Raw genomic sequence first — 144,179 nt, 5'->3', positions numbered from 1 at the left:
TCGTGTTTGACGACATGGTAATCTACAACAGAAAAATGTAGAAAAATAAATATCATATTCTAATTAATTATCTAATTAGGTTTTTAATTAAATGATGCTCCCACTGAATTCTACAATTCAAGTGGGACAAGATCCACATCATACTACACCTTGAGTTAGCTTTGGCTAAATCTGTAACACCCACGAAATTATAGGATATGTATATGAATATTATTTTTCCTTAGAGCATAGAAATGAAAAGAATAAGAGGAAAATGGAAAATAAAAACAAAAATATAGAATAAGAAGAGGTGAGGTCAAGGATTGAACCTTGAACCTCCCACAAATGATGGAGATAAATTGATGAATGATAACCACTAGGATAAGGAGAAATATTTGGATAGAAAGGAATGAAAAATTTAATTAAAAAAAAAAAGAGCAAGGGAAAACCAAGTTGCTTACCTTCTTTTCCCTCTTGGTTAAGAAAAGGAGCAAGCAAAAGAAGAATTGTCTACTTCCCTCCCTCTCTCTATTTTCGTGGGAATTAAAGGAGTGGGGGAAAAGAGGAGTTGAGGGAATGAATGAAGACATGTTTCATTTGGCAAAGGGATAAATAGGTTTAGAGAAGAAAAACAAGGGATTAAATTCTTTTTCTTCTTCCTCCTTCTCCCTTCTTCACTCTTCACCGAACCAAGAAACCCTTCCATCTCCTCATTCCAATAGCTAAGTTAAGTTCTTCTCCAAGGAAGCTAATTTCCGAGAAGAAACCTTCAAGTTCTAGCCCTTCCAAGCAAAGGAAACAAAAGGAGGTACAAGAAGAAGAAGTTTCCTCCTTCCTTGGCACCTAGAACACTTTTCTCTCTAAGGAAAACCACAAGCAAAAGGATGTAAGTTTCCCTCACTTGTGGTACAATAGCTCTTGTTTGTTCTATGAAGATTCAGTTACATAAAAAAGAAAAAAAATCTAAGAAAACCTCATGAAGAATTTAAATCAAGATAAGACCAAAGGAAGGACCTAGGAAATGTAAAGATCTAAATTTTTGACATGCTCGATATGTTTCTTGAAACATGTATTTTATGGTAGGGATTTATCCCATGTTTCTATGATAGAATGTTTAGTAGAACTTAGATCCATGGTCCTAGATTTTCGGCCAAGCAAGAATAAAAGGATTAGGTAAGTTTAAGCCTCAAACTAAAACATGCTCCTTTGTTCTTATGATAGATGCCCTATGATAATGGTATTGTTAACATTTTCTCCTACTTGTTATGTGGATTGAAACTTCATCTCAAGCACATGAATATTCGTCCATGATAGAACTAAGGGCCTAGGAGAGCTTTAACTTAAAACTAAGCATGCCATGTTTTCCCAAAGATAAGATATGAAGCTATTATGATATGATATGCCCATGATTGTATGTTAAGTTGAACTCTATTTCATGTCTATGAAGGTTCGGCCATGTTTAGATTTGAAACCCTAGGAGAGTTTAAAACAAGCCTAAGATACTCATGACCTTCTTGATGAAATGATATGAAACTAACTTAATGTTTTTTAAGGTTTATTTGTTGCATGGAAATTTGGTTATATGCTTGATAAGTTTCGGCCATATCATGATTTAGGGCTTAGGAAACTTAGAACCTTACTCAACTATGCTCATGTTATTCCTTGAATTATTTACTATGAAAGTTGTTTAAGGTTCTCATGCTTTTAGGACACTTGAACCCTAGTTTTAAGTCCTACAAGTTTCGGCCACATCATGTTTAAGGGCTTAGGAAACTTAGAACCTAACTCAACTATGCTCATGTTATTCCTTGAATTATTTGCTATGAAAGTTGTTTAAGGTTCTCATGCTTTTAGGACACTTGAACCCTAGTTTTATTCCTACAAGTTTCGGCCACATCATGTTTAAGGGCCTAGGAAACTTAGAACCTAACTCAACTATGCTCATGTTATTCCTTGAATTATTTGTTATGAAAGTTGTTTAAGGTTCTCATACTTTTAGGACACTTGAACCCTAGTTTTAAGTCCTACAAGTTTCGGCCACATCATGTTTAAGGGCCTAGGAAACTTAGAACCTAACTCAACTATGCTCATGTTATTCCTTGAATTATTTGCTATAAAAGTTGTTTAAGGTTTTAGGACACTTGAACCCTAGTTTTAAGTCCTACAAGTTTCGGCCACATCATGTTTAAGGGCCTAGGAAACTTAGAACCTAACTCAACTATGCTCATGTTATTCCTTGAATTATTTGCTATGAAAGTTGTTTAAGGTTCTCATGCTTTTAGGACACTTGAACCCTAGCTTTAAGTCCTACAAGTTTCGGTCATATCATGCTTAAGGGCCTAGGAAACTTAGAACTTAACTCAACTATGCTCATGTTATTTCCTTGAAATGTTTGCTATGGAAGTTGTTTAGGGTTCACAAGCTTGAAGGATAATTTTTAACCCAATGTATGCTTGATAAGATTCGGCCATGATAAGTTGTAAGCTTAAGAGACCTAGAACTCTACCTAAACATGCTCATGATGTTTTCTTATGGTGTATGGAGTAATACTTGTTTAGGGTTCACATGTGGGTAGGGAGTTTTTACCTAAAACCTAATTTATAGGTTTCGGCCACTATAAGACATTAGGGTTTGAAATCTAATTATATTTCCCATGTACCTTATATGCTATGTTTATGAGATTGCTATGCTTCTATGTTTAATTATGCACACTTATGATCTATACATGATGGAAACTCTTATGCTATGCTGTGTGTTATATTATAATGAGCTGTGTGCCCAATTTATACATGATATATGTGATGAGCTGTGTGCCCAAGTTTACATGCTATTTATGATGAGCTGTGTGCCCAAACTATGCATGTATTTATGATGTACTGTGTGCCCAAATTTTACATACCATTATGATGAGCTGTGTGCTCAAAATTCTATATGGTATGATATGATAAGAAATACGATGTGCAAGAAATGATAAGAACCATGATATGTATGACATGCTACTTTACTTTATATGGCTTGTACCAAGGGTGGGCTCCGTAAGCGCCCTGGGGTCGATGGACTAAGAAACGGGCCTCGTTAGGGATGGGCTCCTAAGTGCCCCTAGGTCGATGGACTAAGAAACGGGCCTAGTATGTATGCCTTGTAGGGTGCAAGACTTGCTACCTTGGACCTACATAGGATGCGCGCATTTATGTATGTGGTACAAGTCGGGGCCCTAACCATGTTATGATTATGTTTAAGTATGTATGAAATAAGTTTTCAAAGGACATGTTGCATATACTAGTGCATGAATCATGTTTTTGAAAGTCATCTTGCATAACACATTATGATTATGTTACGATATACCATGATGCCTATATTTATGTTATGTTATGTTAGGATGAACCTTATGATTATGTTTTGATAGGTTATGATCATGATGATGTTATGCTAGAATGCACTTTATGACTTTATGAGAATATGCCATGATACCATATGATTATGTTATGATATGATGCTTCTATACATGATATGATGAGTTGTGTTTACACTTTATGCATTGAAGTTTTATTTATGCTATACGGTTTTTGTGAGTAGGAAAGGATCTTACTGAGCCTTGAGTGCTCACAACTTAATTTCCTTGTACCATAGATAAGGGCAAAAAATGGATGTACTAAGGGAGCAGCAGGAGGGGGCAAGAAGGACGTGTGTAGTAGTGACTTGGCTAAAGAGGAAAACCTACTTTTAATTAATAAGAATTATGTTCATGTTGTTTCCTTTATAACTCTATGACACTTCATCATGCTCTTTAGTATCATGGTCTAAATTTATGTTAAGCATGTTATGTGACTCATATGATAGGTAGTTGATGATGATGTGTTTAAAAAAAATAAATAAATGAAAGGTTTAAAGAAAAAAAATATATATATATATGCTATAGATAAGACTTCCGCTGTTTAAGAAGCAAAGATAAGTAACCCCCGTCAGCTTAAGCAGGAAGGGGCGGGGCGTTACAGTTTGGTATCAGAGCCAGGTTTAGCCTTTTCACTACACACATGTCAAGCCTCCATCCTGCCGCTCCAAGTAAGAATCTATATGCTTAAAAATTAATTCTTTTATGATGCTTTAATATTATGCATGATTTCTTATTTTGTTTTTATGATGGAAGTCACAATCCTAGTTTAGGTATGCATGATGGTAGGATAGGAATAATAACGATCTTATTTTGGCCTGGATAGAAATAACGATAATTTATTGTTATATAATGAAGATAAGCATGGCTAGGAGACGTACTACCCGTGCAGACGAGACACCGACTCCACCAGATCTGACCCAGGTAGTCACCAATCTCCAGTGTCAGATCACGGAACAACAACAGCTGATCACTACGTTAATGGGGCAACAAGGAACTCCTGCCACCCCGCCAGTAAATCAGAATGCAGTGCCCGTCGTGCCAATAGTTGCACCCGTACCACCGATAGCCCCTACTTGGTACAGGGGCTAAGGCTGAAGCCGAAAAATTTCTCAGGTACTTGCAAGCCATGGGACGCTCAGGCCTGGTTCAAGACAGTGGAAAACATAGTGGAATTACTGGACTGGCCCGTAGCGGAAAAGATCAAGTGTGTATCATTTTGTTTTTCCGGAGACGCAAGGATGTGGTGGGAAAGAGTGAAAGCAAAGAGACAGATTAATCTGATGGAGACAGAGTTCTTCGAGGAGTTCTTCCATATGCAAGTGACGAACCGGCACTATGACGAGTTCACCGAGTTTCGGCAAGGTGACCTATCAGTGAACGAAGCGGTAAAACGCTTCAACCGTTTGGCACGCCTATGTCCAGAATTGGTTCGCACAGAAAGAGAAAGGGTCAGACTGATGTTGAAGATGCTTCGACCCGAAATAGTACTGAATGTGGCCGGCGGAATTAATAGATCTCAGACTACAGAGGAATTGGTCAGCAGTGCCCTCATCACATAACATTATCAGAACGCAATGAACGGGAATAAGAGTCAGACCCGAACAGAAGGACAGAGACCCTCAGGTAATAAAGCAAGCTGGAAAGGGACCTCCACTGGAAAAAGGAAACAATTGGACAATGCAAAAGGTGGCTCAGTGAATAAGCAACCGAAGTACCCTCAGTGCACTATTTGCGGAAAGCTACATTCCGGAGTATGTCATAAGGGCACAAGAAGGTGCTATAATTGCGGAGGGGAAGGACACCTAGCCAGAGACTGCACCAACTGGTTCCAGGCATCACCCCAGCAGAACAACCAAAACAAGAATACCCCCTCACAACTACATTAGATGCAAACTACTATTGAGGGAACACCGATTAGCCAAGGGAGATTGGAAGCTCCACCAACTACGATGAACGCCAGGGTTTTCTCGCTTACTAAGGAGGATGTGGCAAGCGCCTCTACTTTCGTTACAGGTCAGCTGCCTATTTTCAGTCAGTATGCTTTAGTATTGTTTGATACTGGGGCGACACACTCGTTCGTCTCAGCACCATTTACCAAGAAATTAGACATACCACCCCAAACACTAAATGTCACGTTCTTAACAACCCTACCATCCGGGAAAATTATGCCATCGGATCATATGCTGCGGGCCGTACCTATCCAAATCGCAGACAGAGAACTCTACTGCAATTTGATAGTACTCGACATGCAGGATTATGATATTATACTGGGCATGGACTTTTTGAGCAAGTACGGCGCCTCCATCGAGTGTCATAATAGGAAGGTAGTCTTTCAACCTGAAGCTGAACCGATGTTTGAATTTGTTGGGGAATCCGGGAAAGAAACTGAAAAATTCTTATCAGCTGTAAAGACACAGAGTATGTTAGACAAAGGATGTACGGGATTTCTAGCGCACGTGGTTGATACAAGACAAATCGGGAGCCAGAAGCTAGAAGAGGTCAGGGTAGTATGCAACTATCCGGAAGTATTTCCTGATGAACTACCGGGATTAGCACACGATAGAGAGATAGAATTTACAATTGAATTAGTTCCAGGTACTAAACCAATCTCTAAAGCACCTTACCGGATGGCGCCGACTGAGTTGAAGGAACTTCAAGAACAGTGACGGGAGTTACTCGACAAGGGACTTATTCGCCCTAGTTACTCTCCGTGGGGAGCTCCGGTACTATTTGTGAAAAAGAAGGATGGGACTATGCGAATGTGTATAGATTACCGAGCGCTGAACAACGTGACAGTCAAGAACAGATACCCCCTTCCACGGATTGACGATCTGTTCGACCAATTGAAGGGAGCAACTGTCTTCTCAAAGATTGATCTAAGGCCCGGCTATCATCAAGTGAAAGTGAAACAAGATGATATCCCAAAGACAGCCTTTCGAACAAGATACGGACACTATGAGTTCGTAGTTATGCCCTTCGGAGTGACAAATGCCCCTGCTGTATTCATGGATTTGATGAATCGGGTATTCGCGACATATCTTGACAAATGTGTGATTGTCTTCATTGATGATATTCTCATCTATTCAAGAACCCAGGAAGAACATGCCGAACATCTGAATATTGTACTGCAGATTCTCCGAGAAAAACAACTGTATGCAAAATTCTCCAAGTGCGAGTTCTAGCTAGATCGAGTAATATTCTTGGGTTCTGTCATCTCCAAGGATGGAGTCATGGTAGATCCAAGCAAAATTGAAGCCGTAAGTAACTGGAACAGACCAAAGAATGCCAGTGAAATCAGAAGTTTTCTGGGATTGGCAGGCTACTACAGGAAGTTCGTAGAGGATTTCTCCAAAATTGCAGCCCCCATGACGAATCTCACCAAGAAAAATAAAAAGTATGAGTGGACGGATGAATGCGAGAAGAGTTTTACAGAACTAAAACGTAGACTGACCTGTGCTCCGATCCTTACTCTTCCGGAAAGTAACAAAGGCTTTGATATGTATAGCGATGCTTCTTTATTAGGACTGGGAGTTGTACTCATGCAAGACGGTAAAGTCATCGCCTATGCCTCCAGGCAACTCAAAGAGCACGAAAGAAGTTACCTCATTCACGATCTAGAACTAGCAGTTGTGGTCTTCGCTCTAAAAACATGGAGGCAATATTTATATGGAGCCCAGTGCAGGATTTATACAGATCACCAGAGTCTGAAATATTTCTTCACGCAAAAAGACCTAAATATGAGACAACGCAGATGGCTCGAGCTAGTCAAGGATTACGATTGCGAAATCTTTTATCATCCCGGAAAAGCGAACAAGGTGGCCGATGCACTCAGCCGGAAGTCCGGTGCCACCTAACATCACTGTTCTAAGTTCGAGGACGAACTTTTTATGAGGTATGGGGTACTGTAACACCCACGAAATTATAGGATATGTATATGAATATTATTTTTCCTTAGAGCATAGAAATGAAAAGAATAAGAGGAAAAGGGAAAATAAAAACAAAAATATAGAATAAGAAGAGGTGAGGTCAAGGATTGAACCTTGAACCTCCCACAAATGATGGAGATAAATTGATGAATGATAACCACTAGGATTAGGAGAAATATTTGGATAGAAAGGAATGAAAAATTTAATTAAAAAAAAAAACCAACGGAAAACCAAGTTGCTTACCTTCTTTTCCCTCTTGGTTAAGAAAAGGAGCAAGCAAAAGAAGAATTGTCTACTTCTCTCCCTCTCTCTATTTTCGTGGGAATTAAAGGAGTGGGGGAAAAGAGGAGTTGAGGGAATGAATGAAGACATATTTCATTTGGCAAAGGGATAAATAGGTTTAGAGAAGAAAAACAAGGGATTAAATTCTTTTTTTGCTTCCTCCTTCTCCCTTCTTCACTCTTCACTGAACCAAGAAACCCTTCCCTCTCCTCATTCCAATAGCTAAGTTAAGTTCTTCTCCAAGGAAGCTAATTTCCGAGAAGAAACCTTCAAGTTCTAGCCCTTCCAAGCAAAGGAAATAAAAGGAGGTACAAGAAGAAGAAGTTTCCTCCTTCCTTGGCACCTAGAACACTTTTCTCTCTAAGGAAAACCACAAGCAAAAGGATGTAAGTTTCCCTCACCTGTGGTACAATAGCTCTTGTTTGTTCTATGAAGATTCGGTTACATAAAAAAGAAAAAAAATCTAAGAAAACCTCATGAAGAATTTAAATCAAGATAAGACCAAAGGAAGGACCTAGGAAATGTAAAGATCTAAATTTTTGACATGCTCGATATGTTTCTTGAAACATGTATTTTATGGTAGGGATTTATCCCATGTTTCTATGCTAGAATGTTTAGTAGAACTTAGATCCATGGTCCTAGATTTTCGGCCAAGCAAGAATAAAAGGTTTAGGTAAGTCTAAGCCTCAAACTAAAACATGCTCCTTTGTTCTTATGATAGATGCCCTATGATAATGGTATTGTTAACATTTTCTCCTACTTTTTATGTGGATTGGAACTTCATCTCAAGCTCATGAATATTCGGCCATGATAGAACTAAGGGCCTAGGAGAGCTTTAACTTAAAACTAAGCATGCCATGTTTTCCCTAAGATAAGATATGAAGCTATTATGATATGATATGCCCATGATTGTATGTTAAGTTGAACTCTATTTCATGTCTATGAAGGTTCGGCCATGTTTAGATTTGAAACCCTAGGAGAGTTTAAAACAAGCCTAAGATACTCATGACCTTCTTGATGAAATGATATGAAACTAACTTAATGTTTTTTTAGGTTTATTTGTTGCATGGAAATTTGGTTATATGCTTGATAAGTTTCGGCCATATCATGATTTAGGGCTTAGGAAACTTAGAACCTAACTCAACTATGCTCATGTTATTCCTTGAATTATTTGCTATGAAAGTTGTTTAAGGTTCTCATGCTTTTAGGACACTTGAACCCTAGTTTTAAGTCCTACAAGTTTTGGCCACATCATGTTTAAGGGCTTAGGAAACTTAGAACCTAACTCAACTATGCTCATGTTATTCCTTGAATTATTTGCTATGAAAGTTGTTTAAGGTACTCATGCTTTTAGGACACTTGAACCCTAGTTTTAAGTCCTACAAGTTTCGGCCACATCATGTTTAAGGGCCTAGGAAACTTAGAACCTAACTCAACTATGCTCATGTTATTCCTTGAATTATTTGTTATGAAAGTTGTTTAAGGTTCTCATGCTTTTAGGACACTTGAACCCTAGTTTTAAGTCCTACAAGTTTCGGCCACATCATGTTTAAGGGCCTAGGAAACTTAGAACCTAATTCAACTATGCTCATGTTATTCCTTGAATTATTTGCTATAAAAGTTGTTTAAGGTTTTAGGACACTTGAACCCTAGTTTTAAGTCCTACAAGTTTCGGCCACATCATGTTTAAGGGCCTAGGAAACTTAGAACCTAACTCAACTATGCTCATGTTATTCCTTGAATTATTTGCTATGAAAGTTGTTTAAGGTTCTCATGCTTTTAGGACACTTGAACCCTAGCTTTAAGTCCTACATGTTTCGGCCATATCATGCTTAAGGGCCTAGGAAACTTAGAACCTAACTCAACTATGCACATGTTATTTCCTTGAAATGTTTGCTATGGAAGTTGTTTAGGGTTCACAACCTTGAAGGATAATTTTTAACCCAATGTATGCTTGATAAGATTCGGCCATGATAAGTTGTAAGCTTAAGAGACCTAGAACTCTACCTAAACATGCTCATGATGTTTTCTTATGGTGTATGGAGTAATACTTGTTTAGGGTTCACATGTGGGTAGGGAGTTTTTACCTAAAACCTAATTTATAGGTTTCGGCCACTATAAGACATTAGGGTTTGAAATCTAATTATGTTTCCCATGTACCTTATATGCCATGTTTATGAGATTGCTATGCTTCTATGTTTAATTATGCACACTTATGATCTATACATGATGGAAACTCTTATGCTATGCTGTGTGTTATATTATAATGAGCTGTGTGCCCAATTTATACATGATATATGTGATGAGCTGTGTGCCCAAGTTTACATGCTATTTATGATGAGTTGTGTGCCCAAACTATGCATGTATTTATGATGTGCTGTGTGCCCAAATTTTACATACCATTATGATGAGCTGTGTGCCCAAAATTCTATATGGTATGATATGATAAGAAATACGATGTGCAAGAAATGATAAGAACCATGATATGTATGACATGCTACTTTACTTTATATGGCTTGTACCAAGGGTGAGTTCCATAAGCACCCCGGGGTCGATGGACTAAGAAACGGGCCTCGTTAGGGATGGGCTCCTAAGTGCCCCTAGGTCGATGGACTAAGAAACGGGCCTAGTATGTATGCCTTGTAGGGTGCAAGACTTGCTACCTTAGACCTACATAGGACACGCGCATTTATGTATGTGGTACAAGCCGGGGCCCTAACCATGTTATGATTATGTTTAAGTATGTATGAAATAAGTTTTCAAAGGACATGTTGCATATACTAGTGCATGAATCATGTTTTTGAAAGTCACCTTGCATAACACATTATGATTATGTTACGATATACCATGATACCTATGATTATGTTTTGTTATGTTAGGATGAACCTTATGATTATGTTTTGATAGGTTATGATCATGATCATGTTATGCTAGAATGCACTTTATGACTTTATGAGGATATGCCATGATACCATATGATTATGTTATGATATGATGCTTCTATACATGATATGATGAGTTGTGTTTACACTTTATGCATTGAAGTTTTATTTATGCTATACGGTTTTTGTGAGTAGGAAAGGATCTTACTGAGCCTTGAGTGCTCACAGTTTACTTTCCTTGTACCACAGATAAGGGCAAAGAATGGATGTACTAAGGGAGCAGCAGGAGGGGGCAAGAAGGACGTGTGTAGTAGTGACTTGGCTAAAGAGGAAAACCTGCTTTTAATTAATAAGAATTATGTTCATGTTGTTTCCTTTATAACTCTATGACACTTCATCATGCTCTTTAGTATCATGGTCTAAGCTTATGTTAAGCATGTTATGTGACTCATATGATAGGTAGTTGATGATGATGTGTTTAAAAAAAAAAGGTTTAAAGAAAATATATATATATATATATATATATGCTATAGATAAGACTTTCGCTGTTTAAGAAGAAAAGATAAGTAACCCCCGTCAGCTTAAGCAGGAAGGGGCGGGGCGTTACAAAATCGCCCAAGACCTAGTATGATCGGTAGGTAACTAATTACCAATTACATCTCTATGCAACTCTTGTTTATAGGATCAAGATCCGCATGTATATTAAAACATGAGTTAGCTTTGGCTAAATCGCCCAAGAATTAATACAAATGTGATTTTGACCTATCTACCAACCATTGGAAAATTCCTATAGTTAAACTCGATCCAATTGAGTTAACTAGTTACTCAATCTAATTGAGTTGTACTCACCCATGCGTTGATAGGCGGGACCAAAATTGTCCCTCCGCACCCTACCAAGATAATATGTGTTGCTCTGCTTTGGCAGATTCAACGACATGTGATCAAGGTAGTGATGGGTATCACGGCATGGTAGGCATTTCGAGTTGACGCGATTGAGATCTAATCTAATCGACGATGTGTATCATATACGTGATTTAGTTCTAATCTAATCGTGGAGGTGCATCATGTACGTGATTTAGATCTAATCTAATCGTTAAGGCACTAATTAATTACTAATCTAACATGCATCACATACACACACAATCAATGAGAAGATCGGTTGGTCAACCTAGGGTCAATAGCTTCCTCAAGCTCCTCCCTTTGACCGTCATGTGTTTCTCGCACCCTCCTCATAACTCCATCTCGAGTGGACCTTCCACCGCTCCAATTTTGTACATTACAAAAGGTGAAACTCGAGTTACGTTTGAGTCTAAAAACTATTTTACAACAGGAATATAAATAGAAGGGCACGACGCGCAGGTCGCGAATCAAGTACAACACGCATAAACACACAAAATAGCGCGCAGACCATATTATGAATTACAATACATATTTCCAATCAAATTGGGTTCTTTGGGCCATGTACACACTTCGCAAATAAAAATACAAATAAAACATATACACGCTTCGCACGTGGCTCTGATACCACTGTTGGGTTTTTCGGGCCGCAAAAATCGCTTTTTGCGTTGCGGAAACCCCGAATCCCATGCCACCGGATCCGTGCGAAGTTATAAAATTTCGTAAAAACTTCGTGTACATGTTTCCTAGCCTAGATCTACACTAGATCTACAAGGAAGAGATTTATACCTTTGTAGCGAAGCCCTTCGCGTTTCCCGCTCGTCCAAGGTTCGCCGGATCTCAAGGTTGTCAAGTGTACAATCCTCTATGTGTATCCACACGAACAAATCGATGGAGAGAACCTCTAAAGATGTGCTAGCAACCTTAGAGGATCAGCAATGGTGGAGGAGAGGGAGAGAAGAAAGGTAGAGAGGAAGAAGAAGGAGGTTACACACACAAAATGAAACTCCCACAATGACATAAAGTGGTCGACCACATTGAAATGAGGTTATATACCTCCATGGGATATCAAGAGTCACAACTCTTGATCTCCCTCATGATGTGGCACACACATAAGCCAACCTTGATGATGTGAAACATCATCATTGGCCCACTTAATGCCAACTCACAAATGAGGTGGCAATGGTCAACTCAAAATTGACCTTTCATCTTCCTCTCACGTCAAGTCAAACTTGACCACTTCTCTCCCATAGTTGATCAAATCTAACCATTGGTTCAAGTCAATTTTAATTTAATGAATCTCTATTCATTGAATTAAATTGGCTCAATGAGTCTAAGTCCAAATTATACTCATTTAACACATGAACCAAATTGAGTCCAACTCAATTAGTTTACTTTGGATTACTCTTAATATAATTTGGTTCATCACATGAACCTAATCCTCTTGGTTCATCAAATGAACCTAATCTCCATCTAATTGCCCTTTGTGTGTGACCCTATAGGTTCTTGTAACGTTGGCAATGCTCCTAAACCCTTTTAGAAGTATAAGTAATGAGCGGTATCTAGCAACACATCATTACACTACAAGAAAAACCCTCATAGACATCGGTGGAACAACAACGATTTTAAGCAAAAACCGATGTCTTTGAGTATTTTACACAGGTTTTTCTAAAAACCGGTGTCTATAAGCGCAGATTTTCGCTCATAGACATCGGTTTTTAAGCCGATGTCTATGAGCGACTTTTTTTCGTTAATAGACACTGATTTTAACAGCGGTTTTTAAAACCCGGTGTCTATAATAAAATAAAATAATACAATTTTCCCACCAATACTTAGCCGAAATTTGTAACACTTCACTCTTCCCTCTAAATCTTAACCTATATCACGCCATCCATCGTATACCGTCGCCGCATCTCCCTCTTCCCCTTCCTAGATCGACGCCCCTTCCTCTCCCGATCAGGATCAACACAAGATGTCCTTGCTTCTCCGTCCAACCACACTGCATCTCCTCCAACTCCTCCATTTGGGTGAGAAGAGGCTACCGGTAAGCTGTTTCTTGATAATTCATTGTGGTAAGCTGTTCAATTACCAACAACTTGAACTTTTGTTGCCTCTGACTTGAATTTTCTAAGCATGAATTAAGGGGCTACCGGTAAGCTGTTTCTTGGATAGCTACATGTTGGTGCTTGAGGTTGCCTATTTGAGTTGGTGATTACTAGCTGAGAATGGTCCTTTATAGTAATAATGTCCTGAATGATTTGAATTATTTGAGGGGCAAATATTAGTTACACCATTGAGGATAGTCAGATTGGTTGATGCCTCCTGTGATGTTTTTTGCTTTATTGCTTATGTACTGTTTGCTGGATTCTTCATCAGATCGAGATAGGCGACGAAGATGAAGAGTCTGAAAGCTCAGATTCAGAAAGTAATGATGATTTGGAATTGTCAAACGTCACTGAAATGAGACTTCTTCCTTCAGATGCTGGAAAGTGTATCCTTGCTATCATGCATGCCTCATATTGTTTTCATTTGTGGCAAGTTCATTGATGGATGCATTTTCATGTATAAAGTACGTGTTGCTGAATCTTTTGTGGTCAACTTTATATTTAATGCTATTATGAGTGTGTTTGTCAAAGTAGGAAAGAATCTGATGCAGTTGGCATTGCTTCATCATGGATTTTAGTTATGGCATAATAATACAATTATGAATGTCATCTTATCTTATTGTTCTGATTATCCTGCAAGTTCATTGCATCGATCTTTAACTCATTGATTGCATATTCTGGGACTGTGTTTGTCTTCTTATCAAGTCCCATCTTTCACTAAGAGAAAAATCTCTATGCTTTTTATATGGTTGTTAAGTTCAGATCATCCTTGCATGTTGCTTTTTTTTCTTTTCTTAATACTGAAAAAACCTTAGAATTTGGGTTTGTTCAATTGTTTCTTTCATATTCTGTATCTTGGTAATATAAAAATATTACATACTGGGTAATCATATGCTGTACAATGTTGATCTACAATGCTAGTAGCAGTTATGTTTGTGAATCATGCTGTTAGTGTGTAGAGTGTACCAAGTAGTGATTTAGCTCTCTTCCGGTTGATTTGCAACATCATGGTAATTAGTATATTCGATCCTTAAAACATTTTACTGTGCTCAAGACCAAAGGAGGCAGTAAATTTTTGTACTTGTTAATGTTAATTTGAAGAAAATATTAATAGTAAGCCATTTGGAAATTATGAATGGAAAAACATTAGAATCGTTTATAATGCATTTTTAGAAAATGAGAATATCATATACAATAAAACATTGGTATCATATACAATTAAACATTGGTAATTGCGTATTCCCAAGATATGTTAATGCCGTAGACAACATTCCATAGCTTTCTACTTATATTTCCTTCTAACAACTCAAAAAAACCTTTTAACAGATTCTGTTGATTCAATTGTTCATGTTCCTTGAACAATGCTTGATGTATATTTATTTATCAAGTGATGAAGAAGCTTATGACTAGTCTGTTTCACTTTTTTTTTGTTTCCCAAGCAAAAGGTATATTATTATTATTATTAAAGTCATAAACCGTGTTCTTTCTGTCTGTTGTTCTTCATCAAGCAGGATGGACTGCAAGCACATTTATGAGAAGGAACCAGTAATCCACTACATAAGTACAAAGAAACCACATCCTCGATGCCCAGTTGGCAGGTAAGTGCCCTATCTATTGCAGTTGATCTTTCGTTGTTGATCTTTTTGCTCATTACAACTACATCCTATCGGTTGCCTAAAAATTCTCCAAGTTGGACGGGTTGTATGCAACGCCTTGCTTACAATAGAAATTGATGAAATACGTTTGGCATCAACTACAAACATAAAGTCAACAATGGTAGAAGATTTTTACAGAAGTTGACTGAAAATGGCAACACTGCTCCCCGCAACTATAAGCTTCATATAATTTTTCAAGGTGATTTAGCCTCTGTCGGTGATTTGTCATCAGCCAATGCGATTTAGGCATCATAGTTAATTATCTTTTGATGTTGTAAGAAGAATATTTGTGTAATTTGTGGATACGGACTTGATGTGTACAATATCTATTATCTTTTTATATTGTAAGAATAATAGTTATGTGTTGGTTATATGGATATTGACTTGGTGTGTTTAGATACACCGATGTATAATAATATTAACTAAATTTTGTACTATTAAAATGTTGTATAATATCAGTTTTTCACTATTTTGAAAATCGAATCGGCGTCGTTAAACAATATTGATATTACATCGGTTTTCCACCGCTGCCAAAACTGGTGTTATTAACGTATAATATTACATTGGTTTTACACCGTTGATGAAACGGTGTCGTTAAGTGATACTACACTGGTTAATAACCGATTCGAACACCGGTGTTGTTAAGTGATACTACACCGGTTTTAAGCCGATGTCTAAAATGGCAGACCTTTTACATCGCCTTCATAGACATCGGTCGAAAATGTAATAGACACCGATGGAAAATCGATGTCTATGAGGGTTTTTGTTGTAGTGTTACTACCCAAGTTACAAGAATGTTGAGATCCAACATCACCTTGTGACTACTAATTGTGACTCTTCACAATATGTGACAAGTGTCATTCTATGTTAGACATCTAGATTGATCAATGTGAGGCATAGACCGTGTCATCCTCTAATCAATTTAAATCTTTAACTCCAAGTAGACTCACTCAATCAAATGAGTTCAACATCTCATGTTGACTCATTGGGCATGGCCATGCACTTAGTGGTCTCACTCTATCAAGAATAATGATGTTTCTCCCATCATATAAGAGGGATAGATCTCATCTACATCACTCACATCCCTCCGCATAATTTGTTACATACCCAGTAATCGCCTTTATAGTCCACCCAGTTACGGGTGACGTTTGACGAAGCCAAAGTATGTAACTCCTTATGTAGGGAACCATGGTGACTTCAGGTCCAAGGACTAATAGTCATACTAATAGCCACATGAGAAATTATATGACACTCATATAACAATCCATGATACTTTCTCATAGCGGGTCATTCAGTATACATTCTCCAATGCATACCCATGTGTCAACTTGATATCTCCATATCCATGACTTGTGAGATCAAGTCATCGAGTTGACCTACATGCTAGTCTCGTCGCATTGACATTGTCCCTGAATGTTAATACTTGACTAGGAATAATTAAGAGTAGTGTTCTCTATATCATCTCACTATCGATTCAACCAATCGATTGATATAGGTAAGAACCTTCTACTCAAGGACGCTATTATACTTAGTTATTTGGCACCAATACAAGTAAGCATAATAACCATAAACAAATGCCTTTATATACATAAGAAATATGATACAATGAGTCCATAGAACAATCATCAAATGATTGGCTCTAGGGCTCTAACTAACAATTTTGATCAAAAAAAATTTTGATTTCAGAAAGCAACAGTATGCTAGAAAGCTGGTACCAGTCGACTGGTAGTTGACATAGTCAACTGGTACATTCTGAAATTGAATTTCAACCTTCTGCAGCCAACTTCAAAAATGCATAAAAAATCTAGAAAATTTGAAAATCATGAAATTTGGAAAACATATTTCTTGAAATGTCCTTTAACTAGGAAAAATATGTTTTTATGAAAAGTCAAAGTATTTTTAAAATTTTAACCAAATCTCAAAAATATGTAATTATATATCAATTTTAAACCCAGTTTTGCAATCATATGTTTCAATATAAATATTCACTGCAAATAAAACATAGAATTGTTTTTAAAACATTTGAAATGTCCAACTATGATCTATGAGCAAGATGTCTATTAATTAAACATTTGTTTTCCCCATAGTTGGTCTATGATTACTCAAAAATTTGATATATTTTATAACTCATCAAGATGCCACAAGCATAAGTGAAATATTAGTATCATCCTATCATCTCACATTTATATTTAGAAAATAATGCAAGTCATTGTGAGATGGAATAAAGGTAACTTCTACTTAGCCCTCTTGATCATGAATTTCTATCAAGGTTAAGTGCTCCCCCTTAAGGTCTCAAGTCAACCATAAAAATTGGAATTATGATTTTGATGGTTAACTTAACCTAAAATACTCTAACCCTTGAGGATTGATTTTGGTTCCCGATAGAGGTTCTTCTTAATTGGGTTTACCAAATACTCCTTAGGAATCCATTTCCTATCTATGGTCTTTGTTTTGGGTTGCCCCCTAGCAATTAGACAATGATAGGCTTTTCCATTGTTGGATTCCTTATACCCTAAACCCTTTTCGTTGAAACTTGCACTTTGGCTCCCAATTATCATGTTTAGGGTTTTGGATCTAATTTTAAATTTTCTAAGGGCATTGGTAAGGTATTCTACCTTTTCCCTTAAAACCTTATTTTCTTCTACTAAACATGAATCATTTGAATTTGTAGAAGAAGCATACTATCATTGTCCTTAGAACACATAGATTCTAATTTTTATTCAAGGCAAATAATATCATTTTTCAAGGACTTTATTTTTCCTTTTGCTGTGAACAAATCCTCATTTGTACTTTTAATAATATTAATTAAAACATGAGGAGGAAGATTGTATACCTCACTTACCGAGACGTCCGAATCCGATGTTTGACCTCCCCCTTCACTTGAGCTCCCTTCTTTATCTTCACTTAAGCTCCTTTCTTCTTCTTGTTTGGATGAGGTGGGGGCTACATCGTCAATTCCCATTAGAGCAAAATGGGACACATGGTGCTCTTCTTCCTCCGATGACGATGGATCATCCCATGTTGCTTTTAGGTTTTTGGCCTTCTTCCCCTTTTCTTTTGACTTCCTCTTCTCTTCCTTCTTCCTTTCTTCTTTCTTCTTCAAGAGAGGGCATTCATCCCTCATGTGCCCTTCTCCTTGGCAATTGTAGCAAATAACCCTCCTTGTTCTACTTTTGCTTCTTGAGTTTTTCCTAACATGAGATTTGTTAGTTGAAAACATTTTAAATGCCCTTCTCATTTTCCTTACCATATACGCCTCTTGATCGCTATCCATTGAGGCACTTGATTCTTCGGAGTCGGAGGATGGTAGGGATGAAAACTTCTTCTTCTTACCTTTTTCCTTGTTTGCCACAAGGGCTACTCCTCTTGATCTATTGGCTTCTCCATCTAATCCTTCAACTCGAGTCTCGTGAAGCTCCATGGTTGAAAAGAATTCATCTAGAGAGCTCTTCTCTAGATCCTTTGAAATGTAGAATGAATCTACAATGGATCTCCAAGTTGTGGTTCTTGGGAAAGCATTGATGGCTTTCATCAAGATATCTCAGTTTGAGAGTTTCTCACCTACACTTGTTAGTCCATTCAAAATTTCTTTAATCCTAGCGTGAAGTATTGATACCTTTTCTCCTTTTTCGAGTTTGATATTATTGAGTTGAGTTTGGAGAAGATCCCTTCTTGCTAGTTTTGCTTCCGATGTCCCCTCATGAAGTTCTACTAGTTTTTCCCATAACTCCTTGGCGCTTAAGTAGTTCTCAACCCTTGTTACTTCTTGTTGGGGAAGGACATTTAGTAGATGATGTAAGGCCTTTGAGTTTGCTAGATGCTCTTCCCTTTGCTTCTTGTTCCATCTTATTTTCTCTAATATCTCATTGTTTTAATCCCTAGGCATTTAGAAATCATTTTCCATGATTAGTATAATATCAAAATCGGTTTAAAAAATACCTCCATTCTCTTTTTCCACCAAGAGAATTCTCGTTCGAATTTGGGTGAATGAATGCTTGAGCCGGCCATTTGATGATGTTGCTCTTCTTAGCGATTAGTCCGTTGAAGGGCGTCCTCGCTCTGATACACTTAAAGGAGATCGGTGACCGGCTATAAGGGTGGTTAGATAGCTAGGTCACCCCTAACTTCGATTTCTTCTCTACAAAAGATTAGTGTGTAGAGGAAATACGAAAACTAAAACAATGAAAGCAAACAAGAGAGAATACAAATGCTAACATGATTCCTTTACATGGTTCAGAGATTGCTTGCTCCTACTCTACAACGTGTCCTTGAGGTGGATGAACCCTTGATCCTTCGATGGATCAGTCCCCAACAATCTCCGGCTAAATCTTACTCCTTCTTGGTGGATACAACCTCTCACAAAGCTCTCTTCCTCTTACAAGATGGAACTTAGGTTTGGAGAGGAAGAGTGGACTTGGAAGCTTTGGGCAGACTTAGGGGTTATTCAACAAGCATGAGTAACCTCCGTTATGCCCCAAAGCTACCTATAAATAAGAAAAGAGAGTTGATCATCATATCAACTCAACCCTGACACCAGTCGACTGATCCATTCATCAGTCGACTGGTGTGATCATTGGACACAACCAACGGTACTCCGCAGAATCTGCGATCCTACTAACGGCTATGTACTAGTCGACTGGTGCCAACACTAATCGACTGGTCTTCGTAGCCCACAAGCATAGAAGCATTCTATGCTCTTCGTGAATTTGGACCAATCGACTGGTCCAAGTACCAGTCGACTGGTACCTTATATTCACTCATGCTCATCCTTTTCGGAGTCACCTTTAAAGCCCTCTTCCTCAGCCTTCGTCCCTCAGATGCACCCGAGCCCATGGCTCCTCTCTGTGTCATCCTTCACATTGCCTTGAAGTCTGCTTCCCACGGCTCCACTCCATTGCTCCTCGTCCGACGGTCCCTCAGATGTCTTCCACACCACCCTTTGCCAACTCAAGGATCTAAACCCTTGGATGAGCTTCCCACACTTGGCCACACTAAGCTCCTCATGTGTGTTTCACCAAGTCCTGCATAACTTAAACACACATATCAAACCAATATGAAAGTCTAACTTAAACTCTTTGAAACACACATCAAAACCATGATCATACCGATCAAACTTGGGCCGATTGCACCAACACACATGTCTAATTTGTACTATTGGAGGAATCATGTCGATAATATCTATGTTGATAATCATATGTATCTGGTGTATATTGGAGGAATCATGTTGATTATACCTACGTTTTAGGATGCATATATGTATGGTGAGTACGTGTCTGATGTAGCTACTTATTGTGTTTATTATTTAGGGGACAATAGTTGAATTTACCCATACCTATAAATATAGGTATTAGATGGATCATGGTACTAGAGGTATTTGTGATGATTGGGATATTGCATTGATGATGATCGTGTTAATATCATAATTATTTATATTATATTTATCATTGCACTACATGCTGACAACCAAAGTCTCCCTTATGGTTGAGAGAGTTGTCAATCATTTATAGCTGCCCATTCAGTCACTGTAGGAGAGTGGTAGCTAGGAGTGGAGCTAGTCCTATCATGCTCACTTGGCTGCTCAATGTTATACTCTATCCGCCTCAACAACTTGTGAGTAGTGGGTCTAGAGGGTGTTGGTACCCCAAGATAGTTTTGATGTGATCAAACAAGCTAAGTTAGGTCATGTTGTGTTTAACCATATGTCTAAGTGTGCAGGAGCAGAGGAAGTCAAGCGAAAGACATAGCTAGCGAGAAGGACGACATGAGAGAGAGCTGACGGGTTCGGTGCATATGAGGGACGAGGTGCTGCAGAAGAGTATACCAGCGGATGAGAATGGAGTGTGTGGTGTTTCCAAGGAACGAGAAGCCAGAGCGAAAGATTGTTCGAGGAGCAAAAGACGCAACTGTCCAAGGGACGAAAAACTGTGGAAGAGTACGCTGGCGGACGAGAAGGAAGCAAGCAATGATTCCAAGGGACGAGAAGCCAAAGCGGAAGTTTGCTTGAGAAGGCCGGAAGTTGAGTTCGGGTGAGCCCTATTCCGAATGGCCGAAATCACCCAAGCGAGCGGAGCCAGAGTGGAAGACTTGGACCGGGGCAAGCGGAACCGAAAAAGGAGGTCGGGACCAAAAATTAGCAAAGGGCTGATTTTTGGCCCCAGGGTGCCCGGACTGAGGGCGCCCGGACTCGGAGCGCCCGAAACCATTCTGGGCACCCGAAACCCAGTTTTTATACAAAGTTGACATGGCATGTACCGTTGCATCGAGATAGAATTCTATCCCATTTCAGGTGCCTGGAACCCTTCCAGACACCCTAAGCCGGCTATATAAGCAACCCTGCTCCCAGAAGCTAAAGACAACAAGAATTATAGAGTAACAACACTAGTGCTTGAGCTTGTCTAAATTTAGCTTTGTTTTGTGAGCTTTAAATGTTGTAAGAGGCTTCTCTGCTTAGAGGAGAATTTTAGTGCGCTTTTTCATCTGCCTTGGACTAACAACCTCCCCGGTTGTAACTAAGTAAATCTGTTGAGCCTCATCTTTTTAGTTTATTATTATTTCCATGTTTATGCAAATGTTTTAATTAAGTTATAAGTTCAAGAAAGGTCTTTTTGTTTTGTTTTTGTACAGGGGCAATTCCCCCCCCCCCCTGGTCTAGCCGGTCGCCAAGGGTCCTAACAAGTGATATCAGAGCTAGGATGCTTTAGGAGGATTAGCATCTACCCACCAGTATTCGAGAGGGAGTTCACTTTTTAGAGACGTCAAATAGAGGTTTATTTTAAAACCAATTTTAATATTTATCTAACAATTGAGTATGGTTTTGATATGCCCAAAAGCAAAGAAAGAGAAGAACTCGATGAGCATCAATGGACTGAGGAACAACGTAATGATTTTATGGAAAATGGTAAGGTTGAGTCCCGCCGTCTGAGCATTCTACCTGCCTAGGACCTCGACAGAGTCGGAAAATACAAGAGTGCAAAAGAACTTTGGGAAAAAATTTTAAAGCTCTATGAAGAACCAAAAGTAGCCGAATCCAACTCCTCAATGAACTCTGAGTCGACATCGGAAGCAAAAAATGAGAAAATTACTGAAACTGCTCTCATAGCTGAGTACCTACCTAAAGATAAAGAAAGTTGTTCAAAAATGAGTATTGAGAGCATCAATAAAGGGAGAACAACGTTGGAGGAAAACAGCTCTACAAGGGGAGCATCAGAAGTCAACAAGATAAGTCAAGTACGGTCTCTACCTCTTGACCAATTTTTTAATTTGATAAAAATATTGTCAAAATATTCTTCTAAATCAAAAAATAGAAAATTATTAACAAAGAATAATGAGTTAAAGGAATTCTAGCAATAGCTTGTCGATTAGAGGATTTCGACAGACTAAAAATAAAAAATGAAATGTTAAAGGAACATATACAAACTTTAAAAATTTCTACATGTTCAAAATTCTCTGCTTTGAATTTTAGAAATTATTATAGACTCAAATGAAAATTTAAATATCATAATGGGAAAATTAGAAAATTGTCAAAGTCCAAAAAAATTTTCTTGTTAATCCGATAGAAAGGAATCTATTTTGGATTCCAAGATCATGCTTATATTAATTTTTTTTACAATTGAAATTTTTTTAACTACAAAATCCCTTTTGAGTGTAATTATTGTTCAAAATTAATTTGATCCCAATTTTTTTGAGAAAGAGGAATTCAATATTCATCTATAGAAAAAACTCAATTTTTTGTAACATTTGAATTTTGTTATTCAAAATTTTTTAATTATTTCGCAAGAGTTATCTCTACTAACTAAGAAAATTTTTTTTGAAAAGTTTTTGAGTTATTTATCTAAATACAACTTTTTAAAGAATTTTTAAAATTATAAATCTTGAAAATATATTTTATTTTGTCAAAATGCATTCTCTATACATTTTTAAGAAAATATTTCAAGATTTCCAAAATGATTTTAAGGCTTTCGATTTCGATTTATTTTCTCTTAGACTTGTGTTTAAGATTGACCAAATTGTTTAAGTCATTTTAACCTTATTTAGAATTTTGTTAAATGACTTAAATTTCTTGACAAGTTACCCTTAGACTTTTGAAGTACCCCATTTTTTTATGTGATCAAAGGGGGAGGTAGCTTAACTTTTTTCAATTTTTGCACTTTATTACAAAATTTATTACTTTTACTTTATGTTGGTTTACCCTAACTTAACCTGGGTTTCTTACATCAAAAAGGGAGAAATTGTTGGTACCCTAAGGTAGTCTTGATGTAATCAAATAAGTTAAGTTAGGTTCTGTTATGTTTAACCCTGTGTCTAAGTGTCCAGGAACTTGTCCAAGGGACGAAAAGCTGTGGAAGAGTACGCTGGCGGACAAGAAGGAAGCAAGTAGTGATTCCGAGGGACGAGAAGTCGAAGCTGAAGTTTGATTGAGAAGGCCAGAAGTTGGGTTTGGGCGAGTCCTATTCTGGATGGCCGAAATCACCCAAGCGAGTGAAGCTTGAGCGGAAGACCCGGGCCGAGGTGAGCGAAACCGAAGAAGGAGGTCGGGATCAAAAAACCTAGTCGGGGCGCTCGGACCAATTTGGGTCACCTAGAACCTAGTTTTTATCCAAAGTTGATGTGGCATGTACTGTTACGTCGGGGATATAATTCTATCTCATTCCAAGCAGCCCGAGCAGGGCTATATAAGCAGCCCTGCTCCCAGAAGATAAAAACAACAAGAATTACAGAGTAACAACACTTGTGCTTGAGTTTGTCTGAGTTTAGCTTTGTTTTGTGAGCTTTGAATACTATAAGAGGATTCTCTACCCAAAGGAGATTTTTAGTGCACTTTTTCATCTGCGTTAGATTAACAACCTCCCCAATTGTAATCAAGTAAATATGTTGAGCCTCGTCTTTTTAGTTTATTATTATTTCTATGTTTATGCAAGTGTTTTAATTAAGTTATAAGTTCAAGAAAGGTCTTTTTGCTTTATTTTTGTGCAAGGTCTATTCACCCCCCCCCCCCCTATAGCCAACCGCCAAGGGTCCTAATAGACGGTACAGTAGTTAGGGGGCTAGAGATGTGAGTAGTTAAGGACCCTGATGTTATGTAGTTAGATAACTACTTAGCAAATTGTTCACCTCAGTCACTTTGTAGTGGTATTTTGAGAGTAATACAGTTGTCACGGACCTAAGTCTCTCAGCCATACAGGGGTCATGGTATCTTGAGGGATGGCGGGGGTGACCATGTAGCATGTATGCGCATTTACATATAATGCACGGTGCATCTGTGGAGATATATCTGCATACATATCTTTTAGTTACTAGCTACATGTGATTGTGATATATGGTATTTGTTTGAGATATGATTGTTGCATATAGTTGTCATGCTTCATTCGTGCACATTTATTATACATGTATATGCTGTGAATTATATTGCTCAGGTGTTACGAGCAGATCTGTAGTTGATTTAAGGTGAGTCTACTAATCCTTATACGTGTATGTTGGATCTAGAGTGGGTATGAGCATTTATTATGTCAGTTATGGTTATATACATTTATTATGTTAGTTATGGTAGGGTTCGCTGATTATGTCATATATGATTATGTTCTTATTTTCCTACTGAGACTGTATACTTTGATCTCTATATTTTATATAGACCATGCACTATCTTGTCTATTACCTACTGAGTGGCCCGCACTCACCACCCCACTTGTGTATTGTCTTTTTCCTTAGGTAGCAGGTAGATGATTGTAGAGTCGCTTGGAGTATCCTGTCTATCAGTCCCACGTCACATCCAAGGACATATTCTGATTTTGTTTCCTGTTTTACTTGCATTATGATTTGTGAACTTGCCATTGTATAACTCGCCTTTCTTTTGAGAGCTTTACTATGTGGTGTCTTGTATTCGTTTTGTTATGGTTGTGTAAGCCTAGCCGGCTAGCAATTTGTCATTTTTGGTATATGGATTTTCCTCTTGTTTTTCACCATGTCAGCTGCTTATTATACAACTGCGTGGTTATGTTCTTTTTGTTCCAGCTGTGTGGACCGTGTATATAACTATGTGGTTGTGAATATTCCAACCGTATGGAATGTTGATACTCGTGAGTAGCCTTAGGGTATTGTATACTTATTTCAATTGTCACCATTATAGGACAGATGTTGTCCGTTTACCGAGCAGGGATTCCTCTTGGGCCATGACAGAGAGCATCAGAATACGATGTAAGTGAGGTACGTGCCCTACCTACTGAAAGGTCATTTCAATTTATTAAGATGCTTTCTAAGAATATAGTAAAACTAGAAAATGAAAATGCTAAGATTAAAATGACCATAGTCAATTCATGCCCATTAAAAATGTATGATAATCTAAGAGTAGAAAATAAAAAATTAAAAGTACAAATAGAAAAACTAGAAATTAACTATGTATGTTAAAATTCAAATATGTTTCAAAAATGAGAATTAAAAAATTATGGCAGAATTAACTAGCACGTCAGAAATCACCAAGGATAAAGTCAGAAAATATTTAGAAATTATATACCTCCAAAATTTTTAGTAAATTTAGTACGTGAAAACTTATATTAGATTTCAAAATCATTTTTAGATTAAATTCCCAAAAATTTTGAAATATTAGGATAGAAATTATTTTAATTAAAAAAATATTTTTCAAGTGAATTTTTCTATTTGAATTTCTTATTCAAAATTTTTATACTTATAGAATAGCAATATTTCTGTTAAGGGCAAATTTTTCAAATTTTTTTCAGTTGAGTTATTTTCTATGAATTTATTAATAAAAATGAAATTTTAAAAATTAAATATAATTTTCAGACTCATTTTTGAAAACTTTTATTTTTTTTTTGATAAAACATGATATTCTCCATCTTACAAAAACTTTTAATTTCTTCAAATATTAACTGAATTATTATGAATTATTTTACAAAAAGTAAATTTTTAATATTAAAAAGTAAAGAAAATAAAAATTTTAAAACTTTTATTTTTTTTATATTAAACAATATGTTTTACATATCTAAGAACATTAGCAAAATTTTTAGACTTGAAAAGATATTTTTTAATATTTATTTTTAAAATGAGTTATTTTACTAAAATAAATCATTTCTATTAGATTAAATAATATATTTCTGTAAAAGAAATTTTATTGGTCTAACTTATTCTACTTAAATTTAACAAAAAAATTTAATTTTTTTTTAAATCAAAAATTATTTTAAAATTATTTTTTTAAAATAGAAATTTAATTATTAAAAATAGAATATGTTTAAAAATTATTTCTGAAAAATATTAGCCTATTAATAATTATTATTATGTATCCCTAAAAATTTATTTCAAATTTTTCTAACTATTTATTTTATTTTTCTTGATTTTTTTTATAGGATCAAAGAACAAGAAATAGGTAAAAGTTAAAAGGAGTTTAGAGGGAGTTAGGATAATTTTTAAAATTTTTAACTTTGTACTTATTTTACAATTTTATTAACTTATTTAATTCATTGTATTGAAATTTTTTAGTTATAATTGCAATTTACTATGTTATTTCATTTTGGCTTAACTCTAACTTAAATTGGGTTAATACACATCAAAAAGTGAGAGATTGAAAATATCTGGGTTAGTTTTGATGTGATCAATCAAGTTAAGTTAGATCCTATGTATTTGATCCTTATGTCTAAATGTGCAGGAACTTAGAAACACAAGAAATCGAACGAAAGATACAACTAGTGAGAAGGATGACACGAGAAGGGAGTCAACAGGCTCGGTGCATCTGAAGGATGAGGTACTACGGAAGAGTACACAGGCGGACGAAAATGATGCACATGATGGTCCGAGGGATGAGAAGTCAGGGAGGAAGACTACTTGAGGAGAAGGTCAGAGTTTGGTTCGGTTCAAGGGCAATCACTCATAAAGGAGGCCAGCTTGGTCTGCCTTGTGGAAGGCGACTTCCATGGGCTAGAAGGCACTTTCAATGGGCTAGAAGGCACCTTCAATGCCTCATGGAAGGTATCTTCCATTATATGGAAGGCGTCTTGACTAGCCATTAGTTGAGGATAAAATTTTATCCTCGACGGATAAAATCTATCTGATGGAAGGCACCTTAGTCCACTTTAAAGGCATCTTCAAGCTGTGATAATATTTTTCAGGGGCTATAAAAATACCCCTAGATCTAGGAATTCTAGAACAACTGAACTACAAAACTTGTATTCAATTTCTTAGTATTTTCTAGGCTTAAAAAGAGTGTAAGAGATTTTTCCACCTTCAACAAATGAGATTAACTAGTGGAGCTTTCTTCATTATCTTGGATTAACAACCACCTAGATAATACCAAGTAAATTGCCTCTTTTTCATTAATTGTTCAGTTTTATTATTCTATTTATTTTAGTTGTCATAGTCTAATCAAATCAAAAGAACAAGAGGGGTTTTTTTAAGCAATTTGCCCTCCCTCTTGTTGGCCCCCATTGCACCAACATACAGAGTCTGACATGAGTTGGCTATTCCCACAAGCACGGTCATGCCCTCTCCTACCTAAGAACCATCTTGTTCAACCTTTGACATGCAGAGGTCATGCCCACAAGCATCGTCATGTTTGTTGACTCAGCTAGTGGCACAATCTGATCTTGCCACCTAGGATGTCAATGTCCGACCCCTTTTCTGCCGACTTGAAGCAACATAACTAGGTCATACTTCCCAGCACGACCATGGCTTGTGGGCGGTGACTCGATATTTTTGAAAGGTTCTAATAGATTTGGCCTTTTTGGAGAGCTATAAAAGGCCCCAAGAGGCTCATAACACAAGGAGGAGATTTTTCCCTATGAAAGGAATCCCTAGGAGAGTCATTTCCAAGGAGTCAATCGAGCTTGGGGTTCATCCGAAGACAACTATCGACATACAACTAAGCATTCTCTTCTCTTTTTCTCCTTGATTTTGAGTTGTAGAATGTTTTCTTCCTTGTCTTTGCATTGTAAGTTCATTTCTATATAGTAATACTCTAAATTATAGGATGAGGGAGTAGCCTGATTGACTTATTGACATTTGATTTATGTATATTCATCTTTCTTTTACTATATGATATGTTGATCTATGATTTGACTTTATTATGCATACATGATTATAACACTAAGGTTCATCTTCATATCTCATGAGACTCAGGGAAGGACTGAAAGGTAAACCTAACTCTCTAACCCATAAGGATTGAGACTTGAGTGATTGTTTATGAAAGTAGTCCAAAACCTTATGAGGGCATCATTGACTATCATAGAATTTAATGAGTTTACTTCGATTCAACATCACGAAGTAGAGGATAGCACCTAAAGGACATCATAACAAGAGTCTCCCTAAGAAAGCAGTCACTTTAGTAAGACTACCTTGAAAGTACAGATTGTGTTTTGGTAAGTATGCCGGTATAATTCCAAAAATCAATATTAGTTAACTTAAGATATACCACCTTCATGAGTGTTAACATTGAGGTAAAAGAATGAATAATATTTAGAGTGTCAACAGTCATTGTGGTGACACTAAAATCCTAGAATTGCTCCCCTGAACTAATTTTCTCCTAAGACTCCTCTTGCTTTCTAAATTCATTTTTTTCTCTTATGTTTCTTGTGATTTCAATTATTCTAGAAAGTTTGTTTTATGATTCTAACTGGTACTTGATTTATAGTCTACGTGAGATCAATATTTTATTATTTGACGATAGTTATGTACTTGCGGATTTCGCCCCTCATTAGTCAAAACTCACTTTTATATATTATCCAAATTTTAAAATTTTAGGAATGGTCAGAGTTAGGAAAGTTCTAAGAACTAATATGATATGCCTAAATTCAAGTGGAAAATTACAATAAATTGTCTACATTTCAAAAACCCATAGCATATCTAGGCTATGAAATTAAGATTGGATGGCATGATGAGACTCAGGATGTCACGCCCCGAGGAGTCCTTGTCAGACGAAAATCCGACAGCATCTCCCTTGTAGCGATGACAATATGAAACCCAAGATACATATATCCACATACTCGACCCACACGGCCGGAAACAATATACCAAACAGAATTAAAAAAAAAAACATTCTACACAATTTATAATGCAGCCTCTAGCTGACAACAAATATTACTAAGGAAAAGATGATATAGAAAAACATCGCAGATATATGTAAACCTACTCCACTACAACAAAGAAAGATGAAATCCACGTAGTAATGAAAATACCGTAGTGGAAAACAAGAATAGCAAACCCAAATACTCAACAATAAGTCCACAAATACACCCACATAGTCCAATAGTATAACAAATCTTAGCAAGGAACAATAAAGTCGAAAATCTAAAATCCATCACGATAAGGGGCTAGCGACCGGAATCTCCTGACGGCCTCAACCTGAAATGGTAATATCAACGGGGTGAGTTCAATGAACTCAGCAAGTAACCAATAGATATGTACAGTAACATATAACTACCAGCAATAACCTAGAGTATGGTCTCCTAAACAATATAGAGTAATGCATAACTGAATAAACTGTAATAACCAGTAATAAGTAATGTAATACTGTCCACTGCAACAGTAATAAGAAATGCATAACTAAATAAACTATACTCACCAGCAAGTTCTATCTGAGCATATAATTGTGAATATACAACAGGTAAAGTTAGGCAAACCAAATAAGAATGTATCCTGTATGCATGTCAATCATATGCAGTCACCAAAATGTAGCATCCAATATGCAACAATCACAAAAATGCAATCTGTGCATATGATGCAATATGACATGATCACCCCTAACGCCAGTCAGCCATCTCACACGCGATGGTGAGACCGAGTGGGTAGGGTTGTGACAATCGTGCACTCTGTCATCACTACTCCTGAGTGACCGAGTGGACGGGATGCTATCGGAGTACACCTATCCTCCTACCTCAAACATAGTGAGGGAGTGCAATGCTCTCATCTCCCGGTATGCGATAATGAGGAGGGATCTCTGCCCGCTACCACGCTACATCACACTACCCATGAGCTGACCAACGGAGCCTGCCAGAGCAACCTGCCATACACACCCTGAGTGTTGTGCCACTACCCATGCAGTGGTCACATTGTGTATAGGCCCATGTAGTCGGGGACGTGCTCAACAATAATGGAGTCGACAACCACTCAGCATGCAATCATGCAGTATGATGCATGATGCTACAGCATGAAAATCCAGCCATATCCTCATCCATAATATATATGCCAAAAAGGTAAAAGCATATATAACAATGATACAAGCCATATGAATCCAAGAACATATATCAAGTAGGTCTAGCAACTAATCCAATATATAGGAGCACTATATATATATATATATATATATATCATCTATCTCTATGAACATAGATACGCATGGCAAGAAATAAGAGCATACAAGTCTAAAACTAGGGAAATGATAAATCTACCAATTACCACTAGTTATATGTATATACTACATATATCATAAGACACTATCAAGAGATAAGTCAAAGGGTACCCGCCTCAAATAGAAGGCAGTATCAAGCCAAATCCGACGTCGAGACGCTCGCCTCAAATCAAAGTCCTGCGTCAAACAATATATATATATATATATATATATATATATATATATATATATATATATATGCTTTTATTTAGCTAAAATTCAAATGAATAGCTAAATAAAATCCTTAAGAATAAATTAGGGTAAAACCCTAATCACATCACCATTATCCTACCTAAACTAAATCCAACGGTTAATTAGGGTTAGCTACCTAATCCCTAATCATCCATTAGACTAGAAATCCGAACCTAAATTAATCTACACATAATCAACAACTAATTACAACTTCCAATTCAAACCAATCCATGTTCTACAGTAAGATCAAAAGCCCTACTCCTTACCTTAATTCACAGCCCTGCTCTTGATCCACAGCCAAAAAGGTTGCTGCCGGAAAAAGGGTTGCTGCTGGAAAACACCTCACTATCACAATTCTTGCTAACACTATAAACAATTCTAGCTTCACAAAAACAGAACCTCACCTCACTGATCAGATCAAGAGAAGAGATCAAGAATTCACAAGACGACATATAAAGAACCTAATCTAATAGCTTACTGTTAAATGCTTACCTAAAGATATAGAAGCAATCAACAGTTCACACCCTTCTAGCCTCTACCGACAACTACCAATACATCTCACTGATCCCCAACGTCTCCAATTCATGACCTAAATCAACCGCAAAGAAGAGGAGGATCAAGAACAGAGGAGGATCTGTGAACAGAGAAGAGGATTGAACAAAAATAGTGAAGACAAGAGCTGTTACCTCACCCACACCGCCGTCGCTGGACAGATCCGACGCCGATAGCCTTAATTTCCCTTCGACTGAAGCAATTGGGGTGGCGATGGCAAGACCGTCACTGCCGCTTGTCGAGGCCGAAGAGAAGAAAGAAGTCGAAGAATGAAGGAGGCCGGAGACTCGACAGGTTTCCCTCCTCCACTCTCCAAGATCGCTCCGTGTCGGCGACGCCGATTATCCTCAGTCGGCGTCGAGTCGTCCGCGAGAGAACAGAGAGAGGAAGAATGGGAGTTCGCGTGGGGGAAGAGAGGAAGAAGGCTTCGGGATTGGGATTGCGATGGGTTGGGGAAAAAAGGAAAAGGAAAATATATAGTAAATAAACATTTCCTCATTAAAATAGTGTTGCCTAAACAGGCTTTTCTTCGAACCCCCGATTTATCCCCTCAAATTCGTCGTACGAGCTCCAAAAAATTTCTAGAAAATTTCTAAAAATTTTGAAAAATTCCGTTAAGGTTATTCGTCTATTTAACCTTATTATTTATTTGTCGTATATTACACAGGATAGTGCATTGTTTTAGATGTGTTTTAAGGCCATCAATGAGTTTTGATCAAATTTTACTAATCGATGTATAGTAACCAAATTTTAAAATTTTTAGGCATGGTCAAAGTCAAGAGAGTTCTAGGTACGCATTGATGTTATTGATGAGTAAATATGATATAGTTAAGTCCAATAATGACTTGTGTCAAAATTACATAAAATGGTCTAAATTTCAAAAACCTATAACATGTCATTTAAGTTATGGAATTATGGTTTGAGCGTATAATGAGACTTAGGGAGGCTCCTATGAGTGCATTGGTCTTGGTTAAAGTTGATTCTGATGTGGTTAAGTTCATTAGTGAGTTTTGATCAAAACTCTCTAATGGTTGTACAATGTCCAAATTTTAGGCATGGATAGGGTTAGAAGAGTTCCAAGAATATATTGATGTTATTATTAAATGAATATGATAGACTTAAGTCTAATAGTGAGTTGTACAAAAATTACACTAAGTTGTTTAAATTTTAGGAACCCATAGCATGTTATTCAGGTTATGGAATTAAAGTTTGAGAACATAGTGAGAATCAAGAAGCTACTAAGAGTGTATTGGTTTTGATTTGGATTGATTCAGATATGTTTAAGATTATCAATAAGTTTTGACCAAAATTTATTAATGATTTTAGACTTAACATATTCTTAAATCCATGCTTGTTTTTATGATGAACTAAACTCTATTTCACCTATCTTTTCTTGGTTCTTTTCCTCAGTCTTTATCTTAGTAACCAACAAGTGAATAATAACTGTATCCGGAATAACTGAAAAAAAAAACATATAAGACATGTGAGGGCTAAGTTAGTATTAGCCCTAAGAGCCAATTATGAGATGATTAAGCATTTTGGGTTACTCATTGAGTTAGACTCAATTGAATCCACTAATTAGATTAAGTCTAATCAAAATTAGACACATTGGATTAATGGGTAAGACTCATTGGGTTATTGGATTAATGGTTAATCTAATATAATAATTCAACTCATTAAGAGGAATACAAAGAGACAAAAAAAACCCTTAGTATTCATTAGATGAATATAAATAGGTTTTTTTTATTGAATTTTTTATAAGATGAAAAATGAGACTCTTCGTCTTCTCCTTCTTCCTCCTCTTCTTCCTCTTGGCCGAATTCTTGCTCTTGGCCGAACCATCCATGTGGTTGCTAGCACAACCTTGGTTGGTTTTCTTCTCCACTTCTTGAGTTCATGAGGCAAACAGAAGGCATGTTCATGTGGATACCATAGAGGTACGAATACTTGATCGTGCTGAGATCTATTTGTAAAGAAAAGTTACTATTGAGATTACAAAGGACACGCAATAAAGGTATAACTCCTTCTAAGTTAACTTAGTATATATGATTTTTCTCCTTCGCATGGATCTTCTGGAAGGATTTGCATGTTTAGCGCCCTAGATCCTTATAGTGGTATCAAAGCCACTTGCAAAGGTATATACTAAGTTGTAGTTAGTTTTTTATATGTGATATAGAAATATAACATGAGATATTTACTATGATTTGCATGAGTATGAGTTAGATTTCGTCCAAAGGGCTCAGCTAAAAACTGTTATGAATAGCAAGATTTCAGCCAAAGGTTTTATGGGTAGCAGGGTCTCGGGTATAGAAGTAACTCATACAATGAGTATGCAAAATAATTTTGCATCTCGGGAGCTGCCCCCTTAACGCCCGCCCACTAACCGTAATACGGCCTGCGTGTTGTGCCTCTCTTCTTTTTTATTTTAGTTGTAAATTTAGACTACCCTTAAATGTAACCCAAAGTTTCTTTAGATTTTGTAATATACAAATTATAGAAAGAACCAGTCTACTGGATGATAGTGAAAAAGGATGAAGGACAACAACACACAGCGACCAAAGAAGCACTTGGAGAAGATGCTTTAACCTAGGTTGAGGTTTGCCAAAGCAAAGTGACTCGTTTTATCTTGGTAGAGTGTGATAGGACAATTGTGATATCAGACTATTAAACTTTGGGTGTGACTTAACTAAGTTACCTCAATTGGCTTGAGAACTTAAAGGTATATCCCATACGATATAATTCAAATTATACTAGTCTTGGGTGATTAGTCAAAGCAAACTAAGATGAATTATAATATAGATTTCATAAAATGGGAAAACAAATAAATAGTCTTGTTCATCTAATGATACAAGAGTTACATAGGATTAATTAGTAAACGTTGTCCACCTATGTTATACTAAGTTATGGGCGATTAGCCAAAGATAACTCAAGATATGGTATAATATAGATCTTGTCCCACATAAATGTCATCACGATTGAATTTGGAGCTAGTAGTGTGGGTAAAACCACATCAATGACTTGCTCCTACCAAGATTTATAATTCAGTGGGTAAATCATTTAATTAAAGACCTAATTAAATGATCTGAATATGATACTTATTTCTGCATTTATTGTAGATCACCATGTCATCTAGTATGTCAAATACACTATCTCTGTGATTTGTCCTTAATAAGGACAGGCTCAATGGAGCTAATTTTCTAGACTAGTATAGAAACTTGAGAATAGTTCTCAAGCAAGAAAGAAACCTGTATGTCCTAGAGCAACTCATTCTTGATCCCCCCACTACTATCACTAGAGTTGATAAGAATGCTTATAAGAAGTATCAAGATGATGCATTAGATGTATCATGCCTTATGCTGGCCACCATGAACTCTGAACTTCAGAAGCAACATGTGAACATAGATGCTTATGATATGGTTGAACATCTTAGACAACTATATCAAGAACAAGCAAGGCATGAGAGATTTGAGATCTGTAAGGCTAGATTCAATGCAAAATGTAAGAAGGAAGTCCCGTAGAGCCTATGTGCTCAAAATGATCGGGTATGTAGAGAATCTACAAAGGTTGGGATTTGATTTCCACTAGACCAAGAATTGGCCATTGACCTTATTCTACAATCACTTCCTGAGAGCTACAGTCAATTTATCATGAATTATAATATGTAAGAAATTGACAAACCATTGCCTGAGATATTGAGCATGTTGAGAACTATTGAACTCAACCTTAAGAAGATAAAGCCAAGTACCATTTTGATGGTGCTAAAGGACAAAGGCAAATGAAAGCCCAAAGGTAAGGGTAAGACTCAAGCCAAAGGCAATGGTAAGACTCATGCATTGAAACCCAAAGGTATGGTTGCTAATGAAGGAACCTACTTCCATTGTGATGAAACTGGACACTAGAAGAGGAACTCTAAGTTGTACCTAGAAGAACTAAAAATGAAGAGAAGTGAGACTTCTGTCTCAGGTATATATGTTATAGAAGTCAATCTATCTATTTCTTCTTCATAGGTATTAGATACCGGGTGTGATGTGTAGGCACTAAAAAATAGTAGATCATTGACAAAGGGCTAAGTGAACCCACGAGTAGGCAATGGTGCAAGAGTTCCTGCTATAGCTGTAAGAATATATTCCTTATCTTTGCCCACTACGCTTGTTGTTAGAATTTGAAGAGCGTTGTTATGTACCTACTTTAACTAATAACATTATCTCTGTTTCTTGTTTAGACAAGAAAGGTTTTTCATTTATAATAAAGGACAAATATTGTTCTGTTTATTTCAATGAAATGTTCTATTATAGTGCACATCTTGTAATGGACTCTATATTCTAGACTTTGACAACCCAATCTATAACATAAATACCAAATAGTTCAAGTCTAATGATTTGAACCAAGCATATCTCTAGCATTATCTCTTACGTCACATAAATGAGAGTCACATATCCCAACTCCATAAGGATAAACTTTTGGACTCCATTTAGTGGACACGATGAAAGAGCTAATAATTTGTTAGAACTCATAGATACTAATGTATGCGACTCTTTCAGAATAGCAGCTAGAGGAGGCTATCATTACTTCATTACTTTTATTGATAATATTAGTAAGTATGGTTACTTGTATCTGATGAGACACAAGTGAGAATCCTTTGAAAAGTTTAAAGAATTCAAGAATGAAGTACAAAATCAACTTGGTAAGCGTATTAAGATGCTTTGATCAGATCGAGGTGGGGAATACCTTAGACAAGGGTTTCATGACCATCTTGTTGAGTGTGCGATCATATCTTAACTCACTCCACCTAGAACACCACAATAGAATAGTGTATTAGAAAGAAGAAACCTACTTTATTAGATATGGTATGATCAATGATAAGTCAAACAGATCTTCCTACTTTCTTCTAGGGACATGTTTTAAAGACGACCACTTTCACACTTAATCGCATTCCATCTAAGGTCGTCATAAAGATACCATATACAATATGGAATGGGAAGAGTCCCAAGATGCCTTTCATGAAGATTTAGGGTTGTGAGGCTTACATTCAACGACAAGTCTTAGATAAACTAGGGCTCAAATAGGACAACTGCTATTTTATAGGATTTCTCAAGGAAAAAAGGGATATTACTTTTATAATCTCATATAAGGCAAAGTGTTTATTGCCAAAAATTATGCCTTTCTAGAAAGGAAATTTATTTCTAGAAAAACTAGTGGGAGTAAAGTCGATCTTGAAAAAAATTCAAGATACACAATCTAGCACCGACACCTTGATGAAAATTGAATAGGTACCATAAGATGTTGTGGATCATGATTTTATTACACCGCAAGAAGTTGTGGAGCAACAACCTATTCAAGTAGCCCAAGCTCTACACATATTTGATAGGACCCATCGTCAACCTAAGAGATATTCTTTTCTCTTGTTTGAAAATGGTGATGTAGTGCTTGTTGGTCTCAACAAACCTACATCTTATCAGGAAGCTATATAGGACCCAAATTCTAAGAAATGGCTAGAGGTCATAAGATCTGAAATGGAATCTATGTACACTAACCAAGTATAGACTTTGATTGATCCACTTGAAGGAATCAACCCCATTGGGTGTAAGTGGGTCTTTAAAAGAAAGACTGACATGGATGGTCATCTGTATACCTATAAAGGGAGATTGGTAGCTAAAGGATTCGAGCATATTTATGGTATAGACTATGATGAAACCTTTTCACCAATTGTGATGCTTAAGTCTATTCAGATTTTACTTATTATTGCAGCTTACTATGATTATAAGATCTAGCAGATGGATGTCAAAACTGTATTTATCAATGGAAATCTACTTGAGGGTGTGTACATGACACAACTTGAGGGTTTTATTGATCCATAGCACATTGAAAAGGTATGTAAGTTTTAATGATATATTTATGGATGAAAGTAATCTTTTAGAAGCTGGAATCTTTGATTAGATAATGCAATCAAAGTGTTTGGTTTCATCAAGAATGAAAATGAATCTTGTGTCTACAAGAGGGTTAGTGGGAGCACAATCATCTTTCTCATATTGTATGTAGATGATACACTTCTCATTAGAAATGATATCCCTATTCTTTAGTCAGTAAAGACGTAGCTTGAGAATTATTTCTCAATGAAGAACTTAGGTGAAGCAGCCTACACTTTAGGCTTCAAGATCTATAGAGATAGATCTAAGAGATTTCTTAGTATAAGTCAGAGTATATATACTGACAAGATGCTTAATCATTCTGCCATGAAGAATTCTAAGAAGGGATTCCTGCCGATGTCACATGGTGTGAGTCTTTTGAAAACTCAATGCCCCTCTTCTAAGGAAGAAAGGGACCCCTATAGATCAAATTCCTTATGCATATACTATAAGGTCTTTCATGTACGTCATGCTTTATACTCACCCAGATGTCTCGTATGTGGTAAGCATGATGAGTAGATACCAATAAGATCCAAGTGAAGGTCACTGGACAGCAGTCAAAGGTCACTGGACAGCAGTCAAGAATATTCTTAAGTACTTGAGAACTCAAGATTATTTCTTGATATTTGGAGGTGATGAAGAGTTTGTTGTAAAGGTTTACACCGGTACTAGCTTCCAAACTGATAAGGATGATTCCAGATCGCAGTTAGGATATGTATTTTACTTAAATGGTGGTACTGAGTATTAGATACTATAGCGGTTCCATCTCATTCGAGAGATCATCGATAAATGAGATGTGAGGATATGCAGAGCACCGGTCAATGCTAATATTACGGATCATTTGACTAAGGCTTTGGCACAAAGGAAGCATGATGGTCACACTAGGTCAATGGATATTATATATTTTAGTGATTAACACTAGTGACTAAGGAGATTGTTAGTATTAGAGCCGATACTAATTATGAGATGATTGATAACGTAATTTTGTATCATATTTTATTAATTAATAAAAGACAAAGTTGGTTATTATATTTATTTTAGTTCAGTGCTGAATGAATAAGTATAATAATGTTCTGGGGTAGTAGGTTCTAGTTTACAACATATCAATTAGTTGAATTGATAGTGGGAGCCTGTATATATATATATATATATATATATATATATATATATATATATATATATATATATAGACACAACTCTTAACTATTCCTAGTCAAGTATTAATATATAAAAATAATATTAATGTGTTGAGAGTAGCATATAAGTCAACGGATGACTTAATCTTATAAGTCATGGATATGAGATATCAGGTTAACACATGAGTATATATTAGAGAAAATGTATTGAATAACTTGCCATGGGAATGTTTCATAGATCATTTGTATGAGTGTTATGAACATTCTCATGTGACTAGTAGTATGAATAGTCCTAAGACTTGAAGTTACTATGGTTCCCTATATAAGGTAAGGAGTTGTGAACTTTGGTATCGGTAAACGTCACCTGTAATAAGGTGGATTCTAAAGTTAATCACTGGGTATGCAATAAGTTATGTGGAGGGATGTAAGTGATGTAGATGAGATCTATCCCTTCCATATGATGGAAGCAATATTTGTGGGCCCCTTGATTAGTATGACACAAGAATGCGTGGTCATGCTCAAATGAGTCAATATGAGATATTGAGCTTATTTGTTTGAGTGTGTCTACTTAGAAATCAAGAAATACAAAGATTGATAAAAGGATAACACAGCCTATACCTCATTGATCAATCTAGATATCAAGGATAGAAGGATTGAGTCATACAAGAAAATAGACATGGAAAGATTAAGTCAGATCTCAACATTCTCGTCACTTGGGTAGCAATGATGCATTGCTAGATGCCACTCATTACTTATGTATCTAAAATATTAATTTAGATACATTGTCAACGTTATGAGAGTCTATTGGGTCACACACAAAGAATATATTAATTTAGAAACGAGTGTATTTTAGTTTGACTAAAATACTATAGACCTTAAGAATAATGGATTAATCCAAAGTGTTGGTGTCATATTTATGGTGATTGACACTAGTGCTAGTAGCAAATTGTTAGTATTAGCCCTAGAAGCCAATTATGAGATGATTAAGTTTTTTGGATTACTCATTGAGTTAAACTTAATTGAATCCACTCATTGGATTGAGTCTAATCAAAATTAGACACATTGGATTAATGGGTTAGACTCATTGGGTTATTAGATTAATGGTTAATCTAATATAATAATTCAACCCATTAAGAGGAATATAAAGAGATAAAAAAAACCTTGGTATTGATTAGATGAATATAAATAGGTTTTTTTGATTGAATTTTTGATAAGATGAAAAGTGAGACTCTTCTCCTTCTTCCTCCTCTTCTTCCTCTTGGCCAAATTCTTGCTCTTGGTCGAACCATCCTTGTGGTTGCTAGTACACTTGGGTTGGTTTTCTTCTTCACTTCATGAGTTCATGAGACGGATAGAAGGTGTGTTCATGTGGATATCATATAGGCACGAACACTTGATCGTGCTGAGATCTGCATCCAAAGAAAAGTTACTGCCGGGATTGTGAAGGGCATGCAATAAAGGTATAACTCCTTCTAATTTAACTTAGTATATGTAGTTTTTCTCCTTCGCATAGATCTCCTGGAATGATCTAGTTAGTTTTCCACTACACTTTCTGCATGTTTAGCACCATAGATCCTTATAGTAAGAAGGGTATCTCACCCAAAGTCTTGCTCATAAGTCGGGGCAATGGTTAAACGGTGAGATCCTAAACAGGTGAGGCTCCTGGAAAACAAACAAGAAAAGAAAAAGATAAGATAGAGTATTCTTAAATCCTAAAAAAAATCATGAAAAATGTCATCCATTTTTCTTTAAAATATTTGAGGGGCTACCTTAAGACGGAAAGGCATAACAAGCCACTCAAAATGTCCCTAAGTGCAGGAAAAGGATGTCCATTCAATGAACTCAGGATGCATTTTTACTTACCAGAATCCTAATTTCATATCAAATTTAGAGTACCATTTAGAGTTTTGAACTTTATTTAAGATTGGTCTTTATTAAGAATTTTATAACCATCTTCTTGATAGTTATCATTAAGTCTTTTGTAATTAAAGACAAGTCTAGATTGGCGACGTTTTTATTTTGCTCCTTTATTAACTATGAAAATTGGACTTCGATGTCTAGATGTTGATCTTTGAATGACTCCTAAAGTTAGTAGTTAATTGATATGCATTTTATATTCTTCAGTTTCCTAATTTATATATCTTAAGTCTTGGGCTTTGATTATGAGACCTAGATTAATTATTGATAATTTGTAGTAGACTTTGTCTCGATCCTAATATTTAGTAGGATTGTCTTCAATAATTTCTAGTTTTTCTAATCTAGAAATGAGAAAGTCTAAATTTGGTTTATGAGTGTTTATTACTTGAAGCAACTATTTTGGGAGTATTAAATCAGGTGGAATCTCGGTGTCATCAAGATCAGATATAAGGCTTGACCAGCCAAGTAAGGCTAGGTTTCCTGATCTTGGTAGTCAGAAAGAGTTATGGCATAAGTTTGGCTAATACTAAATGGTGTTGGCTTACTTGCCTGTTTACATGCATTTTTTAGAAAATATTGACAAGATGAAGTATCATCCATAGTATCAGGTGACATGGCTTCTATTTGTGGTTTGATGGTTAAAGGATGGATAATAGATGGGTAGTCTGAGACTATAGGTGATACTATGGGTGAGGAAAAGAGTATAATCCTTAGTTAGAAATTAAGAAACTCTATCTGATGCAAAAAGGAAATTTAAGGCTAAGATTAAGTAAATATTAGGATGTAATAATTGTTTAATCTAAAGTTTAGAGAGTGAGAATGGTGTGTTATATTTACCACAGTTATCATAAAATCTAAGATGAACATTAGTAATGAAATTTGTACAAGCTAATTGTTGACCATCAGATTGTGTGTTGATTAATGGTTGGATGCTGTTTTTATAAAAAAAAAAATTGGCAAGACTAAAAAAAGTGTATTTTCATCTATTATGGAGTTAGTGGCTCCACTACCTAGAAAGGCATGTAGAGTAAACTCATGACCATGGATATCTACCAGGCATTTGAGTCTAATGTCTAGAGTCTTTCCTATTTTACATATATTAGAGGCTTTTATGAAGACTAGATCTTTGTTTATATCTACTGATGTAGTTTGTAATGTTGGTGCAGTTAGCACTAACGGTCTAACTCAGGTTTTGATGAATGACAAATCAGGTTAAGTTAGGTTCGTTGTTATCTAACACTCTGATCGAGTGTGCAGGATAAGTCCAGCTAGGTTGACGGGCTGACCGGATAGCTGGCGAGAAGTCCAAGCGGGTCGACGGGCTGACCGGACGCTTGGCGAGAAGTCCAGCTAGGTCGACGGGCTGACCGGATAGCTGGCGAGAAGTCCAGACGGGTCGATGGGCTGACCGGACGTCTGGCAGGTAAGTAAGGTAAGTCACTGGAGGGGAGTGACTGTGAGGACGCGTTCCCGGGAAGGGGACATTAGGCGTCGATCCAGCTTAGATCCATTTCGGATGTCTAAGTCGAGATCGTGACTAGATTCCGGTCTCGGAAAGACGGAATCTAAGTCATACTCTTTTTATCCATGTGTTGAACTTTAACTATGCTGACAATCTGTTTTACAGGATACATATTTGCCTCAGACTAACTTTGTTTTGCAGGAAAAGGGAGTTTTCTGGAACAAGGTGGTCCGGGCGCCCGGAAGGGATCCGGGCGCCCGGAAGGCGAATTTTATCCAGCCGAGTCGTCGCCACGTGGAGCATCATGGTTTGTGCAGCTACGTCACATTCCAGGCGCCTGGAATCAGTCCGGAACAGCATATAAAAGAAGCCCCAGGCAGGAGCTTCAGAGAAATCAATTAAGCTGAGAACTCTTCTACTGCTGGTCTTGCTGCTCGACGTTCAGTGCGACGCCAACAAAGCTCCGACACTACGCTCCGTTCTTTTCCCTTTTTGTCGGTATTTGTTATCAGTTTTCATTAGCATTCTCTGTACGGTTCTTTTGTAATCATCATTTCGAATTGCTAGTGATTGCCCAACGAAAGTGGTCAAGGACCACGGGCCTTCGAGTAGGAGTCGTCACAGGCTCCGAACGAAGTAAAACCATTGTGTCTATTTTACTTTTCCGCTGCGTTTATACTCAATATTTTCGAATCGATATTCACCCCCCCTCTATCGAATCTAACGGTCCTACAAGTGGTATCAGAGCAGGTACCGCTTTGATTTGGTGCAACCACCAATCAGACTGGGGGTGATTTTTTTGGTTTTCAGTTTTACACTCAAAACTTGTTTATCATTTTTTTTGCAACATCAATCTAGTATTTTTCTCTTCCCGCACTACTAATCCAAGACCAAGTCTTGGGATATTTTTTCCGGTTATTTACTTTGTGCACAGAATGTCTCAACAAGAAGGATTTAGCACGGTGCGACCTCCACTCTTCAACGGGGACGACTTCCCGTACTGGAAGAAGCGCATGAAGGTCTACCTCAAAACAGACTTCGACCAGTGGATGAGCATTACGAAACCCTACAAAATTCCAGTGGACAACGCCGGGAATCTAGTGGATCCTGAAGACTGGACAGCAGATCTGAAGAAAAAAGCATCAACAGAAAATAAAGCGATCAACACTCTACAGTGCGGAAGAACTGAACAGAGTCGGTCCACACAAAAACGCTAAAGAGCTATAGGACAAGTTGATCGAACTGCACGAGGGAACGAGCGACGCTAAGGTAACAAAACGAGACCTGCTTTTAAATAAAATTTTTAATATAAAAATGCAGGAAGGAGAAACAGCGAATCAACTACACGCGAGGATCAAGGACATCCTCAACGGGCTTCATGCAATAGGCCACCAGATGGAGAACAAAGACTTAATAAGGTACGCATTAAACGCCTTTCCACGTAATAGTTTGTGGGCATCAATAGTGGATGCCTACAAAATTTCTAAGAATCATTCTAACTTAAAATTAGATGAGCTTTTCTGTGAATTAGAATTACATGAACAAACTAATGCTGGAGCCGAGAAAGGTATAGCTCTATTTGCAGGTTTCTCCAAAGAAAAGAAAAGCAAGCCTGAAGTTGAAGAAGAATCTGGTCAAGACTCAGAAGACGAAGAACACCTGGTGAACTTGGTAAGAAAAATGTTCACCAGGAGAAAGAGGAGCTTCAGCAAAAAGGACCTTCAAAAGATCAGCTCTCCCTCAGAACAAAAGAACGTGACTTGCTACGGCTGCAATAAAAAGGGACACTACAAGAACGAATGCCCAAAACTGAAGTTCGATAAACCAAAGCCAACCAAAAAGAAAGCACTGAAAGCAACGTGGGACGACTCCTCGGACGAATCAGAAGAAGAAGAACAGAAACATCAGAGCCACCTCGCACTGATGGCCCGCGAAGCCGAAACTGAAAGATGAACCCGAAACAAGCCACGAGTCCGTACTCGTTTCCGAAGGCTCGAATGAGGTATATTTTAATTTAAACAAAAAATTTTTTAGAATCATCTCCTGTTTAAATAGTAAATTAACTAAAGTAGAAAATGAAAACAAATCACTTCTTGAGGAAAATCAAAACCTCAAGGAAGAATTAAAAAATTCGAATCCAACTCAAGATCTAACACTTGAGGAGGAAAATCTATCATTAAAAAATGATGTTAAAAATTTAAAAGAAATGCTAGAAAAATTTACAACAAGATCAAAAAATTTAGATTTAATCCTAAATAATCAAAAAGCATGTTATAATAAAACCGGACTAGGATTTAAGTCGAATTCAAATAAAACCTTCAAATCATTAATAACCCAATACAAATCAACCAATCTAGCCTGGGTTCCGAAAGCGTGTCTAACCACGCAAGTAGGACTTAATCAATATTATATACCTAAATAAAAAATACATTATATAAAATCGAATAAACCAAACCAAAATCCAAAATACAAACCTAAATTAAATTCAAAATCTAAACAGTTTCAAAACCAACAAAATTATCACCAAGTTAACCATAACTATAAAAAGAATCGACACAAACCTAAAACCAAAATGTAAATAATTCAGGGGGAGGCTCCAGAATAGCTGGCACCTCCAAAACTAACTTACCCGACAAGGTAATCCAAAACTAACTAACCCGGCAGGGTAATTAGAATTTGAGGCCAAGTTTAACTTCAATCACGGTACTGGAGAAGTTTTTGGATGATAGTACGTTAGGGAAACTTGGGCATCGCATGTCTAGAAAGATATGGCTTTGATCTGGTGCATTTGGCCAAGTGGAACTGACCGAAGCTACCCTTAAACGAATCCTAACCAGTTAGACCAAGATTTAGTACTAAGTTCCGTGGATAGGACTATTCGGAAAACCTCGAAAGGTTGGTTACTTCTAATGATGTCCTTGTGACTCACCAAGCTTAGAAGTTTATCCGAAGAATGCCTATTTGTGGAAACCAAAGCTAAGTCTGAATCTAACACAAGTTAAACTAAAACTCTGTAATCAAACCAATTTCATCTCACAAAATCATAGGGTTCCCTGATTGATAATATAGATCGGGTGAGATGAATAAGGCTTAAATTTTAAAGTCAAAATTTTTAATTTTAAACTTAAAAATTAATTTCAAAATTTTTAATTTTAACTTAAAAATTAATTTCAAATTTTTAATTTTAAACTTAAAAAATTAATTTCAAAATTTTAATTTTTAACTTAAAAATTAATTTCAAGATTTTAATTTTAAACTTAAAAAATTAATTTCAAGTTTTAAACTTAATTTCAAATTTTTAATTTTAAACCTAAAAATTAATTTCAAAATTTAAATTTTAAACTTGAAAATTAATTTCAAAATTTTAATTTTAAACTTAAAAATTAAGTTCAAAATTTTTAAAATTTTAACTTAAATTAATTTCAAAATTTTAATTTTAAACTTACAAATTAATTTCAAAATTTTTTCTAACTTAATAATTAATTTCAATTTTAAACTTAAAAATTAATTTCAAAATTTAAATTTTAACTTAATTTCAAAATTTAAAACTTACACTCAAATAATGCATGCTCAAAAGGCTAACTTTAAATCCTACTTACTGTAGGAAACCAAGTGGATTTTGGACAGTGGTTGCTCCAAACATATGACTGAAGATCACACCAAGTTCACTCAACTCACTTACAAAAGCCTAGGAACAGTTGCCTTTGGAAACAACGGCAAACTCAAGGTAATTGGTATAGGTAATATTGAATTAAAATTAGACTTTATAATTACAAATGTTTTACTTGTTGAAAATTTTAAATATAATCTTCTAAGTATAAGTCAATTGTGTGATACTAGGTATAAGGTCAAATTTCTATCTACAGAATGTTTAATCAAACATCTAGATAATCCTATCATAAGCTTAAAAGGGTTTAGAAGAGACAACATCTATGCCATCAACCTAACCATTTCTTCTATTAAGTGTTATTTAACACAAAAATAAGAAACTTGGTTATGGCATAGGAGGATGTCTCATACCAACTTTAGAAATATAAGTAAACTAAATGGACTTGTAAAGGGCTTACCAAAGCTACCTAACTTAGATTCAACCATATGTAATGCTTGTCAACAAGGCAAACAAACTAAATCAACCCACAAACAAACAAATCAATCACAAACTAACTCAATCTTAGAACGTCTACATTTAGACCTGTTTGACTCCCATGGAGTCAAATCTATAAATGGAAACTTATATTGCTTAGTAATTATAGACGATTATTCCAGGTTTACTTGGGTCAAATTCTTAAAACATAAAGATGAAACTTTTGAAAGTTTTTCAAATTTTTGCAAACAGATTGAAAACGAAAAAAACATTAAAATTAAAAGAATTAGGAGTGACAACGGGAGAGAATTTAAAAATCACCACTTTAACAGTTTTTGTCTAGAAAACGGTTACCATCATGAGTTCTCATGCCCTAAAACCCCCCAACAAAATGGAATTGTAGAAAGAAAAAATAGAACCTTACTTGAAGCTTCTAGAACAATGTTAAATGAGTATAACCTACCTAAATACTTTTGGGCAGAAGCCAGAACAGAACAACAATAAATAAAACTCATAACAAAACGTTCTTCGAATTGTTTTATAATAAACAACCAAATATAAAGTATTTTAAGGTATTTGGGTGCCCAATTTTCATCTTAAATACAAGAGAACACTTAGGAAAATTCACCTCTAAAATTGAAAATGGAACTTTTGTAGGGTATTCCCTAAATAGTAGAGCTACAGAATTTACAATAAGGTTACCTTAAAAATTGAAGAAACCACTAATGTAAAGTTTGAAGAAACTAAGCAAGACATAAGATCTACACAAACACCTGAGTTTGTTCCAGAAACCAACCAAACTCTAAGTCATGAAGAAGAGAAACAACATCAGGAGAATCAACCTCCTAGAACAATAAGGGTTAACCCAAGTCATCCAATTGATCAAATAATTGGTGACCCAGACTTAAGAGTTCAAACCAGATCATCCTTTAGAAACCTAAGTCAAATTTCATTAATTTCAAAAATTGAACCCAAAACTGTGGATGAATCCCTACTAGACCCAGATTGGATCATAGCTATGCAAGAAGAACTAGCCCAATTTGAGCGTAATGATGTCTGGGACCTAGTTCCACCACCTAAGAATAAGAAAATAATAGAAACAAAATGGGTATTCAGAAACAAGCTAAGTGAAACTGGAGAAATTACTAGAAATAAGGCTAGGCTGGTTGCCAAAGGATTTAGTCAAGTTGAAGGACTTGACTATGATGAAACATATGCTCCAGTAGCCAGATTAGAATCCATTAGAATGTTACTAGGTTATGCAGCCCATAAGGGATTCAAACTATACCAAATGGACGTTAAGTCTGCCTTTCTCAATGGACTAATTAAAGAAGAAGTTTATGTAGGTCAGCCTCCTGGGTTTGAAAGTCTAGAACACCCTGATTATGTTTTTAAATTAAAGAAAGCACTATATGGACTTAAACAAGCTCCCAGGGCATGGTATGAAAGGCTAACATCTTACTTAACATCTAAAGGATTCAAATAAGGTCAAATTGACCCAACCTTGTTTGTTAAATCATTAAATACAGACATATTTATTGCACAAATAACGTAGATGATATAATATTTGGCTCAACAAATTCAGAATTTTTAGAAGAATTTATTAATCTAATGGAAAAAGAATTTGAAATGAGCTTAGTGGGAAAATTAACCTATTTCTTAGGATTACAAATCAAACAAACAAATGAAGGAAATTATATTTATCAACATAAATACACCAAAGAACTACTTAAAAAATTCGGAATGGAAAATACAAAAGAAATAAAAACACCTATGGCAGTAAACACAATCTTAGACAGTGACCCAAATGGAAAACCAATTGATTTAAAATACTATAGAAGTGCAATAGGTAGCCTACTGTACTTAACTGCAAGCCGACCTGATATTTTATTTGCAGTTAGTATGTGTGCTAGATACCAAACTTGTGCTAAGGAATCCCATTTGACACAAGTTAAAAGAATTTTTAGATATCTTAAAGGAACAACAAATGTAGGAATCTGGTATCCTAGGACAAATAATTTTGAACTAATAGGATATTCTGACTCAGATTATGCTGGATGCAAATTAGACCACAAAAGCACAAGTGGTGGATGCCAATTATTAGGTTCATCACTTGTTAGCTGGTTTAGTAGAAAGCAACATTGTGTTGCTCTATCTACAACTGAGTCAGAATACATAGCTATAGGCGAATGTGTTGCACAATTATTATGGATGATGCATACTCTAAAAGATTTCAACTTAGATATCATGAATGTAAAAGTATTAATTGACAATATAAGTTCAATTAACTTAACCAAGAATCCTGTGCATCATTCAAGAACCAAACATATTGAAATTAGACACCACTTCATCAGGGATCATGTTACTAAAGGTGATATTGAACTCAAGTACATTGAGTCCAAATCAAATTTAGCTGACATTTTTATAAAACCACTTCCTGAAAGTGAATTTAGCAACTTACGACGAAAATTAGGGATGTGCCTAATAGACTAGGATTTTTTTTTTTTAAAAAAAAAGAAACAACTATTTTTAAAGTAATGTTTTTTAACTTATAAGTTAAAACTGTATGTTTTCAAAACTTTCCATTTTTAGATTTACAAAAACAGTTTTGGCCTTAGACTAGTTTTGAATCCTTAGAAAGCATGCACCCATAGGTCTAGTTTTTGAGCATCTCACCAACACCTTAGGTTTACCTTGCTTGTGTTTGACAAACATAGAAAGGGGTGAGATGCATAGGCCAACTGTCTGGACTTAAGATGCTTATCTCAGTGCATCAGCATAAGTCTGGACATTAAATACAAATCAGACAGTAATCAGATTAAGTTCATCAGTCAAGTCAAACACTGACTGCTTATAATCAACTTAATCTGACTAACCAAGTGAAAACTACTATTTTCTGATAATTAGTTAGTAACTAATTGGTTAGACAGCTGTTTAAATTTTAGTATCAAGTTCAGGGGGAGAAATTAATTAAAATGTTATGTGTTTGAAAAATGCCTTTTAAAACTAACTTGTGGTTGAACATCAGTTTACAAAGAGTTAAAATTTAATTAAGTATTTGAAAAACTTGGAAGTTTAATCCCACCTAATTTTCACACCTGATTTTAAAAGTTAACTATTGAAAATTAAACTTTCCAAATTTCGCTTTTATCAAATTAGCCTTCATTTTTTCAAATTTAGCTTGATTAACTTTGAAAATTGTTTTCTTGAACCAAACTCAGATTTTTACAGTAACTCTACACTATGATTGTTCACCCTTGTGTTTTTTGATGAATGCCAAAGGGGGAGGGTTAGGTGGTTAAGTTAGAACAACTAATTGCCAACTTGAAAAACTAACTTAAAACCTTAAAAACCTCGAAAATCATGCTTGATTTCTGCATATATTTATCACTAACTTAACCAGGTTGTCATTCCATCAAAAAGGGGGAGATTGTTGGTGCAGTTAGCACTAACGGTCTAACTCAGGTTTTGATGAATGACAAATCAGGTTAAGTTAGGTTCGTTGTTATCTAACACTCTGATCGAGTGTGCAGGATAAGTCCAGCTAGGTCGACGGGCTGACCGGATAGCTGGCGAGAAGTCCAAGCGGGTCGACGGGTTGACCGGACGCCTGGCACGAAGTCCAGCTAGGTCGACGGGCTGACCGGATAGCTGGCGAGAAGTCCAAGCAGGTCGACGGGCTGACCGGACGCTTGGCGAGAAGTCCAGCTAGGTCGACGGGCTGACCGGATAGCTGGCGAGAAGTCCAGACGGGTCGACGGGTTGACCGGACGTCTGGCAGGTAAGTAAGGTAAGTCACTGGAGGGGAGTGACTGTGAGGACACGTTCCCGGGAAGGGGACATTAGGCGTCGATCCGGCTTAGATCCATTTCGGATGTCTAAGTCGAGATCGTGACTAGATTCCGGTCTCGGAAAGACGGAATCTAAGTCATACTCTTTTTATCCATGTGTTGAACTTTAACTGTGCTGACAATCTGTTTTACAGGATACACATTTGCCTCAGACTAACTTTGTTTTGGAGAAAAGGGGTCCGGGCGCCCGGAGGTCCGGCGCCGGAAGGCGAATTTCATCCAGCCGAGTCGCCGCCACGTGGAGCATCATGGTTTGTGCAGCTACGTCACATTCCAGGCGCCCGGAAGGAATCAAAGAAGCCCGTGCGAGCTTCAGAAATCAATTGTCGAGAACTCTTCTCACCGGGTCTTGCTGCTCGACGTTCAGTGCGACGCCAACAAAGCTCCGACACTACGCTCCGTTCTTTTCCCTTTTTGTCGGTATTTGTTGTCAGTTTTCATTAGCATTCTCTGTACGGTTCTTTTGTAATCATCATTTCGAATTGCTAGTGATTGCCCAACGAAAGTGGTCAAGGACCACGGGCCTTCGAGTAGGAGTCGTCACAGGCTCCGAATGAAGTAAAACCATTGTGTCTATTTTACTTTTCCGCTGCGTTTATACTCAATATTTTCGAATCGATATTCACCCCCCCTCTATCGAATCTAACGGTCCTACATGTAAGCCTTTGCCTTTGTCAGGAGAAGCCTGTGAAGAAAATGAAGGAAGACTTTCTGTCATTTTTTTATCCAAGATATCTAGTTCTATCTCTAGTTGATTAATATGTGTTTCTAATACAGAGATCCTTATTTCTAATAAAAAAATTTGAGTACTTCCCTTAGATAGCTGACTTATGGGTATTGTAATGGAGAATAATTGCTGAAGGCAAAGATTACAGACTTATTTTTTACATAACTTATAGGTACCTCTTCTATCTAGAGATGGATAATAACTACAAAAAAAATAAGGAATATTATCAGTATTTGTTTTTAGTATCCAATCATGCAGACAGTTATGTTCTTTTATAGTTTTAGAGATAAGTTGTTTAAACATTAGATTTGTATCTGAAAATTCTTCTCATAATTCTTCTAGATTATCTAATGGCATGTACTTTTGTATGTTAGGATGAAGGTTATACTGCTGGTATGGAGGTTGCAACAATGAGTTTACAAGACTATAGTCAGAAGGAGGAGATACTTCTTCCACATCATCTTCCAAAGCAATGGAGTAGATTGAGGATGTATCAGAGACATCTTATTATACTTCTACTAAATCAAGATTGGTACAGGTAACTAGCTTTGCTTCTCTTGTATATAGATTTTTTTTTATTTGGGCAAGTAGAAGATAGATGTCATGGTTCATTACAAGCAAAACATGTAATTATATTAGCATAAATTTTCTTTAGCTTGAATTTTTGCACATGTTTTTCCTTATTTAGGTATGGTTTATTTTCTCTACTCTTTCTAACATAGGTCTCATTGTTTTGGGTTTTGATATCAATTGTTTTGGTATTCTGGAAGAACTGTCTCTATGATTTATTCTTGGTCTAGGTCTAGGGAGACCGTATTATTGAGGAGTATATATTGGTCTAGGTCTAGGCTACAAAATCTATATTGTTGATTTTTCAACTGCTTCTATATGTGGATGTAGGTATATTTTTCTTTAAGTATGGAAATAATGTGTTGGATTCTTACTCCAATATTATCATATTATGGTCCTTTCATATCTATTCAGTCTTTATGTATTTCTTTTCTTAAGTCTCCTGAAAGTTTGCTAAAGAGTCTTTCTCCTAATTTTGGGTGACAATAGTTTCCTAAGACAGCTGTTAATACTAAGAAGTTATTATAAAAAAGTTTAATCTGTATAGTTTCTCTTTGTCTTATGTCTAATCCAGTATTAGCATCTCTAGCAGTAAATAACCTATGAATTGTATAGAAAAAATTATGTTCACCATAAGAAAAACACTCATAGACACCGGTGGAACAACAATAGTTTTAAGCAATTTTGGGTATCTTTGAGTATTTTAAACCGGATTTTTTCAAAGAAAATGGTGTCTATGAAGCGCATATCTTCACTCATATACACAGGTTTTTTTAGCCGATGTATATGGCGCCCTTTTCCGATAATAGATACCGATTTTAACAATATTTTTTAAAACCCAGTGTCTATGAGCACTTCCCTTATCCTATCTATGAAATTGTATAGTAAAAAATGTTATTAAAAGTGATGTTAATTAACAAAAACCAATTAATTTTTCTCACTTATACTTCCAAAAATTTCAACACTACTCTTCCCTCCAAACCTAAACCTATAATGCGCCTTCCGCACCAAACCCACTCCGTCGAAACCTTCGTCACTCAAGGAGTTTTTGTTGAAACCTTCGTCGCTCAAAAACCTCCTTCGCCAAAACCTTCGCACCCCGTGAGCCCTCTCTTCCCTCTTTTCAGCACTCTCATACTTTGCATCCTAAACCACCAACCACAACCCTAGTCTTGGCTGGCCCCTTCGGTCCACTTGATCCTTTCTCTATTCTTCAACCCCTCGGTTCATTGCTAAATTTTGTATTTATACTTTCCATTTAGGGTTTTGTCTTTGTCCACCTCGACTTTGATTGACGGTGAGGAGGCTGGGATTCGTCGGTGCTTGTTCTCTGGTAAGGGGAGGGAATTAGGGTATCGAGTCTGATGGAGGGCGAAAAGGGATCCGGCCTATCACGGCGGAGGAGGAAGCGCTGAAGAAGAATATCAACTACATCTACTTCTTAGCTTCTCCATTGACTTGCAAAAAGGTGGCTTTCTCTTTTGATTTTCTGACTTGGATTCTGTTTTCTTGCTATGTCTTGAGTCTCAAAGATGCAAACTTTTTGACTTGGGTTGTCCATCTTTCCTAGGGCCTTACATGCATTTGGTTGTTTGTTTCTCTTGTCACTCTCAGAACCCTTGTTGAGTTATAGAAAACTTTCACGATGTGAATAAAACTTTAGATTTCATTACTGATGCTATTCTATTTTATGGCCGAGATTTTGTAAGTATTCCTTGTGTTAATAAAAAATATGAGTTCCTGAGACATCTATCACCGCTAGTTTGTATAAAGCATAAGCTAAAGATATTTCTTGATGGTCTACTGGAAGTTACAATATAAAGGAAAGAAATTTCATAATTCACCTAAGGTTCTTATCTTATTATCTTGATGGTTTATTGTAGCTTGTTGAGGACATTGGTGCAACCCCCCATTTGGGTATTCAATAATGGTATTTTCATCTATAGAGTAAATCAATTGCTTAATAGAAAATTTGACACTTTTCTTTATTAGCCACCATGATCAAGTGGATACTACCAATATTTTTCCTTTTATACAGGCATGATATCTTTATTGTCTTACATGAAATTTATCTTGAAATTTATAACATGCTTTTGTTTTCATTCTGTAACTATATATAACATCTTGAAATTTATCTTGATTGTACATCTGCAGGATCAAGCTAAGTGAAGCTTGGTACATCATTCCAACAACTAGGTTTGTTATATGTCAGTAACTATGTTTTTTTAATAAATACTAATTAATACATCTTAGTATGCAAATAGAGAATTTGTTATAAATGTGCATTCAATCTTACCCAAATAAAACTTGTTGGATGGAAGATGCAATTCGTCAAAATTTAAGTACTTAAATTCAGGGTTGGTGGGGAAAACATGCTTTCCATCCAATTCCCTGTTTGATGACTGTAGTAACCTGGAGGTATGGCCAACTTAAGATAAAGGATGCTTATGTTGTGAACTTGTCGTGTAACGTTATATTGTCTACCATGTCTTCTAGTTTATAAATTTGCCTCTTTTTTGTTGTTGTTGTTTCCACAGGATTTGTGTGTTGGGCTTCTTAAACAAGCTACATATACAACTTAAAGGCTTGGATCATTAAGTGAGTGTTTTCTTTTGACCTTGTTAAATCGATTCATGACCATGTTAATTAATAGACCACTATGTTTCATAAGCATATCATGTGATCTTTCGATGTTCTTTGAGTTAGATATCTTCAAGCATAAGAATTCTTGATCAACAAATTCCCAAAAATTTTTAACATTTATGATTTTTGAGTTTCTGAATGCATGTGAACAGCTCCAAATAGGGCCTTTTGTTGATGATTTATGAATGACTGTAGTTTATTTATTGGTATAATGATGAAGTGCAAATTTTGTTTGTCATACTAAGTTAATTGTTGATTCTGGCAATATGAAATAGTATGCAATATGGCTCATTGTTGTATTGTCTTGATATTTTGATTGATTTTTTATTCATTGGTACAATAAAATAGACAAAGCATAGATGTCAAAAGGATAGATTATCACATGAGTTTGAACTTAGACTGGAATCTTTCTTGCAATTTGCATTGCAAAATGTTACTAATCGTACTAGTATACCTTGTCCTTGTATGAAATGTGGTAATCTATGGAACAACAATATTAACAACATAAGGGCACATGTGTACTGCAATGGTATAGACTTAACATATAAAAAATGGATATGGCATGGGGAAGAATCTGAATTAGGGGATTTAAAGAAAGAGAATGATGCAGCTGGAGAATGTGAAAACTATTTTGCTACTGATAAACCTGTAGATATGGTACACACTGCATATGAAAGTTCAGAGAATCTAGATCAATTTATTGCTTGAGGATGCTAAGAAACCTCTGTATACTAGGTGTACTAAATTTACAAGGTTATCTGCAATTGTGCAGTTATATAACTTGAAGGCGAAATACAGCTGGAGTGATAATAGTTTTACTGAACTACTTGTTTTATTTAGATAAATGCTTCCTAGTGACAATGAATTGCCTTTATCTTTATATGATGCAAAGAAACGATTATGTGCGATGGGGATGACTTATAAGAAAATACATGCTTGTCCTAATAATTGTGTCCTATACTGGAAGGAGTATGAGGATTTTATCGATTGTCCTACTTGTGGGATGTCAAGGTAGAAGTTGGCCAAGAATTCTAGGAAAATTAAAGGAGTTCCTACAAAGATTTTATAGTACTTTTCTCCTATTCCTAGATTTCAAAGAGTATTTCGGAGCAAGAAAATATCCGAGGAGTTAACTTGGCATACTGATAAAAAGAGTATGTGATGCCTATATGTGACATCCAACTAATGCACCTTGTTAGAGAATTGTGGATCATAATTGGCCAGATTTTGCTTCTAAGATGAGAAATCTAAGATTAGTCATAGCAGTTGATGGGATCAATCCTCATAGTTTGATGACTTCTACATATATTGGCCAGTTATAATGATCACCTACAATCTTCCTCCATAGTTGTGTATGAAGAGAAAATATATAATGCTCACGTTGTTGATTTCTGGTCCTAAATAGTCATGAAATGGCATTGATGTGTACTTGGCACCTTTGATTGATGATTTAAAAGAATTATGGGAAGTTGGTGTTGAAGCATATTATGCACACCGAGAAGAAAGATTCTTGCTTAGAGATGTCCTATTGTGGACAATTGATGATTTTCTGGCATATGGAAACCTATCAGGATGCACTGTAAAAGGATATCAAGCATGTCCTATTTGCACTGAGAAAACTTATGCAAAAAGTTAAAGCATAGTAAAAAAATGTCATTTACAGGTCATAGACAATTTCTTCGTAGAGCTCATTCTTATCAAGGCAGAAGAAGGCATTTGATGGGACACAAGACTTTACTACGATCCCAAAACCACTAAGCAGCGATGAAGTTTTAAAAAACGTTGAAGGAATTACATGCCAATGGGGAAAAATAAGAGCAAATATTCAATCAAAGAAAAATGATGGTAATTCCTGGTGGAAAAAGAAATCGATATTCTTTAAACTTAAGTATTGGAAAGATATGCATGTTCAACATATTCTTGATGTGATGCACATAGAGAAAAATATGTGAAAGGTTGATTGGTACACATTGGTACACATTACTTGACATGCAAGGAAAAACAAAGGATGGAATTACAACAAGAAACGACCTAGTGAAGATGAAAATTAGGGGAGAATTAACCCTGCAAAAAGGGGAGAAGAGGATTTTTTTGCCCCCAGCATGTTATACATTAAGCAAGGATGAGAAAAGAAAACTTTGTAATTCATTGTTCGGAATTTAGGTTCCCACGGGTTACTCCTCCAACATCAAAAACCTTGTCTCAATGAAGGACCTAAAACTAGTTGGTCTTAAATCACACGACTGCCACACACTAATGCAATAATTGCTTCCAGTTGCCATCCGTAGTGTTCTGCCCAAGCATGTCAGAAATGCTATCACAAGGTTTTGTTTCTTCTTCAATGTGTTATGTAACAAAGTGATAGATGTCTTAAAGTTGGATAATGTACAAACAAAAATTGTGATGACGTTGTGTCTACTTGAAAAGTATTTTCCACTTTCATTTTTTGATATAATATGTTCACTTAATAGTACATCTCGTGCGTGAGGTCAAGTTGTGTGGACTAGTTTGGTATAGATGGATGTTTCCATTCGAAAGATACATGAGAACATTAAAAGGTTATGTGTGGAATAGAAATCGACCAGAAGGATGCATGGCTGAATGTTATATTGTTGAAGAAGCTGTAAAGTATTGCTCAGAATTTTTGTCTAATATGAACATGATAAGGATTCCATCAAAATATCACAAAACAGTACTCACTAAGTCCTTGTCAAGTACCAAGGTGCAATTTTGTTATCACGAGGAGTGGGAACAAGCATATTGTATCTATTGGAAAATGGCGATAAGGTTGATCCTTACATTGTGTAAACCCTCTAGTTTAGTAATAATCTCATGAAATTGTTAATAAAAATATCCTATTAATTTCTTCATAATTTTTTCATTAGGGAACATATGACACACTTGAAGTAAAAATTTCCTATTAATGGTGCAAAGTGGTTACAAGATAAGTACCACCGAAGTTTTATTTCTTGGTTCCATGAACATACAAGTACCATAAATATTAGCATGTTTATTATTGAACACCCCAACTTTAAGAAATTTAATAATTTAACCCCCACTTATGATGAATTATAGATTACAAATATAGCATCCTCTTCCTCCAATCAATTATTAGAAAAAGTGAAGCCACATGGACCTAGCAAGCAAGTGCTAAAATACTCTAGTTATATGATTGATGGGGTCACTTATTACACAAAAGAATGTGATAATGCACGAGTTGTTCAAAACTCGAGTGTAAGCTTGCTCGCACAAACAATGCAAGTTGCAAGTGCAAAGGATAAAAATCCAATTATAACAAACATGATGTATTATAGTGTGATACAAGAAATATAGGAGCTCAATTACCATGATTTTCGAGTTCCAATGTTTAAGTTTAATTGGGTAGAGAATAACACTGGTATTAGAGTAGATGATAATGGTTTTACCTCTGTAAATATCAAGAGAATGGGATTCAAATCAGACTCATTTATCTTGGGCACTCAAGCAAAGTAAGTATTTTATGTAGAAGACCCTCAAGATCTCACATGGTCTATTGTACTTTCAACTCCAAATAGAGAGTATTTTGAATACCTCACTGATGATAAGTTAGGAGATCCTTCAATCCACTACTCATGCTTCACAAAAGGGATGACATCAATGGATATTGACGAAACTGATGACAATGAACCACCCTGTATTCGTGCAGATTGTGATGGGATTTGGGTTGACAATGAGAAGTTTTAGTTTGGTAACTTTATTTATGGTTTATATATATGACTATTTACTTGATCAAGTTTCTGATCTTGAATAATGTTATACTAAAATATTTCATATAAAATTTTGGTTCATTGTTTGGTAGTAGTTTTTTTGTTGAATATATGAATGTTTACTTTGTTGTGATTTTGAATGATATGCTCTGTAGTTATGCTAACTATTTCTGCATATGCTTGATGCTTGTGCTAACTATTTCAAATTTCTACTGTTATGACTAGTTTTTTTTGGACACTATGACCACTAGAAAAAAGGTCAAATCAATGCATGATTATAGTGATGAGATAGTTGACCAAGATAAGAATTCACAAAAAAATGCAAAAGACAATAAGGGTAAAGGTAAAATGACGTATGTTGCTTCAGATCATGAGGGTGTTGAGGATAGCCAAGAGATAGGATCAAACATGACGACCTAAACAACAAGATCAAAGAGAAGTCATACTCAAATGAATAAGCTTGTTGTTCAAAGGATTAAGGGAGTTAAATAGAGTATGAGATTTAATGAGTATGGACAGCCAGTGGAGCAAAAGGCTTCTAAATTACAGAGTTTTATTGGCATGCTTGCTTGGGAAAAAGTTAATATTAATTACCACTCTTGGAAGCAGGTGCCGGATGAAGTTAAGAATATGATATGGGAATCTGTCAATGTAAGTAATATGACACTTTCTTATGTGATGCATTTTTTTCTTTTATTTATTTATTGAAGATATTTTTTGTGTAGTTGACATACAAACTGGACCTAAAATGAAGGAATGGGTGTTTGAGCTCTACAAATTCAAAGTGGCGTCAGTATAAAACTCACCTCACTAGGACATTCATCCAACCAAATAGAAATAATTCGAAGCTTCTGAACAAGGTACCTCAAGGGCATTGCATTTCACTTGAAGATTAGAGTAGTTTTGTGATTAATCGGATATCTAAAGACTTTATAGTAAGTTTTTTAAGGTGGTCTTTTTTAACTCTAGTTGATATATGTGAATTATTTAACTGTGGTTATAATTCATCTATCACTTTGTAGAAAAAAAAGTGAACTACAGAGTGCAAGAGGCAAGGCAAACTTATACCATCACCGACTTTCTCGAAAAGGATATGCGGGTTTGTCTGAAGAAATAGTAAATATTTAGTAAACATTAAATTCCTACTTATGGTTCGTTGAAGTTGGTGTTAAGTACGTTGACTTCATGTGATTTTTTGCTTGTAGTCCAGTGACTTATGTGATGACGATGAGATAAATAGAGTCATTCTCTAGAAGAGAGGATGACTCAACAAAGAAGGGGAATTTGTCGACGATGAGTTGAAGCAAACAGTGAATAAGATTGTAAGAAAAAGTAGACATAAATTGTTTATTTGTACATATATGATATATGTATATATTTAAAGTTATTGTATTTGGATGCATGACAGGATGATTATATTGTGTAAAAGAAGAATGGTAAGTTGTCCTTTACCAAACCATTTGAAGATATTCTCACGAAGGCCTTCAATTCTTACTAACACGGTGGATGTATGAGAGGCATAGGAGCAAATGTCACTCCGTCATCCTTCTTCAAGGTTGCTAGAGGGAAGGTGCAAGTTGATAAGGATGTCTATGATAGGCAACAGAAAGAGTTTATGGAGGCAAAAGCTATGCTTTCTGAGCAAGGTGAAAGAATAGAAAAATTGGAAGCAATGGTGTACAAACAATGTGGACGAGAATTTGAGAGTGGGGAGAAGGATAGTTGCTCAGTCAAACCCCAATACCCCCCTCAATATAAAACCTGAAGTTGAACTTCAAAAGGGCCTCTCAAATGAAGGCCTTGATGATGATGTGAAATTTATTGAGAAGGGTTCGGCTTTACAGGTGAAATATATATTTCACGTTGATATTATTATCTCATTGTCAGTATATAATGGGGCTTGTAAAACACTATATCTTGATGATTCATGAATTGTTTGTCTTATGGGGTAAAATAGTGATGTTGTTATTGGAGCCTAAAGGAAAGATTGTTGCGTATGGGACAATTGTCTCTGTTAATGGGCCTGACAACTTTATTGATGATGTTCCGTTACCCGTAAATTGCATGAGGATCGCCATTGATAAAGCAATTAATCAAGCAGCAGCACTACATGTTTCAATCCCAACTACATGTTAGTGTATTGGTGATGTTGTAGGTGGCCATGTGGCTTGATCAGCATGCAGGATGAGGTAAAAGTGATAAAGTGATGTTTAAATTTTGTGTACTTTTAAAGTATGTCACATATCTAATATATATGTTTGCATCAACATATGTAGAAGACTAGGAAGAAAAAAGTTGGCAACAAAAAAGAGAAGCCCAAGTTACAATCGTCTAATGTGCCAAGACCCTTACATATTTTATATAGTTATTTTTAGTGTCTTGACGAAACAGAAAATGTGATTTTGTAATTAATTCCTAATGAATTTGGCATGGAGCGTACAGTCTATGTTAACTGTGATGACATAATTCCCTTTTGTGAATTGATGTCAATCACAAACACTTGCATATTTGTGTATATATGGTAAACTTTCGATCGAATTGGACTTTATTTATGTGTTTCATTAATTTAGATTTCATTATTTTTTTGGGATATTTTCCAATTGTAGGCATCTATATAGAAAGATGCAGGAAAAGATGTTGTTGTAGGATTTCAGATTAGTGGATCCAGTGCCTGTGGAGTATGTACCATCAAGAAATCAGAATAAAAATTTCATCCAAGAATAGCTGAATAAAAGCGTTTCTTACTTAACCAGTAGGTTAATTGGTACCTCAACTGGCCAATTGGTTATTGTGCCATGCAATGTTGGGTGATTTTAAGAATAACATTATATATCACTCTCACTTGCATATTTTGAGAACTTATAGGATGGATGCACTAATTATATCTCTTTATGTAGTTTTCACTGGATTTTGACTATCATCAATGCTGAAAAGGAGATCATTTTTTTTGTTGGATCCTCTTTGTCATCGCATTCATGATGAAGATTAGAAATATGTTGTCAACATGTAAGTTTTTTTGTTTCTTTTCTTACCTTTGTTGAAACATGGATTTATTCTCTTAAACATCTCAAAGTAACGTAATATCTTAGCAACTTTACAGCAAGTGTATTGAATACTATTATGTAATTCTTATCATAATAACCTATGTATATGTCAACAATCCAAATATAAATCAATGTTTAAGGCAAGTACTACTGTACAATGAGGCAACAATCATAGCCCGAGAAATTATCACACTATTTAAGATAGGTAGTTTTTGTTGCTTCAAAGGAACTGGATGACCTCCCTTGGCACCAAGTGAGGAGGAATAACACATTATAGACCACCTCATTCTTCTTGCCATAATAAATTTTATGGTGCTTAAAATTCATGGAGAATAAGATAAGGATCAAATAAATATCCCTCAAGTTTTATTGAGGAATACTTTATGTGTAAGGAATTAGTAGAGAAAAAAGAATTAGGATAATTGAGTTTTTTTTATTCTCCGGCATTTAATATATGAAAGGTGAATTTACAATTAATGAATAGAAGTATTTGCAGCGAGAGCTTTTTAAGGAAGTAATTTAAGTCGATGGAAAATTTAAGTCATGTTTACATAGGTTTTGATGGATAAGTGAGACAATTCTTTGCTTTTCTTTTATTCCTAATTTAAAAAAGATTTATCATTCCATATCTTTCTTTTGGAGATTCATGAAGGGCCTTGAGAGAAAAAACAACTAATATGGGAAGTTGTCAAGGTATGTCCTTATAATTAGCAACTGCTTCATTGTCCTCGAAAAAGTTATTTAAATATTTCTTTTCTAACATAGGCTCCTCGACAACCAAATGCAAAGCAATGTGATTTTTCTATCATGTGATATATGAAAGATATAATTAAAAATTTTGAAATTTACCATATGGATTCACTTCCATCAATGATAATAATACAATATCTTCCATTTTGCATATTTGATTTGAAAACTAACTCGTTAGTATCTTTTTACAAAGTTATTAGTACTTTGCTGTCTACTTTTCTCTGTTTAATGTGGTTGATTCTACTATGTGAATCTTTTCAAATTGGTTTCTTTATAATGTAATGTGTTTTACATGTCACAATTCATGGATCATTTTCTTTCTATCTTATTCAAATTCCTCAGATGATGAAAAACAAGATAGGTGTTGCTTGATTAATTTGTGTTCCATTATATTTGCACAATAGTGTTTCTAGGTTGTCCAATCTATGTTTTCTCATGATATCTACGTTAGATTATTCATTGGATTAGATATAATTTTCTGATAATCTCACTTCCTATATATGATTTTTGTTATTGTGTCTTTAATCAAGCCTTCCTGGCATAATTACTTAGCTTGGTTGATATCCTCATATCTACACATTTCATTAGCAATAGATTATTGATTGGATTGGATAATCTTCTCGTCATTTCTCTTCCTGTACAATATTTTGCTACTATTGATTGGTTTCATATCCTACTCTTATTTTTTTTCAATCATGCTTTCTCAGTGCAAGTAATTAAGCTTTGTTGATATCGTAACGTCGGAACATTACATTTTTTACATTGAATTATTGATTGGATCAGATGTACTTTTCTTATAATCTCTCCTCCTTACAAGATTTTGCTTCTTTTGATTGGCTATATATCGTACTTGTGTGTTTTTTTAATTATGCATTTTCAGTGCAAATACTTAAGCTTGATTGATAACCTAATGTCTAAACATTTTATTGGGATTAGATTATATTGGTTTTACTAATATATTATTTATGTATTTCTATAGTTTACAAATTTCAAGTACTCTACAGTTGAAATTGATGAAGTGCGGTTCGAGTGAACTGAATGCATGTTAGATTACATTTGAGTAGGAAAGATATTCGATTTTTGAAAGCTTTGGAGGATGCATGCATTTTCATGGAATATAATCTGTGGATATTGACTTGATGTGTATCTTTACAATATCTATTATCTTTTTATGTTGCAAGAAAAATATTTATATGTTGGTTACATCGGTGGATATTGACTTAGTGTGCTTAAATACATCGGTACATTTTTATTTATGATTTGCTTAGTGACTTTATAATATTAACTTAATTTTGTACTAATGGGAATCAGATCAATTTTATATTCTTGCTCGATCACAATTTACAAACAGGAGGAAAAAAACAAGTGTAATTATAGCAGTTTTAGCTTCAATGACATCGATTTTGAAACGTTGTCATTAAGTGATAATACCGTCTTTTCACCGCTTTTGAAATCAGTGTCATTAACCAATACTACATCAATTTTTAACCGTTGCTCAAACTGGTGTCATTATCTGATATTACATCGATCTTCCATCGCTGTTGAAACGGGTGTCGTTAATATTACATCGGTAGAAAATCATTGCCAAAATCAATGTTATTAACTGATATTACATCGGTCTTACACCATTGCTGGAATCAGTGTCGTTAATATTACATCGATCAAAAATCATTGCCAAAATTAGTGTTATTAACAGATATTGCATCGATCTTACACCATTATTGAAAACGGTGTAGTAAGATACTACACCGGTTAATAGCCAATTCGAAAATCGGTGTTGTTAAGTGATACTACATCGATTACAAACCGGTGTCTAAAATGTCAAACCTTTTACAGCGCCTTCATAGACGCTTTGATTTTATCTGCATCGCATCGGAACGGAATTGATCCTTATGTAAGTTAAATTTTACTCGGTGTTACTTTGATTGATAGATTCACTTCCCCGTAAGGGCATAAGGATTCCCTAGCATCACTTGTCATAAACCTTAAAATTTTAAAACGCATTAAGTTTTATCATGTTTTTATGTTTAGTCTTGATAACTGATAATATCTTTTTAGGTTAGTTCGATCCTACCTGTACAGGTAGTGCCCCAACCTCTCACATTGGGATAGTGGGACCCACACTTAAGTAGTGGGTCCCACCACCTCATTGTGAGAGGTTGGGGCACTGCCTGTACAGGCAGGGTGAAATTTATCCTCTTTTTACAGAGACTATCCATTGTTCTAAATAGGTGTCATAAAGTTGTGGATCATCACATTCTCCAATATTTAGCAAGATTGAATTTTTGCCAAAGTAAGTTATTTCAAGTGGTCTTCTTTTTCTTATTGTTCTCAACAAAGGATTATTATTAATATAAAGAGTAATCTTTGTTCTTGGAGGATGTCCTTCTCCATAATCTATAGTTCTCATAGAGTTTTCAGGATATCTTACTTATAAGGGTTGTGGTATGAAATTACTAGTACTATTAGATTCTGCTAGATTTATTAGGTTTACTGTTGAAAAGTAATCTTTCTTTTTAGCAACTATATTATGGTCTTCATCAAAATATAACATCCAATCAGGTTCTAATTTATGGTGCAAAAGATCAAAGGTTTCTAATTCTATTAAATCTTCTTCAACGAAATAGGTAGCTATTTCAAATGTGATATAAACATATTCATTTAAGTCATCATAAAATAAATAGTTATCTTCATTATATTGGCTTATATGGTTTGACAATATGTTATATTCTATATTCATCAAGTTCATATTAATTTGATTTTCTTCATGATCCTCTTTTTGTGATGTTGAGGGTTTGTAATTATAAAATCTTACTATGAAACTACTATGTCTATCTTTATAAATGATGGATTCCATTGGTTGTAAAGTTTGTAGTTTAGTACTTAACTCCAAATTAAGAGTCCAATCTAATCTGGTAAGTAGATTAGATGAAAAATCTTTAGGTATGAGGAAATAAATTTCTTTTGTAGTAAAAGTTTCAATAATATTAGTAACTTGAAATTTAAAACTATTGTTAATATTGGTCATTGTTTTTCTTAGAAAAATTATGTCTATTTAGATATTATGTCTTTGAAAGTCTCCATATCTTCTGACTTGAACTCAGATTTTAATATGATCTATAAAGTTTGAAATAGTCATATTGAAGTTGGGACAGAAATATATAATTCCTAAATTGCTATTCATATCACCTTCAATGAGTTCGATAACGGCTTTATTATTGTCAGAAAAACTTGAGTTATAGAGGACTAAAAATACTTTGGCTCCTATGCTTTTTCTAATAAGTCCTCTTAGGCCAAATATAATTAGTCCTAAATGTTGTTTTCTTTGCAAAAGTGTTAGTGTAGATTCTTCAGTCATAAGTGTGAATATCTCTTCACCTCCGTTTGGTAGATGAAGTGATTGTATTCTGTGATGTCTATATAGTGCTGTGGAGAAAGATAATAATCTTTGATTATATATTCTTCTTAGATTTAGAGTATTTAATTGTTCATTAGAAAATGTATCTAGATTTTAGTCAATATCTATAAGTTCTTCTAATTGATAAGTAACAATATTTGTTGATGATCTTTTGGATATCATAGATAAATTTCTATTTGGTTGTCTTAAAGTTTGTGATGGTCCAAAAAAGCTTTTAGTTTATGTTCTTGTTTGTAGATCCATTAGAAGGGAGTTATTGGGTTTTGCATTTAAGAAACTTATAGGTAGTGGGTGATTGTATAATAATTATTTTTCCTAAAGAAAGTTTACCAAGGTTTTTATTTAGGTTTTCTAAGGCTTCTTTTAGATTATTTGTGTGGTTGTTTTTATAAATATGGTTTTCAAGGGTAAGGAGTTGAGTTTTTAATACTATAAGGCTATAATGTAATGAGGTAAGTAATGCTAACATGATGTTATTTTATTGTACTAGTATTTGGTCTCCTTGGCTTACTAGAGCAAAATTACTATAGCCAATGTCTTTGGTTTTAGTGAATTGTTGAGAGAAATAAAGAGCTTCGTATTGAGTGTTCTTAAATTGTATTTTGTTCATAAAGTTGAAGGCGCTGGAATTCTGTTCTGTTTCAATTTCCCTGTAAAAAAATTATATAAGTACAGGACTTTTCCTAGCAATCCGCATGTTCGATCAGACATGTGTTTGATCAATCAAGCAAGTTCTTGACGGATCAAAGCACACCTTGATCGAAGTACAAGATCGCTGACCTCTTGTGTTGGTATTCAAAATCGATACAAAGAAAACTAAACTAATTATGCAACAGAATCAAAGAACTAGTTGTACCTTTCCCTTGTAGCTAAAGACCTCTTGATCTTCTGCTATATTCCTCTCCTCTTCTTGGATGTCGTGTGGGTGATAATCTACCAAGACAAAAACCACCTTTCTTCTCCTTTTTATTTCCAAACCGCCGACCACCAAAAGGAGGCTCTAGGATGGGTGCCCCCTCCTCTTCTTCCTCTCCTTCAAGCCGCCGGCCCTAAGGTGGAGTTAGAAGAGATTTGTGCCACCGGCCCTAAGGTGGAGAAGGAGAACCTTGTGCCGCTGGCCTTAAGGTGGAGAAGGAGAACCTTGTGTCGCCGACCCTAAGCAAGAGAGAAGGAGAACCTTGTTCCGCCAACCCTAAGCAAGAGAGTTGTGGAAAACTTATGTTTAGGGGGCGCCACCTCTCCTTTTATAACCTTTGTCATCGGTTACAAAGAAAGAAAAATAACAGAATTCTTTTAAAAAATTCTCCCTTTCTATAACCTTGTCGCCGACCTTAGGAGGATGGAGAAAACCAAACCAAAATCAAGTTAAACCAAACCAAGTTATAAATGGGTGGATGCGAGGCTTTATATAGATGCTATAACAGGGACCTAGAGGAGAAATTGAGTTAGGCCTCCTGACGGGCTTGGGCTTTCTGTGTTCGGCCCGAACACCCAACCCAAGTCCATCAATAATAACCCATACCACTAAAGGGTTATTATTGAACTACCACACCAATCCCATATTAAAATATGGGTTCTTTCTTATCGTGAGTGCATTAATCTCCCTGTATTTAAGATATCGTATGTCCGTTGATTAAATGAGTTACTGACAACTCAATTAATTAACATCTGATTCCAAGAGTAGTACCACTCAATTTTATTATCATGTCGGACTAAGTCCACTTGCAGAGTTTACATGATAATCCTTATGAGTTCCTCAAGGGGATATCATCAACCTAAATAATTAGGACACAGATTCATTCTATAATCAACAACACACCAAATAAATAATACTATCTCCCAACTCATCGGGTCTATTGATTTAACGAATAAATCTCATCCATTGATAAGTTAAAAAAATCAATATTAAGTATATGTACTTGTTATTATATAGGGATTAAGAGAACACACATCCATAATAACAGAGGTTCTGTTCTTTTATGTACTCAGTACAAATTGAACAACCTCAAATGGTCCTGCTCAATACACACATAGTGTACTAGTGTAATTTTATAGTCAAGACAGACTAATACCAAATTACACTACAACCGTTCCAATGGTTTGCCTCAATCCATCTTGGTTGTGAGATACTATTTATAATTTATAAGGAACCGATAACATGATCTTCTGTGTGACATCACACACCATGTTCTCTACAATATAAATTAAATGAACAACTGCATTGACATATATATATAAATATAAAATGTAAACATTTGACCAAAGTGATTCTCATTTCAAAATATTTCAAAACAGATATTCATACAAAAGCTAGACTTATAGTATATATCTCAACAAAAGTGTTAGGTCCTAGAGGGTCTTAGGGCTCTTATATTAAATTTTATACTTCTTAGAAGTTATTTCTTAGAAGTTAAGTTTTAAATAGTGGTAGTAGATCATTTTTTTTCAATATATATATTTTTATGCTTCTTAGAAGGTTTTATGCTTCTTAGAAGTGGTTTCTTAGAAGTTAAGTTTTAAATAGTTATAGTAGTGTAACACCCCTAGAAAGCCTAGATAAAGTAAGGGCAATGAGAGTACGAATGTAATGAAAAGAATGTGTAGATAGTCTACGTTGAATGTTACGATGGGAAGGATTTAGATGATTAAAAACTTTATGAAAGAAAATAAAGTTGAGAATATAAAGTTCTATACATGATTTATAATGCAAGGAATTAATGTAAACAAAAGAGATATGAGATATTATATATGCATGTATGAAATATTTATGCATAATGCATATACATGAATTATTTTGTACAAAAATATGTTAGGAGAAGGATTTGATCCTTGGTTCTCTTGTGGATGCATGCATGTGTTAACCAAGTGTGATAGGAGTGAATATTGTAAGAGGAGAGATGAGAATTATAATTAAAGGAAAGAAAGGAGAGAAATTAAGAGAAAGAAAAGAGAGAAACTCAAGAAGCATTTCTCTAGCATATTCTTTCTCATTAAGAGGAGAAGTAAATGGGGAGGATGAATCAAGTCAAGTTTTCATCCCCTCACTTTAGTATAAATAGGCATGGAGGGGGCTTCATCCTCAACTCCCTCTCCTCCTCTCCTCCATTTGTGCCGAGCACTCTTCCTCCCTCTTTCCTCTTGTTGCCGAGAGCAACAACTCTCCTCCTTCTTTCTTTCTTTTTGTTGCCGAGCAACACAAGAAGCCTCCTCTTCCTCCTCCTCTCCACCAAAAGACCTAGCCACTTCTTCCTCCATTGGTGCCGAGCAAAGCAAGCAAGGAAGAAAGGTCCACAAGCAAGTTCTCAACTCTAGGAAACTTAAGCAAAGAAGGTAAGCTTCCCCTCACCTGCGGTACAAGGCTTTCATGTGATTTTCGGATTTTTTTTCTATGCCTTGAAAGAAAGTTTTCCCCTATGTTTGTATACATATATGATGCATGATCAGAGGTGTATGTAACCCTAGAATTTCAATCAAAAATATTGTAAATAGGTTAGGAAAATTATTGTCTAACCAAACTAGTGCAAGTTTCCCTCTATGAAATGCTAAGGACCTTCCTATGGTTTTCTTGCTTGGAAGTTGATTGGAACCAAAAGAACCCCACTCTCATGTTTCGGCCAAGAAAGAATTTAGGGTTAGGAGGACCTTGAATTTAAAATAACTATGCTTATATGACATGATATAAAGTTCTTAAGAGTTGTATACTTGTATGTTGAAAGAAACTCATGAACCTTACTCTTAATATTTCGGCCATGGTAAGGTGATAGTTTAGAGAAGCTTAAACAAAATTCTAATATGCTCAATGACCTCTGTGATATTATGTTATGAAAGACGATTAATGCTCTCATGTTTAATTGGAATGTAGAAAATTAGTTACATGATTTATGACATGTAAGATCACAAGAGTCCTAGCTTGTTTATGATCCAACCTTGTGTATGATGTTCTTAGTAAATCTTGCTATGAAATTTACTTAGGTTTCCCATGCTTTAGGCCACTTAAAGGAAGTTTATATTCTATGAATTTCGGCCAAGTAAGGTTTAAAGGACCTAGAGGCCTTGGAAATGAAACCTAAGGGGTTAAAAGTACTTCTTATGAAAACTTGATAATGTGTGAATGTGATACATGTTTGTATGACCTAAATGAATCATTATGTGTTCGGCCATGAAGGGATAGATGCCCTAGAAACCCTAGAACAAAAATTAAATATGTCTATGTCATGCTGTATGAAAATGATATGATAATAAGTTAGAATGCATGATTGCTTTAGTTACGAAATGATATGCATAATGAAGTTATATTATGAAATATGTCATGATGTGTTATAGCATAGAAAATGCTATACATAATGAAAAGAAATGAAGTTATGTTATGTGATAGCATAGAAAATGCTATACATAATGAAAAGAAATGAAAAAGAATAAATGCATGAAAGATTGTTAAGGACATGATATGATAGTTATGCATGATAAGTTATTTTATGGTTTGTACCAAGGGTGGGCTCCGTAAACGCCCCGGGGTCGATGGAGTAAGACTCGGGCCTCGTCAGTAATGGGCCTTTGAGTGCCCTAGGTCGATGGAGTAAGACTCGGGCCTAGTATGTATGCATGGTAGGGCTCAAGACTTGCTACCTTGGACCTACACATTAAGTATGTGGTACAAACCGGGATCCCAAATGATGATGATATTAATTTCAAGTACTATTAAGTATAAGTTTTCAAATTCACGATGCATTGCCTACATTCATATGTGCTTGAATTATATGATGATATGATATAATGTCATATGATATTATGATATGAATATGATGTCCTTGTATGTCTCATGCTTGTGATTTATTTGTTTTATGATATGATATTCATGCTTCTATGAAATGATATGTGAATAAGAAATATGCATGATATGTTTGAATAGAATGATATGTTATGTTATGATTAGTTGAGACGATGATATGTTGATCCATTCTTGATATACGATGATTCTCGGTAGGAAAGGAACTTACTGAGCCATGAGTGCTCATAGCTTACTTTCCTTGTACCGCAGATAAAAGAGAAAGCTGGATGTACAACGGAGCAGCAGGAGGAGCAGATAATGATGTGTGTGGTGGTGGCTCGGCTAGGACGATTTGAACAAATCAGAATATGTGATATTATGCTTAATAAATTAAATTCTTTAAAGTTTTTATTCTTCCGCTGTTATAACTAAAGCATGTACGTAAGTAGTATAAGAACGTAGCGCCACCTTTGGTTGGGTAAGAAGGGTGGGCGTTACAAGTAGAACAATAAATAGAATAGTAAATACTAAAGTCAAATAGTAAATAATACCAGTAGTAGTAGAACAAAATAGTAGTAGTAAATAGTAGCAATAGAATAAAAGTAGCTAACAACAATAGTAATAATGCGGTAATTTTTTATACTTTTTTTTTGGATTTAAGAATACTCTGTCTTATCTTTTTCTTTTCTTATTTATTTTCCAAGAAGTCTTACCTGTTTAGGATCTCACTATTTAATCATTGCCCCGACTTATGAGTGTTGGATTTTTCGGGACGCGAAAATCGCTTTTTCGCGTCGCGGAAACCCCGAAACTCCCTAGCCAACGGATCCGTGCGAAGAGTATAGAACAAAATTTTTACATGTACGAGTTTACTAACTAGATCTACACTTAGATCTACATGTTTAGAAGGTTACCCTTGTTGCGTGCCTTTTTGCGAATCCCGCTCGTCCAAGGTGCGCCGGATCTCGAGTGTGTTCAAACGTACACACCTCTAATAGTATCCACATGAACAAGAAGTGTTCTCTAACACTCAAGGATGGAGAAGAGAACACCACAAGTGTGCTAGCACTTCTTGATGCTCTCGGATAGGATTGGAAGATGAAGAAAGGAAAAGAAGAGAACACTCCAACACAAGTGTGCGAAGGAGACTCAGTATTTCTCAAGGTAGCTCCGATGAAAGGAATAATGAGATTTGGGAAGAAGGGCAAGCTAAGTCCACGATATGTGGGGCCATATCGGATACTGAAAAGAGTGGGTCAAGTGGCATACGAACTAGAGCTGCCCCAGGAGATGGCAGCTATTCACAACGTATTTCACGTCTCAATGCTCAAGAAGTGTATTTCCAGTACAGATCAAGTGATTGAGCTACAGACAGTACAAGTTCAAGAGGACCTAAGTTATGAAAGTAAACTCATCCAGATACTGGATAGAGGAGTCAAAAGGTTAAGGAACAAAGAAGTACCTTTAGTAAAAGTCCTATGGCAAAACCAACGGTTCGAAGAGGCAACCTGGGAACGTGAGGACGATATGAAACAAAAGTACCCGGAGCTATTCTAAAGTTCGAGGACGAACTTTCTATGAGGTATGGGGTACTGTAACACCCACGAATTTCTTAAGCTAAGTATGTGAAGATTTTCTCTTAGAATAAAAAAATAAGATAGAAAATGTATATATATATATATAAAAGAAAAGGAATTGGTCAAGGATTGAACCTTGAACCTTTTAAGCTAAGGATTATAGAATTACCACTAGGCCATCATAATTTATTGTTAAAGGAGGAATGGAAACTCTAGATAAAGTTAAGAGCATGATAAAAAGAAGGAAGCAAGAAAAAGATTCAATTAGCTTTCTTCCTCCTTCTCTTGATTAAGAAGAAAACAAGAAAATGACAAATTATCTTCTTCTCCTTCTTTCTTTTTCATTTTCGTGGGATGATAAGATGAGGGAATTGGAGAGCAAAAAGGGAATGAATGAAGACATTTCTTCATCATTAAGAGAATAAAGGATGAGTTAAGAAGAAGGGAAGGCAAAGTTTCTTTTTGCTTCTTACTCCCACCTAGCATAAGAGGAAAAACTAAGAAGGGATTTCATTTTTCTTCCCTTTCCTCACCCTTTGCCGTGACCTAGAGCATCCCCTCTCCTTTTTCTGAAAATCCAACTAAGGTTTTCTCCCTAAGAAAATCAAACCACAAGAAGGAATCCTCAAGATCTACCTCTCACAAGCAAGAGAAGCAAAAAGGAGCACTAGGAGGAGAAGCTCTCTTCTTTCTCTTCACAAAGGGTATCTTCTCTTAGGAAAAGACCAAGCAAGAGGATGTGAGTATCCCCTCACCTGTGGTACAAGTTGTTATATGATTTTTTGTTTAAGTTTAGATGGATTAACAACCTAGAGTTTCTTATGGGAACTTTCGGTCATGACACTTGTAAGGTTTATGGAAACTTAAAACCAAAACCAACATGCTTAAGTTTTTCCCCATGATATGCTATGAATATGATCTTGATATTTCATGCTTGTATGTGGCTTGGAATTAGGTAATACCCTACCTTAGGGTTCGGACATGAAGAGACTTAAAATCCTAGGAAAGCTCAATCTAAAAACTACCATGCTTATGATCTCTTCTATGATGTGATATGAATATTTTCTTGATGTTTTATACTTGTATGTTGCTTAGAACTAGTAGGACCCTACCTTAAGGTTTCGGCCATGAAGGGATTAAATACCTTAAAGAGGCTCAACCTCAAATCTAGCTTGCTTATATTTTACCTCATGATGTGGCAATACATCAAGTCAAACTTGATGTTTCAACTTCCATTTGGTCAAGTCAAAATTGACCAATTCTCTTCCTTGTTGAGTTAAAACCAATCTTTGGTTCAAGTCAATTTTAATCTAATGAATCTCAATTCATTAATATAAATTGACTGAATGAATCAAATTTAAATTAGGCTCATTCAACAATTGAATCTAATTGAGTCTAACTCAATAAGTCTAATTTGAATTAATCCGAATCCAATGTTTGGTACATCATATGAACCTAATCTAATTGGTTCATCATATGAACCTAATCTTCATCCACTTGTTCTTTGTGTGTGACCCAATAGGTTCTTGTAACGCCGGCAATGTTTCTAAACTCCTTTAGAAACATAAGCAATGAGCGGCATCTAGCAATACATCATTGCTACCCAAATTACAAGAATGTTGAGATCCAACATCACCTTGTGATTACTAATTGTGACTCCTCACAATATATGACAGGACATCTAGATTGATCAATGTGAGGCATAGACCGTGTCATCCTCTAATCAATCTAAATCTTGAACTCCAAGTAGACTCACTCAATCAAATGAGCTCAATATCCTATATTGACTCATTTGTACATGGCCATGCACTTCGTGGTCTCACTCTATCAAGAATAACGATGTCGCTCCCGTCATATAGGAGGGATATATCCCATCTACATCACTCACATCCCTCCGCATAATTTGTTATATATCCAGTAATCGCCTTTATAGTCCACCCAGTTACGGGTAACGTTTGACGAAATCAAAGTACATAACTCCTTATGTAGGGAACCATGGTGACTTCAGGTCTAAGGACTAATAGTCATACTAATAGCCACATGAGAAAGTATATGACACTCATATAATGATCCATGATACTTTCTCATAGCGGGTCATTCAGTATACATTCTCTAATGCATACCCATGTGTCAACTTGATATCTCTATATCCATGACTTGTGAGATTAAGTCATCGAGTTGACCTACATGCTAGTCTTATTGCATTAACATTGTCCCTGAATGTTAATACTCGACTAGGAATGATTAAGAGTAGTGTTCCCTATATCATCTCACTATCGATTCTACTAATCGATTGATATAGGTAAGAACCTTCTACTCAAAGACGTTATTATACTTAGTTTATTTGGCACCAATACAAGTAAGTATAATAACCAAAAATCAAATGTCTTTATTTATATAGAATATGATACAACAAGTCCATAATACAATCATCAAATGATTGACTCTAGGGCTCTAGCTAACAATGAGTAAGACTTTGGGTAAGTGTTTTATAGGGTTTTTTTTTTCGATTATTCCTGATACAGTTACTCACCTATCGGTTACTAAGATAAGGACTAAGAAAAAGAATCAAGAAAAGATAGATGGAATAGAGTTCAATTTATCATAAAAACAAGCATGGATCTTACTAATAGAGATTTTTTACAGGGAAATATAAGCAGAAAACTTATACGTTTACATATTTTACATGTAGTAATAAAGACAACTCACAAATTTACATGTAGTAATAAAGATAACTCACAAAGAAAACTTATAAACACACTTGAACACACTAAAGAACATACTAGAAAATTTGAGCAGTTGCGTTGGCAGTGCGAGAAGTGAATGCCTTAAGATGAGGGGTTTGAGGGCTTTTTATAAGCAGGAGTGGAGAATGTTTGATATATATATATATAGTGTGCAATTTTGGTACTAGTAATTAGTAAAAATTAAAAATATTTTCTTTAAAACTTATTTGGACCTATATCCTAATTCTAAGCAAATAACGAAAATGAGTCTGTCTATTTTTTTATTTATTTAATTTATTGTTTTTTATAGAAGTGACTTTTGGTCATTGTAAATTTTTTTTTTTGGATAATCCAAGTCTTACAATTCAATTAATTGTGATATATTAGACACAAATTGTTCTTCGACCATTAAGATAAATCGAGAAGCACAAATTAGTCTTGTCGGACTACTCAATATCACAAGTAATTTGAACTTTTCATGTATAATGTACCCTACGTGATATTTGAATTTTTGTTGTCTAAAAATTATGTCCCACTACTCACCATTATATTGGTCATGGTAATTTAAGAATAACATGTTTTTGTTAATGTTATGTTTCCTTCAAGATGTGGATTGAGGAGGGAAAGGAATCACTGCGGGAAAAAATGCCTTCGAGTGAAGGAAGAGAAAAGAAAAGAGGAAGAAGGGGCGAGAAAGGGATCTTGTGGAAAGACAGTAGAAAGGAGAGGGAAAGAAAGAATTAAATAAAAGAAAAAAAAAGGTGAAGACACGCGAGGCAAACGACTGTGCAAGCTTCTTGGCTCTGTTGGCACCGACACTGGCATGGTGTTGGAGGTGGGCAGATCCTCTACACCAACACTAGCCTCTCACCTTTCTTTGCTCTTCCCTCCACCACCGGCGATGTCAACTCCAATCGCCTCTAGTAGCCGGAGGGTGCTCCACATCCCTTTCTTTCCCATCTCTCCGGCTAAGCCCCCTTTCGGCTTGTCAGTCTACCTAATTCCCTCCACCCCTTTCTTCCCCTCCTACTCCTCCCCTCCATCATCTCCTCCCTCACCTTTCCTGCCTCACACTCTACGCCTCGTTCTTGACATAGCTTCGGCACCGTTGCGATCACCATAATTCTTTTCCTAGTCCTCACTCTCAAAGTGCTTGCCATTGTTGCTATTGCATTCTTCATATGACGACATAGGAAATAGTTCCCTAGTAGTAGATACTCAGATAAAGATGAGACTCGTTTAATCTCAGATTGTTTGTTCCTTGCAGATTTTGTCGCTTCCAATGACGATGCTCTAAAGGCATCTCCCCAAAATGATGGTAACTTAACTCTATGGTCAATAAAGCAGTAGTGGAGGAAGAAGGTGTGGGAGGCGGAGGCCAGTGCGAGTGAGCCTTAAGAACTTCAAGATGAAGAACCTCATAATGAACTTGCTTGGTGCCACTGCACAATCGCACGATGCCTCTTCATGAGGAAGAGGGGGAAGAGAAGGTCGTTTCTCCTGATTTTAGACAGACGAAAATAGCATAAAAAGATCCATGAATGGATTTAGGAATCCATCCACCCATTATTTTATAACAAATAAACATGAGAAATGAAGAGTAATGTATCATTTCTCACGAAGTAAACAGTGAAAAATTTTCTCTACGAAAAATTTTCCTTAATTTTTAAAATTATCTTCCTAAATAACCAGAGCATAAATTTTACAAAATTAGATACTTATTCTAAGAAATCTTAAAAATATTAGTAGAATTAAGGTTAGTAAAAATTTGATTAAATTGAATTAATCTATACCAAACTTAAAAGTTCAATTGGATTAATTCAAAAATTTATTTTTTTTTAAAATATCAGTTATATAAATTTAATCAGTTCGGTTACGGTTTTAAAAATTAAAATTTGATTAAATTGATATTTTCAAGTTAACCGAACTTTTATAATAGTTATTTAAAATTTTAAAATAGTTTAACTGAACTTTAACTATTTAGTTATTTAAAATAGTTTAATCGGATTAGTTTAATTTTTAAAATAGTTTAAAAATTATCATGATTATTTTAATAATAATAATTTAATTGAACTTTGATTATTTAAATTTTAATCGAAATTCAATTATTTTAATTAAAAATTAAATTAATTAATATTTTATCATCAGTTTATTTTTTTTTAAAGTTTGATTGATTAAAAAAAAATTAATTTATTCGAGTTGAATTTAACGTCAGTTTTTTAACCAAGTTTTGGCCGCAGACCGTCCATCAAGCTTTGGACGGCGCTGGTGACTTGAGCCAGTCTCATGACCGGTTTAGGGTTCGCTATATATTGCCAGATTCCATTTCGTTCTCGTGTCGCTGATATCTCTTCCCTGCCTTCACAACAGATCTAGCTTGGGGAGCGAAATCGAGCTTAAAACATTAGAAGGACGCATCTTTGGCCACGAATATCCCTAGATAAACCCACAGTGGAGGTTATTGCTAGCCCTCGTGATGCCTCCCAAAGCTGCAAAATCGAAGGATGTTGTTGCGGAGCGGCCGATTCTTGGGCGCTTCTCATCACACTTGAAGATTGGAATTGTAAGCTTCGGAACTTTCGAGTTCAAATTTAAGCATAGCGTCTTTGTTGCTCTGTTGTTGGATCTCGTTCGTTTTTCAGAAATGGTTTCCTCGCTTCTGTAAGGAAAAGGAGATTAAAGTGTTGTTTGTGATACAGGTGTATATGTTGCGTGGGTTGTCTGTTTAAACTAACATTTTTATTAAATTTCTTATTTAGATTTCATTTACTTGACAATAATCGAATCTCTCTATGTGGCTTAAAAACATATGTCGCTGACTAATTTTCGTTTGACTCTTTTTGATTGATCTTTATTTTATTTAAACAGTATAAGCTTCTTCGTTTTATGTTATGATTTCACGTGTTGGCCTGGCTGAAGAATGAAGACACCTTTGAGTTGTATCTTGTGATAGTGTAATTCAACCTATTTTTATTTGCAGGTTGGATTACCAAACGTTGGCAAGTCAACCCTTTTCAACACACTTACGAAATTGTCAATCCCTGCTGAGAACTTTCCTTTCTGCACCATAGAACCTAATGAAGCAAGGGTCAACGTTCCTGATGATCGGTTTGATTGGCTCTGCCAATTATACAAGCCGAAGAGTGAGGTGTATTTTCTTGTATTGTAATTGCTGTTGAAAATCTTTCCTTGTCTAAACCTCAGATACTATTAACCACTTTGATTATAGTAAGCTTAATTGAAGAACTTCACCACAGAATGTAATTTTTTTGCTTCTTTAGTCACTGTACTTTGAATAGTATTCCAAAACTTATCAAATGCTGATTGAGGATTTCAGAATAGTAGTAGGAAGCAATGCACTATTTTGTGTTAATTGTTTTGATGCAATAAGTTACAACAGTTAGATGATCAACTCGGAGCATTCTTGTATGCCTCTAAGCAATGGTCATTGCCATGATAGTGAGTTTGATTTGCATTTTGTGACTTTTGCCTAGCCAAAATTCCAAAGCTACCTTAATTACATAATATATATATTTGCATTAATACACAAAGGTATGCCGGTTGGCTGTGTGCAATATGAAAATCTGTCACTACAAACACTTGTGATATTAACATTTGGGATAGCAGTATTTGCTCTATTGTTGGCAGAGAAAAACATCCTTAATGAACATTGTGATGTTTTCCCCGTAGTTTGAGTTTGATATTGTGTTACTTTTAGGTGATTGCTTGGTATAGAATAAAAATCTCCTTAGGATGTGGCAAATTCTTTTTAAATAGAGCATCTCTGAAGTCATATTTTCCCATTTTTCTCCTCTCTTTAAGAGACATAACAGGTCCACTGAATTGTTTTGTGTTTCCTGTGCAGGTGTCCGCTTTTCTAGAGATACACGACATAGCTGGACTAGTGAGAGGGGCTCATGAGGGACAGGGCTTAGGAAATAACTTCCTGTCCCATATTCGTGCAGTCGATGGAATTTTTCATGTTTTAAGTGAGTTTTATCATTTTAATTACTTTTTCTTTTGGAAATGGGCATTATGATTGAAATTATTATCTTTTTGCATCCTAGATTCATTCAGTTCTAAAATTCTTCCTGTTTATGAAATGTAGGTTTTAACACATATATTGATATTAGTATTGGTTCTATTGGATCACTCGGCTTAAAGTATTTCATTTGCAAACATACCTTTTTGCTTGATTTGTGAAGAATATTGTGTTTTTTTATGACAGTACAGTAGGGCTACCAGATGTTTTAAGAAGTTTAAGATGCACATATTTATTTGACTACATCAATACTAATGTGTGGTTGTGTGTTCTTATATTTGGATCAGATTGTTCAGTTTCAGATATTCATTAGTGTTAATCTTCCATCTTTTTGGTGTCTTGGATTTTATATTTGAAAAATTCTTATATTTGCTCATCATAGAACTGTAGGTTTCATGTTTGCATTAGTTTCTCAAAGTTTCTTTCACCTTTTCAAGGAGCATTTGAAGATCCAGACATAGTTCATGTTGATGATTCTGTGGATCCTATTAGGGACTTGGAGATCATAGGCGAAGAACTACGACTTAAGGTACTGTTATCATTCCTCATAATGATTTCTATTTGCTGGTGGGCCAATCAACTAATACCTAGTACCATTTATCTTTATTTTTCTATTTAATGTGTTCAAGTGCTTTCATGTTGTTGGAATGGTGTGTTTGATAACACAATTCTAATTTTTCCTAGCTTGTGCTTTTTGATAAGAGTGGTGAATCAGATCTTGTTTCTTGTTACGTGGCTGCTTTCTGAATGAATTGATCTGTCAGTTTTGATTCTACTTGCAAGTATGATGTGCTTTGATTTTTTTTTTTTTTTTTTACATTGTCTATCATGGATTAACGTATCTTTAGGCAAAATCAAAGAAATTCAATGTTAACTCTTGATAGTACATCAAACATATTTTGTTGGATGCTTTATCTCCTGGATGTTGAAATGTCATAGCATTAGTTCGAACAACTAAGAAAACCATTGTCATCTAAGGCAATTCACTAGTTTCCCTTATGTATGCACATAAAACATTAATTTAAGTTTTTTAAGATTATGAGAATGTGAATTTATGAACGAGGATAACTCTTAACATAATTTTATTTGTTATATCATTTCTATTTTTCTAAGAATCAAAAGAATATTGAAGTGATGAACATGTACACTATCCTTTAAGTTATGATTCTACTTGCAAGTATGATGTGCTTTGATTTTTTTTTATATATTGTCTATCATGGATTAACATATCTTTAGGCAAAGTCAAAGAAATTCAATGTTAGCCCTTGATGGTACATAAGCATATTTTGTTGGATACTTTATCTACTAGATGTTGAAACATCATAGCATCACTTTGAACAATTAAAAAAGCCATTGTCATACAAGGCAATTCACCAGTATCCCTTATATATACACATGTAGCATTATTTTTTTTTAAGTTTATGAGAATGTGAATTTGTGAATGAGGATAACTCTTAACATAGTTTTGTTATGAGTTTGTAAGGGTTCTAATTATTTTAGATCTATTATTTAATAAGAAGGGATATTGATGAAGAATATCACTTATAGGGTAACAATTGGTGGTCTAAATGGAGAGATGTTGTTGGGATCTTGTGTTCATCATGCGCCCCTTTAGCTAAGGAAATTTGTATAAGATTGTGAAATGAATTGCATTTTTTATGGATTAAAGGATCAAGCTATTAGAAAATAATACATACAACAACCATAATAACCAAACCTTTATCCTACTAAGTGGGGTCGATTATATAGATCCTTTTACATTATGAGGCTCTATCCCCTATTATGTAATCATCTATATCTTTCTACATTATTAGGCTTTATCCCCTATTATATTATCATATATATATATATATATATATATATATATATATATATATATATATATATAAATAAATTTTATTTTATTTTATTGTTGCTAACCAATGATTTGTAAAGATTATAAGGTCATTCTGGGAGAAAACTTAACTACTCAACATAGGTTAATAGTATTGGATATACGCCTCAAGCATAATATCAATAGAAGAAAAATATACACAACTTATAGAATTAAGTGGTAGAAGTTAAAGGATGGGAAAAAATATATTTAAGGAGAGGGTAGGAGGGAGAAATATACGACCACTAATACGACATGATATAAGATGATATTAAAGTCGAACATAGTTGGTAAGAGTGTACTTGGTGAGTCAAAGGGACGTGCAATACAAAGTAAAGAATCTTGGTGATGGAATGAGAAAGTATAAAAGAAAATAAATGAGAAATGGACAACCTATAATGTATTATATACTTGTAAAAATGAGGAAAACTTTAAATATTTGGTAGCCAAGAAAGAGGCCAAAAAAAAGTCACGAATAAAGCTAAGAATGAAATTTTTGAATGCTTATATAAAAAAATTGGATAGAAGGGGAAATGAATATTTACAAAATAGCTAAAACGCGCGAGAGAAAAACAAGAGATCTTATCCAAATAAGATAATTAAAGATGAATGTAATATGATACTATTAAATGATGAGGAAATAAAAGAGCGATAGAATCATCAACTTGTTAATGAAGATTTGGGTGATGAATCAAATAGGTATGAAAATTTAAATTTTTATCACAGAATTCAAATTTCAAAAGTAGAACAAGCTTTAAATGGATGCAAAATGAAAATATAGTTGGGTGAGATGATATTCCGATACAAGTATGGAGATGTCCAGGGAAACAATATATTGAATGACTTACAAAATTATTCAACTGCATATTGAAAATGAAAAAAATACTTGATCGGGTAAATATTTTAGTTCTCTTATATAAGAACAAAGGAGACATATAAAATTGTGTCAATTATAGAGGTATTAAACTAATAAGTAATACTATGAAACTTTGGAAAAGAGTAATAAAAAAAGATTAAGGAGATCATAGTAACGAAAAAATCAATTTGGATTTATGCCTAAAAGATCAACAATAGAAGCTATACATCTTCTCATACAACTAATTGAAAAGTATCAGGACAATAACAAGACTCACATAAAATATTCGTCAACCTAGAAAAAGCTTATGATAGAATCCCAAGGAAAATTATATGGAGAATTCTAGAAAAGAGGTGTATTAGCATAGCGTATATTGAACTAATTAAGAATATGCATGAAATGTAACATTTCACATATAGATAGATTTATCAAGGATCAACTTTAAGTCTTTATCTTTTTACACTAATTACGGATGAATTCACTTGACACATGGTACAGTAATGCATGCTTGTAGATGATATTGTTTTGGTATATGAGATATGTGAAAGAGTAAATGCTAAAATACTAGAAGCGAAAGGTTTTACATTTAGTAAAGACAGAATATGAAATTTAAGTTTAGCTAATGAGACAATTGTGAAGATAAGATATGACGAGTTGTCTGAAACAACTTTAAATATTTAAGATAATTTTTCCAAAAAGATGGAGGGATTGAGAGGTGCGTTACATATAATATATGCAGGATGGTTAAATGGAAGGAGGGCATAAGGAAAGTTTTGTAAAACGACAATTAAATCTGTTATATTATATAGTGCTATAACTCGAGTATATGAGTATGAGATGAGAGTTGTATAGATGAGAATATTAAGGTGAATGTGCAGATATACAAAGATGAACATGATAAGAAACGAAAATATTAGAGGAAAGTCGGTTGTACTTATGGAGGGAAAACTCCTCGAGACACATTTAAGATGATACAAATATGTACTTAAACGACCAATAAATACTCCTGTTTGGTGATGCCCCATCAAATAAGGAAGACAGAAGAAAGACTTAGTTAGCAACAATAAAATAAAATAAAATTTATTTAAATATAAATAATGATATAGTAAGAGATTGCCTTATGGTGTAGAAAGATCCATATAGCTAACCCCACCTAGTGGGATAAGACTTGGTTGTTGTTGTTGTTTATCGCTGCTAACCAAGTTTTCTTTAGTTTCCTTCCTCAATTAATATGTATTTGTTACGGTCTCACATGACTTAATTGAGACATTTATTAATCGCTCAAGTCTTTGCCGGACCATCTTAAACGCCTCTATTCTGCTATGCTATTCTCATGCACTAACCTTCCTCTTGAAGTAACCAACACCCATCTCCCTCTTTCCTTCCCTCATGGGGCTACTGAATTAGGGACCCATCGTGACCCATTGAAGAATGAATGATTTTTGCAGCGTTGTGCTTGGCATTCTTCACCACTACGTGAAAATGAAAACCACTAGCACTATACTTTTCTCACTACGATGCACTTACATTTGAATGACCCATGAAGACAAGATGGTTCACTACCTCATCTTGAGTAACTACTCCGTTTTCAGCATGGCTTAGCGTTTGGAAATGTAAAGATGTAAGGTGCTTTTCACAAGAACTATGGTATGCTCTATATCTTTCATGGGAACTAGTCTAGTAATTTTCCTTAGAACGGGAATGGAACCACTGGAATCAAAAGCTTTGTTAAGGGTGAGAGTGGGAGGTGAGTAAGCTGGGGGATATATATATATATAGCTGGCTAAACAGTGAAAACTATTGATGGTTGACTCTATGTATTGTGCGAAAATTGAAGATGGTTTCGCTTTAAAGATTGGGTAAAGACTTTAGTTATTTGAAGGAACAATGGGAAATAGGAAGTGAAAAATGAGATTCTTTATTTTGCATTCATGGTTCTTGAGGCTTATTCGTATCTTAACAAAATTGTTTAGTTACTTGCATCAATAGGAAAGTTATAGTCCCTTTTTCTTGAACAACCTATGAGGATGAATTGACCCTTAGATTAGTCGCCTTTTTGGGCAAAAGATGTCACGCCTTGGAAGTATACATGTCCGACAGAACGTATGTACCCCTTGTAACAATATTTGATACAACATGATAACAACCCACACGACTGGAATAAGAAAGCATAATATATCTCACACGGCTGGAAACAAATACAACGGAAGATAATAATAATACACAACCTATACGGCCGGTACAGATACAAACCACGCAAGATAACACAATAACACACATAACTGAGTAAAAGTAGCCACAAGGCTAAAATCCAAGAGCAAGGCAAATTATTACATACAAGAAGTAGAGAGGTAAGAAATAGCATAAAAGAAATAAAATGATCTCAGTGTAACGTGGGACTAGCAGCCAGGATTCTCCAAGCGACTCCACAATCATCTATTTGCTATCTGAGAAAAATAAGATAAAAATAGGGTAGTGAGTCCAAATGACTCAATGGGTAATAAACGGTGATAGTGCACGGTTAAAATAAGAATATGGAGATTAAAGTATACCGTCTCAAAGGAAAATACTCACCATCTGAAGATGACATAAATATGCATCTACTACATAATCAACCTACTCTGCAAATGATAACATAAGTAGTGCTAAGTAATGATCAACATGAGTACTACATATCACAAGCATGTACAAGTGCAAGATAGTACTAGATCATCATATGTGAGAGTAATACTCCACCATAAGGAAAACAAATCAATTGTGGGAGTAACGCTCCACCACCAGGAATATCATCAACTGTGGGAGCAACATTCCACCATCAGAAATACAAATGACCAAGACATCTAGCTACTAGCTAGGGACTGCGAGAGATCACTCTACCACAATACCTGTGGACAGTTCGAAATATTAGGGTCCTTGTCTGCGGGAGATCACTCTACCATAATTACCTGTGGGTAGCCTAGGATATATCAGCCCAATGATATTAATACAACAAACATATCACCATTACCGACGACACTCTTAACCACTTGTAGGAGACATCGTTGACAAGACAGACCAGTCTCTGTCAACTCTCTCAACATTATAGAGGAAGGCAAGGTCTCAGGATATACCGATCACTATCAACTCTCTCAACATTGTAGAGGAGACATGATCGTCATCCTCTCGTAGGAGACATGGTCAACATGCCACTGTCAACTCTCTTAAAATCGTAGAGACATGATCGTCATTCTCTCATAGGAGACATGGTTAACAGAACATACCAACCACTGTCATCTCTCTCAACATCGTAGCGGAGACATGATCGTCAACCTCTCGTAGGAGACATGGTCAACAGGGCATGCATACAGTGTAATGATGTGTAAGATGCTAATACACATGACTCAAACACGATCATCATCCATGCAACAATGTGATAAATATAAGTATATCTTGAAACGTGATCTATCAGCCACATATTGTTGGGACCTTCGGATGCGGCTAGAGAGGGGGGATGTGAATAGCCGACCTCAAATTATCGTTTCTTCTTACAATTTAGGTTAGCGCAGTGGAAATACAATGTAGAAACGAAAGTGGAGAAGATCAAACCTCAAACACGATGATGTAACGAGGTTCGGAGATGATACTCCTACTCCTCGGCGTGTCCGTAAGGTGGACGAAGCCTATCAATCCGTCGGTGGATGAGACCCCGGATAACCGGTTAATATGAACTCCTTCTGGGTGGAGAAACCTCGCCACAATCTCTCTTGCAACAGCAAGAATGGAGTACAACCAATAGAGAAAGAAAACAAGAACAATATCAATGTAAAAACACTTTGTTGCTTTCTCGTCGATCGAGTTCAAGCAAAGAACTTCACGATGTCAACAGTGATCACCCAATGAGGGAAGCTCACACTAAGCTTCAGGAATAGGGAGCTCAGAAAGCTCGATCGCAAGAGGAGAAGAAGAACTTTTCGCACCGTCTGATGTAGAGGCCCTTTATATCCCGAACTGAAGAAGACAAAGAAGAAGTTAGAAATCTAGCCGCGATCATCTAAGCAGCCGGACCGATCAAAGCATGGCCCGATCGGTCCAGAAACTCGATCGGTCTAGGGACCGATCAGTTTAGGCTGATCGGTCCTCAGATCGATCCCAACTCTCACAGAGTTGGTTTAGGCCCCGATCGGTCCGCGACCATCAGTAGAGCCTCGACGGCCTGCGGACCGACAAAGATAGTGGATCGCCCACGCACCGATCCCCTATTGTTTCTCGAATCCCATCGCTTACCGATCGGTCACCGCACCGATCGATAACTCGCAGAAGTTATCAGTTACCGATCGGCCACGAGACCGATCGATAACTATATCATCGATCGATCGGCTGCACCGATCCGCACAACCAAAGTATCACCGATCGTCAATGATCGATCCAATGCCTCGCTGGTTTTGTGAGCACCCCAAACCCAGAGCCTTTCTAGTCTGAGAACGAGCTACCGAGCCCTCTCCGCCCCCGTCCGGAGAACGAGCTACCGAGCCCTCTCTGACCTAGTCCGGAGAACGAGCTACCGAGCCCTCTCCGACTTCGTCCGGTCCAGAGAACGAGCTACCGAGACCTCTCTGACCTAGTCTGGAGAACGAGCTACCGAGCCCTCTCCGTCTCCCACGTCCGGTCCAGTGGACGAGCTACCGAGCCCTCTCGGATCTAGTCCGGAGAACGAGCTACCGAGCCCTCTCCGACTTCCATGTCCGGTCCAGAGAACGAGCTACCGAGCCCTTTCTGACCTAGTCTGGAGAACGAGCTACCGAGCCCTCTTCGACTCCCACGTCTAGTCCAGAGAACGAACTACCGAGCCCTCTCGGACCTAGTCCGGAGAACGAGCTACCGAGCCCTCTCTGACTTCGATGCCAAGCTTCCATACTTGGACTTTTCCCCGTGCCAAGCTCCCTGCTTGGACTTTTCCCGTGTCAAGCTCCCTGCTTGGACTTTTCCGTGCCAAGTCTCCATACTTGGACTTTACCCGAATCAGGTCAACTCAAGTCGGGTCAACCAGGTCAACCTTGACCAAAGGTTGCACCCACAATTTCCCAAGTTTGTATTCTTGTCAAACATCAAGATACAACTTTTCTATTCTCGTCAAACATCAAAATACACCTCGAGTCAGGTCAACTCGAGTCGGGTCAACCAGGTCAACCTTGACCTAAGGTTGCACCAACAATCTCTCCCTTTTTGATGTTTGACAAAAATCATAATCAAGTTAGGTTAACCCGATAACCTAACTTAGGTTTTCCAATAGTTCTCCAATGCTCTTCCTTGAGCATTCTCCCCAAACTCCAATGTTCTTCCTTGAACATTCTCTAGACATTTCTCCCCCTTTTTGACACACATAAAAAAGAGTGAATCAAGGTTAAGAGTTTCTTCCTAATGAAAGTCCTATACCTTTCATTGAAACCCTTAATTTCCCCCTTGATACTAAAGACAATAATCAACTTAGTGATAATCCCATATCACTCATCCTCAGAAATCGAGTAAAAACTCCTCCTACAAGTCAACTCCCCTTTGATCAATAGGTAAAACTCCCCCTAAAGGTCAACTCCCCCTTGACCATTGCACCAACAATGTCTTGGAGAGATTCAACCCTTTAGAAATCAAAAACACCAACTTCCAAAGCTGAAATTTCAGACAACAATCGAAAATCAGCATTTGCACGCCCGACGGTTACTGCACCGCTCAGACTCACCGATCGGCCACAAGACCGATCCACACTCGATCGATCAGATCCCTCCGATCGTCCACAATCTGATAGGGATTTCTGATTTTTCTCCCGAAATTCAGAAACCCCTAAAAAATCACAAAAAATTCCAAAAATTATAAAATTTTGAGGATACATTCCTCATAACATATATTATCATGGAAAAATAGTTTTCTATGAAAATAACTTCCATTTTTAAATCTTGATACAAAGTTCGAAAGACTTTGAAATAGCTCAAGGTTAATCCATCTTTGTGTCAACTTGCTCAATGATGAATGCTATCACTAGAAAAGCTTCATCAAGGTTTTTCAAATCAATTTTGAAATGATTTTAAACCATTCAATTTAGGACCACAATCTTAGGGCTAAATGTACATGACTTGTACACAAGCTTTCCCTATGATCCTCAATTTAGAATTAGGCTCATCTAGGTACAAGAGCTATGCACCTTGATCCTAACTCATAATCCTAATATCTCACACACATCTAAGGTGTATCAAACACATCCAAGTCAATTTTGATGTGAGATATGGGTTTAGGTCATCTTAAGCTAAGTTCTCATGCATTTTCTAGACAACAATTTGATTTCCATATCAAATTGAGTTTTTATCCTTAAATCAATTTAATTGATCATAAATGCAAGAGATGATGACATGGCATAAAATAATATCATAAGTGAAATGATGTCATGTCATAAAGTATGAAACTTAAATAAGACATGACATATAACTAACCTAAGCATTATCATGACATTTCAAATGATAATAAAATAAATATGATGTCATGACATGACATATGGCAAACAATATATGGCAAATAACATATAAAGGTATAGAAAATACCTAATTCTAGCCTTAGTTGCCATTTTGATAATTTTGGTCATTTTGCCATAAATTCTATATTCCTAAGTGTAATAGACCTAAAATCATATGCTAAAGATTTTTAGATCACTATGTGCCAATTAGATTGACCCTAGAAAATTTCTCAAATGTGGTTGGCACATCCTAATCACCTTAGGAATAATTTTTAATTTCATTTTCAAGGCTTGGTTATACCTTGAAACTTCCTAAAATGCCACCTTTTGCCATGATTAGGTTAACTACCTATCCAATTAAGGTTGGCACACCCTAACCCATCTAGCGTGATGAAATCACGCTCCTAGGAACCCAAAACCTATTTGAGCTCATTGAGTTCACTAAATATTCACTAGGGATGACTTCCCTAGCAACCCTCCTAGGCTTTAAAGCCTTGGTCATTTGAGACTCATCAAGATCAACTCTAGGGGTGACTCCCCTTGTGACCTTGGTGATGGTCTTCCTAGCCCTAGGTCTTGTTCCATAATCGAATGGAACATTATGATAAGTGGGCTTGACCACTTGAGACTTAGGTTTGTGACTCAAACCTCTCATGTCCTTGGACTTTTGTTTTTGACCCTTAGACCCTAGAGTTGACTTCTCCAAATTCTTAAGGGCCTTTTCTAAAGTGTCAAGTCTTGACCTTAAGACTTGATTTTCCTTCTCTAATACCTCAAGTTTTAATTTGTCATTTTTCTTTGAGGTATTCCTAGGCATATGTCTAGTTGTTTTGGGATTCCTATCTAGGTTTTCCTTAACCTTAGATTAGTTAATTCTAGGGATGACATTTCTAGTATTATCCTTATCTAGGCTAATATGTTTGGCACCTAAGGCATGTATCGGATTCTATGGTTATCATGCTTATCATCATTGGCAATTGCAATAAAGCTACTAGCATGTTTCTTATTAGAATTGCAATAATGTGCCTTAAAGGGTACCTTAGGGTTTGCCTTAGCTCCCCCTATAGATGTGCTTGGTCTCTTGTCCTTGTGAGGTTGCCTCCCCCTCGGACATTGGCTCCTATAATGTCCCCTTTGCTTGCATTGGAAGCACACCACGTGCTCCTTGCCCTTGCGTATCGGGACTCCGGCTTCCTTGACTTTTGGTGCCGGTGGAGTCTTCCTAATCCTCTTTGGACATTTACTCTTGTAATGCCCATATTCCCTACACTCAAAGCACATTATATGTAATTTATTTGAAATTAAGTTGCTTGAGTTACCTAGGGTTGAGGATGGATATACGCTTTCTTCTTCATCCCTTCCGGAGGTAGAGACTTCTTCTTCTTGCTCCAATCTTGAAGAAGAATTCTTCTCCTCTTCTTCCTTAGATGTTGAGTAGCCCTCAACTTCTAATTCCATACCTCTCCTCTTCATGACTTGAATTGGAGCTCTCCTCATGGAATTTATCCAAGTTGTTCCACAACTCCTTGACATCGTTGTATCCACCTATCTTACACAAGATATCATTAGGTAATGAAAATTCAAGGATTTTCGTTATCTCGTCGTTGATTGTGGATTGGTGGATTTGTTCCTTCGTCCACTTCTTCTCGAGAGGTTCTCCCTTTTTATCCACCGGAGGAGTAAAACCTACTCGTATACAATTCCAATTCACTATGTTAGTCATAAGAAAATACTTCATTCTTACCTTCCAATACGCGAAGTCGTCGTGATCATAGAAGGGTGGAATCGTGATGTCTTCTCCAAGTAGATCCATTCTCTAGCTTGTGCTCCCCCGGGTGTTAATCCGACGAAGAGCAACCTTGCTCTGATACCACTTGTTAGGACCTTCGGATGCGGCTAGAGAGGGGGGGTGTGAATAGCCGACCTCAAATTATCGTTTCTTCCTACAATTTAGGTTAGCGCAGCGGAAATACAATGTAGAAACGAAAGTGGAGAAGATCAAACCTCAAACACGATGATGTAACGAGGTTCGGAGATGATACTTCTACTCCTCGGCGTGTCCGTAAGGTGGACGAAGCCTATCAATCCATCGGTGGATGAGATCCCGGATAACCGGCTAATATGAACTCCTTCTGGGTGGAGAAACCTCGCCACAATCTCTCTTGCAACAGCAAGAATGGAGTACAACCAATAGAGAAAGAAAACAAGAACAATATCAATGTAAAAACACTTTGCTTGCCTTCTCGTCGACTGGAGTTCGATGAAGCAGCAACTTCACGATGTCAACAGCAGCTGATCACCCAGTCGAGGGAAGCTCACACGAAGCTTCAGGAATAGGGAGCTCAGCAAAGCTCAGATCGCAAGAGTGAGGAAGAAGAACTTCTTTTTTGCACTGTTGATGTAGAGGCCCTTTATATCCTGAACCTGTGAAGAAGACAAAGAAGAAGCAGAAATCTAGCCGTTGTGACTCAACGGCTAGGCCTGGACCGATCAGGCTATGGCCTGATCGGTCCAGAATCTCGATCGGCCTAGGGACCGATCAGTCCTAGGCCGATCCCCAGACGATCCCAACTCTCACAGAGTTGGTTTAGGCCCCGATCGGCCAGGATCGATCAAAGATAGTGGACGTCCACGCACCGATCCCTATTGTTTTCTCAATCCCATCGCTTACCGATCGGTCACCGATCGATCGATAACTCACGTAGTTATCAGGTTACCGATCGTCACGAGACCGATCGATAACTATATCACCGATCGATCGATGCACCGATCCGCACAACCAGTATCACCGATCGGGTCAAGACCGATCCAATGCCTCGCTGGTTTTAGAGCTTCCCGCCCCAAACCCAGAGCCTTTCTAGTCTAGAGAACGAGCCACCGAGCCCTCTCGATCTAGTCCCGAGAACGGCCACCGAGCCTCTCCGACTTCGGGCCCCGGCCCAGAACGAGCTACCGAGCCCTCTCTGACCTAGTTCGGAGAACGAGCTACCGAGCCCTCTCCGACTTCGTCCGGTCCAGAGAACGAGCTACCGAGCCCTCTCTGACCTAGTTTGGAGAACGAGCTACCGAGCCCTCTCCGACTCCCACGTCCGGTCCAGAAGACGAGCTATCGAGCCCTCTCGGACCTAGTCCGGAGAACGAGCTACCGAGTCCTCTCCGACTTCCATGTCCGGTCCAGAGAACGAGCTACCGAGCCCTCTCTGACCTAATCTGGAGAACGAGGTACCGAGCCCTCTCCGACTCCCACGTTCAGTTCAGAGAACGAGCTACCGAACCCTCTCGGACCTAGTCCGGTGAACGAGCTACCGAGCCCTCTCCGACTTCCATGCCAAGCTTCCATACTTGGACTTTCCCCGTGCCAAGCTCCCTGCTTGGACTTTTCCGTGCCAAGTCTCCATACTTGGACTTTACCCGAATCAGGTCAACTCAAGTCGGGTCAACCAGGTCAACCTTGGCCAAAGGTTGCACCCACAATCTCCCAAGTTTGTATTCTTGTCAAACATCAAGATACAACTTTTCTATTCTCGTCAAACATCAAAATACACCTCGAGTCAGGTCAACTCGAGTTGGGTCAACCAGGTCAACCTTGACCTAAGGTTGCACCAACACATATATCTATATGTATGAAAAGATCTAGCAGATATCTACTAAACATGTATAGTAAACTAGTAACACCTATAGTACACATCATACATGTGTGATTAGTGTACACATGTGTATGGTGTGTACTGTAGGAGTTACCATGCTGATTGTTTATATGTTGTAGTGTACACATATATGGTGTGTACTGTAGGAGTTTTAGCTAATCACATATGCAAACATCTAGCTAAATTGAAACCCTAAACTAATTAGAGTAATACTAATCAAACACGATCATTAATTAACCTTAAATAATGATTAGCTTTCATTAATCAAGTTTATGGATCAAAGGCTAACCTTATTATCAACCTTGTCATCCAACATCTTCCTCCCCGTTCAATACCTTATGAACTAATCAAACATGGCAACTCAAACTAGCTAATAATTTCCTTTAACATCATCAAACTAATACTTCAATTAACCATGGGAATGGATTTACCAAACTATTCGAAATTAACCAAATCCAATCATCCCAATCCAACAATCAACCACTCCACATCTGATAATCAATCTGTTTATGGATCAAGTAACTTCTTAAACAAGAAATTTTACCCCTAATTGCTCCCTTGATCTTGCCGGATCAGTGGTGCCCGAATGATGCCATGATAACTTCACGTCGGAAAAGGAAATGAGGTCCGACATTGGATCTTGGGGTAGAAGAGTGGCCGGAGGAGAAAAAAACTAGCTGGTGAAGGTTGGCTGCCTACGACCAAGTCACAGTTGGTGTCGAGCTTCTCAGCGAGGAGGGAATCGGGAGAGATGGTGCGGGTCATCGACAATGGTCGATTGGAATAGGGAGTCCGGTGGTTGATTGCGCAGCGCGCAAGTGTGGCGACGACGGATCAAGAGATAGGGCACGACGTCGGTGTTGCTTTGCGTGAGGAGGCCAGGAGAGGGGCTGGCCTCCACTCCTATTGCGGCTGCGTCTGTAGCGACCACGTTCGGTGTTGGTGGTCGTGGAGTCTACGCCGGAAGTGTCCGACCCTCAGGGTAGTCGGCGTTAATGTAACGCCCCGGCTCGGGGTGGGCCCCACCCGGACCGAACCAGGAACGGTACCAGAATTACCTATCGGTTTGATGACTAGCTCCACAGACCACCGGAGGTCCTTTCAGCGTGCTTTGTCCTCACTCGCACGCACCCTGGAAAACTTCCCAGGAGGTCACCCATCCTCAGATTTCTCCAAGCCAAGCACGCTTAACTTTGGAGTTCTTAAGTTTGAGCTTCCGAAAAGGAAGGTGCACCTTGGTGATATGGATAGTACCATCTAACCTTTTAAGTCATATTTAACCAGAATCTCAGAACCGGGGTATTACAATCACCCCCACTTAAAGACACAACGTCCTCGTTGTGTAACCACAAATCACACCACAAACAAATCCCAGAATCTCCCTCGCTAGGTGGTGCCCTGGGTGCTCCTACCACAGGCGCACTCACTTGCCGCAAGGTCGCCCGATACCATCTCAGAACGCCTCAGCGGGCCCCACCTGCATCAACCAGAACGGCACCACCTCATCGGTTCGACGACTAGCCCATGCATCACCGGAGGTCCTTTCAGCCATTCTCACTCACACGCACTCGAAAACTTCCCGTGAGGTCACCCATCTCGATTTCCAAGCCAAGCACGCTTAACTTCGAGTTCTTAAGTTCGAGCCCAAAAGGAAGGCACTCGTGATACGGATAGACCATCTAACCTTTAAGTCATATTTAACCGTAATCTCGTAACCGGGTATTATAATAGGCGGGGCCGCAAGCTGCACTCTATCACAAATTACGACGCCCACCTCCCACTGGGAGACGGTAAACCAACGCCTCCCTGCAACGGAGGTCGCTGATGAGCCACGAGCCTTATCGACGCCTGCCGACCCCGCCCGTAAGTATTCAGAACGCCTGGCCGGGTGGGCCCCACCCGACCAACCAGAACGACACCGCAATCACCTCATCGGTTCACGACTAGCCCACGCATCACCGGAGGTCCTTCGCCGCTTGGTCTCACTGCACGCACTCGGAAAACTTCCTGTGAGGTCACCCATCTCGATTTCCAAGCCAAGCACGCTTAACTTCGGAGTTCTTAAGTTCGAGCTCCGAAAAGGAAGGCGCACCTTGGTGATATGGATAGTACCATCTAACCTTTTAAGTCATATTTAACCGTAATCTCGTAACCGGGGTATTACAATCACCCCACTTAAAGACACAACGCCCTCGTCAGTAACCACAAATCACACCACAAACAAATCCTTAATCTCCTCGCCAGTGGTGCCCGGTGCCCTACCACAGCGCACTCACTGGCCGCAAGGTCGCCTCGATACCATCCGTAACGCCCGGCCGGAGAAATCGATCAACCAGAACGATCAGTATTTATCGGCTGACGATTAGCCCAGATCATCGGAGGCAGGTTGTTTCACCGCGACGCACTGAATTTCTTCAGAGGTCACCATCTCGATCCGCCAGCACGATTAACTGAGTTCTAAGTTCAGCCCAAGCGACTGGCTGATACGGATAGACCATCTAACCCTTAAGTCATATTTAACCGTAATCTCGTAACCGGTATTACAACGAAATTACTAAGCTCAAACTTAAGAACCCAAAGTTAAGCGTGCTTGCTGAGAAACTGAGGACGGGTGACCTCCGAAGTTTCCGTGCGCATGGAGCGAGGACAAAGCACTGAAAGGACCTCCCGTGGTCTTGGAGCTAGTCATCAAACCGATAGGTAATTCGTGCCGCTCCCTGTCGGTCCGGTGGGGCCCACCCCAGCCGGGCTGCAGATGGTATCGAGCGACTCATGACCGTGAGTGCGCCTGTAGAGCACCCAGGCACCACCCAGCGAGGGAGACTGGATTGTTTGTGGTGTGATTTGTGGTTACACAACGAGGACGTTGTGTCTTTAAGTGGGGGTGATTGTAATACCCCGGTTCTGAGATTCTGGTTAAATATGACTTAAAATGTTAGATGATACTATCCATATCACCAAGGTGCACCTTCCTTTTCGGAAGCCCAAACTTAAGAACTCCAAAGTTAAGCGTGCTTGGCTTGGAGAAATCTGAGGATGGGTGACCTCCTGGGAAGTTTTCCAGGGTGCGTGCGAGTGAGGACAAAGCACGCTGAAAGGACCTCTGGTGGTCTGTGGAGCTAGTCATCAAACCGATAGGTAATCCTGGTGTCGTTCCTGGTTCGGTCCGGGTGGGGCCGCCCGGATCGGGGCGTTACAGTTAATGCCCGACGGCGACACGTGAGGAGATTGTGGGCATCGACAATGCATGTGAAGAGGGGAAATCGAGGAAGAAGCTTCGGTGAGAGGAAATAACGAGAGAGACTTAGCTTTTAATTTATATAACCTAGGTTAAATGTTTTCAACTTTCAGTTAATTTCCTCAATCAACTAAATGAATATTCCAAACAGACTTTCTCTAAGCCTAATAAATTCATATGAACTTTAAATCCCGAAAAATTTCTAAAAATTTTCAGAAAATTCTATAAGGTTATTTATCAAATAACACTTATTATTTAATTGTCGTATCTCACAAAAGAACATTTAATTAAGATAGAGGTCAATAGCATAGAACTTACTCGGGAAAGCTTGAGTAAGCAATATTGATCCCTGGATTCTAAGGAAAGGGGAATGGATAGAATGACATTGTCTATTTATGGTTTGGTGCACTCACTCCCTTAATGGTGGGATATTAATGCGAAAAACCCTCTCACTAGCCGATCTTCATCTCCTCCTTTTATACAATGATTCCTTTTAACAGGCCATTCGGGAAACACTATCCCTTGTTTTATCTGTGGCTTATTCTAGTTTATGTGCAACTTACTTATGAACAAGCTCTGCTAACTGTTCTTTGTCCTCTTCTATTCCTATTTCTTGATCGATGAGGATCATAACTTGATCCGAAATATCAATCTCAATGGTCTTTGCTCTTGACTCGTACTTAACTGTGCATGTGAGATGAATAAAAGAAGGGAGATTCAAAAGTATCTATTCTATATTCCAAGGTGCGAAGGGCAAAGGAGATATGAAAAAAAGTGTGAACTCTTTCTTACCGAAAGTCACATAGTTATAGTCATAGTACAAGCAGGAAAGGAGTTAATAAACGGTTACCTTACAAGAATCCTTTGAATTAAGTAAGAAGAAAGATTAAGCTATTCTATCTTTCTACACATCAAGGCCTTCTTTTCCTTAGAACCAATCTCACCTGCGTCTTGCCCCTCTTCTTTAATGTAAATGACCCCACAATGAAGGCCTTGACCAAGAACATGTGAACCCTCCATTTGGTCGACTTCTTTCCCCCTCGATCTTAGTGGGGCTTCGATGAGCGTTTCTACTTAGATGCAAATGCACAACTTGATTTAGTCATCTTCCTTGTTTGCTTGGCCATTTTGATTCTTGTCCAAAACACTCCAAGCAACGGTCGTTTACGACTGTCCAAATACTATTCAATCTCTGGATGATTTCATTACTTAATTAGGATATTTATTAGTCGCCTAAATAATTGCCGTACCATCTTAAATTCAACTCTCATAATTTTTCCTCAATAGCACAACTCAATTTTCTCTCTATTCTCATTCTTATTCTGTCCATCATCGTATGACCATACATCTATGTTAAGATCCTTATCTTTACGATTCTCATCTTTTGCTCATGTTTTCGACTCATAGCCTAACATTTAACTTCATATAGCATAGCATGTCTAATTATCATTTTGTAAACTTCCCTTTAAGCTTTTGTTGTATCTTATAATCACAAAGAACATCTGACTCCCTCCTCCATTTTAACTATCTTTCTTGTATCCTATATAAAATATCTTTATCAACTATTCTATCCTTTTGCAGAAACAAACTTAGATGCTTAAAACTCTAATTTTTTAAGTAATTCATCATCTCCTATCTTAACACTTGCTTTGCTATGTCTGCTATTACTAAATTTAAATTTTATATATTGTATCTCTACTAAGCCTAAAACCCTTTTATTTCATGCATTTTTCATGGAGATTCGATTTTAGCATTCAATCTTTTATGTGTCTCCATTTCTCACTAAGATTTAATCGTAGTATTCAATCCTTCATGTGTCTCATCGACTAAAACAATGCCATCAACAAATAACGTACACTATTAATGCGTCTTGAATTTGTTTAATAAGATCATCCATGACTAGTGTATAAAGATATATAAGCTTAGAGCCGATCCTTTTATAGAAAATATTTTAATTAATTTGCCTGGAGTCTTTACCCTTGTTATTATATCCTCATACATATCCTCAATTATTTCAATATATGGTCTGTTAATTTTTTTTTTTTTATAGAATTCTCGATATAATTTTCCGCAGGACTGTCATAAACATTTTCGAGATCATTGAATACCATGAATAAGTCTTACTTCTTTTTCTAATACTTTTCAATCAGTGATCTATAACTTATATGGTGGATCTTTTATGCATGGATTCAAATTGATATTCAGTTACCTTGGTTTTCTTAATTTTTTTCCTATCATTTTTTTAGAAAATTTAACGTAATGCCCCTATAATTTGCACAATTTTGTATGTCTCATTTGTTTTATAAGGGGTACTAGAGTACTTTTGCCCTCTACTGATCAAGCATTTTCCTCGTCAAAAATATCAAGTTAAATGACTTCGTTAGCTATTCAATATTCCTTCCTTAGACACTTCCATATCTCTATCATAATATCATTTGAGTCAATTATTTTTTCATTTTGTATTTCATTTAGTGCCTATTCTATTTTTGAAATTTAAATTCTTTGATAAAAATTTAAAATTTTGTACTCGCCTTACTTAAATTTCCTATACTAAGTTGGACACCTAAATATTTATTATAAAGTTAATGAACATACCAATTCCATCGCTTCTTTATTTCGTCATCCTTCATTAGTATATTATTGGATTTATCACATCTTATTTGGGTAAGATCCCTTATTTTCTTCTCTCTTGTTTTAGCTATTTTATATATATCTTTTTTCCCTTCTTTTTATCAATCTGTCAAATTTTAAGATATGAGAATTAATAAAATAGATACAAGAATTGTTAAGATAAATTGTTAATAGAAGGATAAAAATACTAGTATTTGAGAACATTCAGGTGTAGTTCCAATAGATGACGAAATACGAGAATATATTGAGATGATATAGACACGTCCAAAGGTGACAAATAGTTAAAATAGTTGAATCTATTAGAGCAGTTAGTGTGTGATGCACGGGTAGGGAGAGACTAAAGAAAATAGTAGTCAATATAATAAAAGACAGAATTGATTGGAATATTACTAGTGATATAATCTTGCATAGGGCTTAAAGGAGAGTGAAAATTCATGTAGAACAAACACGATCATGAGGACTATCAGCTATCGGACAATATTATGATTTGAATAAACAATTTTTGAAATGTTTTATGTAACTGCTTTCTTAACCTTTCTTAAGTTTATTCTCATTGTCACTTTATTCTATCCTTTTCTTCTTGGTGGCTAAAATGGGAATTTACAGAAATGCAAGTGTTTTACTATTATAGTAGTTATATAAGTCAATTTAAATTGACATTTTTTTGCTTAATGCCCTTTTTAAAAAATATACCTGTGTTAGTACTTTTGTTAGTTTCCAAAGTCTTTGTTTACCTTTTCCTTTGTTTGCACTATCAAGGATATACTTAAGTATGAGTCATGGGTTGTGTATTTCTGGTTTTGAGATTTTGTTTGCTTTGAAGGTACAGAATTCCTTTTTTTGTTTTGTTTTATGAACAATTATATTTCCTCATTGTAGGATTTGGAATTCATTGACAAGAAGTTGGAGGACCTAGAGAAGAGCATGAAGAGAAGCAATGATAAACAATTAAAAATTGAACATGAATTATGTGGCAAGGTTGGTATGATGACTATCAGATTTTTTTCATCACTTATGATTCTGGGCTTACACAATAGTTGTAATGATTTTATTCCATTTTTAATTATATACATATTTATGATAGACTGCAAGTTTTCTATGGATTTCATTTTCTTGTTGCTTTTAGATTTTGCATCTATATAGACTTGAATAACTTTCACTTGGAAGATTCCAGCCTTTGATGGGAATTAAATTCACAATTGAAAGTGATTAATATACTTTTTATATTCATTTCCAGGATGATATCAAAATTATCATAAACATTCTTTCCAATCTGTCATCAGACTTGAAAGTGATAAATATACTCATTATATTCATTTCCAGGTTGCTATCAAACTTGCCATAAAACATTATTTCCGATCTGTGTAAAGTTGTTTTATCTTGTAACAAACTCTTTTCCATGATTTAATTTTTTCGAGCTACTTTTGAACTCATATTTACTATATGGTTATATTACTTTCACTACTAAGCTAAAACTTGAAGGGGAGCCTTGGCGCAACGGTGAAGTTGTTGTTTTGTGACCAAAAGATCACGGGTTTGAATTCTGGAAACAACCTCTTGCAAAAAGCAGGGTAAGACTGCGTACAATGGATCCTTCCTCGAGACCCTGCATAGCGGGAGGTTCATGCACCGGGTTGTCTTTTTTTTACTAAGCTAAAACTTATTATTTAAATATTGATCTAAATAGTTTCTATACTCTAAATTTCTCTCATTTTAAAGGTATGTTTATGTATGCTGAAGAGAGATGGAGAGGGAATGGAAGAAAAATCATCTTTTCAGTGTTGCTTTGATGGAGGAGCAGAGAGAAGGATGAGAAGGGAGGATTCACCTCCCTCATTTTTGCAAAATTGATCTGCACATAATTAGGTCGATGGTGAGAGAAAAACAAATTTTTACACACACATACACATTTTAAAAAACCATCTCATGAAGTTATTTTTCCTCAATTCCTTCCTTTATTCCCCCTTTACAAGTAAAGAAACTGGTGTAACAACTTTTTTTTATTTCCTTTTCTTTTCTCCCTTCCTTTCTCCCTCTCTTAGGCTATGTTTACTTTGAAAGATGGAAAGGGGAAGAAAAGGAATTGATGTTGGAAAAATATCCATAGGGAAGGGTAAGGGAAAAGAAGAGAAAAGAAAAGAATATGAGGGAGTGAGAAAAGAAAAAGCTTTGCATGGAAGGAAGGGAAAGAGATGGAAAAGAAAATAAAAAAAACAAAAAGAATCATAGGGCTTTGACTGTGAAGGTTGCTCGTGCGGTTGACGACGAGCGACCTTACAGTCGGTCAGAGGTCTCTCACCCTCGTGTGGTTGTTTGCCACTCGCCCTCTTCCTCGTCCTCATGAGGTTGAGTTCGCTCGCGCAAGCGACCTTTGATCGCGAGCAACCTTTAAGGTTGCTTGCTGGGCCGCCTCCTCCCTGCCGCGTGTGACGCCCCATGGGGTTGCCGATAGGAAGAGGACGTGGTGAAGGAAGAGGACATCGTACGGGGCCATCTATCGTTGTCGCATGAGGTCAGTTGCGACTGTGAGAAATAGTTGTGCATGTTGAAACAATGGAGGGAATTGCTTTTCACCTGATTTGGATGGATGCCAAAATGATGAAAAAATAATCTCTTGATGGATTTATAAATAGGTAAACAAAAGAAAGAAAAATAACTCTTATTTTTTTTGAAGTAAATAAAAAAAAGGAATATAATCAAGACAGAGGAAAGTTTTCCACGATAAAAACATTTCCATAGTTTTAGTTTCTTCCTCCCAAGTAAACAGGACCTTAGTGCGGTTCTTTCCTTTTTGTCTTCATCCTACCAAGTAATCATAACTTCGCCCACAGCGAATATCTCTGTCATAGTCGTCCCTAAGCCCCCGGATAATGGAGAGTTGTGTTAGATTGCTAGCCAGCCTTAAATAAAAGGTAAATATTATATATGAATCTATTAAACTATGTGTTAATGCTAAGTTGTTCTTTGGAAGAAATGCAGGATTCGATTGCACGTTTTGGTGAGGATTGCTACATCTCCATAGGAACTGGTGTAGTTTTAAATATACAAGAGTTCTCACACTCTAAATTAGATAAGAACAAAAGAACGCTCACTAGTAAAATAATAGAGATAATAGATATGATGATTATAATTTTTTTGATATTTTATGATTATAAGAGAGAAAATGGGTGGGGAAGAAAACAAAGATAGTAGAGAACTTAGGTTTTAAATTATGATACTCAATTTGAGTAACTCAAGAAATAGTAAAATGAGGAATAAAGTAAGGATTATTGTAAATAGTTCATTAAGGGATGAAGTAGTTAGGAATGCATATAGGATCATAACTTCAAGATAGCAGTAGCCAAAGAAACTATTAATGTAATTAACATATATGCACCTCAAACAAGATTAGATGAAAACGCTAAACGTAGGTTTAGAGCTAAATAAGATAATATAAATAATTCTGACAAACGAGATATGATTTTAATAGGAGTAGATCTTAATGAACATATATGAATAAAAAATGAGGAATATGATATGGTGCATGGGGGCTATAGTTTTGGATTAAGAAATGAAAAAAGAAAAGCTATATTAGATTTCGCGATAGCATATGAAACTTATAATCGATAATTTTTTTTTTTTTAAAAGAGAACACCTACATTCAAAAGTGGAAACAATAAGTCATAAATTGATTTTCTTATGGTGAGGAAGAGGGATAGAAAAATTTATAAAGATTATAAAGTCATCTTTGAAGAAAACTTAACCACTAAAAATAGGTTAATGATGTTAGATACATGCCTCAGGCATAGTATCAATAGAAGGAAAATGTGCATTATTCCTAGAATCAAGGGGTGGAAGTTAAAGATGAAATAAAAAGTATTTTTAAGGGGAGAGTAGGAATACAAATATCATGAGAAATACATGATGACTCAGACTACGACATAAGATAAGATGACATCAAATTTGAAAGTGGTGGCTAAGAGCATACTCGGTGAGTTTAGAGGATGGATACCATCAAATAAAGCATCTTGGTGATGGAATAAGTAAGTACAAGAGAAAGTGTAAAAAAAAAAGAACAACTTGTAAGTTATTGTATATTTGTAAGAACAAAGAGAACTTTAAAAAGTATATAATAGCAAAAAAAGAGGCTAAAAAAATAGTGAGTGAATTTATGAATAAAACTTTCGAATACTTGTATTAACAACAACACGATACAAAAAAGGAGAAAGAAACATCTATAGAATAACTAAAGCAAGAGAGATGAAAATAAAGGATCTTACTCAAATAAGATGTACTAAAGATAATCCAATATAATGCTAGTGAAGGATGAGGAAATAAAAGAGTGTGATAGAAGAGGAATTTTTTAATGGAAGGTTTAGGTACTAACTTAGCTTAGGAAATTTAAGTAGGATAGAGGAGTATAAACATTTAAATTTGTATTGGAGAATCCAAACTTCAGAAGTAAAACAAATGTTAAATGAGATGTAAAATGGGAAAGCAGTTAAACCACATGACATTCTAATATAGGTATGAAAGTGCCTAAGAAGCTAGATTATTTATGAAGTTATTTAATCTGATATTAAAAATAAAAAAAATCCCATGTTATTAGAGGGTAGGTATTGTAGTCCCTTATATAACAAAATTTGTGAATTATAGTGGAATTAAGTTAATGAGCCATACCATAAAACTTTGAAAAAAATTGATAAGAAAAAAATTAAAGGAGACTAAGGTGATCAAAAATCAATTGAATTCATGTCGATGATAGAAGCTATAGTCTTCTCAAATAACTTATTGAAAACTACCGGAAAAAGAAGCAAACTTACACCGTAAAAGTTTATGACAAAGTTTTGAGAAAAATTATAGGGAGAATTCTAAAAAGAAAGATGTTTGTGTGACATATATTGAAACAATTAAGGATATATATATATGTTGTGTCCAAAGGATGTTCACTTATCTCCACAATGACATGATGTTGTCTACTTTGAGCCTAGACTTTCATGACTTTGTCTTGGGCTCTACCTAATAGGCCTCATATCAATAGAGATATCGTACATCCTTTTAAACTCATGATCTTTCCCAAATCTTTCCAATGTGAGATTTTGATCCTCCCCTCAAACGAAGGACCATTATTACTCACATGGTCCGACCCCCGTGAGCATCCGGTCACTCTTGACCTACTTTGGGCCTTCTCATGAGCATCCGAACACCCTGATCTGTTCTGGTCCTCCCCAAGCATGTGCGTCTGGTCACTCTTGACCTGCTTCGGGCCTCCCCGCAAGCATTTGATCACCCTGACTTGCTTTGGGTTTCCTCGTGAACATCCGGTCATATTGATCTGCTTCAGGTCTCCTCGTGAGTATTCGGTCATCCTCATCTACCTGGAGCCTCCCGCAAGCATCCGATCAACCTGACCTGCTCTGAGTCTACCCTCAACTTCGTTCACAGCCTTCCCACATGACATCTGGTCTTGACCATGGCTCTGATACCATTTGATGTGCCCAAAGAATGTTCACATATCTCCACAATGACATGATATTGTCCAAGGTTTAAAATTTCGACCCGTGCCGAGGTTTCGGTCTTGGACCGGAACGATACGGTTTCGGTACCGTATCGTGCCGTGCCGATATAGTTTCGGTATTTTTTAAATATAAAATATATTAATTAAAAATAAAAATATTTAATAAAAATATTTAAAAAATAAACAAGATAAAAAATAATCTTTTGAAAAAGGAAAAAAAATGAAAATAGATAAATAAATAAATAAAGATTTTATTATAATTTTTAAATTAAAATAAATAAAATATAAAATTAATTAGATAATTTTATTAGGGTTTAATAAAGTCTCTTTAGATTATTTCCACCATAACTAGGAGTTGATTAAAAAAATTAACGTAAGTTTAATTAAAAAAAATTTGAAATCTGACACCACTCGCGAGCCCTCACGGCTTCAGTGCTGTCGCAGGGTTGCGCGACCAACCATGGTCGAGGGGATTGCATGACTCCTTCAGTGCGACCACGTCGGTCGTGCGACCCCTCTGCAGTGACTGCAGGGTCGCACGATACCTCCATGGCGGTAGCGGAAGGGTTATGCGACCTCTCCGTTATTGTTGCAGGGTTGAGCGACCCCTCTGCTGTGACCACGGGGTCTCGCAACACATCACACCTGTCGTGGGTCTGGTGCCGGTGTCGTGCCGGTGCCGGTCGTCGAGCGGAATGAGACGTTTCACCCGTTTTGGCACGACACTTTAAACCATGATATTACCCACTTTCAGCCTAGTCCCTCATGATTTTGCTCTTGGGCTCTATCCAAAAGGTCATGCCAATGAAGATATCTTATATCTTTTTAAACCCATAATCTTGCCCAAATATTTTCATTGTGGGACTTTGATTCAATCCCAACTGAGAATATGCATCGACAAGAGTGAAGAATCTAGGATTAATCGAAGCGTTTCCTATAAAGATATAATAAACACTAGGTCCATATTTTTTTACACTAGTCATGGATGCCTAAGCATGTTATGATGATACAGGAATAATTTTTTTTGATCTATTAGACACGTAAAATAGTAAATGTTAAGCTTGAACATGGCCGGAAAAATTAAAAGTAGAAGATTTTATGCTTAATAGAATATATATAGAATATAGGGAATTTAAGTTTAGTAGTATTAGATGTAGTAAGACAAAGGTTAATCTAAGAGATAACGAGTTAGTTGTAAACTGAGAGCTTTAAGTATTTAGAATCATTTTTGCAAATGAATGGAGGGGTTGATATTGATGTTTTATGTATGATAAGACGATTAAAATGGAGGATGACATCATGTGTTCTTTGTGATAGTACATTATGTTTAAAGTTAATTTTACAAAATGTCAATTAGACTTGTTATGTTATATGAATTTGAATGTTTGGCTATGAAACGAGCACACAAGCAAAAGATGAGAGTTGTAGAGAAAAGGATGTTAAGGTGATTATCCAAACATATGAGGATGGACATAAGGGAAACTATAAGACACATGTTTAAGATGGTATAAACACATACTTAAGTGTTCAATAAATACCCGGTTACGTGAGATCATGACAAATACACACATTATAGAAGAAAAGGGAGATAAAAAATGACAAAATAAAATAAAATTCATTTAAATGTAGATGATTATATAGTAGGGGATCGAGCTGAATGACGTAGGAGGATTCATATAGCTGACGTCATTAGGATAAAGGCTTATTGTTGTTGTATCCTCCCAAGTTGATATTTCAAATGAAATATGTACTAATTTACTATTTAGACTAGGAATAAACATAGCTTAGAAATGAAATATAAATGGGCTGTTACCTATATTATGGTATGTGTTTTATAAAGCAACAATGTTAAAAAAAGTGCAGCCTGGTGCGCGAACCTCTTGCCATGCGGGGCCATGAGGAAGGATTCATTGTACGCAGCCTTACTTTGCTTTTTATAAAGCAACAATATTAAATTAGAAATAGACAATGATTATATTTTTGATTGTTCAGCTGAAGGACCGAGTGTGGAACAATTTAAAAAATTATAAAAAAGACCATAAAGCCAATAAATGATTATTTCTTATAGTAATTAGTTAATGTGTTGCAAACAATATTGTAAATTTTTTTGTATAATAGAATTTTCATTATGTTTAATTAATTAATTATGTTGAAATATCTAAAAAACATAGATATAATTTTGATTTTGAACAATTAATTTACCAACATTAGTTATGTTAGATAAAAATCCTGCTTTAATTATGGTTTTGATAATAAATTTTGAAATTTCATTAGGTAATTTTGACCTATTAAGTGCTTAAATAATGAATCCTCCTTTCTTTATTAAGTTCCACTTGTAAAATTACGGTATTTTCTATTAAGGAACTCTTCCTAATTGATTATCAATAGCAATCTTTTTGTTGACTATTTAGTGGACCAAATAGTAGAGAATATAAGAATGGAATAATAACTCCATGTGATGAAATTTTTGAAAAACTATTATATTGCCAAATTTTCATGCTAGTGCACCTAAATTAACGAGAGGCTTGATGCAAGTTGTAGGGGAGATAGAGATTGGTTACTAAGGGAAGAAAATGGACAAAAAGGAATTACTTAGAATACTTATCGGTATTATCATATAATTTCGGCTATATCAGACGCAATCCTTTTATATCATGCATTTAGCCTTTGTCTGATGCTATAGGGCAAACGTCAAGTTAGCAGATGACGAATTACTTGCAACTGAGAGCTTTATATATCTAAGATCAATTTTGTAAAAGGATGGAGGGTTGATAGAGATGTTTTACATATGATATAAGTAGGATGGTCAAAATGGAGGATGACGTTAGATGTTCTTTGTGATATAAAACTTAAAGGAAAGTTTTACAAAACAACAGTTAGATATGCTAAATTATATAAACATTAGGCTCTGCAACGAGCACACGAGCAAAAGATGAGAGTCATAGATATGAGGATGTTACTGTTGATATGCGGATATACGAGGATGGACAAAATAAAAAATATGAACATTAGAGAGAGTTGAGATTGTGCCTATTGAGGACAAATAGTAAGAGACATGTTTAAGATGGTACGAACATGTATTTAGACGTTCAATAAATGTCCCAATTAGACAAATACACACATTAATAGAGGAAGAGAGAGATAAAAAAGATTTGATTAGGAATGATAAAATAAGATAAAGTTTATTTAAATATAAATAACTGATCATACAATAAGGGATCGAGTCTTACGTAGAAGGATTCATATAGTTGATTCCACAGAGTGGAATAAAGGCTTGGTCGTTGTATTTGTTAAAAAACACCTATTACATAAATAATCACCTGTTAAATTCTCCTCGTCACACTGCAATATATCTACTAAACATGCCCGATACAATTACAAGGATAAGTAAAATATCCCTTGTAATTATTTTTACTCTGATTTCATTATCTCATGCAAGTGAAACTTGACTTGGACCAGGTTGAACAGTGAATTGGTCCAGATATTGGTTTCAATTTAATTTGATTGTTTGGTCTATGGATGGATAAATCTGGTGGTATAACATGACATGGATGACATACAAGGTGCTTTGTCTTTTTGATGTCGGTTAAAGAAGGTGAAATGGAAGAGTGGAATTGAAGACTGAAAGGGGAGAAGAAGACTAATAGTCATCGTTATATAATATACTTGTTTCATCAACCGAAATTTGATTATACTAATCTACTAAACAGTTACTTTAGTTAAAGAATTAATAAACTCATGCCATATCAAAGCCTCGTTAGAAAAATATTTGCATGTGATTTGTATTGACATATTAGCTCATTTATTTGTTAGTCTATGCCTTGTACTTACAAAAAAAACCTTTCATTTTGTTGCAGATAAAGTTGTGGTTGAAGGATGGTAAAGATGTCCGTCTTGGCGATTGGAAAGCTGCTGATATTGAGATCTTGAATACTTTCCAATTGCTATCTGCTAAGCCTGTTGTTTATTTGGTAATTCCTTTTCTCTGACTGCAGTAAGCCATATATGTACCAACTTCCTTTAAGTAGGGTAATTTCCATTGGTAGCTTCCTCTGACATGTTTATTATTTATTAATTAAAATTGCACTGTACGCCTCATATTTTAAGGTATTTACATTTAGGTCTCTCATATTTCCTCAAGTTTGCTTAAATATATTATGAAAAAATAGCTTGTTGTAGATATATTCAAGCTTAGAACCATTTAAGAAATTTGGTCTGGAAATTCACTGGCTATTAGAGCTGATAAATGATATGATTATTTCATTGAATTACATCTAAATGTCAAAGCGACAATCTTTGTGTATTATCCTATCTGGAAATATTGAATTACATGACAAAGGTGACCTTGATTCTCGTTTTTTTGACCTTTCTCTTTCTCGCACATATTCTTTTGATACTTAGAATTCTCAAAATTGTCTCTCAATAATGATGATGACAAAATGCCTGAGTACTAATTGATTGCATTCACTGTGAATGGTACGTTTGCATTTATAATTGTTAGGTTGTTCAATTTCCTAATCAGTCATTTGTATCTTATTAATGACTTCATTTTTCTTGACCACAGTTGGACATTTTTCTTGAGTATATTAAAGTACATACTTCAATTGGTAGATAGAAATGCTTCTCCCAAAGTGCCCCGCCCCTCTTTACAAGAAAGTATCGTAGGATGCCCAAATCCTTAAATAAAAGTAAAAAGAAAATTGTCTCAGTCTAGTGATGTTTGACATCTTCCTCAATACACATTCTAAATGGTGCGAAGGATGAAACCATCCTTTAGGGGATTGCTTCAAACCATATAGAGATTTCTTCAAATAACTGTTGCCCATGCAACAAACACTAAAATGTTGTTCCAGCTAAGGGTGACAAAAGTTCACATGATCAATTTACCAAACACGACCTGATCTGCAATCTTGTAGGATTGGGTTTGTGCTAATAGGTTTAGGTCATAGACGAGATAAGTGGTTTCATTAATCCTGAATTGTATTGAATCAGGAATAGGAATACTAAGGTTCATGACATAAATAAGTGAACAAAATTGTACCTTACTAGAATTTATAAGAATATTCTAGTATAATTACAAAACTAATAAAGAATAATAGCACATTACCAAAAATATATAAATGTGTTGTAAAAAAAACAAGTACATAACCATTCATGAAAATAAGTTAACTCTAACAATAAGCGGGACACTAAATTACTAAATAGTAAATACATATTCATAGCATAATATTACTGATCTTGTCCAAAAGTCGGGAAAGTGGATGCTGGGGACGTGGCGCTCCTGCTGACCTCCAAGAGACTGCGCCTGCCTGCAACACAAGCAGCGCCAGTGCCGAGCCAGGGAAGGGATTCCCGGCGATGACCCTCTGACTCTCAAGTCAGCCTCCGACGAATCAAGAAGCAACGAAAATTGTACCGCAACTGTAGAGATTGTGAGAAAAACATACTTCTGTCGATGCCTGAACCCCCCTTCTTAAAGCGGGTGCACTGTCCCAAACCTTTCGTGAATAGTCATCATGTCAGTAAAGTGTCGTTGACACAATACCCTAACGAGTCGAGCATACCTCTGAAGTGACAGTGGAAACTTCCGCCTTACGATCTTCTGCTTGACCATGCCGTCTGTTAGCGGCACTAACTTCCAAAAGGATGTTGAAGGATATCCCTTGGTGTTTGTTGCTCAAACGAATGGGATGACCACTCGACTGAGGATTCCCTGTCTCACTGTCGTTTGTTGCGGGGTCGAACGGGGTGGCCGCTCGGTTGGAGTCTCCGTTGTCTGGTTGATGAATCTGCTACTTGGCTGAGCGGGATAGCCGCTCGGCCGATCCTTCCACTGTCTGGTTGCTGATAACCGCTCGGTCTGCTTCTGTAGACACTTGGCGTTCATTCCTGTCTTGAGCGTCTTAGCTCAGTTGAAGACGCTCTGTTGGTGGTCGAGCTAGTGATGATATCAGATCGGACCTTTCATATCTTGGCCGGGCGAACCACTCGCCCGCTCGACCTGTGATAGGGGGCGTTGATAGCCTTGATTTTGATTGACCTCCGTCGTGGCGAAGACCTTTCCCAAGGTGGGCCCTTTCTTATCACCGCATCACATGCCTCCTCTTCAAGTCTAGTCGAAAGAGGTTGTGGTCTGACTGATTGGACTGTTGTGTGATCAAGTTCCATCCCAATCGACCTTCCCTTCTGTACGGCCTGATCAGGCTGGGCCTGACCCTAGCTGATCGACCCTTTGAAAGTGGTCGCTCAGTCATAAGCATGCTCCTTTGATCCGATCGGACAAGCAAAGGCTCACACTTGGGACTTTTTTCCTCTGTCTGTCTTGGGCGAACGCAGCCTGGCCTTACGTCATCCTGATTTCTCGAGAAACGTGCAAATCCTTTTTCATTAAGGCAGAACAGGTTTCCATGCCGGCTTTAATTGCCGATCCGTAGTGGCACACCACGTGTCACGCCCACAGCCGTCGCACGCTTGACGTGACAGGTATTGATGGCGACGTTTGACGGTTTGAATTCAACGATCGGATCCTCGCCTAGGTTATCACGACCTAGATCGGACGACTCTGGTCGGCCGAGCCCGGGGTATATGAGCTCGCAGCCTCACCTCCTCCACTTTCGTTGCCGCGTTCCCATCCTTTGTGCTCCCGTTCCTTGTGCTCTCCGGTGACTCTTCGCTCTCTTCCTTCGGCAACCTTCTGCGCGTCTTCTTCGACCATTTCTCCTTTCCTGCTCCGGCAATCCTCATCCTATAAGCTTCCTTCCCTCCTTATTCGCTTTCGATCTCCGGCGTCTCCCTGTTCATGGTGACCCACCAGTGGTCTTTTTGTTCTTTCGGTTGCATTTCTTCCGTTGTTTTTGCTTTTTATCGTAATGGCGAGCTTTTTGCAATTGTCGGTCGCCGTTCCTGGACTCTAGTACACCACTATGCAGTCTCGGTTTGATGCGGGCGACGCCGAGGCTTTGAGAAATACTTTTGAACTTCTTCCCGAGTACGAGATCGTTCTACCCTCTCCGTCTGATCGACCCAATAATCCTCCGACCGAAACCATTTGTTTGTTCAGAGACCACTTTGTCGCGGTCTGCGATTCCCCATCCATCTTTTTATCATCTCCGTTTGTAAATACTTCCGCATTTCTCTCCCCCAACTCATACCGAACTCTTTCCGTCTGCTGTGCGGTGTCACTGTCTTGTTCCGGCTGCACAGCATCCCCCTCACTCCTCTGGTGTTCCATTACTTCTATTATCCCAAGCAAATCTGAGTCGGGGACTTTCCTTTTTCAGTCTCGGGTCGGCCTAGTTTTCTTTGACAAAATGCCGACCTCTAATAAACACTAGAAAGAATACTTCTTTTTCCTGCGTCTCCTCGAGCGGCCAGAGTTCGCGACCCGTTGACAACTTGAAGTGGCGCTTCAGCCCTACCTGAAGCGATATAAGAGCCGCTCGGACTATCTACATGTGGCTTCCATGCTGGCCGATCAGAAATATCACATTCACAAGCTATTGCTGGAGGATGTATTGTACATTTTTGGCCTGAGTTCGATCCGCACCGGGCTGTCGACCAGCCTAGGTATGCAACCACTTTATCCTTTCCCTTTGATGCTAACTGATCTTTCTTTTTCCTCTGCAGCCAGAGTTATTGTAGGTGCAGCGGAGGCCGGCAAGAGGGGGGTGAATTGCTAAAAACAAAAATAAAATATACCCTCCTCATGCTTTCAATTCAATTAGTGCAATAGTAAATAAAGCAGTAAAGTAATTAAAGCAGTAAACAGAAAAGAAACAGAAATTTAACCTGGTTACAACCAAGGAGGTTGTTAATCCAGAGCAATGAGAAACGCACTAAAAAGAATCTCTTTTACCGAAGGCGGAGAAGTCTTTTACACTTTGGAAGCTTAGAAACTATTGCTAGGAATGACTACACAATTGATTGCTTGAGTTCTTTTGAATTCCTAGCTCCAGAGGCCTTTAAATAGCCTCTGGAAATCTGATCTCGAGGGTCCAAGCCGCCTCCAATAGAGGTCCAAGGCGCCTCGAACTGAGTCAGCGGATAAAATTTTATCCGCGCTCAAACGGTCAAATTTTACCAGTTGAAGGCGCCTTAAGACTTGTTGAAGGCGCCTCGAAGGTGGAGGCGCCTCCAACAAGCTTTAAGGCGCCTCCAAGATGGAGGCGCCTCCAGTACTTGTTGAGGGCGCCTTGAGCTTGTTTTCTAGCTTGTTTTTCCTTCACTTTGACTTCCGAAGCTCCGTTCTTTTGGGTGATTGCGGCCAACCGGAATAGGGCTCACCCGAGCCCAATTCCTGGCCTTCTCCTCGAGCAGCCTTCCTCCCCGGCTTAACGTCCCTCGAACGCCGCACACGTTCTTCTCGCCCACCGGTGTACTCTTCCGCAGTTCTCTCGTCCTTCGGACATACCGAGCCCGTCGACTCCCTTCCCGTGCCGTCCTTATCGCTAGCTGCGTCTTCCGCTCGACTTCCTGCGCTCCTAAGCTCCTGCACACTCAGACACAGGGATCAAACACAAAGCAGGACCTAACCAACTTGGTTGATCACATCAAAACTACCACGGGGTCCAACAGTTATGATGTGAGCGCGGATGACCGACAAATTGAAGCTCTCGGACGTCGCAATTGAGGCGGTGGCCGCCGAAGAGCTGGTGAGCCGAGGTCGACAACTAGTCCGTTCTTATAAAGACCCACTTGGGCTGAGCGAGGAGACGCCCGTGGAAGTAGGTGAAGGTACGACCAGCCATGCACCAAGCGGAGGGGCCACCCTGAGCTCCTAGCCTCAATCGGAGCAGCACCTTGTGTTGTTAAAGGCGCGCCCGGGGCGCTAGGCGCACAAGGCGCTGGGAAGAACGCCTCTTCCCACGCGAGGCGGGCGTTGTTCGCCAGGCGCGCCTCGTGCGCCTTTGCACCTCAACGAAGGCGCAATCAAGGCGTGATTGAGGCACCGTGATCGATCGTGAACAGATATGGATTTTAAACCAAAAAAAAACATTCCAAATCAACGTTATTTGGAATTAGGGCACGGGAAACAGGAGAAGAAAACACAGGAAGGGTGGAAGAGAACGCAGGAAGGGAGGAAGAAACCTGAACCCTTTTTCATCCGTCACTGCCATCGCTGTTGCACCATCGCTGAGGAAGAAACCCAAGTATGTTTTCCTTCTTTTTTCCTGCTTTTTCTGTTCTTCACTTCATCTTCTTCATCTCTTCTTCTTCTTTTTTGTCTGTTATCATCTTCTTCTTCTCTTCGTTTCTTTTTCTTCTTCGTTTCTGTATCTTTTTTTCTTCTGCAGTTTTGTATCTTCTTTTCTTTGTTGTGCTGCTGTCCAGTTCGTGTTCTGCTTTGCTGTGTTGCTACTGTCCAGTTCGTGTTCTGCTTTGCTGTGCTGCTATCCAGTTCGTGTTCTGCTTTGCTGTGCTGCTATCCAGTTCGTGTTCTGCTTTGTTGTGATTCTGTCCAGTTCGTGTTCTGCTGTGCTACTGTCCAGTTTTGCTGTCCGGTTTTGTTTTGTTTTGGTTTCCTGTTTTTTAATTTTTGCAAGTTGTGTGTTTGCTTCCTAGTTCCTACTGCTGTCCGGTTTTTAAATTTTGTTGCTGTGCTGCTGTTCGTATTGGTGCTGCTGTTTTTTAATTTTTACAGGTTGCGTTTTTGCTTCCTAGTTCCTATTGCTGTCCGGTTTTTTAATTTTGTTGCTGTGATGCTGTTCGTATTGGTGCTGCTGTCTGCTGTCCGATATTTCATTTTTTTACTGTTTTTTTATTTTTGTTTCTTGTTTTGCTTTTTGTTTTTTACTATTGCTGTTACTGTACAGTGTACCGTGCTTTTCTATTGCTGGTACCATATTAATTTTATTTTATTTTTAATTTTTTAGATTATTTGCTTATTCAATTATCATGGAAGGTAGTAGTGATACTCCAACATATATATCAAAAGATCCGGGATGGAATTATTTTCAAAGAGTTAATCCGGATAATAAAAATGATTTAATTTATAACTTTTGTCAAAAAGTTACAAAAGGGGATATTTATCGTGCAAAACAACATCTTGTTGGGGGGTTTCGAAATACTACGACTTGTAAAAAATGTCCACCTCATGTACGTGAAGAAATTAAAAATTTCATAGAGAAAAAGGCAGAGAAAAGTAATCTTTCTCAACTTGCGACATTGGACTTTGAGGATGTAGACCCTCTTGGTGATGATATTAATATGGATAATATTGGGGCTAAAGGTGTGCCACCTATAAGTACAAGTACAAGTTCTAGATCAGTGAATATGCAAAAAAGACCCAGACAAATAGGTCCAATGGATACGTATTTTGCTACTATTGTACAAAAAAATTGTTGAAAGTAGAAAGGGTAAAGAAAGACAATCTACGATAAATGAGGCATACAAGAAAGAATTGAGGGAAAAAGCTTGTATGACCATAACTGAGTGGATGTATGATGCGACAATTCCATTTAATGCCGTTAATTATTCAAGCTTCAAAAGAATATTGGACTTGGTTGGCCAATATGGTATAGGTCTAAAAGGACCTAGTTATCATGACGTGCGGGTTCCTTTTCTAAAAAAAGGCGGTTGATAGTGTGACAAATGATTACATTAAGTCGTGTGAAATAGAATGGGCCAAGTATGGTTGTAGTTTGATGGCAGATGGGTGGACAAACAAAAGGTAGAGAACATTGATTAATTTTTTAGTGAATTCTCCTAAAGGTTTAGTTTTCATCGAATCGGTTGATGCTTCTAATTATGCAAAGACTGGAGAGAAAATATTTCAGTTGCTTGATCGATTTGTGGAGCGTGTAGGAGAAGTAAATGTTGTTCAAGTTGTTACAGATAGTGCAAGTAACAATGTGCTTGCTGGTAAGAATCTATTTAATTCTTTCTTATCAATATGCTTTTTCTTATATATGTTAAATTTATCTACTTTTCTAATTTCGTTTGTAGGAAAATTATTAGAAGCAAAAAGGCCACACTTGCATTGGACTCCTTGTGTTGCTCACTGCGTTGACTTGATCTTAGAAGATATAGGGATATTGCCTGATTTTAAAGCAACATTGAAGAAGACAATGAGTGTGAATGCTTACATTTATGTTCGCCCCGACATGGTAAATATGTTGAGGCAATTCACAAGACAAAAAGAGCTTTGTCGGGTAGGTGTCACAAGATTTGCTAAAGCTTTTCTTACTCTTGAAAAGATGCACCTACAGAAGCAAAATTTAAGAAAAATGTTCATTTCGAAGGATTGGACAGAGAGTAAATGGGCAAAAGAAGCGGCAGGGAAGAAGGTAGCTAAAATTATCATGACATTTAGATTTTGGAGCAGTATTGTGCATATTTTAAATATATATGGCCCTTTAGTTCGTGTTCTGAGACTGGTTTGTTGGGTTTTTCGGGCCGCGAAAACCGCTTTTCCGCGTCGCGGAAACCCCTAGCCAACGGATCCATGCAAAGAAAGAGTTTGAAAACACACGAATACGAGTTTCTACCTAGATCTACACTTAGATCTACAAAAGAAAAGGTTATACCTTTGAAGCGAAGCCCTTCGCGTTCCCGCTCGTCCAAACGGTGCCGGATCTCGAGAGTATCAAAATAGATACCCCTCTAGAAGTATCCACACGGACACGTAGGTGGAGAAAAACCACACAAAGGGTGTGCTAGCACCTTGTGTGGTTCGGCCAAATTGAGGAGGAGAGGGAGAGGGAGAGCTAGAGGAAGAAGATGGAGTGAATGAGTCTTGAATGAAAATTCATTTCCATTCATCCTCTTGTGTGGCCGGCCACTTGAGTAACTCCCACTCATTTAATGTGGCCGGCCACATTAATGGGAAAGGAGGCTTGTAACCTCCATGAGGTGGCACACCATGATGACGTGGAGCATCATCTTTGGTCCACATCTTGCCATCTCACTTATGATGTGGCAATTAGTCAAGTCAAACTTGACTCTTCCTCTTCCTCTCAAGTCAAGTCAAACTTGACCAAATCTCTTCCATGGTTGATCTAATCTAACCATTTGATTCAAGCCAACTTAATATAATGAATCTAATTCATTAAATTGATTGATTTAACGAGTCATAATCTAAATTAGACTCATTAATACATGAATCAACCTAAGGCCAACTCAATTAGTCCAATTTGGATTACTCTTAATCCAATTGATTCATCAAATGAATCTAATCCTCTTGTTCATCATACGAACATAATCTCCATCTAATTGTCTCTGACATGGTGACCTTACTAGGTTCTCGAACGTCGGCAACGCCCTAAACCCATTTAGGAGCATAAGTAATGAGTGGTATCTAGCAACATATCATTACTACCCAAGTTACAAGAATGTTGAGATCCAACATCACCTTTTGACTACTAATTGTGGCTCCTCACAATATATGACAAGTGTCCTTCTATCCTAGACATCTAGATTGATCAATGTGAGGCATAGACCGTGTCATCCTCTGATCAATCTAAATCCTGAACTCCAAGTAGATTCACTAAATCAAATGAGCTCAATATCTCATATTAACTCATTTGGGCATGACCATGCACTTCGTAGTCTCAATCTATCAAGAATACCGATGTCACTCCCGTCATATAGGAGGGATAGATCTCATTTACATCACTCACATCCCTTTGCATAATTCGTTACATACTCAGTAATCGCCTTTATAGTCCACCCAAATACGCGACGCTTTACAAACCAAAGTACATAACCTCAAGTAGGGAACTGGTGACTTCAGTCAAGGACTAATAGTCATACTAATAGCCACATGAGAAAGTATATGCCACTCATATAACGATCAATGATACTTTCTCACGGGCGGGTCATTCAAGATACATTCTCTAATGCATACCCATGTGTCAACTTGATATCTCTATATCCATGACGTGAGATCAAGTCATCGAGTTGACCTACATGCTAGTCTTATTATTAACATTGTCTCTGAATGTTAATACTCGATTAGGAATGATTAAGAGTAGTGTTCCCTATATCATCTCACCATCGATTTAACCAATCGATTGATATAGTAAGAACCTTCTACTTAAGGACGTTATTATACTTAGTTTATTTGACACCAATACAAGTAAGTATAATAACCAAAATCAAATGCCTTGATTTATATAGAATATGATACAACAAGTCCAAAATACAATCATCAAACGATTGGCTCTAGGCTCTAGCTAACAATCTCCCACTAAGACTAGTGCCAATCAACAGAGGCTCTAAGCCCCATTGACCCAGTGACCATCACGCTCCTCCCGCCAAAGCCTCGTCAAGGGATCTGATGTTAGCCTGTAGTACTCTGAAATCTTCACATCTCTCTCGATGATTTCGAATGAGATGGAAGCGTAGTATGTGTTTGTCCACTGGCGAGCGAGGTTCCTTCGCGCTATAGCTCCATTATCACAATAGAGCTCAATGGGTCAAGAATGCTAGAACCACCCCAAGTTCAATGATGAATTCATGGATCCAAACCGCCTCCTTCGCCTCCGATGCAACAATGTACTCGACCTCTGTCAGAATCGCTTATTGTCCCGCTCGAACTCTTCCAAATGACAACACCACCATTAATGCAAATACCAACTCGATCGCGATCGATAATCATCTTGATCGGTTTGAAGTCGACATCATCAGAACCCTTTACAGCTAGCTCATCATTGCCTCCATATATCAAGAAATATTCTTTAGTCCTTCTTAAGTACTTAAGAATATTCTTGACCGCTATCACTTTCACCTGGATCTGACTGGTATCTGCTCGTCATTCTCAAAGCATACGAGACATCAGGTCGAGTACATAGCATGACGTACATGATCGATCCATGCGATTTCTCTCCTCTCTAGAAGAGGGACCTTGAGTCTTCGAAAGACTCACGCCATGTGACATCGGCAGAAATCCTTTCTTGGAGTTCTGCATGGCAAACCGAAGGAGTACCTTGTCAATGTATGTACTCTGACTTAGGCCAAGCAATCTCTTAGATCTATCTCTATAGATCTGTATCTCTAGAATGCGGGATGCCTCACCTAAGTCCTTCATTGAGAAGCAACTCCCTAGCCAGGTCTTGACAGACTGATGCATAGGGATGTCCTTCCCAATGAGTAGTATGTCATCCACATACAATATGAGGAAGACGACGTACCCTATCAGACCTGCGAAGAGGTATGTCTACTTGAATTGGTTGTTGTTCCTCAACTCTTTGTGGAACAACATCATCCACAACACTTTGTGGTTTCAGTTCAACTTCCATCGAGGCTTCAGTGTTAGGATCCGCATCTTGAACTTCATCTGCTAGGATCCACTAGTGTTTCTAGAAACAAAGTCCCTTTCTAGAAAGACTCCAGTCTTTGCCATAACTATCTTGTGCTGACTGGGAATGTAGAAGTAATATCCCTTAGTTTTTTGGGATATCCTATAAAGTAGCACTTGTCGGATTTGAGTCCTAATTTATCTGAGACTTGACGTCTAACGTAAGCCTCACAACCCCGAATCCTCATGAAAGACACCTGGGCATCTCTCCTAGTCCATATCCTATATGGTGTCTTTATCATGACCTTAGATGGAACTCGGTTGAGTATAAAAGCTGCCGTGCCTAGAGCATAGCCCCAAAGGTATGTCGGAAGATCTGTGTGACTCATCATAGATCGTACCATATCTAATAGGGTACGATTCCTCCTTTCGGATACACCATTCCACTGTGTTCCAGGAGGAGTGAGTTGGGATAGAATCCCACACTCAGCTAGATAGTCACGAAACTCATGGCTAAGGTATTCTCCACCTCGATCTGATCGAAGTATCTTAATACTCTTGCTGTCGGTTCAGATTTCATTCTTGAATTCTTTGAACTTTTCAAAGGATTCAGACTTATGTGTCATTAAGTACACATAACCATATCTACTGAAGTCATCAGTAAATGTGATGAAGTACCTATAACCTCCTCTAGCAGCGACATTGAAAGGGCCACATACATCACTATGTATGAGTCCTAACAAATCAGTCGTTCTTTCACTGTGCCCACTAAAGGGAGTCTTGGTCATCTTGCTTAGTAGGCATGACTCGCACGTCTCATAAGATTCAAAATCAAAGGAGTCCAGCAAACCATCCTTATGGAGCTGGGATAAGCGCTTGTCATTTATATGACCTAAGCGATAATGCCAGAGATAGGTTTGGTTCAGGTCATTTGACTTGAACCTCTTGATATTTATGTTATAGATAAGACTTTTAAGGTGTAGAATATAGAGTCCGTTTATCAGAGGTGCACTACAATAGAACATATCGTTTAAATAGACGGAACAACATTTGTTTTTTATTGTAAACGAGAAACCTTTCTTGTCCAAACAAGAAACTGATATAATGTTCTTAGTTAATGCAGGCACACTAACTCTAGTACAAGCCCAGAGGGCAGAGATAGAAAATAAGTCCCTACAGCAACAGCAGCAACCCGTGACTTTTTCTTATTGTTTTCGCATTCCGTTTTTCCTTTAATCGTATTGTGGCCCCATAATTCTTCCTTTCGGTCGTGATATACATGCGCGTCCCCTTGACTTTCCTTTCCTGTAAGTATTCTAGGGCGTTCTCCCGAGCGGGCCCTTCTTTTGCCCTTTTGGGAGCTTTTGGGCAACCCTTATCTGCAGTCAGCCGTTCGACCGCCTGCGTAGTGTTAGGTCTGTTGTTGTCGTTTGTCTAGTTGACTTGCGTTTAACGTCGCCGCTCAACGATTTGTTGGGGACTCGAGTTTAACATCACTGCTCGACGACTGACGAAGACACGCATTTAACGTCGCTGCTCGATGGTTTAGTGGAGACAAGGTTTTAAGGTCGCCGCTCGACCGTAGATGGAGACGAGAGTTTAAGGTTGCCGCTCGACCGTTGATGGAGACTAGGGTTTAAGTTCACCGCTCGACGATCTGTATATATTTGCATCCGGGTTTGCGATTGTTGCTCGACCGTGGATGAAGACGTACTTAAAAGAGGCCTCTACTCTTTATTCAAACTTTCCCTGCACTCGGCCAACACAATAACTGCAAAATACAGGATTCACTTGCGCACCTCTCATCCAGTCTTATAGGGTTGCAGATGATTTGCGTTCCAAGGCCTCTCGAGCTGCCTCCCCTCTTCGTCCTCCAAATAATAGGCGTCCGAGCGGAGCTTTTGTCTTCTCCATGGTGCTTCGAGCTTGGTGACATCGCCGACCTGCTTCACTTTCTTCCAGACGAGGTCGTCGACCTGGAAGGATCTCGGGATCACCTGTCGATTATAATTTTGCCTCATACGTTGCCGGTAGGCCGTTAGCCGAATAGTGACTTTTGCCCGCGCTTCGTCCACCAGGTCGAGCTCCATTTGGCTCAGTTCGGCGTTCCTTTCGTCGTAGTGTTGCACCTGATCGGATTCTACTCCCACTTCCACTGGGACGACTGCTTTGTCACCGTACACCAACTGAAATGGGGTTACGCTGGTCGCCTCTTTCGGAGTCGTGCGGAGAGCCCATAGCACGTTGGGGAGTTCGTCGACCCAGCTTCCTCCTATGTGGTCGAGCCAAGCGCGCAAGACTCGGAGGATTTCCCGATTGGTGACTTCTGCTTGCCTCTTGCTCTGCGGATAGACCATCGAAGTGAAAGCATGCTGGATACCATATCCCTCACACCACTCCTTGAGCCTCTGATCGCGAGGTGTCTTCCACGGAGACGAGACGCAAATACGCGTGTCGGATACGGCAGAATCGTGTCATTGACTTTTTACAAGTTTGACCAATTAGACACGGCTATGACACGGATGAGACGTTTTCGGACACATTTGGGCACAATTGCAAAAAAAATTAAAAATTTCGAGGGTAAAATTGGAAAATAATAAAATTACGAGGACTACTTATTCAAATGAAAAGAAAGCCCTAAATTACTCTCCCTGCTCCCGATTCTTTTTTTCATCGCGACGGAATTTTTTTATTGGGACCATCTCCTGCGCCGTTGCTCGCCTGCGCTCTCCGCTAGCTGCCAACACTCTCCGCCTCTCTTCGTTGCTTGTCGCTACTCGCAGAAGCCCGTCACTGCTCGCAGAAGCCCGCAGCAGCCCGCCGCTGCTCGCAGAAGCTCGGCGTCGCCACCGCCGGTCGCAGAAGCCAGCAGTAGCCCGACGCTGCTTGAAGAAGCCCATCGCTGCTCCCAGAAGCTTGCCGCCGCTCGCAACAGCCCCCGTCGCTTCCCGTTGCTGCCCTCTTTCTGGTAAGTTTACTTTTTTGTTTTTTCTTCTGAGATCACGAATTTGTTTTTGATTTTGGTATGTTTCTAGTAAGTTTAACAATAGGCTCCCCTTCGATGCTTCTTAATTGTTATTTTTAGTCTATTTGTCATGGAAAGTTTTTAAAATGAGAGTGCATAGGAGGATGTTGATGATTATTCTCCTTTGTGGAAATTTGTAATCAAGGTGGAAAAGGCAGTTGGAGGAGGAAATGTCACTTGGTCATGCAATATATGTAGTAGAGTGTGCAAAGGATCATACTCAAGGGTGAAAGCACACCTGTTAAAACAAAAAGGTGCTGGAATTGCAGGTTGTACGACTGTTACAATGGATCAAATGAAGCGTATGCAACAACTTATTGATGATGCGGAATTCAGAAAGAAAAATTTTAAACAGAAAGAAGTTTCGCTGCCTTCGTCATCTGCATCATCAAATATGGCTTCAAAATCCTCATTTTGTTCTAGTGGTATTTTGCAAAATGATGATCCAACAAAGAAGAAGAAAGGACCACTTGACCCGCTTGAAAAATCATTTAACTTGAATGCCAGAGATGAGCACCACTCTAAAATTGCAAGGTTGTTTTACACTGGGGGATTATCTTTCAATATTGCTAGGAATCCTCATTATGTTCGTGCTTTCAATTTGGCTACTCAACGAACAATTCCATGTTATCTTCCACCTGGATACAATTTATTGAGAACTTCACTTCTTCAAAAAGAAAAAGCTCATATTGGAAAGCTTTTAGAGCCAACAAAAGTTGCTTGGAAACATATTATTTGTAGTGATGGGTGATCGGATGTGCAAAGAAGACCGCTAATTGAGAGTGGTCGATCATATATTTAATAGTGGAGAAGTCCAAGTAGATTATGGCTGACTGGACATTTGACAGTTGGAAGTCTAGTTGAGAGTTGTCAAGGGAAATATGCTAAGTAGGTCAAGATTGATTGGATACTTAAGAGTGGAGAAATCAAGTAGGTCACGCTTTACTTGATACCTACAGTTGGAAATCCAATAAGGAGTTGAAGTAAAGTCCAAGTGAGTCACAGTTGATTGACCACTTGACAATGAGTGAAGTCCTAACAAGTCATGGAGAACTAGATGTCAGGATGAGAGGTGAAGTTCTAATAGGTCATAAGAGGATCGGATGTTAGACACGAGAGGTAAAGCCCAAATAGGTCAAGGAGGATCGAATGCTTGAGACAATAGGTGAAGTCCTAAAGATGAGAAGTTTTTAGGTAAGGAAAGTTCTAGTAGGTTGAGGTCAACTCAATACTAGGTAAAGATAAGGTTCTAGTAAGTTAGGTTGACATACACTAGTCATACAAGGAAGTTCTAGAGATATGATCTTCTGACACAAGGGAATTTAATATGAATGGTATTTTCATTATTGTGAATGGTATCAGTTGACTACATGAACAAATCAATTGATTACTTGGAACAATGTTTTCAGCCTCAATTATAAAAAGTGTTTTCAACTCGAAATCTTGAAATCAAACAAAACATTTTGCAATCATATTGGAGTACCAATCTTCTGATGAACCCGAAACCATAAATTCGAGGTTTGAATGAATTTGTGGTATTGACAGTCGATTGCTATGAGACTACCAATCTACTGGTGAACTCGACTATTCAATTGGAGTCAATTGCAACAATCAACTGATGACGACTATTAGTCGACTAGTGAAGTGCAGAGTAGTCGACTGATGCCTTGGATGCTGAGTTGGAAAGAGCCCTTGAGTAGAGCAACATTCCAATTGCAGCAGAACAATCAATTGTAGGAGCAAGCAGTTGACTTATCGGCGGATTTTAGTCACGAATAACGACACTATAAAAAAGTTTTGTGGAGAATTCTACATAGGTTCTTGGAAGGTTTGGAGGAGAGTGTTGTTGTATTCTAGACCTTCAGGGAGCAATCTAAAGCAACTACAAAGTGAGTAAAGTATAGATTCATTATTGTAAAATTATCTTTATTTGCATTGTATTTATTTTCTATTATAGTTTTGTATTCTTGCTTGTATTGCTTGTAAGAATAGTTGTTATAAGATGTTTCTCTTCCTTCGTAAAGTGTTTGACAAGGGGACCGTAGAGTATGAACTAGGGGTTCCGAACCATGTAAAATCGTGGTGTTGTGTGCTTATGTTTGTTTCATTCTCTAAACTAACAAATTACAAATGAGCACACAACAAACAAAGTGAATCGCTATTCACCCCATCTAGCGATCACAACGGTCCAACATGAATGTCGAGTCTACGTAGCTCAACTCCACCTCAGTCCAATAAATGTAGTATTAGTCCCTACGTCAGTAACCCTCCTGACATGCAACGTTAACACATCTGCCATGATGACCTAATGCTCAATAGCGCGAGCACTAGCCATAGCACCTCGGTGCTTGGCAGCTCAAGCATTGATACAACACCCTTGTGCTCGATACCCGAAGAACCATGACTTGACATCCCGGATTTTCAAGATGATTCAAGGCTATTGCCCAAGCTCGACATGTAAGGCACCCTTCTAAGCTCTGTGCATAGCTTTCCCTTCTGAGCAAGTATTACGCTTCCTTAAACCATTTATGATGGGTCAAGATCCCCTAGAATGCCATTAGCTGTAGTAATTAGAGCCCCAAATTGCCAAATTGGTCGTCACAGGGCATGGTTTGGCCATGCTCCTACACGACTAGATTGTTGTAGGATACGGTCGGGACAAACTCGACTATTACTGATCAAACCCCCTTGACTGTCTGTACTAGTTAGTCTCTATAGAGTTTGTACTAATATGACTTATAATCCCTAGGCTTAACAACCATGAGGCATCCTACAATGGTCTTATAAAAAGGAACTTAGTTGTGGTAACGACTCTGGACCTTTTTCTCTATATCTCTAGCATTTTGCTTCTCTCTCAAGCTTTCATTATCGGAAACTAAAGCATCGGAGGGATTTTGCTGGACATCTCCTATGCCTATTGACACGTGTCGATTTATGTAGGTTTGTTTAGTCTATTGGAAGAAGCTTTAACATTAGCGTCCAAGGAGGCGACAAATTAAGGACATCTCATAGCGTATGGAATGACTTATGAAGTTGCTAACTTGTAAAGAAAATGTCTGATTAGTGGAGGGTAACTATAATAATCTTCTATATAAAAAAAATGAGACGTATGAAATTGTGCAAACTATAAAATTTCGGAAAAGAATGATAGAAAAATGATAAGGATAGAGACAAAGGTGATCGAAGTGAAAATATGATTCATGCATGAAAGGTAGATGATAGAAGTGTAAGGAGTTATAACGCTAAACACGCAGAAAGCGTAGCGAAAAAACAAGTTCCTTTCTAGAAGATCCATGTGAAGGAAAATCATATACTAAGTATTTGTTATAGGGAGGTATACCTTTGGTGCGTGAACACGAACTCCCGACAGCTAGAATCTCAGCACGATCAAACGTTCGCGCCTCTTTCGGTATTCACACAAACAAGTCTTCTGTCTGTCTCACGAACTCAAGAAGTGGAGAAGAAAAACCAACTAAGGTTGTGCTAACAACCACACTAGGAGGTTTCGACCAAGAGAGGGAAGAGAGGAAGAAGAAGAGCAAGAACAAAATTCTCATCAACCTATCTCCAAATCAACTTGTTCTTTGTGTGTGACCTAATAGGTTCTCGTAACGTTGGCAATGTCTCTAAAACTATTTTAGATACATAAATAATGAGTGACATCTAGCAATACATCATTGCTACCTAAGTGACGAGAATGTTGAGATCCGACTTAATCTTTCCGTGTCTATCATCTTGTATGACTCAATCATTCTATCTTTGATATCTAGATACATAAACCATGTCATCCTCTTATTAATTTTTGTGTTTCTTGATCTCTAAGTGGACACACTCAATCAAATAAGCTCAATATCGTATATTGACTCATTTAAGCATGACCATGCATTCTTGTGTCCTACTAATTAAGGGGCCCATAAATATCACTTCCGTCATATGGAAGGGATAGATCTCATCTACTTCAGTTACATCTCTCCACATAACTTATTGCATACTTTATGGTCCACCTTATTACAAGTGACGTTTATCGATATTAAAGTATACAATTCCTTATGTAGGGAATCGTAATGACCTCAGGTCTAAGGACTATTCATATTAATAGTCACTTGAGAATGTTTATGACACTTATATAACGATCCATGAAACATTCTCATGGCGGATCATGTACATATTTTCTAATATATACCCATTTGTTAACTTGATATCTCATATCAATGACTTATGAGATTAAGTCATCCGTTGACCTACACGCTAGTCTCAATATATTAATATTGTTCTTGTATATTAATACTTGATTAGGAATAGTTAAGAGTAGTGTTCTATATATCCACATCATCCCACTATCGATTCAACCAATTGATATGTTGTAGCCTAGAACCTACTATCTAAAGACATTATTATACTTATTCATTCGGCACTGAACTGAAGTAAATATAATGATCAATTTTGCCTTTTATTAATAAGTGAAATATGATACAAAAAGTGTCCTTGTCAATCATCTCATAATTGGTACTAGGGCTAATACTAATAATCTCCTATTAGTACTAGTGGCAATCACTGAAATATCTAATATCTAGTGACCTAATATGACCATTATTCTTCCTCTGTGCCAAAGCCTTGGTCAAAGGATCTGCAATGTTAGCATCGGTCGGTATTATGCATATCCTCATATCTTCTCTATTGATAATCTCTCGAATGAGATGGAATCGTCGTAGTATGTATTTTGATCGCTGATGAGAGCGAGGTTCCTTAGCTTGTGCAATAGTCCCATTGTTATCACAATAGAGGTCTATTGGGTTGCTATACTAGGAACAACACCAAGCTCTGTAATGAACTACTGGATCCAAATAGCCTCTTAGCTACAGTTGAAGCGGCAATGTACTCGACTTCTGTTGTAGAATCAGCGATTGTGTCTTATTTTGAACTCTTCCAGCTCACAATACCACCATTTAAGCAAAATATATATTCAGACTGTGATCTATAATCATCCTTATCAGTCTGGAAGCTAGCATCGGTGTAACCCTTTATAACATGCTCTTCATCAACTCCAAAGATCAAGAAATAATTTTGAGTTCTTCTCAAAGTACTTAAGAATATTCTTAACTGTTGTCCAGTGACCTTTATCTGGATCTGACTAGTATCTGCTCGTCATGCTTAACGCATACGAGACATCTGGGCGAGTACAAAGCATGATATATATGATAGACCGTATAGTAGATGCATAAGGAATCTTATCTATGCGGTCCCTTTCTTCCTTAGAAGAGCGGCATTGAGTCTTTGAATGACACACACTATGTGACATTGGTAAGAATCCCTTCTTGGAATTCTGCATGGTGAAATGATTAAGCATCTTATCAACGTATGCACTCAGTTAGGCCAAGCAATCATTTAGATTTATCTCTATAGATCTTAAGATCTAAAATGTAGGTTGCTTCATCTAAGTCTTTCATTGAAAAGTAATTCCCAAGCCAAGTCTTTACTGACTGAAGAGTATGGACATCATTTCCAATGAGAAGTAGAAAGATGACTGTGCTCCTACTAATTCTTTTGTAGACACAAGGTTCATCTTCATTCTTGATAAAACCAAACGCTTTGATCGCATCATCGAATCGAAGATTCCAGCTTCTAAAAGTTTGCTTCAATCTATAAGTAGATCGTTGCAACTTATGCACCTTTCCAGCATGCTTCGGATCAGCAAAACCTTCAGGTTGTGTGATGTACACATCCTCGAGTAGATTTTCGTTAAGAAATGCAGTTTTGACATCCATCTGCCAGATCTCATAATCATACTAAGCTGTAATAGAAAGTATGATCCGAATGAAATTGAGCATTGCAATTGGCGAAAATGTTTCATCATGGTCTATACCATGAATCTCCTTGAATCCTTTAGCCACCAATCTACCTTCATAAGTATGCATATGACCATCTATGTCAGTCTTCACTTTGAAGATTCATTTACACCCAATGAGTTTGATTCCTTCAGGTGGATCAACCAAAGTTCATACTTGGCTAGTGTACATGAATTCCATTTTGGATCTCATGACCTCTAGCCATTTTTCAGAATCTGGGTCTTGTACAGTTTCCTAATAAGATGTAGGCTCGTTGAGACTAACTAGCACTATATCATCGTTGTCAGACAAGAGAAAAAAAATATCTCTCAGGTTGATGACAGGTCCTATCAGATTTGCGTAGAGCTTGTGCTACTTGAACAGGTTGGTAGGTTGGTGCTCTACAATTTCTTGCGGTGTAACCAAATCATGATCCATAACATCTTATGGTACCTGTTCATTTTTCATCAAGGCGTCGGTGCTAGTTTGTGTATCTTGAATTTCTTCAAGATCGACTTTACTCCACTAGTTCTTCTAGAAATAAATTCTCTTTCTAGAAAGACACCAGTTTTGGGAACAAACACCTTATCTTGCGAGGGATTATAAAAGTAATATCCCTTTGTTTTCTTAGGTTATACTACAAAGTAGCAATTGTCTGATTTGAGTCTTAGTTTATCTGAGACTTGTTGTCGAACATAAGCTTCACATCCCCAAATCTTTATGAAGGCATCTTGGGACTCTTCCAAGTTTATATCGGATATGGTGTCTTTCTGACAGCCTTAGATGGAATGCGGTTAAGTGTGAAAACGGTCGTCTTTAGAGCATGTTCACAGAAGGAAGCATGAAGTTTTGTTTGATTTATCAACGATCGTACCATATCTAATAAAGTACGATTTCTCTTTTCTGATACAACATTCCATTGTGGTGTTTCAGGTGGTGTGAGTTGAGATATGATCCCACTCAACGAGATGATCATGAAATTTTTAATTAAGGTATTCCCCACGTAGATCTGATCGAAGTATCTTAATACACTTACTAAGTTGGTTTTGTACTTTATTTTTGAATTCTTTGAACTTTTCAAAGGATTCTGACTTGTGTCTCATCACATACATATAGTCGTATCTACTCATATCATCAGTGCAAGTAATGAAGTAATGATAGTCTCCTCTAGTTGCTATTCTGAAAGGGCCGCATACATCAGTATGTATGAGTCCTAACAAGTCATTAGCTCTTTCGATGTGTCCACTAAAAGGAGTCTTAGTTATCTTGCCTTAAAGACAAGATTCACATGCCTCATATGATTCAAAATCAAATGAGTCCAAGAGTCCATCCTTATGGAGTTGTGATATGCGACTCTCATTTATGTGATCTAAGCGACAATGCTAGAGACATGTTTGGTTCAAATCATTAGACTTGAACTGTTTGGTATTTATGTTATAGATTGTATTTTCAAAGTCTAGAACATAGAGTTCATTCATAAGATGTGCACTACAATAGAATATTTCATTGAAATAAACAGAATAATATTTGTCCTTTATTATAAATGAGAATTCTCTCTTGTCTAAACAAGAAAGATAATGTTCTTTGTTAAGGCGGACACATAACAACACTCTTTTAGTTTTAAAACAAGTCCAGTGGGCAAAGATAAAAAATATATTCCTACGGTGACAACAGTAACTCTTGCACCATTGCCTACTCATAGGTTCACTTTGCCCTTTGTCAATATTTTACTATTTCTCAGCCCCTGCACATTAGTACAAATGTGAGATGTACACCCGGTATCTAATACCTATAAAGAAGAAATAGATAGATTAACTTCTATAACATTTATACCAGAGGCAGAAGTCTCACTTCTCTTCCTTTTCACTTCCTCTAGGTATAACTTGCAGTTCCTCTTTCAATGTCCAGTCTCATCACAATAGAAGCTTGTTCCTTAGCAACCCCACCTTTGAGTTTCAACGTATTAGTTTTGCCCTTTCCTTTGGCTTGAGTCTTACCCTTACTGTTACTGTTGGGCTTCCATTTGCCTTTGCCCTTTGGTACCAACAAAATGGTGCTAAACTTTGCCAACATGCTTAACTTCTCAGACAATAACTTGTCAATTTTATTCATGTTATAGTTCATGACAAATTGATTCAGACAATGACTGCAAAATAAGGTCAATGGTCAATTCTTAGCCTAGTGAAAATCTAAATCTTAGTAGGTTCTCCACATACTCGATTATTTTGAGCACATAAGCCCCTACAGGACTTTTTTCTTGCATTTTGCATTGAAATAGAGCCTTAGAGATCTCAAATCTCTCATGCCTTGCTTATCCTTGATATAATTGTCTAAGGTGTTCAACCATATCATAAGAATCCATGTTCTCATGTTGCTTCTGAAGCTCAAAGTTCATGGTGGCAAGACATGATACATCTAATACATCATCTTGGTACTTCTTATAAGCATCCTTATCGGCTTTAGTGGCAGTGGTGGGGAGTATTTCAGGAATTGGCTGCTCTAGGACATATAGTTTTCTTTCTTGCTTGAGAATTATTCTCAGATTTCTGTACTAGTCTAGGAAATTAGCTCCATTGAGCTTGTCCTTACCGGTCTAGGAAATTAGCTCCATTGAGCTTGTCCTTATCAAAAACAGATTGTAGGGAGAGAGTATTCGATGTATTTGACGACATAGTGATCTATAACAATAAAATGCAGAAATAAGTATCATATTTAAATAATTTAATTAGACCTTTAATTAAATGATTCTCCTATTGAATTTGTAAAACTTTGGTAGGAGCAAGTCATGAATATGGTTTTACCTACATTACTATCTCTAAGTCCAATTGCGATGACATTCATGTGGGACAAGATCCATATTATACCTCATCTTGAGTTAGTTTTGGCTAATCGCCCAAGACTTAGTATAACATAAGTATGTAACTCTTGTATCATTGGGTGACCAAGACTATTTGTTCATTTGTCTATCTTTATGAAATCCACATTATAACTCATCTTGAGTTAGCTTTGGTTAATCACCCTAGACTAGTATAATTTGAATTTCATCGTATGAGATATGCTTCTAAATTCTCAATCTAATTGAGATAACTTAGTTAAGTCACACCCAAAGTTTAGTAATCGGACATCACAATTGTCTTGTCACATTCTACCAAGATAAATCGAGTCACTTACTTTGACAAAATTGACTACAATTGATCGAGGTACAAGTGAGTACCAAATTTTGATAGACATATTTAAAAGAGAACTAATTATGATTAAACTACACATGTATCACATATAATCATAGCATATCATGGCATACATGCCCCATCAACTACGATCTTCTCAAGCCTATGAGAAGAGCGAAAGGTCAACCTAGGTTAAAGCAGCTTCTCCAAGTGCTTCCTTGGTCGTTGTGTGTTGTTATCCTTCTCCCTTTTTCACCATCGTGCAGTAGACTAGTTCTTCTCCAATTTGTACATTACAAAATCTAAAGAAATTTGAGTTACATTCGAGTGTAGTCTAAATTTACAACAAGAATGAAAAAGGAGAGGCAGGACACGCAGTCCGTATTATGAATTACAACACACATCCAATCATATGGAGGTTAAGGGTCATAACTATGCACCATGTCATATAACATTCATAATATATTATGACATAAAATTGACTATGATTTTAACAACTAATTATGAGCTGCAATGTCATGGCGGTCCTGTTGCCGTATGAGTTGCATATTCATTCCTGTTGCCCACAAAACCTTAGGCCGAGACCTTGGCCGAAATCTTACTCATAATCATGCAAATCATAGTAAACATATCGTACAATTTCTATATCACATATAAAATCTAACTACAACTTAGTATATGTCTTTGCAAGTGGCTCTGATACAACTGTAATGAACTATAGCGCTAAACACACAGAAAGCGCAGTCTAGAAGATCCATACAAAGGAAAATCATATACTAAGTATTTGTTATAGGGAGTTATACCTTTAAAGCGTGAACACGAACTCTCGACATCTAGGATCTTAGCATGATCAAATGTTCGCGTCTCTTTCGGTATCCACACGAAAAAGCCTTCTGTCTGTCTCACGAATTCACGAAGTGGAGAAGAAAAACCACCTAAGGTTGTGCTAGCAACCACACTAGGAGGTTTCAGCTAAGAGAGGGAAGAGGGGAAGAAGAAGAGCAAGAACAAAATTCTCATCATGAAAATAAATCCAAAAACTTCTTTTGTACTCATTCATGAAATTGCCTTAATGTCAATTGCCTTAATTGACATTAATATTTGTCTTCATTCAATACATAAGTAATTCAAAATTGACTACTCTTCATCCAATGTATGATCAATTTTAAATTGAACACTCTTCCTTCATGAATTCAAATTCATCAAATCAGTCAATCAGTCTAATTCATTAACCATCAATCCAAATTGACTCAATGAGTCTAATTCGAATTGGACTCAATCAAATAGTTGGATCCAACTGAGTCTAATTTGAATTAAACTTAATCCAATGATCATATGAACCTATCTCCAAATCAACTTATTTTTTGTGTGTGACTTAATAGGTTCTTGTAACGTTGGCAATATCTCAAACTATTTTAGATATATAAACAATGAGTGACATCCTACCCAAGTGACGAGAATGTCGAGATCCGACCTAACCTTTTCATGTCTATCAACTTGTATGACTCAATCATTCTATCCTTGATATCTATATTGATCAATGAGGCATAGACCGTGTCATCCTCGTATCAATCTTTGTATTTCTTGATCTCTAAGTAGACACACTTAATCAAATAAGCTCAATATCGCATATTAACTCATTTAAGAATGACCATGCATTCTTGTGTCCTACTAATCAAAGGGTCCATAGATATCACTTTCGTCATATGGAAGGGATAGATCACATCTACATCACTCACATTCCTCCGCATAACTTATTGCATACCTAGTGATTGACTTTATGGTCCATCCTGTTACAGGTGACGTTTGTCGATATCAAAGTATACAACTCTTTATGTAGGGAACCGTAGTGACTTCAGCTCTAAGGATTATTCATGCTAATAGCAATATGAGAATGTTTATGACACTCATATAATGATCCATGAAACATTCTCATAGCGGGTCATTTAGTACATATTCTCTAATATATATTCATGTGTCAACTTGATATCTCATATCCATGACTTGCGAGATTAAGTCATCCGTTAACCTACATGCTAGTCTTAACGTATTAATATTGTTCTTCTATATTAATGTTTGACTAGAAATAGTTAAAAGTAGTGTTCTATATATCCACAACATCTCACTATCAATTTAACCAATTGATATATTATAGACTAGAACCTACTACCCTAGGACATTATTATACTTTTTCATTCGGTACTGAACTGAAGTAAATATAATAACCAATTTTATCTTTTATTAATAAGTGAAATATGATACAAAAAGTACCCTTGTCAATCATCTCATAATTGGTACTAGGGTTAATACTAACAAGAAGCATTGAAAATTATTGGGAAAAAAATAAGCCTAACACATGATATTTCTTGGCCTAAAAAAAGCTTATGATAGTCTTGAGGAAAATTATATGGAGAATTCTAAAAAAAAAAGTGCTAGCGTAACGTATATTGAAATAATTAAAGATATGTATGATGATGTAATGGCAAAAGGGAAGATATGGTTGCATCAAGGAGGATTAATTAAAGTGCTTCTTATGAAGATATGGTTGCATCAAGGCTATATTTTATATACTAGTCATGGATGAACTTATTAGATACATTCAAGATGTGTTATCGTGGTGCATGTTTGCAGATGACGTTCTTTTGGTCGATTAGACACGTGAATAAGTAAATGTTAAGCTTGAATCTTGATAGATAGTAAACACTTGAAGTAAAAGTAAACACTTGAAGTAAAATGTTTTAAGCTTAGTAGAGCAAATAATAGATGAAATTTTAGCAGTAGTAAAAGTAGCAAGGCTATTGTTAAAATAAGAGATGACTAGTTACTTGTAACTGAAAGCTGTAAGTGGTTCACTTTTCCAAAAAGATAGAGTGGTTGATAGAGATATTTTACATAGGATACAAATACGAGAGTTGAAATGAAGAAGGGTAATTGTAATTGTAAGGCAGCTTAAGATTAAAGGGAAGTTTTACAAAATGATGCTTGGACCTCTTTATGTTATATGAAGTTAAACGTTGGATTATGAATCTTGCACACGAACTGAAGATGAGAGTTATAGAGATAAGGATGTTATAGTAGATTTGTGAATATACAAAGATGGACATGAAATGAAATGAAAATATTAGAGATTGCGCCGATTGAGAGAAAACCTTTGCATTTAAGATTATATAGACATGTTAGGTGTTGTGAGACCATGCCAAATACACATTAAGGAAAAGAGAGATAAAAAACGACTTGATTAGTAAGGATAAAATATAATAATAAAATTCATTTAAATATAAATGATGATAAAATATGGGATCAAACCCAATGATGTAGGAGGATCTCTATAGTCGACCCCACCACCAAGTGGGATAAATTAGCTTGTAAAAATAAAATGTCTTATTCCTTTGGTTTGGTTTTAATGTTGTGTATAAAGTTCAGACCCATAACAAAGCAAAACCGATAAATTTACTTAATGTAAAAATTACACTTTATATCACACCTTATATCACACATTTACAAAGTGTTCACACTTAAGTCCTAGATTTTAATCTTTTGATGTGTTAAAATTCCTTTCCTAATTCTATATGCAAGAATTCAAGGTATTCCCTCCCTACAGACTGAACTAGTGTAATATAGACACAGAGTTTATGAATAATCCTTTGAGCTCTTCTAAAGATGCCAATTGCTGGTATATGTACAAGAATTTAATAGCACAACAGTATTGATGTCCATCATCATTTAACTCTCAGCTAATTGTTGTTCCATATTCATCAAATTGCAGGTCAACATGAATGAGAAGGACTACCAAAGGAAGAAGAACAAGTTCTTGCCAAAGATACATGCTTGGTAGATCTCATAATTTCAGAACACCTAATATAGTTTGTGTAGATGTATTTTTTGATTTGCCTTCACTTCACATCATTCTTCTGATTGGCTTGCCTGATGAGCTTGCTAGGGTGCTTTTTTGGTATATGATTCAGAGATCACAAGTTCAAACCTTATTCTTCTTCTTTAGGGACATATTGCCAGAAGTTCAATGTTCGATGTTCAATTGACAACTTACCATGTGACATGCGTATTGCATTTTGCATGTCTGAAAATAGTCCAATGCTTTTTATCAAGCTATTGTAAGTTTTAATTTCAAACTGTTTAGGGTTCAGGAGCATGGTGGCGAGCCTATTATCCCTTTCAGCTGCATCTTGGAAAAGAATTTGGCAGATATGCCAGAGGATGAGGCTGCTAAATACTGCGAGGAAAACAAACTACAAAGGTCAGTTACTCTGCATTTTGCATATCATCTAAAGTGAATATTGACGTATTATGGAAATTTTTTAATGAGATTCAGTGCTAATAGCTGAAGAAGTGGTTGGATGTTACTTTACCTTTAATTTAACGGTCTCACTCTCACTACTTGTACTGTGTATGTGCCTGCCGATCATGATTTTGTAGTTTGTATTGAGTTATAACTGAGAATATCAAATGCAATGAATTTGTTTTCCTTGTAACAATTGATTTTAGTATGCATATAGTTTAAAGAACTTAAGGAAATTTTGAATACTTGTTTCTTTATGTTTGTCATCTACAAATGTCTTGGGCATTCGCCTTATTACTTACATATGAGGGTGGCTTTAAAACATGTTTCTGATTTGTGAAGGTCCTGATATGTGTGAAACCACATCTGGTTTGTCTTTTCTGTAATATCTGATGTTTATCATGGTCATTTGGCTACATGTTATTTTCTTTACTTCATTTTATTTCTTTGAAGTATCTAAAAATGATGTTCTCAACAGGAATTAACATCTCAAATTTTGTCACTGTAGTCTTTTTTTATTTTTGAGGTTTTATTTAATAACACTGGCAATTTACCTTCTTCTCGAGAGTTGTATGAGTTCTTGATCTCATGATTTTTGTGCTCATGTATTCCTATTCCTCAATATCTCTCATTGCCATTTCTGTCACTGGATACATGCATGACACAACCCCATGAAACAGATGTTGCCAAACTATATATATATTTTTTAACTTTTTAATTGCTCCTTTACAGTGCCTTAACAAAAATCATAAAGACTGGATTTGCTGCAATCAATCTCATTTACTTTTTCACAGCTGGGCCTGATGAGGTATAGTAGTCCTGGCTAGCAGATTGCTGTTGGACAAAGATCAATTAAACAATACATGAAATATTTACTTCCATATATGATGGATACTTGACAATTACACAGGTGAAGTGTTGGCAGATCAGACGGCAGACAAAAGCCCCTCAAGCAGCAGGTGCTATTCACTCAGATTTTGAAAGAGGTTTCATTTGTGCTGAGGTATGTTCTTATCATACTATTTCTTTTCCCAAGCCAGTTTCTGTTTTTATCCATTTTGTTTACTAGTCCACTATTCTATATTCAGGTTATGAAGTTTGAGGATCTTAAGGAACTTGGAAATGAAGCCGCAGTTAAGGTACTAAACATATCCTGCAGTTTATTGCATGTGCATCACCTTAATTATTGCTTTCTGATAGACATTTCTGCAACTAGAAACAATGGGTAGATGGGTGCAGAGTGTAGATAGTATGGAAAATTATTGTCTGCAACTAACAAGAAATGCCCTTACGTGTGTGCACTATGTCAACTTTTTTCTTCATTTCAGGCTGCTGGCAAATATAGGCAGGAAGGAAAGACCTATGTTGTTCAGGATGGGGACATAATTTTCTTCAAGTTCAATGTATCTGGGGGTGGAAAGAAGTAATGTTTGATTATGGAAGGCCAGTAGCCAAGCCAACTTTCTTCATGCTTGGCATCTTGATCAGTCTTATTATGTTTTCCTATTTGAATTTGTTGATTAACGAGATGGGGTTCTCTCCTGCCAAATGATTGTAAGAATGTGCAAGTTTCTGCTGCGTGTTAATTAAATTTTTGAGTGCCTTGAGTTCTCGCATCTCTACTATTGTAGTATTATTTTAAGCTAATCGTCTTTAGTTTTTATGTGACCTTTTTAGTAGAATAATGGAAGAATTATTAATCTTAAATTAATATATGAAATGCGAAGCAATTAATTATTAAAACTGTATATTTCCATTGTATATGCAAGGATGCACATTGTGGCCTCTGGGGTGATGGTAATCAAGCATCTAAGAGATAAATCCTATTTACATTGTATTGTAGGAATTTTTTTTAGTGGGATGATAATCCTAAGAATGTTGATTGTTTAGATGAGTTTATGTGAGTATTTTTTGATTTATCTTAATTATTAGTGGGAAATTTTTATAGGGTGGATAAGTCATTTTTAGGATTAGGTTGGATAACTAGATTATAAAAAAAAAATTATGTGCATGTTCATGGTATTCAAATTTGCTAGTGGTTTGTATTTCATATTTCTAGTAGGATTTTCCCTTTCATAATATTCAGTCAACTTGATCTACTAAGGGCTTCTCAAGTTATCTGCACACTTGATTAACATTGTTAGATCACAATTAATTTTAATTTTGAACTTTAGTTAAGAGAAAAAGCATAATAAAATAGTTTTAAAAAAGCAACTCCCCTTTAACTTAATCTCTTCTCATGAAACTAATGTTTCTTTGAGTATTATAAAACAAAACATTTTTCAAAAAGCAACTTTTCCTTAATCAGTCTCTCCCCCTTTGACATAAATAACACTTTTTAAAAAACTTCATCTTATTTAGTCTCTCACTCTTCGACACAAAAAGTTATAGGAAATTTACATATGAAGATTTTGAAACACTTAGATAGTTTTAAGCACTTAGAAAATTCTAGAGAAATTGCAAATTTGATTTAGAAGTTCTAAATATTAAAGATATGAATTTTTGAAAGATTAAAGTTACGTTTGGTTAAGGGTAATGTAATCAAATTTATAATATAATAATAAACTTCGTAATATAATGTAATGTAATCTTAATTATATTACTATATTTGGTAATGTAATGTATATAATCTTTGATTATATTCTTTTGTTTGGTGTCCAATATTATTTTTATACGGAATGTAATTCGTATTATTATAAAATGACAAAAATATCATGCGACGTCGGTGATCGACGGTGGTGGTGATTATCGATGTCGATGATGGCGTTGGTGACCGGAGGTGGTGGCAGCGATGTCGGTGACTGGTGGCGAGTACCGATGTTGACGGTGGCGTCGATGACCGGAGGTGGTGGCAGTGACGTCGGTGATTGGCGGTGGTAGGAGGTGGTCGGCAGCGGTCGACGGGCGGCGACGGCGGCGGAAGCAATGTTGGTGATCAGTTGATGCCGAAATGGAATAGGGTATATTTGGTATTTAAATTTTAGTTAAACGGTGACCTCATAATGTAATCGGACTATATGTTGTTGGCCTTGTAATTTAGATTATAAAATTTTATTACCTTTTATTATCCAGATTATATTACATTATAATTTTAAAATTGTACCAAACAAAGTAATATTATACTGTAATTTTTATTACATTACAAGGCGAATTATCTCCTACCAAACTTAGTTTAAGGGATTTTTGAATGATTTTTTTTTTTTGAAAATGTTATAAAAATTTAGAAATCTTTGAAAACAAAAGAGAAATTATGAAAATATTTGGTAAAAAAATTTATAAGAAATTTTTTTTAAAATAAATTTAGAAAGTTTAAAAGATAATTTCTTAAAAGAGAAATTTTAGGAGAATTTTGAAAATAGAAAATTTTAAGAGAATTTTGAAAAAGTTAGAGAAATCTTTAAAAAAATTTACAATTTTAAGAGGGACAGAAAATTTTAAGATAATTTTTAAAAAGTTAGAGAAATCTTTTAAAAAAAATTTAAAAATATTTTGAGAATAGAAAAAAAACAATTAAGTACAAAATAGAATGTAGGAGAAAAAAATCCTGAAAGACTACTTTCAAATGTTTATTCCTTTTTTGATTCTATTTTTAAGCAATGAATATAGACTTGCTTTTATTGTAGGATAATATAATTTTTATTGTCTCGGATTAACCTTTTCTTGCAAGAAAAAGAGTTGTTGGACAAGAGGGGTCTAAGCGCCGGGAAGGGATTTGGGCACCCAGAGCTGGTCCGGGCGCCCGAAGCTGGTTCGGGCGCTTGGAATGCCAAGGCTTATCCGCTCACCAACTTGGAGTGCGCTTATTGGTTGGCCAACATTACACTCCAGGCACCCGGAAGGGATCCAAACGCCCGGAACTACTTATATAAGCAGTCTTCCACCAAGAGCCAAATACTACTTCTTCTATGATTGCTCTATTGCGCGCTGCTCCAAAGACGCTCCTGCGATGCTACGAAGCTCCTCGGATGACTTGCGACTCAGTTTCATTTTCCTTGTTGTCGGTATTTTTTATAGTTCATATCCTAAATTATGTAATATATTTTGCGAATTATTAGTGATTGCCTAACGAAAGCTCTCTCACGTGCAGACCTTGGAGTAGGAGTCGACGGAGGTTCCTAACCAAGAAAAATTAGTTTGTTAGCGTTGCTTCAATTTTTCTCTTTCGCTGCGTACTAGATTAAGTTTCGACGATCACTATTCACCCCCCCTAAGCGAACTTTACGATCCAACAGGAGGTGCCTCAGTTGTGACTGAAGGTGTCTTGGATGAATAGTAGTTGAGGCACCTCAGATCATATTGTAGGCGCCACCAACATGGCAGAACCATTGAAGAATCGTTGTCTGTGTGAATAAAACTTTATCCATTTAGGTTGCTCCAATGCCTACACAGTTAGTAATCATTTTCAATACTTGTTTTTGATCTTTCAAAGTTTGTAAGAAGCTACCCCGCCTTCACGAAAGAAATCTTTTAATAAGATTTTCAACTATCTTAGATTAATAACCACCCAGATTGTAATCAAGTAAAGCTCTAACCTCTTATTTCTTTTGATATGGGTTATAAGAAGTGGATCCCGTACAATAATGTGAAAAGAGATGTAAGGAGGAGAAAGAAGAAGTAGGGAAGCTGGGAGGAGATAGATACGAATGGTAAGCAAATCCCGATCGAGAATGTATGACCGGTCGGGCTAAAACTGACTAAGGGTACGATGCATGTGGATATGTTCGGCAGGCAAAGCTCGGCCGAGCATGGAGTGTTAGTTAAAGCCCTAGAGCCAATTATTTGATAATTGTATTATGGACTTGTTGTATCATATTCTTATATAAATAAATGCATTTATTGTTTTGGTTATTATACTTACTTGTATTGGTGCCAAATAAACTAAGTATAATAGCGTCCTTGAATAGAAGGTTCTCACTTATATCAATCGGTTAGTTGAACCGATAGTGAGATGATATAGGGAACACTACTCTTAATCATTCCTAGTCGAGTATTAACATTCAGGGACAATGTTAATGCAATAAGACTAGCATGTAGGTCAACTCGATGACTTGATCTCACAAGTCATGAATATAGAGATATCAAGTTGACACATGGGTATGCATTGGAGAATGTATACTGAATGGCCCGCCATGAGAAAGTATCATGGATCGTTAGATGAGTGTCATATACTTTCTCATGTGGCTATTAGTATGACTACTAGTCCTTGGACCTGAAGTCACCATGGATCCCTACATAAGGAGTTATGTACTTTGGTTTCGTCAAACGTCACCCGTAACTGGGTGGACTATAAAGGCGATTACTGGGTATGTAACGAATTATGCAGAGGGATGTGAGTGATGTAGATGAGATCTATCCCTCCTGTATGACGGAAGTGACATCGATATTCTTGATAGAGTGAGACCACGAAGTGCATGGCCATGCCCAAATGATTCAATATGAGATATTGAGCTCATTTGATTTAGTGAGTCTACTTGGAGTTCAAGATTTAGATTGATTAGAGGATGACACGGTCTATGCCTCACATTGATCAATCTAGATGTCTAGGATAGAAGGACACTTGTCATATGATCCGGTAGTAAGGAGGGGGGACCCCCCTTTAAGCAGAGTCAATGTCACGTGGAGGTTGAAAGGTAAAAGGTCAACTAGGGGTTTGTCCGATCGGATAAAGATTGGGGCGACCGGCCGAACGTTCCGAACGGAAGCAAAAATATCCCGACGGGGAGTCGGGGTTCCGACGCTCATGTTGAACCAGATTGTATGGCCGAGCGGGTAGCCCGCTCGGCTGAAGGCATAAAGTAGTAATACTATGAACAGTCTCCACAGAGCACACAACCGGGAATCTCCCGAGCGGACTAGCACATACGACTGGCCGGACGTGAGGGGACTGCCGACCGGCCGGACGTTCGGAATGGGGTAAGAAGAGACAAAAGGACAAGGGAACATCTTCTGATAGCGGGTATGTTCAACGACCAGGCCATACGTAGGATCTTACGACAGAGAGTTCCGCTGTCCCATCAGAGATGTGCTCGGATTGTAGCAGTATGGTGTCAGGTAAGCTCTTTTGACAAGTCCATACTGAGGTATGGTTAGAGGACACGTATTCGCCTCGGTATGTGTGCGTGAGCTTCTTCACAGCTATATATAAGGAGCCTCACACTTCGCTGGAGGTACGCGATCTCGCATATTCAGAGCCACTTTCTCGTCTTCCTCTTGCCTGACTTGAGCATCGGAGGGTCGTCGCCGGGAACCCCTTCCCGGCCCGACTTCTTTGCAGGTTCGCCGGAGGTCCACACGACTGGTCGGAGATCTACGTCAGCACTTCGGAGACCGCCAGGTGCCCAACGTCCATTGATTCAGTGTTCGGACAGGATCAATTTGGCTCCGTATGTGGGAATGCACCTGCATCCGAGCGGAAGCAATGGACGAAGCTGGACGACTGCACTCGGTGATGATCTCCACAGAGGAGCTCGACGCTCTGATCGAAACAAGAGTAGCTAAGCTCCTGGAACAACAAAGGCAGAAGTCACAAGCCGAGCGGATTGAGCAGTAAGCGACATCAGCATCAGGGGGGCCAGCGGAAGCACCGCATGCCACAGTTCCATTTCATCGGGTCCTATTCCGCACGCCTCCTGAAGCTGCAACAGTTAATCGTGATCGAGGATCTTCATCAGATGAAGTGCCAATACGAGACAACAGAAAAGGCAAGGCCCCCCGAGCGGACGCCTCCCCAGAGCAGATCAACCGTCAGTTTTCGGAGGCCATCCTGCGGGACCCTCTGCCAAAGCACTATGTGCCCCCGGCGATCGGTGAATATAACGGAACCACCGACCCGGATGATCACCTTAGTAAGTTTGACAACACAACCACCCTTCATCCATACACAGATGGAGTAAAGTGCCGGGTGTTCCTTACCACCCTCTCGGGATCGACGCAACGGTGGTTTCGGAGGTTGCCGGACGGATCCATCACAAGTTTCAAGGAGTTCCGCATGGCCTTCCTCCACCATTTCGCAAGCAGCCGGCGTTATCAGAAGATAAGTGTCAGCCTGTTCGCCATCAAGCAAGAGCCCAGAGAGCCGCTCAGAGCTTATATCCAACGATTCAACCAGGTGGCCATGGACATTCCAACGACCACCTCAGAAACGATGATGAATGCGTTCACGCAAGGCCTCGTGGATGGGGACTTCTTCCGCTCGCTTATTCGAAAGCCGCCACGAGACTACGACCATATGTTACACCGGGCCAATGAATACATTAATGTGGAGGAAGCCCAAGCGGCCCGAAGGAAGGAACCTCCAACCGAGTGGGCGCCCACTGCCGAGCGGAAGCCGCACACTGCTCATCAGCCGCCCAGAGGACCGCGAGCTGAAGCAGTCCGCCCCCAGCAACATGCAAGATCCCACGCCATCCAAGAAGTATCGGCCGAGCGGTCCAAACCTAAAAAGAAGGTATGGACCCCAATGTTTTGTTCATTTCACCGGACAGACATGCATAATACAAGAGATTGTCGGAGCCTTCCCCTGATCGCACACCCCATGCCCCGGGGTGGCCATCGTCGATCACCATCATTCGACAGGAGACAACGACATCATGAGACCGATCGGCGGATACCCGACAGGCGGCAGCATCAGTCTCCCGAACGGCATTACCCTCAAAGGCACGAGGACAATCCCCGGGTGTCTAGGGAGCGGCCTAGGCCGCCCGCTCGGGAAGAAGAAAATAGAAGTAACACTTCTCGAGGCGAAATCAATATTATTTGCTGGCGGGCCGACCGGAGGTGACTCCAATAGAGCAAGGAAGGCGAGCGTCAGACAGCTTCAGATCCATGCGGTCAGCTGCAACCAAGAACGGGCGAGCGGGCCCGAAATCAGTTTTGGACCCAGGGACTTGGAGGGAGTCGAAGTGCCACATGATGACGCTCTCCTCATCAAAGCGGTAATAGCTAACTACACTATTCATCACGTTTTCATCGATACAGGAAGCTCGGTCAATATTATATTCAAGAAGGCCTTCGACCAACTGCAAATAGATCGAGCCGAGCTGCTGCCCATGACAACCCCCCTCTACGGGTTTATGGGCAATGAAGTTCTGCCGGTCGGACAGGTCTGACTGGCTATTTCGCTGGGAGAGGAGCCGCTCAGAAGAAGGCGGACTGCAAACTTCGTCGTTGTCGATTCTCCCTCAGCATACAATGTTATCTTGGGGCGACCGGTGCTCAGTGAGTTCCGAGTGGCCGTCTCCACCTTCCACCAGAAAATCAAGTTCCCGGTGGAAGATAAAGTGGGAGAAGTACGAGGAGACCAGCTGGCAGCTCGGCGATGCTACGTCGAGATGGTCCGGGCTGAAGCTAATTCCGCTCGGAAGGCGCCACGGATCGAGGTAAATGCCATAACCGAAAAACCATCCTCTTTGGTGTATGAAGAAAAAGATGAAGTGCAGATTCACCCAACCCGATCGGAGGCCACCACTTTCATTGCGGCCGATCTGGAGGCGAGCCAGAAAAAGGAACTGATCAAATGCCTCTAGAAAAATTGCGATGTCTTCGTTTGGTCGACGCATGAGCTGCCTGGAATTTCGCCAAGTATAGCGCAACACGAGCTCCACGTCCGACCGGACGCTTGGCCGGTGAAGCAAAGGAAAAGGGACTTCAGCGCCGAACAAAATGCCATCATCCGAGCGGAGGTTGAGAAGCTCCTGGAGGCTGGTCACATACGCGAGGTCCAGTTCCCGAGCTGACTGGCGAACATGGTACTAGTCTCCAAGCCGGGCAACAAGTGGAGAGTTTGCATCGATTTCCGGGATCTCAACAAAGCATGCCCAAAGGATTTTTATCCTCTGCCCCGGATCAATCAACTGGTGGACTCCACAGCCGGCTGCGAGTTGATATGCATGTTCGATGCCTATCAGGGCTACCATCAAGTGCCGCTCGCCCGAGAAGATCAAGAGAAGGTCAGCTTCGTTACAGCCGACGACACTTACTGCTACAATGTGATGCCGTTCGGACTGAAGAACGCGGGAGCAACTTACCAGCGCTTGATGAATAAAGTGTTCAAGGAGAAGATCGGGTGAAATTTGGAAGTGTATGTGGATGATATTCTCATCAAGTCCGTCCGAGTGGCCGATCTCTTTAAAGATATGGAGGAGACTTTCCGAACGCTGAGGAAGTATGGAGTTAAGCTGAACCCTCAGAAGTGTCTGTTCGGGGCAAAAGGCGGATGTTTCTTGGGCTATATAGTGACCGAGCGGCGCATCGAGGCAAATGCCAGCAAGGTGAAAGCATTACAAGATATGCCGCCCCCAAGAAATCTGAGGGAAGTATAGCCTTTGGCCGGTCGGATAACAGCATTGTCCAGATTCATCTCGAAGACAGCCGATCGGAGCCTTGCATTTTTCAAAATCTTGCGCAAAGCCACTAAGTTTCATTGGGATGAAGAATGCGATCGGGCGTTCGAAGAATTAAAGACATATCTGAACTCTTTGCCTGTGCTAGCCAAGCCAGCTGTGGGTGAGCCGCTTTGTATCTATTTATCTTCAACCGAGCAGGCAGTAGGCTCGGCACTAGTGAGGACGAGCGGAGAAGAACAACCAGTGTACTTCTTGAGCCATATTTTAAAAGACGCTGAATCTCGCTACACCGGGCTCGAGAAGCTGGCTTTTGCTTTGGTCCTTGCCGCTCGGCGACTTCGTCCCTATTTCTTGGCTCATACTATCATCGTCCGGACAAATAGCCCCTTGGGAAGAGTGCTGTTGAACCCGGAAGCGTCCGGACGGCTCATCAAATGGACCACGGAGTTGAGCGAATTCGACATTCAGTATCAACCCCGTTCGACGATAAAGGTGCAGTCCTTGGCAGATTTTATCACCGAAGTGCAAAGGCCAGAGCCCGAAGCTATGTGGAAAATATTTGTGGACGGATCGTCCACTCGGCTCGGGAGCGGGATTGGCGTGCTATTACTCTCTCACCAAGAAGAAAGGATGCACTTATCCGTCCGGCTGGATTACAGAGCTACAAATAACGAAGCAGAGTATGAGGCCCTTATAGCCTGCTTACAGGCCGCCCAGCATGTTGGGGCCGGTTGGGTGACACTTCATTCAGATTCTCAGCTGGCCGCTCAACAACTCTCGGGCACTTTTGAGATTAACAACTCTTGGCTCAAACTCTACGCTGAAGCCTTCGAAAAGCTCAAGGTCAACTTCAGAGAAGTTATTATCTGGAAGATACCCCGAGCGGAAAATCAGGCGGCAGATGAATTAGCCAAACTAGCAAGTTCAATATCACCGGTTGTCATCCAACAGCCAATTGAACAAGTAGCTTTGGTGGCTCATGTCGACTGGATGGAGGGTCTCTCATTTCCAAGCGATTGGAGGACGACCATCATGGAGTTTCTTCGATCGGGAGCAACACCATCCGATCGGGAAGCAGCCCAGCTATTAAGGAGGAGAGCCGGTCGGTTCACGCTCATTGGAGACCAACTCTACAAGAAGGCTTTCTCTTGCCCACTGTTGAAGTGTGTAAGCTCGGAGGATGCGGAGTACATCCTTCACGAAGTGCACCAAGGATCGTGTGGGGGACATCCGGGCGGACGATCGCTGGCCAAGAAGATCTTGCTGGCCGGATATTTCTGGCCCACCCTGCAAGCAGACGCCGCTTGGACCGTTGCGACATGCCTTTCCTGCCAGAAGTATCATAACGTCTCCCACTGACCGGCAGAAGAAATGAAAGCATCTACAGTATCATGTCCGTTCGATCAGTGGGGAATGAATATCGTGGGTCCGTTCCCTATGGCGACCGGTCAGCAGAAGTTTCTGCTGGTGGATGTCGACTATTTTTCCAAATGGGTGGAGGCCGAGCCACTAGCCAAGATCACAGAGCAAATGGTCAAAAAATTTATCTGGCAGCATATAATCTATCAGTTTGGCATTCCTCGTTGACTTGTATCTGATAATGGGCTGCAGTTCGTCGGGAAGCAGCTCGAAGACTGGTGCAAAAGTTATGGCATTGAACAACACTTTACTTCTGTGGCGTATCCCCAAAGCAACGACCAAGCGGAAGTAACCAACAGAGAAATCCTTAGAATTCCTCGGGCTCGACTTGACCACATAGGAGGAAGTTGGGTGGACGAGCTGCCAGGCGTCCTATGGGCCATCCGCACGACTCCAAAAGAGGGAACGGGCGTCACGCCATTCCATTTAGTGTCCGACGACGAAGCGGTTATCCCGGTTGAAGTCGGCGTCGAGTCCGTCCGGATCCAGAATTATGATGACGATAACGCCGAGCGGAGGAACATAGAATTGGACCTAATTGATGAAGAGCAGCCAAAGCGTCCGTCCGGCTGATGGCGTACCGACAGAGGATGAAGCAGAATTACAACCGGCACGTGATCCCTAGAGCATTCCAAGTCGACGACCTAGTGTGGAAGAAAGTAAAGCCGGTCGACGACGTTGGCAAGCTGGAGGCTCCTTGGGCGGGTCCCTTCAAAGTCATCGAAAAGCTCCGCTCGGGTGCTTATTATTTGGAGGATGAAGACGGACGGCAACTGGGTCGACCATGGAGTGCAAATCATCTCCAGCCGTATCGAGTTGGGTGAGAGGTGCATTGATGTAATTCATTTTGTGTATCTCTTGGTCGCCTGTGTTCTTTTAATGCAGGAAGCAAAATGATAAGCAACGCATTTGGCAATCTCCGCCGAACGGCAGTGTTGATATTAGCCTTAAAGTGCCGGCGACTATAAACCCTCCGAGTGGAAGGCCGTCGAGCTCCGACGTTAAAAATCGAGAGTCGAGCCGGTGACTA

At 37.5% G+C, this 144,179-nt stretch overlaps 1 protein-coding gene and 1 long non-coding RNA gene across 5 annotated transcripts; both read left to right on the top strand.

The window, feature by feature from the left end:
* The first annotated feature begins 51,871 nt into the window (after positions 1 to 51,871).
* On the top strand, positions 51,872 to 59,258 carry LOC122012136. Of its 4 annotated transcripts, none has more exons than XR_006120142.1 (9): positions 51,872 to 52,003; positions 52,165 to 52,370; positions 53,057 to 53,098; positions 53,440 to 53,500; positions 57,901 to 57,942; positions 58,017 to 58,151; positions 58,314 to 58,390; positions 58,502 to 58,613; positions 58,700 to 59,258. It is a non-coding gene; the product is annotated as an uncharacterized LOC122012136 (long non-coding RNA). The 4 variants fall into 4 exon arrangements; XR_006120143.1 differs by having other exon boundaries at positions 58,497 to 58,613; XR_006120141.1 differs by having other exon boundaries at positions 58,017 to 58,226; positions 58,314 to 58,407; positions 58,497 to 58,613.
* Positions 59,259 to 75,893: 16,635 nt separating this feature from the next.
* Positions 75,894 to 134,093, top strand: LOC122009862 (obg-like ATPase 1). Its single transcript, XM_042566174.1, has 12 exons — positions 75,894 to 76,137; positions 76,555 to 76,722; positions 77,440 to 77,563; positions 78,054 to 78,145; positions 97,219 to 97,317; positions 105,694 to 105,807; positions 131,856 to 131,920; positions 132,228 to 132,344; positions 133,119 to 133,194; positions 133,297 to 133,389; positions 133,475 to 133,525; positions 133,715 to 134,093. Exons 1-12 carry the CDS (start codon positions 76,051 to 76,053, stop codon positions 133,811 to 133,813), a joined length of 1,185 nt encoding a protein of 394 aa, XP_042422108.1. The 5' UTR covers positions 75,894 to 76,050; the 3' UTR covers positions 133,814 to 134,093.
* Positions 134,094 to 144,179: the final 10,086 nt, after the last annotated feature.

This window comes from Zingiber officinale, chromosome 8A, assembly GCF_018446385.1.
Source record: "Zingiber officinale cultivar Zhangliang chromosome 8A, Zo_v1.1, whole genome shotgun sequence".
Classification (NCBI taxonomy): domain Eukaryota; kingdom Viridiplantae; phylum Streptophyta; class Magnoliopsida; order Zingiberales; family Zingiberaceae; genus Zingiber; species Zingiber officinale.
The sequence above is the reverse complement of the archived record's forward strand: the minus strand, read 5'-3'. Positions and strand labels throughout refer to the sequence as shown.

Excerpts from the sequence above, each read along its gene's own strand:
- LOC122009862 (XM_042566174.1), top strand. The coding sequence starts at position 76,051 with ATGCCTCCCAAAGCTGCAAAATCGAAGGATGTTGTTGCGGAGCGGCCG. Across the intron at positions 131,921-132,227 it reads TTGCCAAAGATACATGCTTG|GGTTCAGGAGCATGGTGGCG; the intron begins GTAGATCTCATA and ends CAAACTGTTTAG. Across the intron at positions 133,526-133,714 it reads GAAATGAAGCCGCAGTTAAG|GCTGCTGGCAAATATAGGCA; the intron begins GTACTAAACATA and ends TCTTCATTTCAG.